The 121,896-nt window shown below is 55.5% G+C and overlaps 13 protein-coding genes across 17 annotated transcripts; 5 read left to right on the top strand and 8 right to left on the bottom strand.

Moving 5' to 3' along the window:
* Positions 1 to 1,265: 1,265 nt before the first annotated feature.
* LOC136374282 (avidin-like) lies at positions 1,266 to 2,232 on the bottom strand. Its single transcript, XM_066339581.1, is given in 5 exon segments — positions 1,266 to 1,299; positions 1,377 to 1,428; positions 1,431 to 1,496; positions 1,919 to 1,970; positions 1,972 to 2,232. Coding segments are annotated over 5 exon segments (465 nt in total).
* A 2,306-nt stretch (positions 2,233 to 4,538) lies between these two features.
* Positions 4,539 to 5,962, bottom strand: LOC136373698 (avidin-like). The gene is made up of 4 exons (XM_066338657.1): positions 5,823 to 5,962; positions 5,526 to 5,739; positions 5,008 to 5,128; positions 4,539 to 4,682 (listed from the first exon to the last, which is right to left on the bottom strand). Exons 1-4 carry the CDS (start codon positions 5,892 to 5,894, stop codon positions 4,652 to 4,654), a joined length of 438 nt encoding a protein of 145 aa, XP_066194754.1. The 5' UTR covers positions 5,895 to 5,962; the 3' UTR covers positions 4,539 to 4,651.
* Positions 5,963 to 11,173: 5,211 nt separating this feature from the next.
* On the top strand, positions 11,174 to 14,607 carry LOC136374281 (non-lysosomal glucosylceramidase-like). Its single transcript, XM_066339580.1, has 6 exons — positions 11,174 to 11,220; positions 12,089 to 12,167; positions 12,853 to 12,933; positions 13,037 to 13,255; positions 13,805 to 14,044; positions 14,557 to 14,607. The coding sequence occupies exons 1-6, from the start codon at positions 11,174 to 11,176 to the stop codon at positions 14,605 to 14,607; spliced, it is 717 nt and encodes a 238-aa protein (XP_066195677.1).
* Positions 14,608 to 18,568: 3,961 nt separating this feature from the next.
* GBA2 (glucosylceramidase beta 2) lies at positions 18,569 to 32,465 on the bottom strand. Its single transcript, XM_066339625.1, has 17 exons — positions 32,168 to 32,465; positions 28,259 to 28,350; positions 27,941 to 28,056; positions 27,619 to 27,837; positions 26,828 to 27,067; positions 26,380 to 26,482; positions 25,046 to 25,199; positions 24,639 to 24,764; positions 24,352 to 24,536; positions 23,916 to 24,020; positions 23,161 to 23,268; positions 22,511 to 22,662; positions 22,256 to 22,362; positions 21,983 to 22,125; positions 21,538 to 21,653; positions 19,575 to 19,766; positions 18,569 to 19,487 (listed from the first exon to the last, which is right to left on the bottom strand). The coding sequence occupies exons 1-17, from the start codon at positions 32,350 to 32,352 to the stop codon at positions 19,260 to 19,262; spliced, it is 2,571 nt and encodes an 856-aa protein (XP_066195722.1). The 5' UTR covers positions 32,353 to 32,465; the 3' UTR covers positions 18,569 to 19,259.
* A 256-nt stretch (positions 32,466 to 32,721) lies between these two features.
* Positions 32,722 to 43,606, top strand: RGP1 (RGP1 homolog, RAB6A GEF complex partner 1). Of its 3 annotated transcripts, XM_066339628.1 has the most exons (9): positions 32,725 to 32,869; positions 33,475 to 33,614; positions 36,879 to 37,015; positions 37,384 to 37,467; positions 41,015 to 41,164; positions 41,243 to 41,389; positions 41,755 to 41,882; positions 42,122 to 42,299; positions 42,506 to 43,606. In XM_066339628.1, the coding sequence occupies exons 2-9, from the start codon at positions 33,499 to 33,501 to the stop codon at positions 42,727 to 42,729; spliced, it is 1,164 nt and encodes a 387-aa protein (XP_066195725.1). In that variant the 5' UTR covers positions 32,725 to 32,869; positions 33,475 to 33,498; the 3' UTR covers positions 42,730 to 43,606. The 3 variants fall into 3 exon arrangements, with proteins under 3 accessions (XP_066195723.1, XP_066195725.1, XP_066195724.1); XM_066339626.1 differs by having other exon boundaries at positions 32,722 to 32,869; positions 41,015 to 41,389; XM_066339627.1 differs by lacking the exon at positions 32,725 to 32,869 and adding an exon at positions 32,873 to 32,944 and having other exon boundaries at positions 41,015 to 41,389.
* Positions 43,607 to 44,472: 866 nt separating this feature from the next.
* MSMP (microseminoprotein, prostate associated) lies at positions 44,473 to 45,903 on the bottom strand. The gene is made up of 3 exons (XM_066339277.1): positions 45,792 to 45,903; positions 45,043 to 45,151; positions 44,473 to 44,662 (listed from the first exon to the last, which is right to left on the bottom strand). The coding sequence occupies exons 1-3, from the start codon at positions 45,901 to 45,903 to the stop codon at positions 44,473 to 44,475; spliced, it is 411 nt and encodes a 136-aa protein (XP_066195374.1).
* A 10,871-nt stretch (positions 45,904 to 56,774) lies between these two features.
* NPR2 (natriuretic peptide receptor 2) lies at positions 56,775 to 68,108 on the top strand. Of its 2 annotated transcripts, none has more exons than XM_066340072.1 (22): positions 56,775 to 57,498; positions 62,231 to 62,430; positions 62,515 to 62,628; positions 62,900 to 63,035; positions 63,127 to 63,221; positions 63,308 to 63,440; positions 63,560 to 63,644; positions 63,737 to 63,857; positions 64,278 to 64,352; positions 64,500 to 64,577; positions 64,716 to 64,820; positions 65,084 to 65,155; positions 65,232 to 65,391; positions 65,473 to 65,628; positions 65,715 to 65,883; positions 65,996 to 66,142; positions 66,313 to 66,436; positions 66,565 to 66,633; positions 66,721 to 66,895; positions 66,982 to 67,080; positions 67,179 to 67,270; positions 67,439 to 68,108. In XM_066340072.1, exons 1-22 carry the CDS (start codon positions 56,775 to 56,777, stop codon positions 67,490 to 67,492), a joined length of 3,183 nt encoding a protein of 1,060 aa, XP_066196169.1. In that variant the 3' UTR covers positions 67,493 to 68,108. The 2 variants fall into 2 exon arrangements, with proteins under 2 accessions (XP_066196169.1, XP_066196168.1); XM_066340071.1 differs by having other exon boundaries at positions 65,993 to 66,142.
* A 6,290-nt stretch (positions 68,109 to 74,398) lies between these two features.
* HINT2 (histidine triad nucleotide binding protein 2) lies at positions 74,399 to 75,924 on the bottom strand. 2 transcript variants are annotated; one of them, XM_066339697.1, is made up of 5 exons: positions 75,852 to 75,924; positions 74,986 to 75,144; positions 74,793 to 74,897; positions 74,639 to 74,711; positions 74,399 to 74,542 (listed from the first exon to the last, which is right to left on the bottom strand). In XM_066339697.1, the coding sequence occupies exons 1-5, from the start codon at positions 75,903 to 75,905 to the stop codon at positions 74,451 to 74,453; spliced, it is 483 nt and encodes a 160-aa protein (XP_066195794.1). In that variant the 5' UTR covers positions 75,906 to 75,924; the 3' UTR covers positions 74,399 to 74,450. The 2 variants fall into 2 exon arrangements, with proteins under 2 accessions (XP_066195794.1, XP_066195795.1); XM_066339698.1 differs by having other exon boundaries at positions 74,986 to 75,169; positions 75,852 to 75,917.
* Positions 75,925 to 76,157: 233 nt separating this feature from the next.
* On the bottom strand, positions 76,158 to 80,601 carry TAF1C (TATA-box binding protein associated factor, RNA polymerase I subunit C). Its single transcript, XM_066338376.1, has 14 exons — positions 80,416 to 80,601; positions 80,234 to 80,327; positions 79,981 to 80,087; positions 79,794 to 79,889; positions 79,642 to 79,712; positions 79,314 to 79,561; positions 79,129 to 79,239; positions 78,894 to 79,017; positions 78,710 to 78,781; positions 78,461 to 78,596; positions 78,237 to 78,365; positions 77,915 to 78,089; positions 77,644 to 77,781; positions 76,158 to 77,353 (listed from the first exon to the last, which is right to left on the bottom strand). Exons 1-14 carry the CDS (start codon positions 80,545 to 80,547, stop codon positions 76,182 to 76,184), a joined length of 2,805 nt encoding a protein of 934 aa, XP_066194473.1. The 5' UTR covers positions 80,548 to 80,601; the 3' UTR covers positions 76,158 to 76,181.
* Positions 80,602 to 84,064: 3,463 nt separating this feature from the next.
* TMEM8B (transmembrane protein 8B) lies at positions 84,065 to 92,324 on the top strand. Its single transcript, XM_066339579.1, has 13 exons — positions 84,065 to 84,215; positions 85,932 to 86,220; positions 87,303 to 87,510; positions 87,646 to 87,779; positions 87,921 to 88,180; positions 88,410 to 88,765; positions 89,054 to 89,150; positions 89,360 to 89,483; positions 90,779 to 90,921; positions 91,094 to 91,272; positions 91,348 to 91,494; positions 91,569 to 91,685; positions 91,882 to 92,324. The coding sequence occupies exons 1-13, from the start codon at positions 84,065 to 84,067 to the stop codon at positions 92,215 to 92,217; spliced, it is 2,541 nt and encodes an 846-aa protein (XP_066195676.1). The 3' UTR covers positions 92,218 to 92,324.
* A 12,174-nt stretch (positions 92,325 to 104,498) lies between these two features.
* Positions 104,499 to 108,152, bottom strand: LOC136373861 (uncharacterized). The gene is made up of 7 exons (XM_066338875.1): positions 107,456 to 108,152; positions 107,250 to 107,324; positions 107,039 to 107,134; positions 105,618 to 105,671; positions 105,503 to 105,538; positions 105,039 to 105,188; positions 104,499 to 104,952 (listed from the first exon to the last, which is right to left on the bottom strand). Exons 1-7 carry the CDS (start codon positions 108,150 to 108,152, stop codon positions 104,741 to 104,743), a joined length of 1,320 nt encoding a protein of 439 aa, XP_066194972.1. The 3' UTR covers positions 104,499 to 104,740.
* A 599-nt stretch (positions 108,153 to 108,751) lies between these two features.
* Positions 108,752 to 111,856, top strand: LOC136374385 (killer cell lectin-like receptor subfamily G member 1). Its single transcript, XM_066339725.1, has 6 exons — positions 108,752 to 108,800; positions 109,263 to 109,373; positions 109,898 to 109,981; positions 110,590 to 110,738; positions 110,984 to 111,087; positions 111,566 to 111,856. The coding sequence occupies exons 1-6, from the start codon at positions 108,752 to 108,754 to the stop codon at positions 111,759 to 111,761; spliced, it is 693 nt and encodes a 230-aa protein (XP_066195822.1). The 3' UTR covers positions 111,762 to 111,856.
* Positions 111,857 to 116,132: 4,276 nt separating this feature from the next.
* On the bottom strand, positions 116,133 to 118,697 carry LOC136374588 (B-cell differentiation antigen CD72-like). The gene is given in 7 exon segments (XM_066339994.1): positions 116,133 to 116,461; positions 116,784 to 116,881; positions 117,100 to 117,248; positions 117,378 to 117,692; positions 118,241 to 118,339; positions 118,437 to 118,580; positions 118,583 to 118,697. Coding segments are annotated over 7 exon segments (1,068 nt in total). The 3' UTR covers positions 116,133 to 116,313.
* Positions 118,698 to 121,896: the final 3,199 nt, after the last annotated feature.

Below are 121,896 nucleotides of genomic sequence, written 5' to 3'. Positions count from 1 at the left end.
TGTCAGAGGAGGATGGCAGACAGGAAGAGGATGCCCCTGGCACTTTCTCAGGGGCACTGTGTGCTTTTTGCCCCAAAGTTCCTGGTTCATCCAGCAGTCTTTTGTCACAGCAGTCCTGCAGCCCCCGGGCAGCATTGCCCTTAACACCCTTTGCATCCCTCCCTGCCCACACAGTTTCTCCTTGTGGTGTTCAGGAACAGGAGTTAGCAGCTGTGCAACATGGCTTAGCTAACTAATGAGTTGGAAACTTCATGGTCTGCTGAAATTATGAGTTAGTTAGTTCTAGCATTAGATGGGTGCAAAGGGCATTGGGCCTTGCTGGATTTGTTTAATTTCCTAGGGTGCTGATAGTTTAATGTTCAGATAACATTCTGTGAATATGAACACCAGAAAGGATCCATATCCTGTTCCACCCTCTGGCTGACCAGGTGACAGCCAGTCAGTGGGAAGTACATATATACCTGCATACATACAATAGGTACACCTTCAGTGTCTGTCTTCAGCCACCCAGTCTGCCCAGCAGCTCCCCATGGAGTCTCAGGTCTCTCTCCTGATGCCCCCAGCATCCAGCCTGGGTTTTGGACCACCCCAACACCTCAGACTCCCCTCTGTGAGGGCTCTCCCCCATATGTGCATGCAGCAGCAAGACGCTCAACCAGAGCAATAGCTGGAAATGGAGTTTTATGGGAAGATGGGGCAAAGAGGGGTGCAGAGACACCAGATGAAGACAGGTGAGAGTGCTGGCTTGCCCACATCCAACTTTCACCCCTACCCTCGTCTGTGGGGTATCCTTCTGCCCCACACTGGGTGCTGCCTGGAGCCACCCAACACAGGGCTCCTGTGAATGTCCCAAATGAGTGCACAGGCAAGAAGGCACCTGCTGAGGCCTGAAGCCATGATCAGGAAGCAGAATTACCTACCTTCCTCTAACTCCATCTTTCCCAGCCCCTCCAAAACACTTCCCTATTGTCACTTCGCCAGTACCTTCCTTTCCCTGTGGCTTCAGAGTGCCTGCTTGTATACCAGGGACCCGAAGGACGCAGATCCCTGCCATGTGGGGAAAGGTTTATTTGGCTCCATGTGTGAGGACAGCAAGCATGGGAATGGAGAGGCCCACTAGCAGGTTGCTGGGAGGCACTGGGAAGAAGCAGGGCAAGGTGAGGGTGTGTTTCCTTGCCAAGAGCCCAGCTTGGGACTGGGACAGTAAGGGGACTTGAGGATGCAGCATGACAGCAGGGTGCAAGCAGCACTGGTCCCTGTTCCCATCACTTGATGCGGGTGAAGATGGAAGTGCTGACCCTGCAGGTCAGCAGGGAAAATGTGTAAGCAGGATGGAAAGGAGGGCTGTGGGGTGAGATGGCAGGAGCAGAGCTCACCTTGTGGCTCTCCAGGTGTCTTTGTGTGACAGGACCTCTTCCCACAGGAGCGCATGGTCTCCAGTGTCTCCTTCCCATGGTGATCTACAAAGCACTGGCCCACAAAGGCAGTGGGGGAGTCTGGAAAGGTTCAGGAGAGGCAGAGCGGGGTGAAAGCATGCACCTCAAGACAGGGAAGCCTGGGCCACCTGCTCCTGGCAGACAGATAGACAAACACCACCTGCTACATGCCCCATGAACAGAGAGGTGGACTTCTCTGCCAGACTGGCCACATGGACCACTTCCATATGAACCCAACAGAGATTTGTGCATCAGCCCTGCCATGCCCCTTGGACAGACAGATGGACACCCCCATCACCTCTTCCAGACAACCCTGAAACCCACCACAGCTCTCCCACCACCACTTCCCATGGCAGGAATGTGTGTGTGTGGCCCATCTATGCCCACAGCTAGGGCTCCTCTGCGTGCTGCTGGGGATTTGGGGCACCAGGTGGGGGGTCCCCACTCCCAGCATGGGCAGGGGATCACTGTCACTGCTGCACCTGAGAACTGCCACCACACGGTGAAGCCAAACATGGGGTGTCTCTTGGCACTGAGGGTGCTGCTGGACCCCTTGCAGGGGTGACACCAGGATCTGCTTGTTGGTGGCTGCCACTGCAGTGTGGTAGGAGCCTGAGAAGGTCCTGGCTGTGCTCGTGGCCAAGATGGTCATATTGGATCCCAGCTCATTTCTCCACAGGCCCTGCAGGTTACACTGGGGACCAGGGGTTATGTGGATGTCTTGGGCAGTGCTGAGCCACAGTTCCCTCTCCCCCTCCTGCCCCAGCCTCCCTAAGCAGTGGGATGTATGTACCATAGCATAACCCCTCTGTGTGGCAACTGACACCAGCTCATGGGCACCAGTTGGGACGGGACCCCTCCCTCCCTGGGCAGGGCAGGGCAGGGCAGGGCAGAGCAGAGCTGGGAGTACTGGGTATCCCCCTATTGCAGCTGTAGGTGACCCACGGAACCCCCAGGGACAGCACCATGGCATGGCACAGCTGGACACAAGAGGAGCAGACAAACGTTGTGTGCTGCAGTGTCACAGGATGGCACTGCGTGGCATGGTAGATGTGATAAATGTAATGGATAAATTTGTGCATATAATATTGTATCAAAATCTGGTCTATTAAAAAGCTACTCCAAGGTGTCTCTGAGATTCCAAGACCTGTGGTGCAAGTTGTGAAACCACAACATTCGCAACAGAAATGACATGGCCGGACTGGAGATAGCCCATTCATCAAGGATGGGCCTCCACTTCACAGCTGCTCGACATCTGCTATCAATCTTGATAGGGGATCCGGAGGATGATCAAATCAGCACCTCAAAGGAGAAATCTGGGAAGACTCCTGAATCATCTTTTCATACTTACGGGAAACCCCTTTCAAAACCTCGCTTGGAAATGAAGAGATACATGAATATTTGGACTTTCAATAGACTTAGCCTCAAGATAAATAAACTGTATAAAAACCGTACGCCGAGACCCAGTGTGTGTGGTCGAGGTTGGATGGTACCGTTGTTACTGTCACTCTGCCCACCAGCATTCGATAGATGTTGTCCAATTTTATTGTGGCCTTTTAATTGGATTTTGGAAAATTGCTCAATAAATTCTGTTATTTTGAATTGGCTTCTAACCATTTATAACAGTAGAGAACATGCAACCCTGTCAGCCCTGTACACTGTGCCCCAGGGGTGGCACGGCACGGCACAGGACAGTATGGCACAGCAGACTGTGGCACAGCACAGCATGGGCCGGCACAGCGCGGCAGTGCAGCACCAGAAAGCACAGCAGGTGCGGGCAGCCCCTTGGCCGTTCCCGGCGCACCGCGGGGATGGCACCACCAGGGTGTGCAGCCCCTCAGCCCCACCCTGCACCCAGGACAGCACAGCACGGCTCGGCACGGCTGGACTCTGCCGCAGGGCTGCCCTTGCCTCCCTGGATACAGCACCACGGGGCACGACAGGGCCAGGGCGAGCAGCAGCAGCCCAGGGTTCCCGTGGCGGCAGTGGCTGTGCGTGTGCCCGAGCTCCCCCTGCGCTGCTGCCAGCGCCCGCCCAGCCCCTTTTATAGCAGAGCGGGCTGTGGCCGGGCAGTGGCCGCCGGAGCAGTGCCTCCTGCCAGAGGACACCCGGTGGGAGATGGGCAACCAGCCACTGCTCCAGGCTGAACGGGCTCCTGTTCCCCCGGGTCACCTGGGGGTCCCAAAGACTGGGGCATGGAATGGGCTGCCAAGGAGGACTCTGTGCCAGGGAGGCTCACAGCAGGGGACGTGCATCAGGCCTCGGGTAAGGTGACAGAAGGCACCGTGGGACACCGTGGGGACTATTGGAATTGTGTGTGCTGAGCCATGACAGTTGCCCCGAAAAATTGGATTTGCTACCTGGTGCATAACAAGGCAATGATTACACACCTCTAGACAGACATTGATTATTTATTTTAGTTCCACAAACCTGAGTCCTCAGGGTCACTCCAAAGATCAAGCACACCAACTATCAAAACATTTTCCTATTTACACATTTTAGCAAACAAAGGCATTAATGCTCATTGGCTACAAGTTATTTACTTCTCTTATTAAATGCTATTCTCTCTCCTATTGGTTAAGAATTCTCTTGCATCTGATGCTAATTAATCTGCAGGGTTAGCCTTACTCTTCTCTTGGGTTGGTGGGTCTCTCGACTCAGTGGGTCATAAGTCATGATCTGCCCCTGCCAGAATTTATCCTCACCCAGTCACAGCTGATTCAGCACTGAGTTTTTGCTAATCCAGATGTCTTTATTAGTTTTTTCTTATCTTAGGAGTTTTGCCAAATGTCCTGTAAATTCTGCATTCTTCATGTCCATTTCCAGTGATATATTGTTCATCCCAAGTTTTGTCACATCCATCCAGGTCTGAGATCATTGAAGTCCATCAAGACCTAAATCTTAACAAGGCAATTCTACCAAGTAATATCTCTTTGTAACACCCGGCCATAGCAAAGAGCTTGTTTGCTGCTGTTTCACAGACTAATCTCCCTTCCTGTCATTTAGGCTTGAAAGCATAAAAAGATCAAACAAAGAACAAACCTTTTAAAGAAATATTTTACTTATCCTACATTTTGCAACAACACGACCAGAGACTGTGAGTATTTGTAGCAAAGCTTTATTGGGAGAAGCAGGTAGTGCTGCAGGAGCAGGGGCCATGCTCCCGGCACTGCTGCCGGCCTGGGAACCCCCCGCTGCCGCCCTCACTCCTGTGACTACAAGCGAGTGAAGACGTTGTTGCCGACCCTGCAAGACGCAGAGGAGGAAATGTAAGGGAGGCACCTGACAGTGTCCAAACACACCCCCATCCCTGCATTCTCCCACCACATTTGCACCTTGGCAGAACCCCAGGGGCTGGTAATTTTCGTGTTTTACGCATGCACAAAGCAATCAAGTGAAACTTGCCAGCGAGCTTTTTTAAGTTGTGCTTTTAAAATAGATATTAAACCTGTTTTTGTCAACACCTGTGAGACTGGCTCTGTATGCAACCTAAACCACTCACCTGGTGACATCCGCAACCCCTCAGGGGTACACAGGGAACCTGTGCAGGGCAGGGACAGGGGGCTCTCACCTCGTGGCTTTCCAGTCACTTTTGATGTTCTCCACACGTGACCTCAACAGCCACATGGTCTTCAAAACCTCCTTTCCATCATCATCCACAAAGCACTGGCCCGTGAAAACTGTGATGGAGTCTGTAGGGACAGGACAGAAGGTGACTGAGGTGGCAGGTCAGTGGTTTTCCCAGCACAGGGGACAGTAGACCTCTGCTGTTTGCAGCCTCTGGGACAGCAGAGATGGGGAAAGCAGGCAGGAGGGCTCTGAGAGCTGGCAGTGTTGCACGGAGATGGGCAGGCTCCAGCCTCTGCTGCCTCTCCTGCACCCCGGGACTGGGAGCTGACAGCAACCAAGGAGCTCCAGAGACAAGGATAGGCGAGCCTCAGGGATGGGGAGAGGGAGAGCAGTGGGGAGAGTGCAGGGGAAGGCAGGGAATCAGCAAGGACACTGCAGGGAGAGCAGAAAAACTTCAAGAGCAAAACAGGGAGGGCAGGGGGGATCTAGGGTACCATAAGGAGGCTAAGAAAGAAGTACCTGAAAAGCTCCAGTTGACTGTGAAGCCGAAGGTGGGCTGGCCCTTCTGGTTATAGCCCTTCTGCTGGGACCCCTGCAGTGGTGACACCTTGATCTCGTTGGATGTGGCTGTCACAGCCGTGTGGTAGGAGCCAGCAAAGACACCGTTTGCATTCACAGACTCGATGGTCATGTTGGAGCCCAGGTCATTGACCCAGCGCCCAGTCAGGGAGCACTGGAGAGCAGGATATTCAGCACTGGTGCCTGCAGCCACAGCCCCCTGCCCACCCCACTCTGTGCATCCCACCCTGACAGTACCTTTTTTGCAGGGAGGCCATGAGCCCCCAGGGTCAGGAAGAGCACGAGGAGGAAGGAAGTTGCTTGCACCATCTCTGCAGCAGGCAGACAGCTGATGTACCTGGGGATGTGCTCCTCGCAGATCTCTGCTGATGCTTCTGCTCCCTCTCCTTTTTATTGCTGTGGGTGGCAGCTCTGGCCAGGGCATTGTGCAATCTGGGTGTTTCCAAATCTGTGGTTCCCAGCTGTACAAGTGGGTAATTGCAGTAAACATTCCCAGAAATGTGTGCTGAAAGTGTCCCTCCGTGCTCCCCTGGCACCTTGCAGAGAAGGTCTGACTCCTGCTGATCAGTGGCTGCCGGGAAATGCTCAGTGGGGAAAACCCCTTTCTGGAGCTGTTGTCCATTTTGTCACTCATTTGCCACATGAGATCTGTGCCCAGGTCTTGAGGATCCTTAACCCTGGTGAGCTCATGATTGACTGCAGTATACACCTCACCCTGCTCTTCCTCACCCAGACATGCTCTTGCAGGCCCACCTGCCACTCAGATTCTTTTGGGACTCAGCTTCCCTGCCCAATACTGGTGGGTCTAACGAAGGTCTGACATGCATGTTGAGCTGTTGCTATTACAAACTGGTTTGTGATGGAAGGAAATTATTTAGTTAATAAAAAGCAAACATTCACTGAATATCTGTGGCATTGGATTAATAACAACAAAAGTATTTACACAGAGCTTCTTAGACAGCTCTAAAAACATATTTTTCTAATTCCCCTTATACTTGTTGCTGGTCAGGGAGGCTGAAGTGAATGGATTCAGCCCAGAGTTTCTCACCCATTTCTAAATGGTTTTCAAGGCAGTCTCCTAAAATACGTGTTTTAGTTCCCTCAGTCATCATAGCAAAAGCTGATAGAGTCTATTCACCAGAAAATAGTAATTTTTGTAAAGTGGAGACAAGGCAACTCTTTGCAACGTCTCAAAAATGAACAATTTTTTTTTTTCTCGGTCTTTGCTTTCTCTTAAATTTCACATTTGAGCCCTCGTTTCTCTCTGACAGTAAAATTCATTTCTATCCAGGCTGGAAAGCATCATGTATTTCTGCTGATGGCATCTCTACACCCCCCTCTCCTCCCTGCAGGAGTCCTACAGCCCTCTTGCACCTGCTTGGAAGAGATCTCTGTTGAGAGAGCTGGTTGTTCGCTGGACATTCTTGCCCCAGTGTTTGCTGTCTCAGAAATCAACTGTGTAATAATGTGTGTTTTCCCATATAGTTGCCATTTGCTCTGACTGGTTTTTGGCAAAGAGGTGCTGCCCAGAGTATTGCCAGTGCTTGAGATAACAAATAAGGTCAATCTTGGAAGGTTGTAGGGGCAGGAGGGGCAGACATCATCCCTTCTTCATCACCCCCACTCTATCACTCCCTCACCATCACCATCGGGCAGGGAGCTCCTACTGGACCCATGTGGATGGACAACACAAAGTCTCCGTGCTGCTGATGGCAGCCCACAGCTCATTCACAGATGTAGGTTTATTTAGCATCACACAAACAATATTCTTTTTTTGTTCACATAGTCTTTATTTTTCCTGTACTTAACAATCCCTGTGACTTATCTTGCAGCTTCAGGGGCCAGCTCAAGGCTCAAGCAGGCAGATTTCTTGACTGGTCTCAGCTGAGCACTGAGGCTTCTCCATGGGGTTTATGCTCTCCAGAGATCAGAGAGCAAAATGGTTTGGAGCTGGCAATCATCACCACGACTAAATTATGCAATGCCATACCTGAGCCCTGGCACAGTAGGAGATGGGGGCAATCAGCAGGCATGGAAGAAATCCAAAGCAGGAAGCACTGAAGAAGTTAAAAATCAGCAGGGCTGTGGTTTAAAACCCATATATGTTCAAGATGTTGTGAAAAATAAAGGTTGGTGAATAATAGTAAGAAACTATAAATTAACAATTTAACTTGCTGCCCAAACTGGGGTTGAGTCAGCCTTTAAAAACAGTGGTGCAGGCAAAATGTCTGTGACTGAGAACTGTCCTTTCAGCCCTCAGGTACATCCATGCAGAAGCTGATGAAAGCTGAACCCATCAGATACAGGACTTGTTGAGGCTAATAGAGCCCAAAGTGGAGGAGAAATCAGAAATACCCCTTTATACAGACTGAACTCCAACCTTTGGAAGGCACGTTGCCTGGGGTTAAGGAACAGTGTTCATGCGTCAGAACAATACCAGTCCAGCCAGAAGCTGTGCTGGCTTCGGTGCCTGCTCTTGTTCCTTGCCAGCTGGATTGAGACATCACTGCTATTGTTGGAAGCTGCCAACAGAAGACAAATGGAGGTGGGAAGCCCAGATATTCCTCACCCAGGTGTGCAGGCACCCCTGTCCCACCAACCTTGCATGGTGACCCTAAGGGACTACATCTCCATCCCTTTCCATCATCTGTGGGCTTTGCCGTGTGAGGATGACACCGGCGGCTCTGGGAATGCTGCATCCAGGACAACCTGTGCTTCCTGGACATTGTTACTTCTCTACCCATGTGGCTGCAGGAACACTCCCCTGGGGAGTGAAGAAAAGGCCATTTGTCACCCACTGACAGCCCTGGGCCACCGTGGCGATCCCCTGCCTGCACCAGCTCCCAAGACAGACAAGTGGGGGAAGAATGTTCACATCAAGGAGGATAGACTGTTTCCCATCCCAGTCCTAAAGCCTGCTAAGGATTTAGGGGACACTAAGCTCTAAAGTGAACAGAAAGAGCTTATAGTCCTTCCTGTGGTGTCCTCAGGGCCCTCCTGTCCTTCACTGTGATGTCCTCAGCAATGCCCTGCCCTACCTGTGGTGCTCATAGAGCTCCACCACCTACCCTGTGATGTCCTTCATGCTCTTTTTCTGTCCAGCTCTATCCGAGATCAGGTGAGCTCCCTGTGCCTGCCCTGCACAGGTCCCGCATGCATCCACAGAGAGGTCGGGGCTATCCTACCCCATGGGTGTCCCTTAACAGGAAACTCAGGCCCCTCTTCTATACAAAAGGGGCCTAGTGTGTGTGGGGCAGCAGTGCAGGCAGAGTCCAAGCACCACACACAGGCACCACTGCCATCATCACGGGGACCCTGGGCTGCTGCTGCTCGCCCTGGCCCTGTTGTGCCCCGTGGTGCTGCATCCGGGGAGGCAAGGGCAGCCCTGCGGCAGAGTCTGGCTGTGCCGAGCCGTGCTGTGCTCTCACGGGTGCAGGCTGAGGGGCTGCACACCTTGGCTGTGCTGTGCCATGCTGTCTAACAGACTGTATGCTCTTGTTGTGCCTGGCAATGCCATCCAGAGTCATCCCACACCATGCCATCCCATTCCAATTTTCTGGAATGCGCTGTCTGTGCTCTGGCTGTCTGTGCTCTGGCTGTGCTGTCTGTATGGGTACGGTTGACTACATACCCCTGGTAGGGAGGAGTAGCCAGCACTCCCAGCTCTGTCCTGCTCTGCCTGGGGAGGGAGAAGTGCTGTCCTGGCTGGTCCTCATGCCACTGCTTCCTGATGCCACAAAAGGGGCCATGCTGGCCCAACACATGCAGGATATGTGTCCCACTGCTTAGGGAGGCTGGAGCAGGGGCTGTGACTCAGCACTGACCAAGGAATCCATCAAAAGTCACAGTTCTCTGCACCATCTGTCTGGGAACACAACAGGAAGGGCAGTAGACCTCCCTAATCCCCACCCCTCCCTAACGACGTTGGTGCAACCTCCAAATGCTATGCTGGCACAGAAAGGAGGAAAATGAAACAAGATGCCCAGCCCTAGGCAAAAAGGCACAGGATTTGTTCAAGGGTAAGCCACTGGCACAGCTGCTTCCCACAGAGGCATTTTTCTGGCTCCTAACCTTACCATGCCTTACAGGCAGCAAATAAGAAAGCAACAGTCAGGTCTTTCCTGCCATTATCTCTGGGAGGTGGGTGAGGAAGCACATCCTGCTCCCTTCAGCAAAACAGCTCCCCCTCCACCAATCTCCCTTCCATAATAACAAGCCACCTCTGGAACTTGTCCCCCCCCTGCCTCCCTAGCCCTCCAGCCTAGTCCAGGAAGATAAAGGGGAACTGCAAGAGGTCCCTCTTCCAGTTCGGTGTTGTGCCAAAGAAGACACTGAAGAAGAATGAAAGTAGACAGCTGGACAGATTTATTAAGAACTGAAGTGATTTATCCCCTTAAATGTGCTCCACTGCCTGCCCCCGGTGCCAGCAGGGAGGGGGGCCATGGTACCAGACCAGGACCTGCTTCTTGGGCTCAGATTGTCACCGTCCAGGGAGCCGGGTCTCCTCTGGGGATTGTGTCTGCCACAGGCCCTCCTGGGGCAGAGTCAGTCAGTATGTGCAGTGTCATCCCAGGACAACTACAGCATCCATGTGCCTGAGTGCACCACTCCAATATCCTCACACACACATTCACTCACACCATTTTTTTCCCTGCAGGACAGGTCCCTACTTTACCCAGCCCAATGACTGCAGAAGAGAGGTGCTCCTGGACAAGGTACCGGCTGCAGTTTAGGGTGTCTGGGGAACCTGCAGGCTCTCAGAGCCCTGAGCACACAGAGATGGGGGCTTTGCGCTTGCGGCTCATGTGGACCACTCAGGCTCAGTCTAGAGCAGTTATAAATATTCCATGATAAAAAGGGCAACACTGCTTGCTGGGTCAATTGTCCCTAAATAGCACCTCAGGAAAAGAACAGGAGGAAGTGAAAAACCCTCTTTCCCCAAAACGATTTAAAAAAACTCTTCTCAGTAGAGTGAATGAACAGCTCAGGTGTTGAGCTACATTCTACCTCCCTCCAGGGAAGGCTGACAGCTCATCCAGCTAGTGCATTTCCAAAATCAACTTCTCTCCCATAGTCCCTAGTTAAAGCCCTCACAACTCTAGAAATTTTGCTTTGGGGACCTGGCCAACCAGACCACCCTCATCTGGTCTTTTGTTACCAGTGCTTGTTCCTTAAGGTAAGGACTATTTGAGGACCACACTTTTTCCTTCACTGTACTGTTCTCTCAGCCTCAGCACCAGCTACAGGGAGTCATCACAATACCTTCAAAAGATAGGCCAAAGGTGGACAAAGGACTGTCCAGGATCAGCGAGGCTGGAGGTGTTTTTCTGCCAAAAGCAAAAATGATATCAAAACCAGTCTGATTACATAATAATCTATCTTGCAGCTGCAAAATCCATGTTGTGGATACTGTTGGGTTTGTTTGTGTAACTGCTGGGAATTTTGGGGAAAGGAAGTACAAGAAAATTTCTGCTTCAGATCAAGGAAAAACAAAAACAGCTTAGTCTGAGTGAGTTACAAAGTACTTTAATCCTTTCAATTTTGTAATCTGGTGATGGTGCAAAAGGTTGCAACCTAGAGTGGGCAACATGGAGAGAGAGAAGAGGTACCCTGGGGATGAAGAGATCAGACTGAGGTACACATGACCCCTGGTGGTTTTCTGTATCTGGTTGCAGATGCCTGAAACTTTTCTCTCGAGGGGAAGTTAAAGACTTCTGAAAGGTTAGCTGTACTTGCTGGTTAAGCATTTATTTCAGAAAATTACTATGAAAAAGTAAAAACGCCCTCTGACTACAAGGAAAAAAATAACCAAAAAGTAAGGCAAGAATTCAAAGTATTTACCAGAATAGATGGAACTATTACACTGAGCAAGCTATTCCCAAAAGAGAAAAAGAGAACAAAGAAACAAAATAAAACCCTGCAAACAAAAATAGACCAAAACCAACCATCCAGCTCCTAAGCATGGAAACAACCTGGCAGCCAAAGCCAAAAGCAGCAGACCACCGGTACAGTGAGGACTACAATGAGATGAAAATCTCCTGCACAAAGCTGAAAATAAATATAACACTTGCAACACTTTCATCATTGACAATAGAGATAAGAAATTTCATTGCAGAAGTCATGGACTAACGACAGCATCTACTTGCAAGAGTAGATGACAATAGAGATTGACAAGCATCTACTTGTCAGCATAGCTCAGGGACATGGCAGACACTTATCCTCTGTCTAGTGACACCAGAGCCAGGGGAGGCAGAGGCTGGGATTGCTGGGGAGGCTGGGCAGTCCAGCCAGAGAGCTGAGGCGGACACAAAGCAAAAGCAGCAAATCCCTTCTCTCTATGCTCAAGCCAAGCATCCCTGCAGATGTTTTTCCCCTCTGTGCCCCTGGAGGTAAGCCCAGAGGTGCTGCAGGGGATCACTGAAGGGCTGGTGTGCCTTCCTCTGGCAGAAGCTTTTGGGTACACTTTCTCCAGGACTGGATCACAGGCTGTTCTTATGTTGCAGTTCTGTCTTGTTCACTGCTGACTTGTGCACGCAGCAAGGCCACGTTAATGAGGTTATGGACAGGAGTGATGCCAGCCAGGCAATGGATCAAAATAGGTGGAAGAAATCCATGAAATGTCGTAGTAACAGAGGAGAAGAATTCACCAGTCCCGCCTCCAGTCAGCTGAGAGCTCACCAGAGAGCAGGGAGAAGCGCCACCTTCAGCAGCAGGAGTCTGAGGCTGGGGAAAGGCAGGCCTGATTCTGGAAGGCACCACATTTACTGTTTCCTCCCAAAGGGTATTAGTGCAGGAGGGCTGGGCCAGATCCTGCCTGGAGCCCCAGGCACAGCCCCAACCCCACACTGGGTTAAACACAGGAGGGAATGACCAGGTAAACTCACCTGAAGCTCCCCTCTGATTTCCCAACAGCCACTGAAGTGCTTTGTCACCCTCCCACAGACAAAGCCGCTCCTCCCTGCACTCATGTGAGGCCTTTGCCTGCCCATGTCCACCAGAAATCTTTGCTGGGACGACGGTCCAGGGGGTATAAATAACCCAGTGAATCTCCACTGCCCCTCTCTCTTCAAGGTATTGCAGCACCAGCAGCTGCTCTGACCATCTCACCTGACATGCAGAGTCTGCAGCCACTTCTCCTGTTGCAACTGAACAGCCACAGATTTTAGGATTCCGAACAAGTCTCAGTCCTCTTACATATTAATATAGGAGTTTTTCAGAAAGCAAATAACGTGTAAAGTTGTGAACATTTATTATTCTGTTCTTGAAGAAAAGAGGTTGGTGGATAGAGTTCTGCCGCTGGCAGCTGAACCCTGGCCTTTACCACTATGAAACAGTCATCGCCAATCAGGTAGGGTCTGCGAGGGGATTGAGTGTCACTGCAGCAGCCCGGGCGGTTGGGACATTGCCACAGGGCTGGTGTCATCCCCTGCACATGCTCCTCTCCTCCACAGTTCACGGTGTGCCTGCGGTGCAAGGGGCAGACGATTTACCAGCAGGTCTTGTCCGTGGAGAGACCCAGCAGCCTGCAGGGCTGGAACTGGGGCTACTGCGGCCACTACGCCTTTTACCATGCCCTGTACCCCCGTGCCTGGCTGGTCTACGAGCTGCCGGGGCAGAGTGTGGTGCTGACTTGCCGACAGGTCTCTCCTGTCATCCCCCATGACTATAAGGTAAGGCGGTGATGGCATCGGCGAGGGCAGAGCCGCTTGTTAGCCAGCATTCCCCGTGTCTGCACTCAGCAGTGGTCCCAGGCGGGGGAAGCCCCGCAGCCACGCGGGAGCCGGGGATTGCGGCAAGGGATGGCTCAGCGCTGCTGCACTGCCCGTGCTGGCTGCCAGCCCCAGGCGAGGGTGGCAGCTGTGCTGCTGACACGTCTGACCTTCCTCTTACCCCAGCGCAGCACGTGAGCCTGTATCAACCTGCCGAGCAGATGAGTGATGAGACACCTGGCTGAGCCCTAAATGCCGCTTTCCGCCGCTCTACTGCCCGGCGTGGCGCTTGCCAGCTCGGGGCTTCTCTTTTGTCTTGCCTGCCTCCCAAATTCCTCTGCTCCTGCTGCTGCTCCTCAGCTTGGCAACAGACTCCGAGGCCAAGTTCTTATTCCCAGTGCTCTTGCTCCTGCTGCATCCTGCGCGGTGTGCCCACCAGTGGGGAAATGATGCTGGGGCAGCTGTCTGTGGAGCAGCAGCCTTACAGACAGCGTTCTTTGTCTGTGCCAGGACTCCAGCTTGCCCGTGGGAGTGTTCATCTGGGAGGTGGAGAACGGGAGGGATGAGGACGTGGAAGTGTCCATCATGTTCAGCCTGCAGAACGGCATGGGAGCGAAGGAGGACAGGAGTGGAGGGCACTGGAATGAGCCCTTCACCTTCCAGAAGGATGGCGAGCGGGTTGCTGGAGTCCTGCTGCACCACTGCCCGGCCATGAACCCCTTCACCCTGGCCATCTCTGCCCGGGAGAAGGTAACGGGCTGTCCCTGCTGCTGTGGCTCCTGCTGGGGAGGTTGTGCAGCCCTGCTGGATGTGGGAGAGCTGTGTGCAGGCAGCTGGAGGAGCCCCATGTCTTCCCAGCTCTGTCCTTGCCTCTTGCAGGGCAGAAACGTGGAGCAGTTTGCAGACTCACAGTGGGAGATGGGCGGCAGACCATTGCTCCAGGTTGAATGGGGTCCTGCTGACCTGCACCAGATGGGGTCCCAAAGAACACCATGTGGTGCGTGGGCTGACAAAGAGGTGTCCAAGCCATTGAGGGTGACAGCAGGGGTCACACCTGGGAGGCCTTCAGGGATGGTGATAAGAGAGCCGTGAGTGCCATGGTGGGGGAGGGGAACAGGGGCACTGATCCCTGAAAGAGAGGTGACAGGATGTGTTTGTAGCAAAGCTTTATTGGGAGAAACAGGTGAGGCAGGAGGAAGCGCTACAAGCCTGGCAGTGCCTCTTCTCCGGGACCTCCAATGCTACCACCCCCACTTCTGTAGAATGAATTCATTGTAGCCAACCCTGGGGGGACACAGACAGAGGAGATGTAAGAGTCAGACACAGGAGTGGCCCAATGCCTGCCCAGCCCTGCATCCTTCCGAAACATTTGCACCTTGTCAGGACACCCAGGGAAGCTGTGCACAAGCACCCTGTCCTCCCTCACTTGCACACTGGCAGCAGCTCTGCTAAGTGCTGAGCACCACAGGCTGGGAGCACCTCTCTTAATCCCCATCCTTGGGCCATTCAGGATTCCTCCTTAGGCCTTTGGCATTGGAAATGTCTCTCAGGTGGTGAACCTTCCCTTGAGCTTGTCACAGACGCTTTGCACACCAAGTCTTTCTGTTGCCTTATCAAAGAAACCAGTAGTCCAAAAGCCTTGGGATATTACTTGCCTGAATCATAGTCCAAGTCATAAAATGTTATCATTACTGGAACTGTCAAAAATTCCTGTAATTATCATCTCACACTACGTCCAGGATGAAGACTGACTGATGACTAAGGTCAATCATCCCATGACTTTACAATAGCATTCCCAAGTTGGGCCTCTGAGCTCTCCTGGACTGCTGCAGGGGGCTGTGCCACCATCTCCCTCCGAGCACATGGCTGAAGGGATGTGAACACCCCGTAGCAAGTGCAGTATGACTGCTGCCAGCTTGGATCTATAATTAGAGCTTTGCTCTAATTGTGACAAATCCCCCCCAATCACTTTCTAAATGTTGAATTAATCAATGGTTAAGTCTGCCAAATCCTTTAGACAGAAACCATTGAGCAGGTCTGAGACTAAGAGTGCAATCAGCCCCACCTAGGATCTGTCAGTAGTTTAGAAAGCAGTGGGTACCTCCCTGAACCTTGTGATTCATTTGAAGGGTCTCACTCCACCTTTTCCATCTCCAGTCTCCAAGTAAATAATTCTAAATTGAGTCTAACCTCTTTTTTTCCTTCCTATCTTTTACCCCTGCACAAAGCAATCAAGTGAACCTTGCCATGCAACTTCGCTATGCTGAGCTTTTGCAAACAGAAATGAAATATACTTATGCCAGCATGTGTGAGAGTGACTCCTTAGGGACCTAAAACACTCCTCTGTGACAGCCCCAAACCCTCAGGGGTACACAGGGAACCTGTGCAGGGCAGGGACAGGGGGCTCTCACCTCGTGGCTTTCCAGTCACTTTTGATGTTCTCCACACGTGACCTCAACAGCCACATGGTCTTCAAAACCTCCTTTCCATCATCATCCACAAAGCACTGGCCCGTGAAAACTGTGATGGAGTCTGTAGGGACAGGACAGAAGGTGACTGAGGTGGCAGGTCAGTGGTTTTCCCAGCACAGGGGACAGTAGACCTCTGCTGTTTGCAGCCTCTGGGACAGCAGAGATGGGGAAAGCAGGCAGGAGGGCTCTGAGAGCTGGCAGTGTTGCACGGAGATGGGCAGGCTCCAGCCTCTGCTGCCTCTCCTGCACCCCGGGACTGGGAGCTGACAGCAACCAAGGAGCTCCAGAGACAAGGATAGGCGAGCCTCAGGGATGGGGAGAGGGAGAGCAGTGGGGAGAGTGCAGGGGAAGGCAGGGAATCAGCAAGGACACTGCAGGGAGGGACAGAAGGAAGGTCTGGGGACACAACAAGGATGCTAAGAAAAGATTAAGTACCTGAAAAGGTCCAATGGACAGTGAAGCCGAAGGTGGCCTGGTTCAGCTGATCTGGGAGGTGGAGGGCTGCTGCTGGGCTGCTGCTGCTCGCCCTGGCCCTGTCGTGCCCCGTGGTGCTGCATCCAGGGAGGCAAGGGCAGCCCTGGGGCAGAGTCCAGCCGTGCCGAGCCGTGCTGTGCTGTCCTGGGTGCAGGGTGGGGCTGAGGGGCTGCACACCCTGGTGGTGCCATCCCCGTGGCGCATGTTTCCTCTGTGCCATGCTGTGCTGTCCTGTGCCACCCCAGCACAGAGTTTGTGCCTGAGGAGCTGCAGGTTCTGGGTGTTCTCTCTTCTACCATGCTGCGCCATGTGTACCATGCCACGGTGCAGCATCCATGACCAAGGAGGCTGCCAGCTCTGGCTCTGCTCTCGCTGGGGGTTCTGTGTGTTGCCTACCTGTGCTATAGGGAAGTACCCAGTACCTCCAGCTCTGCTGCCCTGCTCAGACACCGAGGGTTGCTTTCCCACCTGATACCCACGCATGGGCCCAGCTGCCAGGTGGAGGGGCTGTGCCATGGGACACACATCTGGCTGCTGAGGGAGGCTGAAAGTGGGACTGCTCCTCAGTACTGACTGAGCCACTCACACAAGCCCCAGGGTCACCTGCAGGGCCTGTGGAGAAATGAGCTGGGTTCTTACATGACCCTTTTGGCCCTGAACACAGCTGGCACCTTCCTGGGCTCCTGCCACAATGTGGTGGCAGCCACCAACAAGGTGATCCTGGTGTCACCACTGCAAGGAGCCAACCCCATCTTCAGCTTCACCGTGCGGCGACAGTTTACAGGCACAATAGTGCCAACAATCCGCTGCCCATGCTGGAAGGGCGGGCAGGGGGGCCCAGCTGGCACCCCAATCCCTCCTGACACCCACAGAGAAACCCTATGTGTGGGAACAGAACTGGCCCACACATCTGCTCCTGCCTTGGGACATGGGAGTGTGGGGATATCTGCCTGGGAGAGTGTCACAGGCAGAATGGGAGCTTCACACAAGTTTGTTTAGAAAGCCCTCCCATTGAATCACAAGGTTCAGAAAGGACTCTCTTGCATCCTAGAATCCTGCCCAGTGGAGGGCTAGGGAATAACTGGATCCAGATCCTTAGCCCCAGATTTTGTCAATGGATTATGTCTAAAGGATCATACACATGTAATAGAAACTTTGTACAATATACTATCACAGGATTGAGGGTGGCAAATCAGATATATTTATATAAAATAATTTATTATGATAATGATAATTAGACAGAAATATCTTAGTAAGAGTTAAGATTAGAACTACAGATTAGAAGCTATAACAATTTATATAGTATGATGCACTACTTTGAAGTATTCATTTTATTCAAGCCAGCAAAACCAATTACAAAGTAGAGCCTCAAGTTACTCACCCATACCTTTAATTGTGGGCAAATCTGTGGTTCAGCCGCAAGAAAGGGGTATCCCCATGCAAGGGAGGAACCTCCACACACACTCTGGCAAGGAGGGTGTTACATGACCCTGTCCTTAGAAACTGGGACCAGGTTTTACAGTATAATATGACTGACTGTCAGCTGGATGCCAGCTGGGATAGTTCAGCAGCTTTAGGTACATTATCAAGAGTATCACTTGCTGGTTGTTTTAGTTACTTCTCTACCAGTTCTATCACAATTTCACATCACTAATCAGGATATTTAACTTTGGGGATTAATGAGTCAGACTCATTTCAGTGTTCTCAACACCAAAATCAGCATGATACCTCTTTCTCTGTTCACCACTGGTAGCCTTGCAAATAGGGAATTGTTCACGTTATTTTGCCCCACTGCAGACAGAGCATCCCGATACAGAAAGGGGACTGGGGTGCCCCTCTCTCTGTTCAAGGTACATAGTATCTACCTGTTCAGGAGGTCTGTGTATCCGTGGGCAAACAGGAAAGGCAGTGGAGCTCCCTCCTTTCTTTCCCTCCCACATCAGGATGGTACAGCCTTCAAATGCTGCAGTGGCAGAGAAAGAAAGAAAAGGAAGCAAGGTGCCCAGGCCACGGCAGGAATGGACTCAATTTAACCGATGGCCTGCATCCTTGTGGCTCAGCTGCTCCCCACAGAGGCCTACTCAAGAGAAAAGCTCTCTCTTCTGCTGCCTGCAAGGCAGGACAGAGCCAGGAGCCAAGCAAGAAACAGATCTTACCTGCTGCCATATCTGGAGCACATCTTGCTCCCTTCAGCAGCCCTCCACAAGAGCCAGCCACCACTGGGACTTGTCCCCCCCCGCTTCCCTAGCCCAACCCATGAAGAAACATGGGACCAAAAAGGATTTCCTCTTGTGACTTGGTCAGCTGGAAAGAAGACACTGAAGAAGAATGAAAGTAGACAGCTGGACAGATTTATTAAGAACTGAAGTGATTTATCCCCTTAAATGTGCTCCACTGCCTGCCCCCGGTGCCAGCAGGGAGGGGGGCCATGGTACCAGACCAGGACCTGCTTCTTGGGCTCAGATTGTCACCGTCCAGGGAGCCGGGTCTCCTCTGGGGATTGTGTCTGCCACAGGCCCTCCTGGGGCAGAGTCAGTCAGTATGTGCAGTGTCATCCCAGGACAACTACAGCATCCATGTGCCTGAGTGCACCACTCCAATATCCTCACACACACATTCACTCACACCATTTTTTTCCCTGCAGGACAGGTCCCTACTTTACCCAGCCCAATGACTGCAGAAGAGAGGTGCTCCTGGACAAGGTACCGGCTGCAGTTTGGGGTGTCTAGGGAACCTGCAGGCTCTCAGAGCCCTGAGCAATGGGGAAGGGGAGGCACAGGCTCCAGCAGCAACTCCTTAACCCACCATGCTCTGAGGAGACATCTCCCACATGTCTGGTCCCTCCTTGTGCTCAGCATCAGCAGCTGGAAGCCGCCTGAGGTCAAGGGCACATAGTGGAGGTAGGGAAGGAAATCAGCAATGTGAGTACTAGCACAGAGTGGGAGGGGAAGTTCTCTGCCTGCCATCTGCAGCCCCACTAGCCCGTGGTGCACCCAGTGCCCTGCCCAGTGCCATGGGGCTCAGGGGTGGGCCGGGCCCTGGGGGAGCTGTGCGGGTGCCGCTGTCTGGTCTGCCCGGCGCTCCAGGGCCAGCTGCATGCTCCAGATGCTGAGGGGCCGCATGTAGGCCAGCGAGCGGTACACCTTCTTCTCGCGGTAGGCCTCCGGGGTCTGGAAAGCCATGCCCAGCCGTTCCCAAACTGTCCGGTAGCAGCCCTCCGCTGTACGGAAACCTTCCTCCACCATGCCCTGCAGGAGAGGGAACAGGACTGTCAACACGTCCATGGAGTACCAGGAGCACATGCTGGGGAGTGCGGCAGCAGCATTCCCGCTCACCTCCTGGATCATGGTGGCAGCCAGGGCGTAGACAACACCGATCCACACCTCGTTGGACTGGACGCTGGAGGTGTCGGGCACACCATCAGGTCTCATGCCGTTCACTGCCCCCATTGCACCACCCGCAAAGCCCAGCACGTTGTTCTCAAAGATGGTCTTGAGCGCACTGAGAACGTGACTCTTGGGGAAAACCTGGGAGGACAGAGATAGCTTTGGTGCTCATGTGGACCCCTCAGACTGGGTCTGGAGCAGGATTAAATTTTCCATCAGGAAAAGTGCAACACTGCTTGCTGAGTCAATAGCAACAAATTTCCGCCTCAGAAAAGTAACAGGACAAAGTGAAGTGTCTCTTTCCTCAAAAGGATAAAAAAGCCCCCGAAGTACTTAACAGAGAGGTGCAGAACCACATTCCACATTCCTCAAGAGGACACTGACAGGTCATCCAATTAGTTGATCCCCAAAAAGAGCTTCTCACCCACAGTCACTGGCCAAGCCCCTTCCCCATCACTTTGGGGGTCTGGCCAACCACACCACTCTCATCTGCTTTATGGTTGTCACTTGCAAGAGAGACAACAGCCAGGAGGCTCATCAGCATAGCTCAGGGACATGGCAGACACTTATCCTCTGTCTAGTGACACCAGAGCCAGGGGAGGCAGAGGCTGGGATTGCTGGGGAGGCTGGGCAGTCCAGCCAGAGAGCTGAGGCGGACACAAAGCAAAAGCAGCAAATCCCTTCTCTCTATGCTCAAGCCAAGCATCCCTGCAGATGTTTTTCCCCTCTGTGCCCCTGGAGGTAAGCCCAGAGGTGCTGCAGGGGATCACTGAAGGGCTGGTGTGCCCTCCTCTGGCAGAAGCTTTTGGGTACACTTTCTCCAGGACTGGATCACAGGCTGTTCTTATGTTGCAGTTCTGTCTTGTTCACTGCTGACTTGTGCACGCAGCAAGGCCACGTTAATGAGGTTATGGACAGGAGTGATGCCAGCCAGGCAATGGATCAAAATAGGTGGAAGAAATCCATGAAATGTCGTAGTAACAGAGGAGAAGAATTCACCAGTCCCGCCTCCAGTCAGCTGAGAGCTCACCAGAGAGCAGGGAGAAGCGCCACCTTCAGCAGCAGGAGTCTGAGGCTGGGGAAAGGCAGGCCTGATTCTGGAAGGCACCACATTTACTGTTTCCTCCCCAAAGGGTATTAGTGCAGGAGGGCTGGGCCAGATCCTGCCTGGAGCCCCAGGCACAGCCCCAACCCCACACTGGGTTAAACACAGGAGGGAATGACCAGGTAAACTCACCTGAAGCTCCCCTCTGATTTCCCAACAGACACTGAAGTGCTTTGTCACCCTCCCACAGACAAAGCCGCTCCTCCCTGCACTCATGTGAGGCCTTTGCCTGCCCATGTCCACCAGAAATCTTTGCTGGGACGACGGTCCAGGGGGTATAAATAACCCAGTGAATCTCCACTGCCCCTCTCTCTTCAAGGTATTGCAGCACCAGCAGCTGCTCTGACCATCTCACCTGACATGCAGAGTCTGCAGCCACTTCTCCTGTTGCAACTGAACAGCCACAGACTTCAGCACTTGCAATAAGCTGTAGTTCCCTCTTCCCTCTGATATTAATTTTGGACTTTTTAGGACAGCAAATATCGCAGGAAGTTTCATACACTTTTTTTCCTACCTTTTTTTAAAAGAATAGCACTTGCTCACAGGAAACTGCACTGGGGCTAAAGCTATCTGCAGTTACACATCCCTGCTGCATGGCCTCCCTTGTGAGAGTGTTTTGGTTTAAGATGAATTCCACTGTATCCACACAACAGCCTCTACTAGGGTGTGCCGAGTGAGAGAGCAGGCAGGTCCCCCCACACACTAGCCCTAGAGAGTAATCCTCAACATGTGTGAGCCCTGCTGCTGCTTCCCTCCTGCCACAGGTCCCATCTCATCCCAACCACACCAAGCAGCTCCTTCTCTTACCTCAAACTCCCCTTCATCCAGACCACAAGCTCCAAGAAACCACTGCCCAGCACACTGGTCTGACATGATGCTGCTGGACGTTTCACTTCCACTGCTATCATAGTTGTAGTACTTTCCTGGAAAAAGCAGGAAACAGTTTAAAATCAACAGATTAAGATATTGCCTCATGTTAACTGTCCCTACACATCTCCCTCTGTGGCAGGAGCACAGCTGCTTTTTCCATAAGATTCTTCTTCCTTTCCCACACCTGTTCCCCCCAAGACATCTGCTCCTTCTCCTCCATTTAGAGGGGGCAGCATCTCCCTTCCTTCCCCCCAGCTTGCAGGGAGAGTAATACCCCTTTCTACCCCCATTCCCCACAAAGCTCCATGATCCAAGGAGGAGCCACTCCCTTCCAAGGGACACACGGCCAGCTGAGTGTGGTTCACCACTGCTGAGTACCCACCATTCCAGAGCATCCTCTCAAATGCCTCCTTGCCCTTGTTGAGGATGTCCAGGTATTTCTGCCGGATCTCGGTATCCCCTAGCACTTCTGCCATCTTGCACATCATGCAGACAGCAGCCAGCCACAGTCCGCCACAGTAAGCACTGCCGGAGCCAAATGAGAGAAGCATCAGGAATGCGGGACACTTCAAGGGTTCTGTGACAAATGGGATACAAGGGTCCAGCTCTGAGCTATGTCCCTACCCCACAGCCTCCATCTGCCTCTCTTGCTCACCTGGCTCCATGCACCACCCACGCGTCATACGTCTGGTCAGCAAAGCCACCGTTTTCAATGAGCCCATCATGATCTGTATCAAACTTCAGCTCCGACTCCATCACAGCCTGTGGGAGAGGCAGGAGATGGTCATGTAGTCCTCACATTCTGGAAGCTCCTCACACTCTGCTCTGGAGCATCCATCCTCTCAGGAAGCTGCTTGGCTCCTGAGGGAAGTGTGAAAGAGTGATGCTCTGTGGTCTGATCTCCCAGTACCTGGCACACTGGCCACATGTCCCGCAGGTACAGGGAATCACGTGTCAGGTAGTAGTCACGGTACACCTGCAGCACAAACTTCAGGTTGAGGTCCTTCCAGTTAGCAGTGTTGTGCATCAGGTAGGCATTGACACGCTGCCATGGCTCATCATCTAAATCAGGACAGACCATATGCAGCAGGGCAGCAAGCAACAAACATCCCTCCTCCTAGACAGGAGCAAGGACCCAAGGGTGCTGTGATCAAACAACACTGAACTAATATGTTGTACCCTGTGCCATCTCTAGTGAGAACAGCCTTCCTGCTACTTCCCTCCACCTCCCTTGTCAAAACTCCATGCAGCACGGTCTTCATCACCACCCCACACTCTACAGCTTTCCATTCCCAGAAAATATAGAATTGCAGAATCATTTAAGTTGGAAAAGACCTCTCAGCACCGCTAAGTCCATCATTAAACCACATGCCTAAATGCCACATCTACACTTCTCTGAAATACACCCAGCATGGTGGTACCACTACTTCCCAGGCAGTCAGTTAGAATGCTTGACAACAATAAACATTGCTTATTCAGTGTTATTACTTTATGCACCATATTCATTTTGCACAGTTTGGCATTCCCTCTGCTTTCCCACAGGTGCAACAGACCCCTCACCTGGGTCCCCAATGTCATGTGGCACAACATTCTTCATCTTCACCTGGGCTGTCTGACCACACATCAGGTACTGCCGGGGCTGGACATCCTCGTTCACCACAGTGACAGCTGCAGAGGACAAAGCAGGACATGTAAGAAAGGCAGCGGGAACTGCTGTAGGAAAGTCCAAGAATACGTACAGGCAGAGCCACCAACACCACCACACCAGCTGGCCTTTTGATATCCAAGATCACAGCCCTCTGCAAAGGGCTGAGGGGACAGGCTACTCTCCATCCCCCACTCAGTAGGGGATATGCAACTGTCACTACCCAGTTAAAGGAGGCCTGGGAAGGGAACCCAGCGGCCTCAGCCCTACCAGAGCCCAGCAAAGGGCCATGCTACACACCCCTACCCAGGCCATCACCAAGCAGCCACCAAACCCAGCCAGAGCACTGTGAGTCTGCAAATTGCTCCACGTTTCTGCTCTGCAAGGGGCAAGGACAGAGCTGGGAAGACATGGGGCTCCTCCAGGGCAGGCAGAGCCAGCTGTGCACCCCCAGCATGGCAAGAAGACACCCTTAGTGCTAGGCACAGAGACACTGAGGCAGCAACATTCCGGGGCTGCAAGTCCTGGGCACAGCAGAGCAGCTGGAGGGGGATGCTGGCTCCATGGCACACATCCCTACAGCAGCAGCTGTCTCAAACCCTCCGTCTCTTCCCAAGGTGAAGCCCCGAGAAGGCACCAAGGCACTGGCGGACACTCTGGGGACACTCACCAGTGTCATACTGCAGGCTGATCTGCAGCTTGGGCCACAGCATGATGAGAGCAAAGGAGGCGTAGAAATGGACATCGTAGGTGTTGTACATCCGGTACTCCTGGCCTGGCAGGACAGGGCAGATGGTGAGGGGAAGGAGACTGCCACAGGGAAAAGGGAGAAAGGTCCTCCCTCCACACAGGCCAGGACAGCGGGACCTTTCCCAGCACAGGCAGGGGGTCCCATTCAAAGAGGGTTTCATTCTCTACAAAGAGCATCAGGGATCTGGGGAACACTTCATGCCAAATCATTTGGGGCTGCAAGGGGTTTTCCTGGCAATAGCACTGCTCCCTACACACTGGAGTGTGAAAAACATCCCCATGGCAGCTCAAAGACCCTTGGCTACAGTAATGGGAGGGGTTGAGTCAGGAGAATCCCTCACATCCTTGTGAGTTACCTTCCAAATAAGCAAACCTTCCGTATTCCCGCAGGACAGGGAGGAGGTGGGAGAGCCCTGCCCCCGCCGGCCCCTGCAGCTCCTCAGCACAGCAATCAGGGGGCACCTCCATCCAGATGGTCCCCCCATCCGTCATAAAGTAGAGCTCGTTGAAGAGGGCTGACTTGTACCAGGAAGGCAGCTGGCTGTGGGAAAGAGGGAAGCTCAACCTCAGAGGCTGAGGTGGTGATGCTCCTGTGGCAGCCAACCCCAGGAGGCCGCTGGGAAAGTGTTCTCATCTGCCCTACCTGTTCTCCAAAATGGGATTCTGCCACGCTTCGATCTTCCTCTCCCACTCCTCGTAGTGTGTCAGGGCATAATGGGACAAGGAAGGAGCGGCTTTGCCTTCACTGCCAAAAAACCTGGTGTACCGCCTGCCAAGTGAGAGTTTGGTGAGCGTCCCATGGGCTCCACCTGGGAAACCCACACGGGCACTACAAAAGCACACTGGACTACTGTGAACTGCAGAACTCTGCTGCTACTGCAAGGGCATTGGGGAGCAGGGGCTGGACATAGGGTCCCCTCCCTGAGCTGGCAGGGCCACAGCCACAAGAAGCGGGTGCCAAAAGGTCCCCACATGGTACTCAAGTTTGGAAGGAGGAAAAAGGGGGCTTTTGGGGCAGGAGCCAAACACCACTGGGGACAACCCACCTACCTGAGGTGCAGCTTCTCCTTGGAGCCAAAGTGAACACAGGGCATGTCCCAAGCCAGGGCCAGCTCTAGCGTCTTGTGCCCATGGGCAGGCACCCTGCAGCTGGCACACACTGCTGCTGCTGTCACCTCCCCCTTCTCTGTTGGCCTGCTTTTACCTGCCAGGAAAAGTTAAGATATTCTAAAGCAACCAAGGAAGACCAAAGGGAAGGGTAACTGACATTCACACACACCTTGAGGGAGATAAGAGTAGGCACACCAAAGCCCCTGTACAACCTGGAAGGTACACCCCAGGGCTTTACGGGATGATGTTGCCGCAGGAAAAAATACCTTCCACGGGAGGAGTGATTAAAAGGATTCAGTCATCCAAGAACAGGAACAAATCAGGCAGGAAAAGCCACCAGGCATGAATGGAAGCTACAGAGTATCCCATGACTCTGTATCTGCACTGCACTGAGAGACACGGTGACTTTCAAGGGACAGTCATTGTTTCCAGCTTTTTGCAGGGTGCTTGAGACATGCTGGTATTTAAAAAAAGCCCTGAGGTGTCTGGATAATTATACGCTGGTTCTGACATCTGTACAAGGTAAACTCATTAAAGCAACACAAGCACAGATCCTGACTATAATAACGTCTGGTATGCATGAAGGAAACCCACATCCCAATAACCTGTAGAGCTCTGAATTGTATCTGGGCAGGAAGCTTATTTTTCCAAAAAAAAATTTACACAGTAAACACTTCATTTACACAACTTAAGCCTCAAGTAATCTTGCAAAGACCCAGCATCACTAGTTTGTCAGCATCATCCTTGTTTAAAAACTGACAGACATTAGGGAAATGGTCACCTTTAATGGCACTAGGATGTGAGAAAAAGGCTGGAGATGCCACCTTCCTTCAGGGCTCCTCCCAAGGGAGCACTAAACTGTCAAAGCACTGTTAAACACTGTCGAGAACAAATCCAACATGACACAGCTCATTTATCTGGAAACAGGAAATGAAGAAAGGTGGCTGGGCACTAAGCTGGCTCCCAAGCAGAAATTTCAATTCAGTGTGCAACCACACACAGACTAATGAGATACTGGCATGTATAACCAACACCCGAAAACAGTCTGGAAGTGGTATGAACAGCTTTTGAAGAACCACAGCAAGGACAAGCAATGGGAAGTTCAGACACAGCCAAAATTTGGGAACAAGCCACAGCATCCTGAAGAGATTTTTACCAGCCAAGGAGGTTGGAGGAAAGAACTCCACCCTGCCTTGGGTATACCCAGAACCAGCATGGCCACCCTTTTCCCCTGATCCCCCTCCACCCATCCCACAGAGGATGGAGAGACTCACCGGCGGGTGAATGCAGCCTGCCATCCTGCAGGAGGTCCTGCCACACCTCTCTACCCAGTCCGGTGGGATTGAATGCCGTGACATGGGTGACTTCTGTGCCAGCCTGGGGAAGGAAAGAGCATCATCAGGGGCTGCGACTTTGGAGAAGATTAATGCTCTCCACTCCCCAACACCACCACGAGGACATCACTCACTTCCCAGGTGCTGCCCAGCAACTCTAACTCCAAACTTGTTGCTCCAGCTGCTCTCCTGACCCCGTCCTGAGAGAGGATGCCCTCAGGGAGGTCATGTCCCCACTCCTGGTGTCAGCCAAGCCCTGAGAACCAGAGCCAACCCCAAGCCATTGCACACCCATCCTTTACCAGCTGCCTGCACACAGCTCTCCCACATCCAGCAGGGCTGCACAACCTCCCCAGCAGGAGCCACAGCAGCAGGGACAGCCCGTTACCTTCTCCCGGGCAGAGATGGCCAGGGTGAAGGGGTTCATGGCCGGGCAGTGGTGCAGCAGGACTCCAGCAACCCGCTCGCCATCCTTCTGGAAGGTGAAGGGCTCATTCCAGTGCCCTCCACTCCTGTCCTCCTTCGCTCCCATGCCGTTCTGCAGGCTGAACATGATGGACACTTCCACGTCCTCATCCCTCCCGTTCTCCACCTCCCAGATGAACACTCCCACGGGCAAGCTGGAGTCCTGGCACAGACAAAGAACGCTGTCTGTAAGGCTGCTGCTCCACAGACAGCTGCCCCAGCATCATTTCCCCACTGGTGGGCACACCGCGCAGGATGCAGCAGGAGCAAGAGCACTGGGAATAAGAACTTGGCCTCGGAGTCTGTTGCCAAGCTGAGGAGCAGCAGCAGGAGCAGAGGAATTTGGGAGGCAGGCAAGACAAAAAGAGAAGCCCCGAGCTGGCAAGCGCCACGCCGGGCAGTAGAGCGGCGGAAAGCGGCATTTAGGGCTCAGCCAGGTGTCTCATCACTCATCTGCTCGGCAGGTTGATACAGGCTCACGTGCTGCGCTGGGGTAAGAGGAAGGTCAGACGTGTCAGCAGCACAGCTGCCACCCTCGCCTGGGGCTGGCAGCCAGCACGGGCAGTGCAGCAGCGCTGAGCCATCCCTTGCCGCAATCCCCGGCTCCCGCGTGGCTGCGGGGCTTCCCCCGCCTGGGACCACTGCTGAGTGCAGACACGGGGAAATGCTGGCTAACAAGCGGCTCTGCCCTCGCCGATGCCATCACCGCCTTACCTTATAGTCATGGGGGATGACAGGAGAGACCTGTCGGCAAGTCAGCACCACACTCTGCCCCGGCAGCTCGTAGACCAGCCAGGCACGGGGGTACAGGGCATGGTAAAAGGCGTAGTGGCCGCAGTAGCCCCAGTTCCAGCCCTGCAGGCTGCTGGGTCTCTCCACGGACAAGACCTGCTGGTAAATCGTCTGCCCCTTGCACCGCAGGCACACCGTGAACTGTGGAGGAGAGGAGCATGTGCAGGGGATGACACCAGCCCTGTGGCAATGTCCCAACCGCCCGGGCTGCTGCAGTGACACTCAATCCCCTCGCAGACCCTACCTGATTGGCGATGACTGTTTCATAGTGGTAAAGGCCAGGGTTCAGCTGCCAGCGGCAGAACTCCCCCCGCCAGCCACGGGTGATGGTGCCTCCCCCGATCCCGCCCAGCGGGCACCCTGGCAAAGACACCAATAGTTAGCACTCCCATTCCTCTCTCTGGTGGCACCTGGCTCAAGAACTCTCCCTATACACCTCTGCAGGGCAGAGCCCCTCGCACCACCCACATTACAAAAGCTCCTTTACTCACTCCTTCCATCTAGCACCCTGACACCCCCATGTGAATCTCTGCCCACCCCAGTGCCCAAAGTGGAGGCTGACCATAGATCTGCTGCAAAGGAACAGCACACAAAAGGTCAATGAAGGCAGATTTCTTCTCTATGCGGGTCTTCTTGATCCACCACCTGAAGTATCTGCAAGAGAAAGAGAAGTACTGAAGAAATGAGGAGCAGGCAGAACCACACCTTCAGCGTCACTGGGCAGGATGCGCACAGGTTGAGCTTCCCCTCCTTGCAGAGATGTACAACAGGAATCTGTGTCCCTGTGCCCATGGCACAAGGGGTGATATGGCGCTATCACCCATCTAGAGCATGCATTGTTCAGCTAGCACAAGCAGGCAGAGTTCAGGCAGCTCAGGACTGACTACAAGGGCAATTCAAGAGCAGGACTCCCAGCTCATGTAGCACAAGAGGCTCTCCCAGATGTTCATGGGTAAGTGGGAACAAGGAGAACCTCTATGCTTGGTACACAATGTCCTGCTAAGGAAGATCTGCAAGCAGAGGTGCAAGCCCAGAGGAGTTACACACTGCTCCAGGGACATGAGCTTTGCTCTTCTACCTCCATGTCCCCATTATCATACAGTACCACATCCCTGTGCCACGTCATCAGAGGCAGAGGGCGGCCTTGCTCTGGAGGTGGTGATGGTTGCTGTCTACAGCTGGCATGATCCTGGGGACTTGCCTCTGCCCACACACCAGCTGTGCAGACCGGCACTGCCCATCAGGTAATTTCTCACCCAAAGGTCTGGGAATCAAGACACCCAAACAAGGGGCACACCTACAGCTAGGTGTGCCAGCACCACTCCAGGCAAGAGGAGCAGGGCTGGGCTCCAAGTCAGTCCTTGTAAAGTACTGGTTTTGGCTAATAAACTGCCCCAAGTTAAGCCTTACACACAGAGACAATTAGCACACAGAAATCAGCTACCAGACCAGACACTCCTGAAGTTTGCCCAGCAGTCAGGCAAGACCCAGCTGGCAGCTCCATGGCCCTGGGTGCCAGGTAGGCACTGGGGGCACAGGAGCCCCCACAGTGAGCAACGTCCCTGAGCTACCTGCAGGCAGCCATGCTATACTGCTGAGCAGAAAACTACCCTACCCAGGAGCATACAGCCTGTCCTGCACCTGGTTTCACAGGATGCAGAGCACGGTAATGATGGGCAACAAGCAATAATCCCTGGGACACGTACATGCAGGAGTAAGTGGGAGAGGCTCTTCCATGACACCTCTACTACTATGCTTCCCAAACAGAAACAACCCACACTTGACTCACTGGCTGCTCACTGGGCATTCACCTTTATTCACCAACATTGAAGGTCCCCAAATCCCTCTCAGGGTGAGATTTATTGGGTTGCAGTCTTATAGGACCTAACTGCAGCCTGCTCTCCATGCATACAGACCCAGCTTTGTGTTTGACTGTGTATGGATGTTTTGCTCACAGAGGTTCAGGGCATGATGAGAACCAGCCTGTCCTGCATGACTGCCCTGAACCAGGGCCTGCCACTATCTTCCAGCTATATCTGCTGCAACTGCTCTTCTCCAGCTATGACAGTGCTGGCTTTACCCTGCCAACGCTAGGTTTTGGCAGTGCTCTCTCTCTCAAGGAAATTATTATTATTCTTTTTCAACCCATCATCACAGAACTAATCCAAACGTTTCCCCAGCAGGCTTCTGGCAACAGGAAATAAGTTGCCCAGGTAGAGTGGCTGCAGCACAGCCTAGTGGGCCATCCTGACCCCTTGGAAAGGAGGCAGGAGATGGATTTCAGGAAGCAGTTTTCACAGCAGAACATAGTAGAAAAAGTTTGGGATTTATTACCAAAGTCAATTTACCATCTCAATAGCAAACTCTTCTCCTGCCTGCTTCTCCCAAAATCATGCAAGCCAAGAAGAGAAACCGAGTGGTCCATGCCCAGTTGCTGGCTATTAACAGCTCTGCCAGGGCTGCAGAATAACCAGGAGAAACTCTTTGTGCCCTGTAGCACCAAAAACCCCACTAGGGCTGGAGGGTATTTTTTCCCCTTCAAGCTGGCAGTGGAATTAAAACCTGTCTGAACATCACCCAGCTGATCAGGATTCATGCCGTGACCCCTCTCAGGATACATGAGCCAGCTCTGCAGAAAGCTACCTGCACCTCCTCTCCTGCCTTGCCAGCCCCAGCAGAGTCCTCTGCACAGCCTGTTCTTTCCAGACATGCACATGCCCCACAGTTACCCTGATGAGCCCCGATTAACAAAAAATCGTGCCCCAGGACTGTGAACACCCCCAGCCATGTCATCTGCATCTAGGGCTAGTACTGCAGAAGAGGTCACCATCATCATGTTTAATTCAATGCAACAACACCAACCCAGGATGTGGTGGCTCCTCTGTTGGTCCTAGACCTCCTGAGCCAAAGACACACAGTGACCTGAAGGCACTCCCAGTGGCTACAAACACCTGCACCAGGTGACTTTGCACTTGACGCACCAAGCCATGCCAGGTTTTGAGAACATCCCCGGCACAGGTGCCACTCACCATGGGTCATTCAGGAAAGGACAGGCCGATCTGCAGGGCTGCACAGATCCCTGCATGACAACACAGAACTGAGTTCCAAGTTCCTCTCACAGCACCAGCACCTAGGTTTCCATGACATGGCTGCCCCAGCCAGGCAGATGCTGAGCTTCCCACCAATGCCTGGAGCATGCAGCCTCCCATATGTTCTCACATTCCTGAATGGGCTGCCCTTTCAGCCAACAATGCTGGCCTTGGGTTTTAAATCAAACCCACACAGGTATTTTCAAACCCACACAGGTATTTCTCATCACTCTAGTGCTTTGTCCTCTGTGCTCTTGAGGCTAGAACTTCCTTGCAAGGAAGCTCTTGCCATTGCAAAAGTATTTTGAGATAACAACTAAATTATCTCCTAAACTTGAACAGAAGAGGCATCAGCTTGACTTCAAGTTCCTTGCTTTCAAAGACCTTTCCCTAGGACTGATACAAGGCACTTCCAGACTTCAGTGAGAACAAGGGCAGGATTGCTTCTCCTTGCTGCTCACCCCACCAGAACTTCATGCTTTCCCACATACTCAGCTCACCCCAACCTGCTGCGGTGGCTTTTCCAGCAGCCTTTACTTATCTCCAGTGCACAACCCATGCTCTCCCATCCCCGATGCCCAGGCTCACACCAGGGTATCTCAGGTCAGACCAGCATGCAGCACACCCTGAAGCAATCCAGAATCTGCCCTTTCATCCAGCTTTGCAGAAACCAGCCTGGCAAGCGGCTGCCTCCAAGGACACCAGCAGAAAATGGAGGCAGGAAACATAAATCCAGGACAAGGAAATAAGCAATGCCATCGCTGGTCCCAGCGTTCAGCCTGATGGGTGCACAAACACTGCCAGCACACGGACTCCAGCGTTAAAGGTTAAAACAACATTCTCGCTTTCCACGCGTGCTCTCCGTCGTAACTTCCAGCTCACCCCAACGCAAAGCCGGGAAAGCTGCCTCGTTCCCAATCCTGCCACAGCACTCAGCACACAGCACTCAGTTCCAGACCCCTCTCAGCTGGCGCCAAATTAACCTCCAGCTGCCAGCACTGGGGACGATGCGACAGCGATGAGCCCTGAGGGTGGGAGATGGGGGTCGCCATCCCCAAGCGATGCCCCCAGTTCTCCCAGTTCCCCGCATTTTGAGGAGCCGAAACGCCGGGCGCCGCTCCTTTAGTACCAAGTGCTCTCATTGCCGGCGCCAGGAAGGCTGGTGGATGCCGGCGGCTCCGGGCGGCACGAGGGCGGCTCCCGCCAGCCCGGGGCCTTCCGTGATCCGTCGGACTCTGCCTTCGGTACGCCGGGACACCGCCGGAGCCCCACCAAGGCGAGGCTCCCGCGGCACCGAGCGGCTCCAGCGCAACGCTGTGTACCCCACGGGACACCCTCCCTCGTCCCGGCGTGTTCCCGACTCCCTCCATCCCCCGCCGTACCGCAAGGCGAAGCCGATGTGCCGCAGGACATCGCGGAGCGGCACGTCCCCGGCGCCGTAGGGCTGCCGCAGCTCCTCGAAGCTGTGTGCCAGGCAGACGCGCCAGCCGTCCGCCGCCACACCGCGGCCCTGCGCTGCCCCCTCGTAGCGCCGCATCAGCGGCCCCTCCGCCGCCACCGCCGCCATCACCGCCCCCCGCCCCGTGCGCGCCCTCTTCTTCACCGCCCCGCCCCGCCCCGCCCGCACCCCCGGGGCACGGCGGAAACACGGACCCGCCCCGCCGCCGGTCGCTGGGGGCGCCCGGCCGAGCGCGGCCGAGCAGATTCCGAGAGTAGACGAGCGCTGAGCGAGCGCTGCTGAGGGGCGTGCGTGAGTTGCCGAGCGCTGCCCGACAGCTGCCGGGAGCTACGCGTGAGCCGACCGAGGGTGCCCGAATTCCTCCCGAGTGTTGCCGAGTGTAACCCGAGTGTTGCCGAGTGTAAATCCGAGTATTGCCGAGTGTAAACCCGAGTGTTGCCGAGTGTACACCCGAGTGTTGCCGAGTGTAAACCGTGTGTTGCCGATTGTGACCCGAGTGCCGAGGGTTCCCGAGAGCTGCCCGAGCTTTGCCGAGCTTTGCCCGAGTGCTGACGATCCCTGCCGAGCGGCTGAGGGGAGCCGGGCCTGCAGTGGTGCCGGGCGGCGAGCGCGGCCTGTGCGGGTGGTGAGTGGGCCCGAGGCGGGAGCTGCGGAAAGTTTGCGGCCCTGTGCCCCTGATCCCTCGGGTGGAGCTATCCGTGTGCATGTCTGCGTTAGCGGCCGCAGGGCTGGGGGTGTCAGGGCTGTCCGTCTTCGCGGTCGCGGTCCTGGTCCTCACCGCCCTTACCTGTTTGGACCTGGGAGGAAGATGTATGTGTTTGTAAAGACACGGTTCTGCGTGTTTCCCCCCACACCTCCTGTATGTGTATGTATCTGTGTCCCCATTCCCCCTCAGTTACGTTGCCCAGCCCTCTCTCCGTGTCTCCGTGACAGCAGAAGGGGGATTGACTTTAAACTGGAAGATCCTACGTTTAGATTAATTATTAAGAAGAAAAGTTTTATTATGAGGATGGTGAGGCAGTGCCACAGGTTGCCCAGAGAAAATTGTAGTTGCATTATCCGTGGAAATCTTCAGTGCCAGGCTGGATGGAGTCCTGAGATATCTGGTGTGGTGGAAGGTGTCCTTGCCCATGGCAGTGGAATTGGAACAAGATGATCTTTAAAGACTCTGTCACCCCAAACCGTTCAGTGGTTCCTTGAATCCATGATTCTGTTGCCTTTTTTTGGCAGGTGTGCAGCAGGATTGTCCAAGCCATGATCGAAGTGTTGGCCAAGCTGGGCCGTGGGCCTGTGTTCCTGGCAGGGGAGGTGCTGGACTGTGTGATCACCTTCACCAACCCATTATCAGCCTCATCGACCTCTGCCAGCAGGTACAGGACCTTTGCCAGTCCATGCATGGAGCATCCAAATGTTGGAGCTGCCTGGGTCCCTCCAGAGGGAGCAGCCTACCCTCTCTCCTCACTCTGGAGTAGTAATCATGTCTGCACTGTGGGGCAATGGTGCCAGCTCAGCCCCTTGTGACTTCCCTACTTGAGACACTCCCTTAAGGAGGTCTTGCACCATCTCAATTTTGGGGGCAAAGCTGAGGTAATTATGCTGGGTTGTACCCCCGAGAAGTAGACAAGGAAAGAAGTATGCATTTAGAGATTCTTTGTCCCTCAGGTGAGCCCTCAGTGACACTGACTGGCAGAAAATGAAGCCAAACTGGCTGTAAAAGTGGGATATCTGGTCACGCCGGGGTGACAGTCCTACCGAGCAGCATCCAGGCAATGTCATTATTTCCTGAAATTGCGGAAGGAGCTCTCTTTTGTCTAGCAGTGCTTAATAGATCAACGTGATCTCTGCCTCCAGAGATGGCAGACAAAGAGGCGGGCATGAAAGGTGCACCTTCTGTGGCCACATTTTCTGTGGCCCAGCCTTTGAGCACTGCATCTCCCCTTAGCAGTGCTGAGGAAATGTGAGAAGCTGGGAGCTTCCCATACTGGCTCACAGGGAGTGACTGCATGTCACAAGTAATCACCCAAAGCCTTCATGTCCGCTGAGTGTGTGGCCTTTTCTGATTCTTTAGGTAGTGGAGACTGCTTTCTCATCTTGAGTCCTTCCTGGGGAGTGTCTGTTTCCAGCCTTATCAGGTTCAGCATGTTTTCATCACCAGTGTGATGTTCACACATGATTGTATTGGTGGGCTCACTTGCAGTGCCTGCAGTCTCAGCAGCAGAGAGCTTCTGTATTTATTGCCTTCCTTAATTTCCCATCTTCCTGTTTCCTTTTGACTGCTGAGTTCAGGTTTCAAATTCAGGTGTGGCATAAGTATCCAGCTTCTCAGACCTTTGCCTTGTGTGATAACAAGAGCTGTTTTGCCTGCTTCTGAAACATGTGGGAATGCGAGGTTACCAGGCGGCATGGTTTGAGGGGTTTGCAGTGCATTTATGAGAGCTTCATTTAATAATTCAAATGTGTTGTGATCTGTAGAAGACTGCCTCTTGAAAAAGAAAAATATTTAAAATAATAAGAAAAACTCCAGTCAGTCAGGTGGACAAGGCATGGCTATGTCAAATGAGTGGCAGCAGCAAGTACATTGGTGGTTTTGGAAAACAAAGCAGTGGGTTGCATAAAGGCAGGAGCCAGATCAAAGCACCATGACTGCCACAGGTAGATAGACCTGTCACAGCCTGGAAGGTTTTGGAGGTGACAGGTGGAGAGGCATAGAGGCCACATTTTGAGCACATGGACAGAATTGAAAGAAAGGCTGGAAATGAATTTGATAATGGAGTACAAGAAACAAATCACTTCTACCCTATCTACCCTCTATCTCTTCTAGAGGCTGCATGGAGCATGTCCCTTGTAGGCTACAGGAGTTGTGGGGAAGGTGGTGCTGCAGGGAAGTGATCTCAGCACCAGTGCAGGATCCTCCACTGCTGAACAAGCACCAGCTGAACAAGCCGGCTCTGCTGGCAGGAAGGGACATGCAAATTTTGTTTGGATATCTGGCTAGAAAAAAAGAAAACAATCCGGTGGCGTATCGTAAAGCAGTACTGAAAAAGAAAGAAAAAATACTCAAAATACAGTGTTTGAAGGTACTGGAATCATTCTAAGCTTATATAAAAATAGGAAACATTGCCTCAAGCAAGAGCAGTTCTCTGCTTTCAAATAACAGATACCTTAAAACAAAAATAAACATATGGCAGCCCTGAGGAAAAGCTATGCTGGTACTTTTAAAAATGCAGAATTACAGCTGTAGGGCTCAAAGCAACTAGGTATTGTAACTGAGGTGTGTTTGGATAAGGGCAGCCAGCACATACAAAAGATCAAATAGTGCATCGTTAGTTAGCTGACACAAATACAGCACACCTTTTTCCCTGGTTCATCTAGATCTTTAACAGCTCTGATGTGTCACACAGAGGGACACCTGTGGGCCACAGAAAATCCCTCTGCCATCTAAAGCTCTGGTGTTGGTGCTTCCTAATCATATCATGATATTAGAAAACACCAGAGGAACTATTCACTGGCTAGACTGTAGAGACTGCTATGGAAATAAAAATAGAGGAGTGATTTGGAAACTGAAAGGTGTCACTAGTACAATGGGAAGTGCCCTATGGAATGGCTGATGTCGCAGCAGAGTCCAAAACATGGGACTGTTTTTTGTGCTGGATGCATGGCCCTACATTAATTCCTGTGGCTGCGCAGAGAGGGGTCAGAATTATGTGTTTACCTCCTCTGTTGCCGTCAGCAAAGTCCTTGCATAAGGAGAAGTAAGTAGGTCTTAATGAAAGACCCATAAACATCCTTCTTTGGTCTAGCATAAACAGCAACTGATGTTGTTGTTGGGGATGGTACTGTGAGGCCGGAGGGAGCTTGTCTGTGCCTACCTGCCCTGAGGAGTGTTGAGCTTGGGGCATGTCTGTGCTGTGGACAGGGGCAGCTGAGCCCAGGCTGCAGGAATTTGTTGCTTTAGAATTTGCCTACTTCCTTAATGGTTGTGTTGCTACCAGAGTGCTGCTCTGTGTGTCACCTCTGGCTTGGGATTTAACTCTTCATGGCTGAGTGTCCTCTGCCAGGGCCCACATGCAGCAGCTTGAGGTGTCCTCCCAAGACTGCAGTGAGTGGCTAGTCACAATCTGTGGATGATGAGAAAGATGAACAAATGAGTAAGGCTTTGGGCTGGACCTTGGAACATTTGACCTCAGCATGTTTGCTGAAAGATGCCTGTGAAGTTTTGTACATGCCACATTGTCTCTTTGTCCTCATGGAAGGGGACAGGGGCTGCTGACCTCTGCTGCCTGTTGTCCTCTGCCATGAATGTACAGCATGTTTCCTGGGGCAGATGTGTTTTCTTGTGCCATGTCAGTGCTGTGCCGATGGTGTTGTGGCTCAGACTGCAATTTTTCCTGCTTAAAAAGAGTCCTTGGGCCACAGAGCCAGGCTTTGGGTGAAGCTGTTGTCAAGCTTCAAGCCCAAGGCTTGTTTGGAAGGGGACTGTGAGAGTGGCTTCAGTGACAGTGAAGCAAGGCCTTCTTCCTTCCCGACAAGCAGCCCTGCATGAAGCTGAGCAGACAGAGTTGCTTTTCTCCCAGTTCCTGCCTGCTGTAATTCAGGTTTAAAGCAGAGATATGGGTGTTGTTCTTTGCTTTCAGTGAGATGCTGGCATGGGCCAGCGCCCAGATCCACTGCCAATTTCACGCCAGCGAGAACCGGGTAGCGCTCCCTCCCTCTGATGGCAGCAAGCATGATGTGCAGGCAGAGAATGAGACCGTCTTTGTCCCCAACAGAGGTGAGTGCCACTCCTACCTGTCACCCGGGTAGGGACAGTGAGAGCACAGTGGGCAGGAGTCAAGCAGACCATCATGTGTGTGTCTTGATGCAGCATGCATAGAAATGAATCGAAGTTTGTGTTGCTTTCCTGGCAATGGATGTTGTGAGACCTTGTTAATACTGAAATCACAGTGACACTAGCTTGGATTGAAACATGACAGTTGTTTGTCCAGCTGCAGTGGCAATGTCTCATGATATGACCAGCGCAAGAGATGTTTCTTCATTGGCTCTCTTCTCCCTGTTCCTTCCCATGGAGATAAAGCTTGACCTGAATACAGCCTGAGGCTGTGCAGCATTCACAAGTGTATGTTTCTTATTCTCTTCCAGGAGAGCGAGGTCAGTGTATCCTGTCCACCCCACCAAAGATCCTCTTCTGTGACTTGCGACTGGATCCTGGGGAGTCCAAGTCCTGTGAGTCTTGTCTTCTCTTCCCCTGTTCACAGAGTTCATCTCTGGGGAGCTCTGCTTTCAAAACTGGCTTTGCAGACCTGAGTGCTGCAAGTGTGAGATCCTGATGCTCATGAAAGGCAGGGTGCTTTGGTTGGAGTGTGAGTGCTGAGGAGCCACTCCTCAGCAGCAGAACATCCAGAGTCTGTTCTCTGCTGTGCTAGGGCTGTGTACTGCACTGTGTCCCTCAGTCCTGCCCCTGGCCTGTGGCCTTTGCTGCATGTCCACTGTGTAGGTGCAAAGCATAAAATTTTTGAAATACCTGGTTACAGCAGGAGGAATGACTACACACACCTGCATTTCCTTGCTTTTATTTCTTCAGTCATACTGGAGTATTCTTGGAATTTTGAGTACTGGGGTATTCTTGGTGTCCTCCAAAGATTTGTCCTTCCTCTTCAGGTTGTAGCTGTCCTGGAGATAATAGTCTTCTTGATGTTGTAGTTTTCCTGCTGTGAAAGTGAGCACTGCTCATCTTCTCTGCTCAAAGCTCTCCAATAGATAGCTGTGGAAACAGCTGAGTATGTGCTGTTCACTCTTAGCTGTATGACCCAGCTTGTTCAGGTTGTGTCAGATAGCCTTTGCATTCCAGTGGCCTGTGATTAGCAGCAGTGATGTTAGTCCTCTCAGGCTGTGCATGGAGAGCTTTGTTATTGTCCCAGGGATCTGCTGGGAATGGTTGATGAATATCTCTCACATTGCAGAGCACAGGGCGAGGAGAAATGGTTCCTATTCTGGGGGAGGCTCTGCTGGATCACTGAGCTCTGCAGAGCTGGAAGCGAAGCTGCAAGTGAGACCAGGCAGCCGCAGGGTTGTGACATGGCTGGTTTTGAAGCTGGTGTCTCCTGCCTTTCTGGCCTTGGAGGGGCCTGACTGGAAGGAAAGGTGGACCTGGTGGCGTGGCATGGCTTGGTGATTACTGGGGTGGGGCTGTGCCATGTTGGTGCTGTGCCCCTAAACTTCAGAGCCTGCTGTCTGAAGACATATGGTTATTCATTTATTTTTCTACAGCAGCATCTTAGGGAAAGGAGCTGGCCATGCCAGCTGGAAGGAGGAGGAGGCAGATACCTTAGTTGGCCAGAGGCTCACCTAGATTCTCCTGTGTTCCTTGGTGCTTGAAGTTTTGGGGCTGGAGCATCGATTCCCTGGAAGCAGAGGGAAGTCCCTTTTTCTGGCATACTTTAGGCAGGTTGGGCAGTTTCTGGAATAACAGATCAATGACGGCAGCCCAAGTTCCAGGTGGCTGGGATGAATTGAGGGATTGACTGTTCACTGGCTTAACAGGCAGAAGCTGTTCAACCCCCAGCTAAGCTAGGGATTGTCTGTCCTTTCCAGTGACGTTGAGGTGTGTGTGTGTCCTCTCTGCCTCTGGGTGGGACTGGCACAAGTAGGCTGCATCTGCCTGCTTCTTGGATGCAGATCCTCTGGAAGGACACAAACTCTTCTATTCTTCAAGGTTCCTTGGCTGTACAGTACAGCCTTGGAACTGTGAACCCCTTGGCTGTGTGATGCACCTGTTTCATGCATGTGATGTGGCTGCATGTGGTGCTGCTTTTTTAGCACTGAAATCCCTGCATCACAGTTCTGGTATCATTTGCTGTCAGGCTATTCACACCGATCCCATCAGCCTGTGGTGCTGCTTCTCTCATGCAAGACTGCAGCTGGCACGCTTGCAGACCATTCCTGGGGTCTCCTGCCAGCTCCAGGGAGGGAGAGTTAAGGCTATGTGGGTGTGTATCTTAATTCTTTATTTCCTGTTTTTCAGAAGTCTTGAGTTTTGCTACGCAGTTTGGGAATGGGGGAAAAAACCAAACCAGAAAACCCAAGAAATCTTAATTCTGCTTCAGCAATATACCATATTACTAAATGGCAGCCAGAGCTGGCACATACAGCTGAGGTTGTGTCAGACTGTCTCTTGATAAAAGGACTTGTTTTCATTTGCTGACCAACTTATTCCCCAATACCTTACTCTGGTTGTGGTGTCTATGTGTCGAAGTTGACTCATCTTCCAGCCCTTTGACACATGGTGCAGCCTGAGCTTTTTAAATTTGTCACTGTGAAGCTTTTTCTCAAGTCCTCAAATCATTTCTGTGGCTGTTTTGCCTCTGCTCTGGTTTTGTACACCTTTAAATATTTGGTAGATCACAGAGAGAGGAGGAAATGGGAGCAGCCTGGACACAAGCCAGAAGGCAAGCCAGAGGGCACAGTGGATGGGTAAGGAAGGCATCTGTAGCAACAGGAATGTGCTTCCTTCTGGGATAAGCATGGAAACTGGGACTTCCTGAGTCTTGGCATTCCTGTGCCAGGTAGCAAACTGTCCATCCTCCTCTGACTATGGTGGTCTCTGCTGAGATTATCCTCACTGGGTATGAAGGTCTTTGTGAGCACTCTCTTTGAGTCTGATAGGGGGATTACAGAAGTCTGCTTCTTTCCTTGGAAATACCTGATTTTCCTCCCTGTTAGGATAGTTCTCTGCTCTATCTGCACCCTGGTCCAGAAAGAGAGGCTTGTGTTTTAAGGTGTGACATCCTGTCGATACTACACACTAGCACAGGCTTTTTTCTTCCTTCCAGTCCTGTTATTTTAAATTCAGAAGTTATATTTAAAATGTAACCCTAACTTTTAATCTAAGCCTCAACATTCAGTGTGTGCCAGACATGGGGAAGGATCTGTGGTTTCAGAGCAGGATGCTGCCCTTCCTCTGGCAGGGTGTATTTGCATGACGGTGGGCAAGCCAGAGAGGTGGAGACTTTCCACAGTTCGCTGTTTGTGTCTTGTTACAGAGCGTGTGGTTTGGGAAAGCTGCAGAAGCGTTCACACTGTGTCAAGAGGCATTGGGGTTTGTGTGGTGGCCAAGGGGCTCTAGGAGGGCTGAATGTAGTGAAAGCCAGGCCCCAGTGTCTCAGAGCCCTCAGAGTCAAAGGCTTTGTGGTCTAAGTCACCAGCTTGTCAAGGGGGACAAACCACAGATTGTTGTGAAGGTCTCAGAATCGTTTCTTAATCATTTAGCTGCAGTCTTTCAAAAACTAGGAGGAAACTAACTTGTTGCTGAGTTTGAGGATTTATGTAAAGCAAAAGCAAAAGAGGCATGAAGTACTGATCAATACCCACATGGGGCAGGGCCTGGAAGAGGCTGTGCTGTGAGAGCACTGAGCAAAGGAGTGCACAAAGGCAAATTCGGGTTGAACTCGTGATGAATAAGTTTAGCTCTTGTGGTTGTATTCCTGGATTTTACGTATTTCACATTCTTTGGAGACAGAGTTTGTGTGCATGGTTGTATGTGCTGGAAGCAATATCTGGATGATGGTCCTTGTGATGTGAGGAGTAGTGTGCCTGGTGCAGGGGAGCCAGGTTGTGTTTGGCCACTGGAGGAAAGAGGAGACAGCAGAAAACACCAGGCGCTGTCCCTAGCTCAGCACTGCTGATTGTAACATTTGGTGCAGGGAGCCTGCACACAGCAGCTGCAGGATCTTCCCTCTGGCCTTAGAAAACAAATTTTCTGCACCCCTTGCAGATTCATACTGTGAGACACTGCCGGTTGATGGTCCCCCGTCTTTTCGGGGACAATCTGTGAAGTATGTGTACAAGCTGACCATTGGCTGCCAGCGTGTCAACTCCCCCATCAAGCTCCTGCGCGTGCCCTTCCGTGTCCTCGTGCTGCACGGTAAGGCCACACACTGCCCTCCCTGCATGGCAAGCCGGGCTGCACCCTGCCCTGCTGATACTCTCACCTTCTTCCCAGGGCTCAAGGATTACCAGTTCCCACAGGATGAGGCTGTTGCACCCTCAAACCCCTTTCTGGAGGAGGAGGAGGGCTTGAAGAAAGATTCTCGCCTGGCAGACCTAGCGACAGAACTGCTCATGGTGGCCACCTCCCGACGCAGCCTGCGTAGGTCATATTCCCTGCTCAAACTTGCTGTCCTTCCTAAGAAGCTGGGCATGGAAGACATCTCTGGGCCAGCTGCAGAATATCTCTCACTGACAAAGTGAATCTCCAGCTATGGTTGTGCATCAGCTCTATAAGGGCCTGTTTGGGTCAGGATGTACTTCAGCCCAAGAGACCCTCTGCCCAGCACATCACAGTCAGTGTAGGGTTTGCCCTTGCTCACTGCAGAAATTTCCAAAAAAATACCACCTCGAGGGACTGTCCTTTACACACAAACAGGAGGCTTGGGGTCATGTCATTAACCCAGGGCACTGCACATAGCAGAGCTTTGTCCTGCCACAACCCTTACCCTTCTTCTTGCTCCACAGACCTGTATAACATCAGCAACACTCGTGGGAAGGTGGGGACGTTCTGCATCTTTAAGACTGTGTATAAGATCGGAGAGGATGTCATTGGAACCTTCAACTTCTCAGAAGGAGACATCCCATGTCTGCAGGTCATTGCTGTCTCTGGGATTACTGGGGAGAAGCAGGGGTTTAGGCTGAGGGGTGGGGGAGAAGGGATTGGGGTGGCACTGGGCTGTGAGGGTTTCTAGTGGGACCCAGCTGGGATCTCCTTGGAATGTGAAGGGGACAGTGGTCCAGCCCTAAGCTCATCTGGGAAATCGAGCCCACAGGGTTTGCATGAGGTGTGTATGAGGTTGTGAAAGCAAGCACACTACCAATCGCCCTGCAGTTCTCAGTGAGCCTGCAGACAGAGGAGAGCATCCAGGAGGAATTCCAGCGCCGGCGCGGGCAGCCTGTCTCCTTCACTGTGCACGCCCGCCATCAGGAGTCCTGCCTGCACACAGCACAGAGCAGCTTCAGTCTGCCCATCCCGCTCAGCTCAACACCAGGATTCACCACCAATGTTGGTTAGTACCCACCACAGAAGGGCCCCACCCCTGCTTGTCTCTGCAGGAGGACTGTGATGTCCTCAGCCCTGCCCTTACTCAGCAGAGATGTTTCCTTTGGGAGTGAGTTGGGTCATTTGCTCTCCCCTTGCCAGGACAGACTGCTGAGACAACTGCTGTCCATGGCTCTTCTGGGTGTTAAGTGCTGACCACCCTCTTGCCCACAGTGTCCCTGAAATGGAGGCTGCACTTTGAGTTTGTGACTTCTGGGGAGTCAACGGGGACTTGCTTGGTTCGTGGGAGCCAGTCAGAAGCTGTCACCTGGACTGGGGTGGAGCAGATGGAAGTGGACACCTTCAGCTGGGACTTGCCCATCAAAGTTCTTCCCACCAACCCCATCTTGGCTTCCTATGTATCTCAGTTCTCCAGCACTAACTCCATCACCATCTGAAGTAGGAAGAGGTTGTTGGCCTGCAGAGCTGGTGTGCAGAGCATGTGCCACCAGTGGGAATGGCAGGCAGGACTGTCACCAGTGTGCTGTGGTGCACCTATCCCAGTGTCCCCTTGGATTCATCTGTGATGCCCAGGTGGGCATCAGGCATATCTGTCCTGTCTGCGCGTGCAAGAACACTGCTTTATGCAGTCTTGTGCTGTGGCTCTCAGCTGGAGCTGGACCCTTCCTGCCTGGGTGAAGGTGCAAGTCCCAGCACTCAGCAAAGAGAAATCTGCCTTCTCAGGGAATCGCTGATGTGCCTTTATCCTATACGGGGCTTCCAAGAAGGAAAGGCCCAGCCCAGGGAGGGGAGAGAGGAGCTCATCCAGTGAAGCTTCATATCACCCTTGGGTGAAGGCTGTGCCCTTACAGAGACCCGACAAGCAGAGGTCTGTCAAGCATAGTAGCCACCTGGGTGAGAGCATGCTCCCCTGCCCTGGCATGTGTCCTGCATCTTGGATGTCCAACACATCCCACACAGTCCAGTGCCCCAGCCACCCCAGTCTGGAGGAGGCAGGTCCTGGCAGGCCAGCCCTATGCTGCTGGCCTCTGCTGGTGACCAGGATGCAGGCCCATGCTGTGTCAGTATGATCGTGATGATGCAAAACTGAGCAGCACTGAGGTCCTGGGCTGTTGTCTGCCTGAGCTCCTGGGTGTGAAGGCATCCTGCTGGTCTTTGGATCCCTGGGGGGCTGTAAGGAATGCATGCTGTGCATCCAAGAGTTGGCATGGAGATCTGTCTCCCTGCTCAACAGCCAGCTTCCCATTTTTACTAAGCCTTCCAATGAGCTTTCCTCTTTGCATGGTAATGTAGTAAACATATGAGTGTGCAAAACTCAGCTTTTTGGAGCCTTATTCCTACATTATTCCCAGTGCTGGACATATCCTACCTTCTACAGCAGTCACAGGCTGGAGACTTCTTTGTTCAGTATCTTTATTGCAAGAACAGAAACATCTAACAAGGCTCTGCACAACACAGGCATGGCACCAGCTGGGGCAACTGCCAGGGTGGCTGCCTCCACCCTGGCACTTGGATTGCTTCTGGTTCCTGAACCCTCCCCGCCCTGCTCCCTTGCCAGTGGGGATGGGGATCTCCCCTGGGGACATCCTGTTCTGCCACCCACCCTGGGCTGGCTCTGTTGTAGTGTTGCCCAGGGCTGGCCTACAGTGCCAGGGATCCCGGGAGCTTTTGGAGTGGGGGGCATTAGTGGTTCCAGAGGTGGGTTGTGTCCCTCGCACTCCGGGAGCAGAGAAGGGGCTGTACAGGGTGGTGGGGATGCTGCACGATGTGCTATGGTGACCCCAGAAAGCTCCCCACGGTGCATAAGAGTAGAGGTCTAGGAGGGAGTAGGGAGCTGCTTTGCTTGGGGCTGGATATCGGAATGCAGGACTGCCATGGAGCAGGCTGATTTAGTCCTGCAGCCTTCTTTTAGTCACTGAAGGTTTTCTGCCCACCTGGGAGGATATCCTGTAGGATCTCCATTTCCACGGTGTGCAGATCATCTCACAGGGAGGACGCCCTGATTCAGGAAGCTGAAGGCAGAATCAAAGCTTGGTACCATGGTGTGTGGATAGTGGTTTCCCTCGAAGGTGCCAGCAGTGATGCCTCTACGGGGTGGGTGGGGCAGGTCTGGAGCATGCGGGCGGTGCGTTCTGGAGGGGGAAGGGCCGCGCCAAGGGGTGTGGAGCGCTGCCGAGCCTCTATCTGCTCAGCCCCGCACCCAGGACCTTGTTCACCAGCGGTTCGGGGGTCCCGGCCGAGCCCCACTCGTGCTCCACGCTCTTCACGCACGGCAGGCTGGGGTTGGCCTTCTGCACTACTGAGATCTGGCAGGTCTGTGAGTCGTAGTGGGCCTCGCACCAGTCAGGAAAGTCAATTGGGTGCTGGGTGCTGTGGGAGAGGACACGGTGCTGTCAGACCTCCTGATTAGTGCTGCTGACTGGGCTGAGTGGCTTCCTGCTGCCAGCCCCCTGCACAGGATGTCTTCCAGACCAGCTCAGGCAGGCTGGGACATGGCCCCTGGCACATCTGCACATCTTGCTGTGCCGAGACACCCTTTCCAACTGCCCCAACTTGCCCCACCACCCTCAATGCCCTGGTGGAGTCCTGCCCACCTCTGCCTCTTGTTCCCCAGGACCTGGTGCCCCACAGCCCTCCCAAGACTCTGCTCTCTGCTGCATTTGCAGCCACCAGACTTCCCCCTGCTGCAGATGCAGGGATCCCATCAGGGTGGGAAGTAACAGCCCACCCCAGCATGGCCCCTCACTTACGTCTCGCAGCAGCCCACACCAATGGGGTGTAGGCAGGTGCAGAGCAGGCAGTTGGTGCTCAGCCACGATTCTCCAAGGGAGAACTGTTTCCCTTCATACTCACAGGGAGCTGCAAAGGAAACAGTAGTGATGAGAACACATGGGTCTGTGCTGAGGACAAGTGGAAGCCTCTTCGACACCCCTGTGCCCTGAAAGAGGGAACAGAAGTGTCGTGATGACCTCTCACCCTCCTTATGGTATGGAAGATATATGGTGGTCTATCCACTGTCCTGCAGGTATAGAATGCCCTGTCATCTGCCATGGGTGATGTACCCACCCATCCTCTCCTGGCCCTGCCTTGGGGCTCTCCTCACTACCCCATCAGTCTAGAGCAAGAAGCAAGTGGCTCTTGCTTCCCTGAAGAGGACAAATCCAGTCCCCCTTAGAGTCTGGGCATTTCTGCAGCCCTGGAAGGAAACAGCAGAGGGATGAAGACCCTGTTCCCTTTGTTGCTAGTCCTGCACACTCAGCCCCAGCCAGGCTCCTGCCAGGAACCTTCATGGCCCAGAAAGCTCTTTCTCAGACAGAGCTCTGGGGAGCTGTTCTGTGCTTTACAGACTGCTCCTTCCACTCACCACTGGCCCATGATCCCATTCCCATTCAGCACAGTCCCTTCTGTACTTCTCAGGCATAGGGCAGAGCTATGCTATGCTGGGAAAGCTGAAGCCTCCTCTTCCCATTAGCCCTTCCCATCTCAGCTCCCCACTTACCTTTAGCCTGGAAGTAGCATTTGGCCTGGGAGCCCGGCAGCTGGAGGAGGAGGGAAAGAAGCAGGCAAAGCTTGCCCCAAGCACACCTCATCTTCTGTGCTTGCATGGCCATGGATGGTTGAGCTGGATTTGTTCGCTTTGCTTCTCTATTGCCTTTGCTCCTTTGCCTTCTCTTTCTTTTTCTCTCTCTCTCTCTGCCTTTTTAATGCTCTTCCCCTGATCCCAATGAGAGATATTTATAAAGTTCAGCTTTACGACCCTGGCCACCAGCTGTGCCCCACTGGAAAAGTTGTAAAACTCATTTCCTGATTTGAAAGGCATGAAAACAAGAGGTAGGATCAAGATTTTTAACAAGCTGTGAAAAGCTGATTCATGCCCTCCAGAAATTTCTCCAGTTGGAAGCCCCTGTGGGTGCAAGGCTCCACAGTGAGGGGAGATCCAAAGGTCCCCAGCGGTGTTGCCCTCTGCAGTGTGGTGAGCATGTAAGCAGCAAGCATGTGAGACCCTGGCTTCTGACCAAAAGAGCTCCAGGCTCTCCTTTGGTCATGCTCAGCCGTCACTGCTTCTTCACAGCAAGCCAAGGTTTTAGGAGCATCCCATCTTGCAGAGCTGCACAAGCATCCTGCTAACAGTGTGGGATGCATTTGGGGAGGGAGGTGCTTGCACCCAGCTGCTGAGCTGCATGACACTTGCACCCCAGCCTGGGCTGCAGCTATGCCAGATTATGGTCCTGCATGGGGTGGGGTGGGGGGGTGGGGGGGTGACGGGGGGTGACAGGAGATTTAAAATCACAGAACCATAGAATATGCTGAGTTGGAAGGGGCCCATCAGGATCACCATGTCCAACTCCTGGCCCTGCTCAAGACACCCCAAGAATCCCAGCATGTGCCTGACAGTGTTATCCAAACACTTACTGAGCTCTGACAGATTTGGTGCTGTGACCAGAGCAGTACAGCAACAGCCACTGATGCAAAACAGGGGAGAAAGAACTGGAGCTTATCTGAGCAGTGCCCATGAAAGAGGACTGTGCCTGTGCACCTGGAACACACACAAGGTACCAGAGCTGAGCATCCTCTTTCACAGGCTGCAGACTGGCCCCAGCAGAAGCAAGAAACAGGAGGGATAAAATCAGGAGGCAAAAGTGCTTTTTTAGGCAACAAGTAACCTGAGAGGTAAATGAGGGACTTGGCTGGAGGCAAGGACCTCTGGGAAGATGCCACATCACCCAGGGATGTGCCTGTGGACCTCACAGACCTTCACCCAGAGGGGTTGCCTTTGTGTAGATGTGATAAGGCTGTTGTCAGCTGGAAAAGGGAGCGGATGTGCAAGAGGGAGGAGGTCGTAGCCCTGGGAGCCATATGGCCCCAGAGAGCTACAAGCAAGGGCTGAGTTGCCAAAAGAAATTTTCAGCCCTTGTCAGAGGTACTGCCAGCAGCAGGAAACAGGGCTCTGGGGATGGTCCAGCCACGGGCTCAGCCAGCACAAGGCCGTGCTGGCACTGAGGCAGCATCAGCAGCAGTGGCATATGTGGGTCATCTGCTCCTGCCTTAAGCTCCCTGCTTTCTGAGAGTTTGGGATAAATTTACACCTTGACGCGTGAGGCTTAATATCCCTTCCAGAATTTGTATTGGCATTTGCTATTATAGCTGGATATTTTTCTTATCCCCATAAGTGCCCAATCCCTCATTGAATCCTGCTAAATTTTGGCGTGAACATTTTCCTGTGGCAGTCTAATTAAGCACACAGTGAAGAAAAAAAGTGCTTCCTTTTATCCACTTTATCCGTTTTGGATTCACCACCTTTGGATTTGAAGGCACAGTCCCTTCCCTTTGGTGCTCTGGGCCCCTTTGCCATCCCATTGCATCCATCTCCTGCAGCTTGTGTTCTTGCTGCTGAGGGAGAAGCCCTGGATTTGCACCCCTTCTTCCCCTTAGAGAATTACCCCAACCCTGTTGTAGTGCCACAGATGATCCTCGGTGGGGTGGCTAGATGGCAGCAAGTGTGGGATCTGTTGGGAAAGGCTGATAACAAATCAGAGAAATGCTGGACACGCCCTGCTGACCACTGGGCACTGAGCTGGGATGGTGGAGTGTATCAGCGATAAATGGAACCTGCCCTTTGGTGCAGAGTTGTTACTATATAGGGAGGATAAAAGCATTCGTCGTCAGAGCAGTTAATTAATATTCCTATTGTGTGTTTGGAAAAAGAAGTCTGGCATGCTAGTAACTGCAATGAAATAATCCATCATTGTTCCATCAACAAAAACAGTAAATGTTAACAAAAAGAAGTGGTGGGTTTCACTCAGAGGCCCACAGCATTTAGACAGGCTTCCACAAGAGTGCTCACCCTGGGGCAACAGCATCTCTTGGCTGTGTAGAAAGGCATTACCCCTGCTCCATCAGCGAGATGGAGAGGCATTCTCAGGATTTCTGTAGTCATTATGGTTCATTAAATAGAGGGTTAAAGCTATGAGACTGTAGCAGCATGGAGATAGATGGTGTTGCTGCTACCTCTCCCAGAAAAGCATCTCTTCTCAAGAAGCTGCTTGAGGGGGATGCACACAGGCACACTCAAGTCCACACTCACACACACCAAGGTTAGCTCAGCAAAGAAGGCAAGAAGGGTCTCCTCTATAGAATTCCAGCTAGGTTTATTTTTCAGACTCACACTGAAGGGTCCAGGGACAGAAAGAGCCAGACCAAAGGAAGGTCCAAGGTTACATATGGGGGTCAGGAGCCAATGGTCTGAACACAGAGGGCAGGGCAAAGGGCAGTGACCTATAGGGGACATAAGAGCAGACCATCAGTGATACCACAGCAGTGGGGAAACAGGGAAAGGAGAAACCTTGAACTGGAGACATATATGAACAATAGAGGTGGGCAATGCCCACGGGCCAATGGGAAAAGCAAAACTCAGGTAGATTAACATTATGCTGCAGAGCACTCTGGGGGGAAGCCTTTTTGCTCACCCTAAACTGTGAGGCTTTCTCAAAGCCTGTGGTAGATTCTTGCAAGGCATTCCCCTGGAAGTTTCCATTAGAGGCTCAAGGGCCTCCATGTGACATCATTCATAGCTTTTGAGTTTTTCATCAAAGTGCATTGCTGGGAAAATGCAGAGAAAAAGGGTAGCATCAGGACACCTCCTGGCACATTGCAGAGGGGCCAGGGCAGTGGACCAGCATTCCCATTGTGGCTGTGCATAAGGAAAGGGGCTGATGGTCCCTCATAGCCTATTGATCCTGCTTTTCCCCTCCTGACCACTTTGCTTCCCCCACTTTTGCATACTGGAGCACCCACCTGGCCCCAGTGCACACATCCCCAATCCAGAGCATTTTGGTCCAGGTTGTGCAGGAGGGGGCTTGTAATTTGGAAAGCAGTACTTGCAATTGGAGTTGGTGCTTCAGAGCTTCTGGCTGGGTTCTTGAGGGGTGCTGTGGCAGGAGGAGCTGACACCTTCTACTGTGCCAGCCTGGAGGAAGTTTTGCTGCAGAGACTGAAAGAAAGCAGCCACTTTTGGTCTCACATCTTGGGGAACAACTAAGACCTGGGGAAGAACCACAGAAAGGATAAAGGGGCTGAAAAAGTGCCTCTCTAGAAGTTTAGTCACTTTGATTTACCAGGCAAAGCCCAACAGAAGGAATCACATGTGTGCCAGTCTACATGTAGCCAGTGAGCAGCAGTCACTACGTTTGAGTATCCCAGGATCCCGCAGAAGGTCACATCCATGTCTTAGGATGTGACCTTCTGCAGGAAGGACCCAGCTCTCCTCCCTGGCCTTGCTACAGATTGTAGCTGTGTCTGAGAAAAGCTAAGTGCTGCACCCCAACAAAAGCACAGTTCTGCTGGCCTCCTCTCTCAGCAATCCCTCTGCAGAGCAGCAGAATGCCCAGTACCAGGGATGAGACCCCATGTATGGGGAAGGCAGAGCGCCCAAGCCAGTGATGCTGGAATGAGGTGACAACAGCCCATCCCAGCACTGCAGGAGGCTCAGGGGGTGATAAGTTATGCTGGACAAGTTGCCATCAGCAGAATCCAGGAGAGTTATAAAACCTGAATCTCCTGAGGCTTCAGCTGGGGCTGCAGCTGCAGAGCAGGAAGCAAACAGGATCCTGGCTGGCATTGTGAAAGCAAACACCATAAATCCAAGGAAGTGCTGCGATTGCTGTTTTAGGCACTGGGGAGTTTGGCTCCTGCTCCCCAAAGGTATTTTATTTTCTCTCGAACAAAAACAAAACCAGCAACAACAACAACAATCCAAACAAAAAACAAACTAACCAACCAGAAAACCCACGACACAAATTTATCACTGGGCCAAACTGCATGGGTGCTGCTGTGGACTCTGAGGCAGCTCAGGGATGTGGGCATCTCTCCTTACCCAGTAGCCTGAGGATGCTTCAAGCACCAGAGTACCTAGGGCACCAGGGCAGGTCCATATAGATGCCGGCTCTGAGTGACGACCACTTATGAACACTCACGACTCACCGGCATGGCCAGACCCTGGGGAGAGGTGAGCAGAGGGGTGAGGAAGAGATAGGCAGGCAGGAGCTGGAGAGGAAAGTCAAAGGGCTAGCCAGAAAATGACAGCTGACCCATGCCATCTTTTATCCTACAGCTGGCAAGCCACAGCCCCACCAGCAATGAGACTCTTGCTCCAAAAAGGGGCCAAAATAGAGGGGAAGTGAGAAAAACTTGATGTCACCTTACTCTGAAGACTGGCTGCCTGCTGGATGAAGCTTGATGCTAGTGGAGAAGCATGGGCTGCAAGGCATGCTGGCATGTCTTGTGTCTTTCATGGCCTCAGCACTCACATCCTGACCCTCCTCGCAGGGGAGAGGCGTTCTGACCCCAGAGGTTAGACACAGCATTTCACAGGGGCTCTACAACCCTGCTTGTGGGGGGTGTGTGGGGTCCCTGCCATGGGAAAGGAGCTGCTGCAGGTCCCCAGTCATGGGATAAGCTCTCTGTCCTGGGCACTCCCATACTGTGGCACACTTGGGCTCTCATGCCCTCTTGTCCTCTCTCACATGGTCTCATCCTCCTTTGCTCATGCCCATGCTCCATTCCTTTGGCTCTTTCCCAGGTCGTTTATCATAGCTGTGTCTTCTCTGCATCAGGCCAGGTTTTGGCATCAGTGGGTCAGCCACACATTCCTGCTTCCCTCAGCCCTGGCAGGATGACGGCACCCATCCTGGCTGTCCAGCACCCTGGGTGTCCCAGCATGGGTGTGCTGCAGCCCGTGGCCCTTCCTGGGCTCTCCTCAAGGAAATGTGCCAGGAGGTCACAGGGTGTTCAGGAAAACAGGCCTTGGCTCTTGCTGGCCATACCAGGAAAATAAAAGTGTCTGGGCAGGCAGCCGCAGAGTGACTGTGAGAGGCTGGCACTCCATAAATCCCCTGGAGCAGGTGCTTTGTAGTCAGCACAAGGAAATGAGCATATTATTCAGCTTGGCTTAAACCCCAAAATGTTTCCTGTCCTGTGAGTCAGAAATAACCCTGGGACATCATTCCTAGGCCATGCAGAAGCCACATGAGCTAAAAAAGTGCCAGGCACTTGTTGCGTGAGGACTTGCTGGTGAGATCAGTGGTCCAGGCCCCTCGTTTTGGAGGGGAATTTGCCACGGCAGTGTCATGCCACCAGCGCAGACCTCAGCATATCAATGGCCTGGAACATCCTGAGGATCCACTAGGGGGACTACCAGACTGGTCTTGGCCACATTGCTTCATTGGGATACGGGGACGGGGAGAGCCTCAGGAGAACCTGAAGCTTTCTATGTCCTGGGTGGATCCTGCAGATCTCCGGCCTCACTGTGGTACTGGAAAGATGGATCCTTCTGCACACTGCACTGGCTGTTTTACTGGCACCCACAGGGCCATGCCGGGGTATACCCTGCTCTAGGAACACTCTACAGGAGAAGCCATGGATGGCTGGTGGCTTCGTGGTGGAAGAGACTACCTAGGCACGGGGCTGAGACTCCACATACTCAGCCTGAGGATCCCAGGGAAGTTTGAGAGGAAAGCACTGTAGGAGCTGTCCCTGGCTTGGCACAGGCAGCACCCACCTGAAGGGATACATGGGTGACTCTTCCTGCCCTGGTGCCTTGCAAGGATGGTCCTAGGATCCCACCCTGGGTCTGGGGCACAGAGAGGTGTGGTTACTAGGGGCACTCCCCATGGATGCACAGGGACAACCCATGTCCTGAACCAGGGAGGTGATAACAGCTGCCACATTTATCTACATTTTCCCTTTAAAATATTTGCCTTTGCTCTATTTTTTTCCATTACTGGCACACAAACTTTAAATCGAAGCAAGGAGCCCTTCAGGCTCCCTGGACAGCAGGAGCACAGGAAGCCCATATGTGAAAAGATCACCCATATATCTGCACCTGTCCCTGGGTGCTTTGTGCCCACCCGGTCAAAGCCTCTCTGACCTTCCGAAGGTGTTACTCTCCCATTTGGGATGGGGTGGCAATGTGAGCACTGGCAATAGAGACCTCAGCAGAACCCTGACTCACACTTGAGTGGAAATGTGAGTCCTCAGTGGTGCCTTCTCCATCCCTGTCCTCTTTCCAGAGCCTCCAGCAGAAAGGGACTGCTGGCCATCTATGCTAGACCTCCCCGTGACCCAGCACTCTTTGTGCCCTGGCACAGCAGTGTCTGCAGGACTCCATCTGGCCCTGGCAGTGACGACTCTGCTGCAGGCACTCACTTGTGGTGCCTGCCATGCTCTTTACAGCCACCTCCTGAGGCTGGCAGGTCTTTGGCTCCACTTTCAGCATGGAGGTGAAGGAGCTTGGCAAGGCCCATGACCTTGCGCTGCTGCACGCCAGGAGGTGGAAAAACAATTGTCATCCTGGGAGACCAGGGGCTTGGTTATGCTTGCCAGGGAAACATGGAAAGCATAATGTGGACTGGACTGACACTGGAATCTCAGGGATGTGAGCCACCCAGGAACAGAAGAGCATAGCTGTGTCCTCAGTGCCATCATGATCTGGTGCAGCAGAGATCTGCTCTGTGATCTAGGACCAGCATGTGTGTGATGAAACAAGTGTGTGAGATCACTTAAAAAATCACTGACAAGGGTATCAGCAAAAACCAGATTTAATACTAAGCGACATCATGACAAAGTTCATTGTCAAGATTCACTCTACCACTTACTAGTCAGTTAAGGCACACTGAGGAGAAAAAAAAAAAGCAACAACAAACAAAAACCAGGCAATCAAAGCAGAAATTAACTGTTGAGTTTGTACTTGCATGTGTGTATATGTGTTTGTCTGTGTGTGTTTAGGTGCGAATGACAAAAGGACACTGAGGACAAGGATAAAAAAGGAATATGGCCTAAAAGCTTAGCAGCACTCACACTTTACTAACTTATAACTTAACAATTTAACAGAGGAACCAACACTTAACAGTATCTAACCCATTTAAATTAAACTTAACAAAAGAACAACACTTTAGCAGCCTTTAACTTAGCTTGCAGCTTATGACTTAATCTTACTTACAAGCCTAAGTTACTTAGATCTGAGATACTTACACATCTAAGAGACCAGCATTTCTTCCAGATTTGCTACAGCATATGGTAGGGGCATGCACACAGACAGAACGTGCAAGCCAGGTACCTGTGAAAAATTCCCCTCAGAGGTCAGTGAAATACTCACTTGGGATGCTTTTGCATCTCCTCAAAGGCTAAGGGTTGAGCCTCAGGTACTGTTTTTCAAGGCTGAGGTCTAACAAGCATTTCTCAGGTCTCAGTGCAGCCTGGAAAAGGTGGGATGCATCACCACAGTGGGTTACCATGGATTCCCATGAACCACCATAGATAGCCATGTACCACTACAGACTACCAGGACCATGGTGCTGGGTGCTGCCCAGTCCAGAGAAAGATTGTCATCCCAAGGTGTGAGATGCCAATAAAATTCCATGTAACAGGGAATGTGCAATGGAGTTCAAAAAATCCTAAGGTATGATACATCTGTATGTATGGTGAGAATATGGTGAGAGTATGATCTGTTTATGGCATGTATGGTGTGTGCATGGTGTGTGTCTGGTCTGTGGGGTGTGTGTGGTGTGTGTATGGTGTGTGAAGTATGAATGGTGTGTATGGTGTGTGTGTGGTGTGTATGGAGTGTATCTGCTCTGTGTGCGGTGTCGGTGCGCTGTCGGTGCAGTGCCCGTGCGGTGTCGGTGCGGATGTGTGGCCACGGGGCGATGGCCGGGCCCCCTCTGGTGGCTCACACGCGCACACACGGGGTGCCTCCGCGTCCCCATTCCCCGTCACGGGCATCTCACGCGCCCCATCCCTCCTGGAGCGAATCCCCATCGGCTCCTCCCTCGTTCCTTCCACCCTCTCTGCTTTTCTTCCCCGTATCTCTATTTTGTTTTACCAGAGTCGCTCTTCCGCTGGCGGCATTCCGTCTGTCGCAGGTCCTGCGGGAGCAGCCGCACCTCCCAGAGAGGTGGCGGCGGAGACCTTTCCCGGTCAGTCTGTTGCCAGGCCCTCTGCGTCCCCTTTGCCCCTAGCCTGTGCCACCGGAAGCTAAGGACAGGAGTCACAGGGCACCTCAAGATGCAGCTTCTGCCACCCTCTGTGCCCCTTGAGCAGGGGTGATTCCTCTGACAATATGGTCTCCGGTGGGACCATCACCACCCCACCATGTCCAGCTCCACACTCCATGGGGAAGTTCTTCCAGATCTTTCCAGCTTCTGATTTCTGGATGTAATCATTGTCGGTTGGATTTCACTGTCCTTCGGCTCAGGCACCGCTGCCAGCTCCGTACCGCACTGAACCGAGATATTTATAGCCGGCAATGCAATCCCTTCGTCTCGGGTTGTGCCGGGCTGGGTAAGCCGAGCTCCGTGACCCGGAGACACACATCACTCGTTTGTGGGGACACCTGCAATGTGAATGGTGGGGGCAGTGAGAGGGATTGTGATTCCTAGCAACCCCAGGGGTGGAAGTATCCGTGCCGGGGCACCTTGTGGTGCCATGCCCGCGGTGTTGCTCTGCTCTGGTGGCCTGCCCCAAAATCCCGGGATGCGACAGAGACACCCTGCCCGCCGCTCAGCGCAGCATCCCTCACGCATTTGAACCACGCAGGACCTTGAAGGGCCAGTGACACCGGCAGGACCTGCCGGGCCACCGTGCAGCCAGTGCGCTCCCCCTGTGTTCGCACACAGAAGCATCCCGCCCCATACAGTTCTGAGCCGTGGGGCAGGAGCTGGCACCACCCCCAACGCCCCCCTCTGGTCTCTATCGTCCCCCACCCCCGCCCGATGGGAGCAGGCAGCAGGCTGGGAATGCCAGGAATGCACCGCAGGCATGCTGCCCCCGCCGAGCCCCCCTTGCCCCACCGAAGCGCTCTGCAAACAAACGCACGGCACCTCTGTGTCCGCCCCGGCTGTGCGGCCCCCCATGGCAGCCCATGACATCCCCTTAGGTCCTTCCCGAATTCCCGGGAGCACCCGCAGCCCCGCTCTGCCGGCGTTATCCCAGCCCCACGGCGCCATGGGGGCTTGTGCAAGGGTCATTGCCAGACCTTGTGCCCCGAGCCCTCCCCTTTTCTCCACTGGTAGGCGTCCACCCTCCTACCCCAGCACGCCACAGGCCTGTGTTCCATAGCAGAGGGGCCGAAGCCCCAAAAGCTGCAGTGGTGACATGCCCGCTGCATCCAGGTCCCTGCTATTCCCCGCCCTCAGCTCCCCCTGTCCTGTCAGGTCTTGAGCAGGCCAGGTCCCTGTGGCACGGTTCCCAGTGCACCGTCCACTACTGGGGAGACACACTGGGTCTCAGGGACGCCTGGCTCCCCAGGACATCCCAGTTCTCAGGGTCCAATTCCCCAGTGCCTCCCTGTATCCCAAATCCCCGAGGATTTCTCCAACCTCCTCCCCTTCCTGCAGGGGAGATACCCACGGCCAAAGCACTGGAAGTCCCCCACAAAGGAGGCAGCCAGACCCCGGGCAACCCTTCCTCAGAACCTGATTCCTCCTTTATCCCACAACTTAACACCTCCCAAAAATCCCTTGTGAGGACGCTCACACCCAGGATATTCCCTCCCCTTCCAGCTGGTTGTACCCCACATCCCTTCACATCCTCGCACCCCTCCCGAGACTACGCCTTTGCCCCATCATGAACATGCCCTGCACCTCACTGACTTCTCCAAACCCTGGGGACCCACAGCCTGAGACATGCCCGTCCCAGTCCCTAGAACTTGGGGTACACTAGAACTTGGATGCTCTCATTGCAGATCTCCTAACCCAGGTACCTTTTTTTCAATCCCCCACCCAGTGGGGACGCTCCAAACCCTAATGCTACCTCCCCGATTCACCTCACGGACCCTAGATCCCACGTACCCTCTCTTCAATCCCTGCCCACTGGGAGCCACCGGCTCTGGGGACTTCCCTCCCTGAATCCCCCGATGGGGCTCCCCGAGCCCCACCCCCCACCCCCTCCAACCAGAAGCCCAGCGCCCCAGTCCCCTGCCCCAAATCGGTTCCCTCTTCTCCGATCCCCCTAACTGCACCTCACCAGAACCAAAGTACACGTCCCTCGGCCCGCCACCCACCGGAGACACCCCGAACGCGGATGCCCCCTCCCTACCTCCCCTCCTGGACCGTGTAAAACACGTGTACCCCCTCTTCACTCCCTGCCTACAAGGGGCCGCCTGGTAGAACGCGCTCTCTAACCTCCCCCCGGGGATGCCATAGCGCTTCGTCAACCTAGAAGCCAGAGACGCCGAACACCCCGCCATCCCCCTCGCACCCGAGCCAGCGCCCCCCTCCCCGCTAGCCCCACCCCTGGCCCCCCCTCTCCGGGGACACCTCCCCCCGCCCCGCCGCGTGCCGCCCATCCCCGTGCCCGGCCGGCCGGGCGGGGACCGGCGGCGCCGCCCCCCCGGGGGAGGGCGGTCGGTGGCGGTCGGCGGGGCGGGGGCGCGGCGGGGGCGCCGGAGCGGCGGGCGGCGGCCGGGGCGGAGGAGCCAGCGCGGCCCATGGCTCCGCCGCTGCCGCTGCCGCTGCTGGCGCTGCTGCTGCTGCCGGTACCGACGGGCGCGGGGCGGCGGGCGGCGACCCCCGACGGGGCGCCCGCCAACTTGACGGTGGCGGTGGTGCTGCCGGAGCGCAACGTGAGCTACGCGTGGGCTTGGCCGCGCGTGGGTCCGGCGCTCAGCCTGGCCCTGGAAGCGCTGGAGCGGGGCGAGCCGCCGCTGCTGCCGCGGCCCTTCTCGGTGCGCGTCGAGTTCATGAGCTCGGAGCTGGAGGGCGCCTGCTCCGAGTACGTGGCACCGCTCAACGCCGTGGACCTGAAGCTGTACCACGACCCCGACGTGCTGTTCGGGCCGGGCTGCGTTTACCCCGCCGCGTCCGTGGGGCGCTTCGCCTCTCACTGGCGGCTGCCCCTCATCACCGGCGGGGCGGTGGCCGCGGGTTTCAGCCGCAAACGGGAGCACTATAGCACGACGGTGCGCACCGGGCCCTCGGCACCCAAACTGGGCGCCTTCGTCTCCCACCTCCACGCGCACTTCAACTGGAGCGCCCGCGCTGTGCTCCTCTACGTGGACCGCAAGACCGACGACCGACCCTACTACTTCACCGTAGAGGGTGTCTACCAGGAGCTGCAGGATGGCAACAACCTCACCGTCACCGTCCACATCTACTCCCCCGAGGAGGGGGGCCCCGACACCGCCGTCCACTTCATCAAAGCCAACGGGCGCGGTGCGTGGGTGGCACGGCGTGGGGTACAGAGGGGGACACGATGACCACGGTCGGTGGATCGGGCTGAGCAGCGCCCAAGGAGCAGGGGCGGTGGTGTGGGAGTGGGAGGAGGAAGGGAGAACAGAGGGGGCTCCCCTCGGGAGATCTGCGTAGGGCTCCGAGGGGGGGAGGCAAAATCCTCTGCGGGGCACAGCGCGGGGCTGAGGGTGAGACAAGATCCGTGTGGGGGACGGTGGGGGGCATTGGACCCGTATGGGGCACAGTAATGGGGAAGGATGGGGCGCAGCAAGGGGACTGGGGTACGTTGGACAACATGTAGGGTACAGCAAGGGTTTAAGGGAGAAGCAGGACCCATCTGGGTCACAGAAAGGCGATGGGGATACAGTGAGACCACTGCAGGACAGAACAAAGGGCTGGGAACATGGTGGGATGCATATGCGGCACAAAAACGGAGCAGGGATGGCAGTGGGACTTGTTTGGGGCACACCAAGGGGTTGGGGGCAGTGGAGATCCACATAGGGCACAACAAGTGTCAGAGAGGGCAGTGACATATGTGTGGGGCACAGCAAGGGGATGGGAACATAATGTGATCATGTGGGCTGCAGCAACAGTCCAAGGAGACAGTAGCAGCTTTGTGGGGCACCATGAGGGTCTGAGGACACAGTGTGACTTGTGAGGGGTTGAGAGCAAAAGGGCGCCCATGTGAGGCATGGCAAGGGACAAAGCATCTGATGGGACTCTTGTGGGGTGCAGCAGGAAATGGGCAGAGGGGCGCCTGTGGTAGGGCAGGACAAAAGGCCAAAGGAAGAGTGGGACCACTGTGGAACAAAAGGAGGGGCTGGAGGCACAGTGGGACCCATGTGGGGCACAGGGAGGGGTGGGCAGAATGGGCTCTGTGTGGGGTGCAGTGAGGATTGAGCACATTTTGTCACAGTGGGACAGGAGGAGCAGCAGGACCTGCACAGGAGATGAGCCCCTCCCCAGGCCAAACCCTGTGCCAGTGGAGGGGCCATGATACAGCAGGATGAGGGGGCACAATGTCTCCCTCGCAGGCCCCCAGCCCAGTCAACTTTCTGAGCAAGAATTGGGGCAGACCCCCAGCTTGGGTGTCTATGCTATGAGGGGCAGCCTGTGGGACCACCCCACCCTCTGTGTTAGCAGGATCAGGGTGACCCAGGCGTGTCCTTGGAGGCTGGAGGTGCTGGAGTGGATGTGGCTCTCAGAAGGACAGCATCAGCTGTTGTTACGTACCTAGAGAAACATGGTGCCAACATACCTAGGTGGCCGTGCCATCCTCAGGCAGAGCCCCTCAGAATGGCACCTGGGCCCCCTGGGCTGTGCCTGTCCCTGCTGCACCCCAAGGATGGGGCTGTGATAGCCCCACCCTGCTGATGGAGGGATAAATCAATTTGGTACCTTGCGAGTGCCCCAGGAGAGCAGCTATATTGGGAGCAGGAGGAAATGGAGGGGCTTACAGAGGCAGCTGGAGAGCAAGGGCAGTCTGATGCTCTTTCATTATTGATGAGCAGGGTGTATCAATCCTGGAGTCAGCCACTCTGCAATGCTTCTTAATGGATTCTGAGATGCTGTGTCATTAGAAAGGACATCTAGCCAGGATAAGTGGAGCCAGATGGGCCAGCAGTACTTGTGTCCAAGGCTAGGCAGGACCAGGCTGCAGGGGGGAGGTGCTTTGGGGTGCTGGACTGGGTTCCCATCAGGACTGATACCAGTGAGGCTGAGTCCATGGGGTGAGCATCCCTTGGCTGCCCTGCTGGATGAGAGCTCATGCATGCATTTGGAGCCCAGCCATGCAGTTGGGAGCTTCTTATGGGATGAGAGCAAAGGACTCTGCAGGGAGAAAGGCTGAAATCAGTGACTCTTGTCAACGTTTCCATATTGGTGCTGTAAATCACCCCCATGGGAATCAATCCCTCTTGGTGCAGATAGGAGGTCGTGACGGCTGGGGAGAAAGGCCAGGCATGGGCAGAGACCTGAGTGCTTTCTAAACTGGATCACAGAACCTGGAAAGGCTTGGGTTGGAAGGGACCTTAAAGATCATTTAGTTCCATTCGCCCTGCCATGGGCAGGAATGTCGAGAGGGTCTGGGCCTCTCTGGCCACAGCTCAGAGATGGTGCCAGTGTGTGGGGCTGAATGGGGCTGAGTGCTTGGCCCCATGGAGGTGGGTGCTGCAGAGCTCGTCATAGGACCTCTCCTAGCCAAGGTGTGTGGGGACTTGCAAAGCTGTCCCAGGGATTGGGACCCTTGCATGGGATGGCATAGAGATGGAAACATGGAAGCAACTGCATCCATGCCCATGACCTGCAATAACACCATGTATCATCCCTCTTGGCATCACCCTCCTTCTCCCAGGTCGTGGGCAGGAGTTTGGTAAACATTTCCTAGAGAAAGTAATTTCCCTGCCCCTCCGTGCATCCCTAACAATGCTGGTTCTTTACATTCACAGGTCTGATGAATGGGCACAAGTGGGGGTGGGATTGCCCCTCTCACTAGTGCCTGGGCGACGTGCAGAAGCCCACGTCTCTCTAGCCATTTGCAAAAGCACTGATATAATTAGAGCTGTAGTTGAGGGAATTACCGGAGCATTTGCCTGCAAAAAGCCCAGGTGCCCTGCCTGGGGAGATGACTGGGCGCTGCTGCTGGAGTGGAGTGCATTTGATCCCCCACACTCTCCCTGGGCTAGAGTGACAGCCTCTGCACTGCAGTGCTCCTTGCTGGTGGGACTGCTTGAAACAGGGATTTTGTGCCTGAACCTGGGATTTGCCCTCATTTCAGGGTTGTCTTCCATCACGCAGGGGTCAAGCAGTGTTCTGCCACCTCATCTGCATGCTCGTGGTCCTGCCCCTTCCCTGGGACCTGGCACTTTGCCACCTATGCTAGAGACGCCCCCTAAATCAATGTCAGGGGCCTGCATGCACTCTAACCTTGCAGAATTTCATTCCCCTTGTCATGGGTGATGCTTTTGGCCATTTGCCAGCCCCTGGGGTGTGTGTGAGCCCCCAAAGGTGCTGCTGGTTGTGCAGGAAGCTGCCAGCTGGAGGTAGCTGCCTCCCTTAGGGAGAGCCCCAAGCTCTGACCGTTCCTTCTGCACAGCTCATGCAGTTTGTCCCCAGGGAACTGTCTAGGCGCCATCCATTCCCCTTGCTTGGTGGCCTTTGACCAGGCAGGCTTTCGCTGCTGCCGCAGGGGCTGGCTGCCTGCAGTGTCCCACCATCTGCTACCAGCTGTTGTGGCTCCCCAGCCCCTGTGGCTCCCTTTTCTTGGCGCCTGCAGTGGGATGAGGAGGGTCCTGTCTATACCCTTGGACGGAACCCTCAGGCTCTGTATGTTGGGGAGGTGCTGAGCTGTCCATCCTGGATGAGAAATTTGGGGACATTTCTTAATGCAAGACTAGCAAAGTGGGGAAGCCAAGAGTGTTTGTTTGAAGTATTGCAGCATTCAGAGGGAACCATTTCAAACCCTGAAACAGGCTTTCGCTCACACACAGCCCACGGTGCTGTGATTTTCTTCTCCCCCGTACCCAGGAGCAGCTCCCCACATTGCTGTGCATTCCCTGTTCCCAAGCTGACTGTGCTGGGGCTCTTCTCCCACCTGTGGGCTTCCTCACTGCCCCTGTGGGTGACTCTTCCCAGCCCTGCTGCCCACATGGCTGGGTGCATGCCCGGCTGGGTGCCTTCCAGCAGCAGAGACCCCTTCCCGGAGTGCGGCATTGCCTTGCTGTCCCCGGCCCCCCCACTCCCCGGGTCCAGCCGGGGTGCTGGGCCCCACGCAGAAGAGCTGTGTATCGGGGCCAGCGCCCAAGCGTGACATTCCTCCAGCACCCGCTGCCGCCGCCTCCTCTGTTGCTCAATCCCGGGTTCCCAGCCAGACTGGCTGGAGCGGGGGCCCTGGTTTTCCGGGGGGAGGGAGGAGGCAGTGTCAGGATCCTCAGCAAGGGCACGGAGGGCCCCTGCTTGGGGGGGTTCGGACACTTTTAGGCGCCCATCCCCATAGCCTGTGATGCCCTGTGCCAGCCACATGTCGGCCCCACACAGCACTTGGGTGGGCATCCCATGGGGGCTGACTGAGCCCCCAGCAGAGAGTGGGGGCGGGCGGGACGTCTCGACGGGGCCCGGGCACCCCCTTGCCGTGTGGGTCACACCGGCGAGATGCTCTGTTTCCAATTAGCGGCCACTGAAGGTGCTGGAATCTGGGAACCTGCGCATTCCTGCCGCACGGACAGCCGGCCACGAACCCAAACATGGGTTTGTCCCATTCCACAGCCCGGGTTCCCCAGGGGCCTCTGGCGCACGGCTCCGGTGCCTCTTCCAGCCCCCCTGATTCCGTGGCTAGGGCTGGCATGGAGCAGACGGGAAGCTGATGCAGAGGGGAGACAGCCTTTGGCTGGCTTTTGCTGGATCAGGGTGTGTGGGGTCTGTGCCTGGGGCATCCACCTCATGATTTCAAGCTAGTTTTTCCCTGTTCTCCTCTCCCCCTTCAGTCTGAAGTGATTGATGGGGCAAGAGTGGGTCTGTGCCAGCAAGGCTGGGAGTCTGGCCCTGGGTCGCAGGGAGGCTGTGAGCCAAGCACTGCCGCATCTGCCTGCTCCATCCCCCTCTGCAGCAACTGAGTGCTCCCAGGGCTGCCCTGCCCCATCTGCCCCATTCCTGGCTGTGTTCCTGGGATGCAGTGGGGTGTCCCCGCCCCACTGAAGCCCCTGCCTCTCTCTGGCAGTGGTGTATCTCTGCGGGCCACCAGAGATGCTGCGGCAGATCATGCAGCTGGCACAACAGGAGAACCTCACCAATGGCGACTACGTCTTCTTCTACCTGGATGTCTTTGGGGAGAGCCTGCGAGGTGATTCTGCCCGTGACCCCTTCAAGCCCTGGCAGGAGAGCCCGGGCCAGGACTCAGGGCTGCGTGAGGCTTTCCAGGTGAGCTGTGCCCACCTGCCTGGGGACAGAAACCTCCCCAGCCTGGCTCCACTGTGTGAACCAGAGCACTGTGCTTGGTTGCAGATGGTGCTGGTGATCACCTACTATGAGCCCCAAAACCCTGAGTACCAGCATTTCCAAACCCAGCTCATCCTGCGAGCTAAGCAGAAATTTGGGGTGCAGCTCAACTACTCTCTGGTGAGTGAGTCCCCCTGCATACTGGGGTGGTGGGGTCCTGTCACATGGGTTTGAGGCACCTCACCAGGATGCAGAGGGTGGGACACAGCCACAGACAGTGCCAGAGGCGTCATGCCTGGCGGGAACAGCCACAGAAACTGCCATGGTACATGCAGGGTACACGTTTCCCTCAGAGTGGTTGTGGGCCTGTGGGTGGGTGTGTTGTCCTGGTGCGAAGGTTCTGGGATGCTCCTGTGCGTGGCTGTGGGTGTGCTCAGATTCCCCCTGGCAGATGAACCTGGTGGCGGGGTGTTTCTATGATGGGATGCTGCTGTACGCCATGGTGCTGAATGAGACTCTGCGTGAGGGAGGCTCCAAAAAAAACGCCACCCACATCATCGAGAAGATGCGGGACCGCAAGTTCCAGGGTAACACTGGGATGGGGGCAGCTGGGTTGTGGGTGCTGTGGGGGTGGTGGAACCCAGTCCCCATCCCACCTGCATCTTAATTTTCCCACAGGTGTGACAGGGCTTGTGAGCATGGACAGCAACAATGACCGGGACACTGACTTCAACCTATGGGCCATGAGTGACCCCAAGACAGGACAGTATGAGGTGGGGGCCAGCACCAGGTCCCCCTGGATGGTGTTGGGGGATTGGATGGTGTAGTCTGGGGGTGTCCTCATGTCTCTCTACCTTAGGTGGTGGGACACTACTCGGGTGTGGAGAAGCAAATCCACTGGCTGGGACGACCTATCCCCTGGGTGAAGGGAGCTCCCCCCTTGGACAACCCTCCCTGTGTCTTTGATGTGGATGACCCCTCCTGTGATAAAAGTGGGTGTCCTGGGTCCCCACATCCCTTGGACTCGCAAAGCTTCCATCTGGGTGCATGTCAGTCTGGCCTTCACAGACCTGTAGATGGGTCACCCTGACATGTCCTCTCCTGCCTGCAGCCCCTCTCTCTATGCTGGCCATTGTGGCTTTGGGCACTGGCCTCACCTTTGTCATGTTTGGCATTTCCAGCTTCCTCATCTTCAGGTTAGTCAGGGCTGGGGGAACCTCTGTCTGATGGGTGGGTCCTCTGTCTGATGGAAGGGGGGATAGGGGCCTGACCCCTGTGTGTTCTCCAGGAAGCTGATGCTGGAGAAGGAGCTTGCCAGCATGCTCTGGAGGATCCGCTGGGATGAACTGCAGTTTGGAAGTCCTGAGCGGTACCACAAGGCAGCGGGCAGCCGGCTCACCTTGTCCCTGGTGAGAGGAGCCATCTCTGAGGCACCACCTTGCCCCTGTGCTGCTCTCCCTTCCTGCGTGACATCCCTTCCTGTTGATCCCTTACATTGCCCTGTTTCCTACAGAGCCATAGCCCCACTGTGTCTGTCCTCAACACAGCCCTTCATCCTTACATAGCTCTCCATTCCTTCTAGAGAGTTATTCCATCCATCCCTGGCATGACTTCCCATCCCCTGCAGAACCATGGCAGGACCTTATCCATGTCCTGCACTTTGTGCAGTGCACCGTGGCTTTCCTACACAGCATGCAGAGCTTGTTCTGACCCTTAGAGCCCATCCTGCACCATCCCTTGCACAGCTTGGATATCCCTGCCCTGCTCCATTGGTGTTGGCTATCCCTCAATGCCAGGGTTCCTCTCTCTAATCCCTCTCCTTCCCACAGCGTGGCTCCAGCTATGGCTCCCTGATGACCACCCATGGCAAGTACCAGATCTTCGCCAACACTGGCCACTTCAAGGTCAGTGCAGCAGGCAGGGAGCTGAGCCTTCCCCTTGAAATGCCCCAGCTCTGTTGTGTTTCCCATTGGCTGCACCCCCATCCTGCAGAATGTTGGCACTTTCCCCCCCTTCACAAATTGACCTTTTCTCCTTCCCAAACACCCCAGGGCAACGTTGTGGCCATTAAGCACATCAACAAGAAGCGCATCGAGTTGACGCGGCAGGTGCTTTTCGAACTAAAGCACGTAGGTTTGGAGTCTGGGCTAGGGTGGGCAACCTGCTTGGGGGTGCAGGGATTGGTCCTGGGCATGTGGGAGGGTAGCAGGAGCAGCAGCTCATGCCCTTTGACCTTAAGACTGTCTTGGGTCCACTTCCACCTGCAGATGCGAGACATCCAGTTCAACCACCTGACCCGCTTCATTGGGGCATGCATCGACCCCCCCAACATCTGCATCATCACTGAGTACTGCCCACGGGGCAGCTTACAGGTAGTGGGGCTTGGGGACACTGTAGGTGACACTTAGACATTCCTGGTGACCAAGCTGGGCTGGGCTTTGTGGACAGGGCTGTGGATGGTGGTGGCCACCTGACCCCTCCCTGTAAGGCTCACAGCTGAGCTGTCCAAGCAGGTATCAGAGGCCAGTGGAGGGGTGGAGGTGGGTGCTGCAGACCCCCTGAGATGGGCACTTGGTGAGGCTGCCATCACCATGACCTGGGTTCTTGGTGAGGTCTACTCAATGTGCTACCCCAGGATGTCCTGGAGAATGAGAGCATCAACCTGGACTGGATGTTTCGCTACTCCCTCATCAATGACATTGTCAAGGTACCCAGCTGAGGGGTGTGAGGGGGTGGGAGAGGTGCCTGAGAGATATGAGCTTCACTTTGTCCATCTATGCCAGGGAATGGCCTTCCTGCACAACAGCATCATTGGCCATCATGGCAGCCTCAAGTCATCCAATTGTGTGGTGGACAGCCGCTTTGTGCTGAAGATCACTGACTATGGCCTGGCCAGCTTCCGCTCACCCAGCGACAACGAGGACACACATGCACTCTATGCCAGTGAGTGCCTGCCTAGGAGGACCGGGGGACCAGGGTGATGGAATGGCCCAGTCTCACTGCTCCATTGTTTTGTCCCACCAGAGAAGCTGTGGACAGCCCCAGAGCTGCTGCAGAAGGGGCACCTGCCCACCCCGGGCATGCAGAAAGCTGATGTCTACAGCTTTGGCATCATCGTGCAGGAGGTTGCTTTGCGCAATGGCCCCTTCTACATCGAGGGCATGGACCTGAGCCCTAAAGGTGAGGATGGAGAGAACAGGTGTGGAGGTTCTGCCCCACTATGGAGGTCTGGTGCTCACTGTGGTCTGTTGGCCACACCCTGGCAGAGATCGTACAGAAGGTGCGTAACAGCCAGAAGCCCTTCTTCCGCCCCTCCATTGACATCGGGGTGCACAGCGAGGAGCTGGCAGTGCTGATGGAACGCTGCTGGGCACAGGAGCCGGCTGAGCGCCCTGACTTCAGTCAGATCAAGATCTTCATCCGTAGATTCAACAAGTGGGTGGTTGGCATGCAGGGATGGTGATCCCGGCTGGGAGCGGGGACAGCCATGGGGGTGGTGGTTGGGAGGCACCTCTTCCCACAGTGCCAGCTGACTCTACCCCAGCAGGGAGGGAAGCACCAGCATCCTGGACAACCTGCTGTCACGCATGGAGCAGTATGCCAACAACCTAGAGAAGCTGGTGGAAGAGAGGACACAGGCCTATCTTGAGGAGAAGCGCAAGGCAGAGAACCTCCTCTACCAGATTCTGCCCCAGTGAGAGGGGGACACAAGGGGGTGTGTGGGTCTGAGGGTTAGCATGGGTTCACCATGCACCTGGTGCTGTGCAAGCATGGGGTCCCTTGCCACCTTTCCATGCTGGTGTGGGGCAAGGGTTGCAGGGGGAACAGTGGCTTTGGGGTGGAGCTCACCACTATCCTTGCTAGTTCTGTGGCAGAGCAACTGAAGCGTGGAGAGACAGTACGGGCTGAGGCTTTCGACAGTGTCACCATCTACTTCAGTGACATCGTTGGCTTCACTGCCCTCTCAGCAGAGAGCACTCCCATGCAGGTGAGAGCAGGACTTGGGGGGCAGCACCTCTGTGGGGCTGTTGGATGTCTCACACCCTGGCAGTGCCATGCCTAGGGTTAAGGGGACATGTGCACTCTCAGATGCACACACATCCTTGTTCCATCCAGGTCGTGATGCTGCTGAATGATCTCTACACGTGCTTTGATGCCATTATTGACAATTTTGACGTCTACAAGGTGAGTGGCATGTTAAGTAAGCACAGCCCCCATAAGTGAGGCAGGCAGCAAGGAGCCCAGGTTGTACCTGCACCCCCTGCCCCACAGGTGGAGACCATTGGGGATGCCTACATGGTTGTCTCGGGGCTGCCAGTGCGCAATGGGAAGCTGCATGCCCGTGAGATTGTCCGCATGGCCCTGGCCCTGCTCGAGGCTGTCAAAACCTTCAAGATCCGTCACCGTCCCAACGACCAGCTCCACCTGCGCATCGGCATACACACTGGTGAGCCAGTCAGCCAGCCAGCTGGGGGGTGCTCACCCACCCATCTGCCCACCCTGCAGCATCCCTAAGTGCCTCTGTGCCTGCAGGTCCCGTGTGCGCTGGAGTGGTGGGTCTGAAGATGCCACGGTACTGCCTCTTTGGGGACACAGTGAACACTGCATCCCGCATGGAATCCAATGGCCAGGGTAAGCTATGGGGCTGGTAGCTGAGGTCCAGAGTCATGGGGTGTGTCCCGTTCCTGTGGCACCCAGCCATGTCTCTCTTGCCCCTCTGTGCTGCTCAGCACTGAAGATTCACGTCTCATCTGCCACCAAAGAAGTCTTGGATGAGTTCGGCTGCTTTGAGCTGGAGCTGCGTGGTGATGTAGAAATGAAGGTGAGGGCACAGCGATGCTGGTGGGGTACCAGCCCTTCCAACCACAGGGGAGTGTGATGGGGAGAGGGGCAGGGGCTGGGAGCCCTTGTTGCCCTCAGTGCTGGGGATGACACCCAAGAAGCAGCTCCAGCGGTGGGCAGGGTCTAACTTGCTCACCTCTGCCTCCAGGGCAAGGGAAAGATGAGGACATACTGGCTGCTGGGCGAGAGGAAAGACCCTTAAGAAATTTAAGCCCAGTGGCTGTGGCAGAGCCCCCAGCTCAGTGGGGCTGCCAGCGCTTTCCAATGCCCTAGGATGCACTGGCATCCCCCCCATCACTGCGTCCACCTGCCTCTGCAGCCCCACTTCAGCAGGGCCTGGGCAAGGTGGGGCAGCGGCCACAGCACCATCTGCCTCCCTCCATCAGCACCAGCAAAGCCTACCTTCCCCACAGCCTCTGCTGGAGTGGGATAACCAACCCTGATCCAGCCCAAGGGACCTTGTATCCCACCCGTCCTCTGAGGTCTGCCACCCCTGCCCTCTTCCCTGTGGCTCAGCTGGCTCTGAGCTTCTCCGGGGCCTGGCTGCCCCGCAGGGCACTTTGCCGTCTCTTTTCAGTACCTGGCCCCCAGCAGAAATTGTGCCCATGTCAACCTCTCCCTGGGGTGGGGGGAGAAATGGGGATTCCTGCCAAGACTGACTCCTTGGCCAGGCCAGGCTTCAATGCCGCAGCTCCCCCCCTCCCCAGTATCCCCTTCCCCTGTATATAAGCCCATCGGGTCATGTAAATACCCATCCCTCCTCCAGGTGTAAATATAGGACTCACTGCAACTATTTTGTTGAAATACAAACTTCCCCAGATCCATCTGTCCTGTGGCTTCTACTTCAATCTGCCCCAGCATGACAAATGAGAAGGGAGGCTGGGCGGCCCACAATATGGAACTCAGCCTAGTCTGGTGACAGCTGCCTGGAACATCCCAAGAGATCGTATGCCAGGGGTCTGTCTGTGGTGTAGGGCCGGAGTGTGGGCATGGGGAGCTAGTGCTGGGCGGCTGCAGCAGTGGCTGTCGAGGGCTTGGGCGGTGCTGGGAAGGCAGGGTTGCCATGGGTTTGCTTTGGCGTGAGGGCTGCAATGCGTTCCTCTGAGCTCATGTTCTGGCTGCCCTGCTGCTGCCTCTTACTGGAACACACCTGTGCCTGGGGACTGGAACAACGGCTGCGTGTCACCCACAGCGTGCACCAGGAGGAGATGTGTCCAACGGGATGGGGCTGTACCAGGGGCTCTCCTTCCATGCCTAAGGAGGATATCTTGGGACCACAGTGTGTTTTGGGTCAACTGTGACTTACAACAGGGCTGGAAGGTTTCTCATTTTGCTTTATGGTCTCACAGGATTTGAGATCCCAGAGACACAGTGCTCCCCCTCCAAACATTCAGCTTGAGGACAGCTTTGGGGTGGGCAAGGATGCTGGAACCACCTGTGTCCCCTTGTTTTTTATTACTTGTGGGGCTGGAGCTGGCTGCTCAGGGGATCGTAGGAGTCACAGAGGTTGAAGGGCTCGGGATGCCCTAAGTACAAGGTAATGGGAGTGGAGAAGGCTGCATTCCTCTTAAGGGAATGTTTCTGCCAAAAAGGGCGGTGACACCCTGGAGAGGAGAGAATCGGAGAGGTCTCTGTCAACAGTTGAGACCCCCAGGGTGCTGGCAGGACAGGGTGATGGGAGCCTTACTGGCATTCCGCGGGCTTGCTCCATCCAGAAGCTGGTTGGCTGCTCCGTTAAGTAGTTGTGAGGCTGCAGTGGAAGCAAAATGTGAGCCAGAGGGGATGGCATGCTTGGCAGGACACGGGAGCCTTACAGACTTCCTGGAGGCTGCTGCAGGCTTTGGGGGGAATGTCTACTGTCTATACCTGGGTGGTGGGCTGGAGTGTGGACTGGAAACCCATGGCACGGTAGTCCTGATGTGTGGTGGAGATAGATTCCATGTGCCTTGGGCGGGGATGGATCTCCTCCTCTGTCTCCTTACTGCAGTCAGAGCACACCCCACACCTCTCAGCTCTGGATCCCTGCCTCCCCAGGTCCCCTCCTTTGGGGCATGGCCCCAAGGGTGGTTCTCATGTGGGACTGCAAACTTACCTATATTTCTCGTAGAGCATGGATGCCAGCATAGCCTTCCGCTGCCCTGCAGAGGGGAAGGTGCCATCAGCCCCCCAGCAAAGATTCCCCTGCTGCTTTTTCAGAGTGCAGCACGGCTTGTTGTGGTCCATCTCACCTTGCCCCAGCAGCAGGGCCCTGAGAGGTGGGCAGTCCTTTGGGAGGGAGCTGTCAGTGAGCGAGGAGAGAAACTGGTGGATTGGCAGTCCATGGTAGCCATGCTGGAAGTCCTCACTGCCCAAATCCTTCCCTGCCTGAGAGTCCAGGGGGTCCACAAGTATCTGGAGACAGACAGTGGGGATGTGGAAGGGGTCAGGAGCCCACACTGCACTTCCCCATGCGTGCTCCTGGCTTTTAGGCTTTTAATAGCCCTAGATGCATAAGCTGTAAAGAGGTGTTATGGTCTTTCTGGCCAGAAACCTGGAAAGTTGGAGCAGAAACACAGCTTGGGCAGGGCTGACCTGTCCTGCATGATGGAGGTTAGCCAGCCTTGTATGGCTGTCCCAAGCACCTGGGTGCCCAGACTGCCCCTAGACAAGGGCTCTTACAGCACTTGAACAGCCCAGTCTGTGGCTCAGCTCAATCCATCAGGTGGCCCCCAGCTTTGCTTGCCCAAGCTAGCATCCCCATATCACCATGATGGGCCATGACACACAGCGCCTGCTCCCCAGCAGTGAGATCCCCTCCTGCCTTACTGCTACTCCCCATGCGCTTGCCTGTGCCTTTTGTGCTATTGAGTTTCATCCCTTTTCTATCCCACTCGGCTCAAGGTCATCTGGGTGGCTATTTAAAGAGACGGGTATGCCCAGGAGCAGGGAGCTTCACAAGATGGGGCCAGCCTGGAGGGTCATTTTCCCTTATGGAGTTACCTCCTTCTGCCAGTCGTGGGTCACATGGTTCCGCTGGGGCAGCGACTGCCCGGGCTTCTCTGCTGGTGCGGGTGGGGTAGGGGGCAGCATCGGCACTGCAGTGGGGGAATCCTTTTCAGGGCTAGTCCCCCACTTTCCAAGCCAGGGAGGCAGCTTGATCCTAGAGGGACCCTTCCCAGTCTCTGGGGATGGCATCCTCCTGGGCACTACTGGTAGGGCCACAGTAGGCATCTCATCTGTGTCTGATATCTCCTGGGGCGTGTTGGCTATGTCTAACATCTCCTGGAGCCTCTTGGTTGTCAGTGTCTCACTGCGGCACAGGAGCCTCTCCTCGGGCACCTCAGGCATGGGCTCATCACCCTGGGCCGTGCACGGTGGCCTCTCCCCGTGGCATCTGGGACCCACGTGGCTTGTCAGAGCGCCCCTGCAAGTGGGAACAGACCCTGAAGAAAGGCAGCGGGCTGCATCCCCCATTGTCCCCAGCCCCCACCAGCACAAACAGTGTCCTGATCCGGGCTTCTCTGCAGTATCACCTCCGCACTGGGGCAAAGGACAAGGACTTCCTCTCCTTTTGGGGCACAGAAGCAGTGACTGCCACTCGAGGGGTCTCCCCCTCCGTAACTCCCTTAGTCCCCTTACCTCCAGCAGTAACACGCTTCCCACCTCCCTGCCTGGCTCAGCCCCCTCCCTGCTGCGACCACCCCACAGGCCGAACCCACCAATCTTCTCATTCCCCCCTGGCCCCAAATGCTCCACAGGCCCTGCCCCCCGGCTCTCCCCACCGGGGGTTACCCCAAGGGGTCTCGCTGCCCGCGGCCTGGGCCGCACCGCCCGGCGATGACGGCTCCCGGCTCCATAGCGGGTGCGCGCGGCGGGACGCCCCTCTCTCCATGGAGACGGTGCAGGGCGGCCGCGCGCCCGGAGGTGGAGCTGCGCGCGTGCGCGCCTCCCATTGGCAGAGAGACCGGAGGGGGCGTGACCGTGCGCCGAACTGGGCGGGGCAAGAGGCTGAGTTAGACGGGTAATGGGCGGGGTCTCGGCGGAGTGGGCGGGGTGGGCGTGTGGTTGGTGTGAGGGGATGCGGTGAGGGGGGACGGAGCTGTGTGGGGGACTGGGCGTGGTGTGCACGGACACGGATAGAGGGAGCTGCAGGGGACGGGAGTGTGAAGCGATGGGAGTGTAGGGGGGCGACGGCGCGGGGCTGCAGGAACACAGGGGTGCCCGCGCTGCACTACAGAGTTATTAGGCACCTCTGGGGTCCATGTCCCCCGCGCCACCTTGTTTCGGGGCCATGGGGCCACCACTTAGGGTAAAGCTATAGCTGCAGGGGTTCTCGGAGGTGCATCATGGCTGGCCAGGGCCAGCGCACCCCCACTGGAGCAGCAGGAGCGACGTGCCCAAGGCTCCTGAGGACACACTGCTCCCTGCGGCTTGACCCAAGTGACCCCCACACCGCTTGGGCCTGGCACTGGAATATGCCCGCTTGCCCCAGGGACCCCCAGCTGGCCGAGGGTGATGGGGCGGGACGTGCCCGGCGCCTGGCTGGGTGCAGCCGGTGCCCGCCGGTGTGGAGCAGTTGCCTCTTCTCACCACCAGCCCTCGATGGGCCCCCGGCCCCGTCCCCGCAGAGTCCGAGCAGAAGAAGGGCCCTTTGATAGCAGGCGGCGGGCTGGGGAGCGAGGGCTGTTATTCCAGCGCTCTGCGGTGTGTGCTGACAGGGCACGGTGCGCTCCACGCTAGGGTCTGTTTTTCCTGGCTGGGGATGGGCTCAGCCCTTCTGGCCTCGGCGGGCCGGGGGGGCCCCCACTGGGGACTGCTCCTCCCTGTGGGCCCTCCGCCCTGTGCCAAACGGGTTCCTCCAAGCTCATCTGCTGCACAGCTGTGGGGAGGAGGGAGATGGGAGAAATGTCTCAAGCTCATCTCGTGGCTCTGCCATGCTGGGGCCACATCAGCCCTGCTGCCACTGGCGGGGGGTGGTGCCAGGGTGCCCCCAAGGGCTGGCAGCTCGCTGTGAGGGTTCTGGTTTGCATGCCGCTGGTCATACCCCTGTGCTCAGCCATGGTGGTCCCTGAGGTACACCAGTCCCCCAGCTCATGCTGAAGAGGTGGGAGCTTGGGGACCCTGCCCCAGCTTGCATCCCTTGGTCAGCATCCCCAGATTCCCCACCAAACACCCGTGGGTTTACCAAAAACCTGGCTAGGCAGCATGGGTGCCTGAGGAATATTGTAGGGACCCTGACAGCACTCAAGTACACTGTGCGACAGGGAGCCTGGTGATGCCACCCCGGGTATGCACACTCCCTGTAGGGCAAACCACCCTGGGATGGTCTATGAGGCTTCGTTGTGGGGCAGTGCTCTGGCAGCATCAGCTCGAGGCAGCAGCCCTGGAGCTGCTGGAGCACATCTGGCCGCCTCCCGCCGGCTGACACATCCCTCGCAGCCCCCCCGCCTGGCTCTTTTGGGAATTTGCGTCATTTGTGCTGAGGAACCAAAACAGCCGTTTGCCCCCGTCACCCCCCCGCCTCGGCCCCATGAGGCTGTGCCTACTGTCCTGCCCTGCCGCTGGCTCGGGGATTGACAAAATAAACCTGGCACAGAAAAAAACACGATGGCAAGCGACTGGCTCTGACCTCGCGTGCCAGCCCGTGCCCTGTGCCCGGTACAGCACTCCTTGTGGGACTGCTCTGGGCAAGGCCTGGGGGATGATGTCTTGGGGATCCCTGGTCCCTGTTTAGTGTGCCTACCTCCCCAGGGACGCCCACCTCCCTTTGAGGTACATATCCCTGAGGCAGGGCTGTCCTGAGTTCAAGAGTGGCCCCACCCCGCTCGGAGCCTCAGAGACAGGAAGCAGCAGTATCAACAATTTTAAGGCTCATTTACACCCCGAAAACATTCCCCATACTATACTGGGTGTGTATGTGTGGGAAGTGACTGGGCTCTGCCACAGGTCCACACAGCTCCCGGGGGCCCGCCGCCGCCAGCGCCACCGAGCCGGGGGATGAACAGAGCCGCCATTCTCCCCAGCGCGCTGCGGTCTCCTGCGCGGCGGCTGGCGGGGGCCCAGGCGGTCCCGACGGCGGTGCCAGGTGGGCCGTGCACCGCGCCAGGACCGGCCCCTGCCACTAAATATAGCCACGGCAGTCGGCCACGGCCCAGCGGGCGCGGGAGGCACGCGGCAGGGAGCGGGCGGCCGCATGCGCCGAGCCCCCGCGTGTGCTCCCCTCACGGGGCGGCCGCGGACACGTGCGGGCTCGGGACCGCGGTCAAGGCCTGTAAACAGCGCTGGGCATGCACAGAGCCGGCGTGTTTTGTGTGCAGGGGGGTCTGCAGTGTGCGGTTTCCCTCGGTGGTTCACAGTTGTGGGGTCTGAAGTGCAGGGTACAGTGTGTTTTCCTCAGCGTGCACTTGGCAGGCGGGAATGAGCAGTAACAGGGACTTTCCCTCAGAGGTGCATAGTTGGGGGGGTTTGGGGTGGGCAGTAGAGTCTGCATGGCAGTGTACACAAGCGGTATAGCGGCTCCAGTACGGGAGAGTACACAGGTATGTGTACGTGGAGGGGGCAGCAGGTCCACCAGCAGGTCCACACAGCCTGTCCTGCCCTGTGCTCTGCTCAGGACTATGATCCTCGGGGGAGCTCCCAGAGAGGCCATTCTGGGGTGGACAAGAAGTACACGTGCAGTCAGCAAGCCTGCTCGGAGGGCTTTCAGATCAATCTAGTCCAATTAACTGGTTTTGAAAAGCAGGGAAACATCAGTGTCCAGCAAAGGGCTCTGGCAGCAACACAGTGATGCTGGCAGTGGGGGCAACCTGAGGTGGAGCAAGGGCGTTCGGGAATGTTGGGGCTGGGTGGGCAGCCCTGGACATGGTGCACTACTGACACCCCTAGGATGTTCTCCTTCGGGACAACCCTGTGGCACCCAGCCTGCTCCCCCAGCCCAGCACCAAGATGAGTCTTTTGTCCGTGAGCAGCCACAGAAAACCCTTCTGCTTCAACTGTGGGGTCAGTATGTGGCAAGCCCAGACCCTCTGTAAAAAGCAGGGTACCAACTCTACTGCTGTGACAATGGAGGCCAGCCCAGCACAGGCCAGCCACCTCCACCCCTAAAAAAGCCACCCTGATGCAGAGCCACTGAAGTCACCACCAAAGAGATGCTTTATTGGGGAGCAAGTGGGTAGTGGGCATCAGCCAGGGGGCCAGCCCATCTGCCGCCCCCCCAGCACATGGAGGTGCAGGTGGTACACCGACTGTGCTCCATGCTTCCCATCATTGATCACTGTGAGGAGAGGTACAAGTGTCAGGCTTTGTCCCCAGCCCCCAGGACGACTAGTGAGGGTCCTGCCCCACAGCACGCTAGGGGACATCAACTCACCAAGGCGGTAGCCATCAGCCAGCCCCTCTGCCTGCGCCGTGCGTGCCGCCACAACCATCAAGTGGCCCAGCAGCTGAAGGAGGGAGAAGCGTCAGTGTCAGCACTGCATGACCCCCACTACCAATGCCCCAGGGACCTCTCTGGACTCACTCACCTCAGTGTCTTGGGAACCCACACGGCTGATCCGGGGAATGGGGCGCTTGGGGATCACAAGGAAGTGCACAGGGGCTTGGGGGGCCACATCACGGAAGACGAGGCACTACCAGGGGGAGCAGGGTAAGCCCCACACCCGTGGGTTCTGCCCCCCTCTGCCCCAGTGGGGACACAGGTCCTGCTGCCCCAGCTACCTTGTCATCTTCATAGAGAATGGTGGCAGGGATGGTGCGGTCGATGATCTTGCTGAAGATGGTGGGCTGCCCTCCTGCCTTCTCGCTGGCCGCTGCTGCCTTCTGCGCCTTGCCCACCTCCCCATCCTGCCCGCCGGGCGCCGACATGCACCGCTGGGGCTGAGGGACATACCTGACTTACAGCCTGTGCCCGCGGGGACAAGGACACCGCGGTGGGGATGGGTAGGGTCATGTGGGGGAAACACACGTGCAGGAGTGACGGATGGGAGCACACGGGGTTAATGTGGGATGCACGTGGGGGTGACTGGACTAATGCATGGGGTGATGAGAGATGTGATCGGGGATTAATGTGGAAAGTGGTGGGTGGGATCCATACAGGGGTCCTGGGGGTGCACACAGGGGTGATGCTTGGCTGTGATAGGGGTATCACATGAGACAATAGGGAGATGCACACGGGGGTAACACTCATAGGGGGGCACATGTCCAGGGGGCTAGTAAGTGGTGCTGACGGGACTGTCCACAGCCTGGACGATGGGCTGTGCCCACGAAGGTTGCAAGGAGCTGTGCTCACGGGGCTAACAGAGGACTGTCCGCGGGGCTGACAGGGATCTGTGCCCCCGGGGGTGCGGCTGTGCCCACGGGGGTTCAGTCTGGGGTGGAGGTGGATGCCCACGGGTGCTCCGAGGCCCTGTGCTGTGGCGTGAGGGCGCGCGGGTCGGCGCTCATGCCCGCCGCGGACTTTGCCCCAAGGTGGAAGTAATGGTGAGCATGGCGCGGACCCGTTCCGATGCCCCTTTTAGCCCCCACACCCCGGTGTGTCTCACTTATCCCGGGATACCCCCATCCCCGAGCTCCCCCGCGCCCACCTGCCCCAGGCGCAGCGCGCCCCGCGCCAGCCAGCGCACCAGCACCGCCGCCATGGCCGCCGCTCCCGCCCCCGTCACTCACACCCCATCCTCGCTCCCCGCCCCCTTAAAGCGCCCGCGCCCGCCTGCGACCTCGCCTGCCATGTGGGCGACCCTGGCGTCGGAGCATCCGGCGGGGACCCTCCGACCGGGGAAGATAGTCAGTCCCTCCTGGAGGGGAGTCCGAACCCAGAGCGTCCCGCCCGACCTCCCCTGCCCCTAAGGGTGGGTGTTGTGACCAAACAATTGAGGATGCCAGGTGGAAGGCTGTGCCAAGCAGTTTATTTGAACTCAGAAACCCATTCGGGGGCGCTTACGGCGGGGTTGTGAGGCGGAGGACAGCTGGCTCTGCGAAGATGGGATGCATAGCTGGCTGGCCTGGCTGCCAAGGGGTTCTGGGGGCTCGGGGGGGCCCTCGGCCCACACAGATAGGTAGTCCCGCAACGTTTTCCGCCGCTCCTTGGGGATGCCGCGGCAGCGCAGGCTCTGTGAAGAGAGCAGGGCTTCATCGGGTGCTGCTGAGGTTGCGGGGCTATGAACCAGGGGGCTGCCTGCTGGTGGGGAGGCCTCCTGGGAGAGAAGAGGTGGGCGGCCGGGGGAGAGCACCGAGGGGCCTGTGTCACTCAGCTCGGACAGCTCAGACTGGTAGGTGAGAGAGGAGGTGAAGCTAGCTGAAAGGCTGCGGCGGCCCTGGGCTCGCTTCTGCCGCCGCCGCCGCTCCCGCAGCGCCTGCTGTCTCTTCGCCACACTGAAGCTCGTCCTCTCCTCCCACCACTGCTCCCAGTCCCCAGCCCAAGCTGCTGTCAGACGGGCACTTAGTGGGTCCAGACCCCCTGCTGGTTCCAGGGCCTGTGGCAGGGGAGGGGGCTGGAGGGCCAAAGGTGCCCAATGCTGGATGAGGCCCCCTTCTTTCATGGTTTGGCGCAGCCGCTGACGCATCTGCCTCTGCAGGCTGCTGGGGCCTACTGGCCCCTCCAGATCTTTGCGGGTGAAGAGCCGCCTCTGGCTGAGACTGGGGGACCAAGTGTGCCCCGGAGGCTCCTTGCAAGCCCTGGAAAGGGCCCTCAGCCAGCGGCGGTACTGCAGGGCTGCAGCTGGGCTGGGCACTGCTGGGGAGGGCTGAGGGTTGGCACATCGCTCCTGCAGGAGTTCAGCTTCCTCCAGGGGTGCTGATGTGCCCATGTCCTCCTCCTCATCATCAATAATCACCTCCAGGTTGGACAAGTAAAATGTTTGCTCTTCCTCCTCTTCTTCCTCACCAGCCAAGCCCTGTGGGCTGCTGGCTGGTACCTCGAAGAGAGGTGAAGAGCCAGGAGCTGTTGTAGCCTCATCCCTCGATGGGGGTGCAGGGGGCTGTGCTGCGTTGTGGGTCAGCCTCTGGCAGAAGACATCCCCAGCCTCAGAGAGCTGGAAAATCAACATGGACTTGTGCAGTCCATCCTCTTGCAGTGTGGCAGCCAGCCCTAGAGGAACAGGAAATGCACTGTCACCAGGGTTCCAGTCTTGGGGATAACTCCTGGTGCCTGCCAGCAGTGGGGGCTGCCTCCACCCCTCAGTGAGTACTCTCACTGCTGGCTCCTGGCCTGTACATAATTTTCTGTACCATTAAAATCTCTTCCACAGGATTGTTTGGGGCTTTGCTTTTGCTTTTTTAGCCACCCTCCAGCCAGGCCATGAGAAGGACTACACTTCCATTCCATTCCATCTTCTCTCCCACCAGGACCTGCAGCACGGGGCAGTGTGGGACACTCACCTGCTGCTGGGGCTGTGAGGCGCTGCTGAAGCAGGTGGTGGCGGTGTGGGAGCTGGGTGGGCAGGTGCTGCAGGCACCCTGCAATACTGTGCAGCTTCTGTGGAGTCCCTGCCAGCTGACAAGCTGACTGGCTGCCCCCTGAGGAAACACCCCAAAAACTGTCTGGTGAGCACAGACACCAGAGCAGCAGGTGATCCCAGCAGCAAAGAGGCTGGGATGTGGGCACAGAGGAGTCCTGGCTCTGCAGCACCCATGAAGCTTGATCTCTTACCCCGGTATTGCAACAGCAACAGCTCCTGGGTACGGGATGCCCCAAGCAGCACCTTGTGGCTCCTCCCGGGTTTCCCTGGCATCAGGTGCGCAAAGAGTGGAGGGGCCTTCATCATGTGTGCCCACTTCAGAACAGGCACCAATGGCAACCGCTCATCCAGCACATACACAGAGAACTAGGACAGAGGTCTTGGCTCAGGCGGACACACCCCAACACACTGTAGCACCTCCCCTCAGCTGGAAGATCCTCATGCCCCATAGGCACTTGGGAGACACAGCTGTGCAGCGTGTCTTCTCCAGCTCCCAGCTGTGGTGAGACTCACCTGGGTGGTGACAAGGTATTGTGAGGGGTGCGCCCTGCCCAGATACATGGGCAGGACGACACGCTCGCCCTGCTGGCAGCCAGCTTCCTCGCCCACCTTGAACAAGTCAAAGTGGCATCTCTTGGGGGCCTGCAACAGTAGAATGGTGCACAGTTAGCACTTAGGGCTGAGGAACTCTCTTCTTTGCCTGCTCCAAGCTCCATGCCCACCCTCCCAAGGCTCACCCGGGCATCCAGGCACTGCAGGCCCGTGCGGTCAGCACAGCTGAGCACCCTTGGGTGGGCAGTGAAATCACTCCAGCGCCAGGGTGAATGGTCCCGAAAAAACATGGTCTGGGGGTCATGGCGGAGCTGCTGCAGCCTGTGCAAGACAGCAGTATTGGCACGGGGTAGGGCTGCCCCAGTCACTTGGGGCATCACTGGGACTCTGCTGTCTGCATGAGTACCTAGACAGCCCCGAGAGCCCTATCTCACCCAGTCTCGACGCTCCAGAGGTAGACAGTCCCACTCTGGGTGCAGACAGACAACTCCCCAGGAAGGTGAGGGCTGCAGGACAGGGGACACAGCATCATATTATGGGGTGACAGAATCTGACACATGGAGCAGGGCTGTGCCAGCAGAGCTCCCTCCTCACACAGCCCCTTCCTCCAGCACCTACCTGACAGTGAGGCAGGAGGCAGGCACATCAGTGTGGATCACCTGTAGTGGGGTGGGAACTGCCCCTCTTTTGCCCAGCAGCCTCCAAACACCACAGTGATAGTCTGAGCGGACCCCAACAAAATCTGTTGGGGGAAGGAGATGGCATGTGAGCTTGCGGCATCCCAGAGACCCCCTGTTGCCCCTCCTCCCTACATCCTGTCTGCCTCAAGATACAGATCCTGGGGCTGGCTCACCTTGCCCATCCACACGGGCTGCAGCCACTTGCTGGATGCGCCCACTGAGCTCAAACTGCGCTGGGGCGCCCCGGGTGCGGGGCAGCTCCTCCAGCACCACATCCTGGAAATCTGGGATGCTGGCTAAGGGCAGTGCAACACAACCCCCACTTCCCTCCCCAAGGACACTGAATGGGGAAGGATACAGAGGTGGTTCATGGCCTGCCCTCCAGGGTGCACCAGGCAGCCCACAGGTGTCCCCCTGTCTTCAGGGGGCAACCAGGCCAGTGCCCCCCCAGTGAGGCTGTCATCAAAGAGCAGGTTGGACCACTGCTGCATCAGCTCCTCATGCAGGCAGTCTGCCAGCAGCCCCAGTGGCACCTCGAAGAGCCAGTCACGGCAGAGGTGGGAGAACCAGCGTAGGCGGGAGGCTAAGTGCTGCCGGGGGCAGCCACTGCAGGGCATGGACAACATCAGGTGGGGAGACAGAGCAGGAGCCCCCCCAGATCTCTGCAGGGACAGAAGGACACTCACCGTCGGGCCTCCAGGCGGTCAATGTCCTCCACCAGGGCCGTCATCCGGATGGTACTACTTCGGGCTGGTCTCTACAGGAGTAGGAGGCAGAGACTGAGACTGGCAAGGGGGAGGGTGGGGAACAACACTGTTAACCCTGGACAGACAATGACCTGCAGCTTGGAGTTTCCGAGGTAGAAGTTCTTGTGCAGCAGACGCCCCAGGGAGCCAAAAGCATCTTCTGGGTGATCCACAAAGAAATGGCCCAGCTGTGTGGGGGAGAGAGGAAAGGGTCAGTGAATGCAAAGGTCCCACACTGCCCCCCAGATCTTTGCCCTGATGCCACACCTCAAATCGCACCTGCCTGGTGAAGTCCAGAATGGCTCTGGACTTGCCTGCTCGAAGCTTCTTGCACAGGCCGCTGCGGTACAGGATATCCTGAGGTGCGGGCGAGGGGATCCAGCAGCCTGTGGGTAGAAGGTAGAAGCTGCTTGGCATCACACGAGCACTGGGACACCGCTCAGCATGGCGGGGCAGCGGCAGCGATAGAGATGGAAGGCGCGCCCGCTCAGCCCCCATGCAGCGAGCTTCCTCCCGCTCCCGCGGCTCTCACCCGCTCTGGGCAGCAGCACCGGAACGGCCGCAGCGTCGGCGGCTTCCCACCTTTCGCCCGTCGCGCCGCGGCGGGGCACGAACGCCGGCTGCACCTGCGGGGAGCAAAGAGGGAAACTAAGATCGGGCCCTGAGCGTCCTGCCGGTTTTTTCGGCCGGTCCGGATCCCCGGCAGGGCCTCACCTGGCGGCGTCCGGGGCCACCCTCCAGCACTTGCCCGTGCTCGCCCCAGCCGGCGAGCGGCGCGGGGCCACCTTCTTCCTGCGGCGGGCCAGCGCCGAAGTAGGAGGGGAAGAGCGCGGCCGGGAACTCCATGGCCGCGGTAGCAGGCACAATGGGCACCACGAGGCACAGTACCCCGTAAGGGTGGCGCCGCCACCGCAAATGGCGTCACCGTCGCGCTGCTGATGCCGGGCACCAATCAGCGCCGGGGAGCAGCGCGGAGCAGAGCGCCGCCGGCGGCACCTCCACGCGGGGCGCCACCGCCCCCTGGCGGCCGGAGGACAAAAACGGCCGGCCGGCAGGGGGCCAGGGACGGGACCAGGACGGGAACGGGACGAGAACGGGAACGGGCAGAGGAAGCGGTGGGACCACGGATAGGACCTAGCGGCGGTCCTGGACAGGAACAGTGGGATAGAGCCGGACCAGGACCGGCACTGGAGAACCCACGAGGACAGGACCTCACCGGGGCACGGGGAAGGGTATGGACGTTGTTTCCCTCTGCTCGCCTCAAGAGCAGTGAAACCCCCCTGTGGGTCCTGCCAGGGGCACACCTGGTTTTCCGTGGCCCCGGTTGTGTGGCCGTGGGGCACCCCACACGCCAGCAGGATGTGGAGCCACGGGACAGTCTTGGATATCTAGGGGTCTTGGGGTTGAAGTGCAGCTCCTGGAAGGTTGAGAATGTTCCAGACACCCCATCGCACCCTACCCTTCCTCACACCTTGCTTGGCCTTGGTGAACACACCCCATAGAAGGCTCTGTGCTCCTTCCTCCCCATAGGGTGATTGCTGGCTCCCCATAAGAGACCCACCTGGCCCCATACCCCCTTGGGCACCTGTAGAGACATCTGTGGAAGGCAGGGACAAGGAACTCTGCAGACCTGAGATATTCTAGAAACACGTGGTTTTATTGCAAGGGTGTCCCATCTTTCCCAACAGGAACCCACACAGAGTTCAGGTTAATACCATGCATCTCTGATGGGACCCTGGAGCTTTTGGAGAGTATCTGGAAGGGAGACAAGTTCCCCTATCCATTTCCCAAGGAGAGCATTACTGACTTTCTCCTCAAGGGACCATGGTCCTTGTACATCCCTGTGCCAAAGGCCACTGGCCCTAGAGCTATGCAAGTGAGATCTGCATTGGGAAGGGGACCTCCAACCATGCCTGGAGGGGATCTGTGCTCTGGGGAGGGTTGCTGGGGAGTCAGGCTGGGACATGGTGGGGTGGCTGCTCCTGCTGCAGCTCCCATGGTGCCTTGTGGGGAGCACGGGATGGGAGAGGAGCACAGGTAGCATTCCCATGAGCAGTAACCTGCTGCCTCCATTATGGCCAAAAAGGATGGTGATGTCAGGGGAGTCTGTGGATGATGTCAGGGGAGTTTGGGACAGTGTGATGAGACAAGATGCCCTCATCCCTGCAGGTGGTGTCGAGACTCTCTGTGGGACACCTTCTCTCTAAGATACATTCTACCATTTGCTCTGAGAAGGTGGTAGCCACTGGTAGAAAACCACCTGACCCCCTTGCATAGACCCCTTTGAGACAGGTAGCCCCACCACCTCCACCTCCATAGGTAGCCCTCACTGTCTCCCATCCCTTTCCCTAATTCCAGGGCATGCCATCAGTTCCATGTCCCTCTCCATGATATATTTCTGTGCCCAGTACATACTCCTGTACCCAGGCCCATGTCCCTGTCCCCTAGGCCCACATCACCACCCTCAGTCATTGTTTTTGTCTCCAGCCTCATGTCCCTCTCCCCCAAGCTATGACCCTGTCTACAGCCCCATGTTGCTGTCCCTCGGCCCCATATTTCAGTTCTCAGCCTATATCCTTGTGCCCAGCACCATGTCCCTGTTCCAAGCCCTGTGACCCCATTACCGGCCCGGATCTCAGTTCCAGCACCATGTTCCTGCCCTCAGCGCCTAGCTCCTGACCTCAGCCCGCGTCCCTGCCCCAGCCGGTGTCTCTATGCCCTGTGCCCCCGTTCCTGGCTCGTATCTCCGTTCCAGCCCCGTGTCCCTGTCCCCAGCGGCATGTCCCTGTCCCCAGCCCTGTGCCCCACTTCCCGGCCCATGTCTCGAGTTCCAGCCCGGTGCCCCTTTTCCGCAACCTCCCATTTCCATTCCTGCCCGTGTCGCTGTACCCCCGTGCCCCAGTCAGCGCCGGGTCCATCCCGGGGTTATGCGGGCGGGGGGGGAATTGTCTCGAGGGGCGGCGTGGCGCGGCCGCCGCTGATTGACGTGCCCGTAGACCAATGGTGATACGGGAGGCGGTGCCGGTGGGCGGAGCGGGTGACGTCAGGGCCGCCGGTGCGCGGCGGAGCGGCCGGAGGCGCGCGCCCCAAGGCAGCCGCGGCGGCGGCGGCGGCGGCGATGGCCCGGCGGGGCGGCGGGGGCGGCGGGCAGCGCCTCCCGCTGCCGCTCCCGCTGCTGCTCCTGCCGCTCCTGCTCCTGCCGCCGCCCGCCGCCGGTGAGAGCCGCCGGGAAAGCGGGGTGGGGGACGCGGGTGTGGGGCGGCGAGGCGAGCGCGGGACGGGGCGCGGGAGCGGACGTCGAGGGTGCCGGCGCGGCGGGGGCGAGGCGGTACCGCGGAGGACGTGTGTGTGGTGGGTGGGAAAGATGTTGGAGCGGAGAGCGGGGGTCCGTGCGGCGGGACGCAAGCGAAGAGCTTGGGATGGTGTGAGGTACGGGAGCAATGGGATGTGGGGTGTGCGCGCAGTGGGGCGGGGGGCAGGTAAGGACGGAACACGGGGCGGTGTGCGCTGGGCAGAGGTGTGAAGCGAAGGGTCCGTGTGGCGGGACATAAGGGATGAACTTGGGATGGGTGTGATGTACGTGAGCCGTGGGATGTGGGGTGTGTGCGCTGTGGGGCAGCTGGGATTGGAGCATAGGGGTTTGTGCGGTGGGCAGAAGGATTGGAGGTGTGAGTCACAGGGCTCTACGAGGAGCCGTGGGGCAGAGGGATGAGATTGGGATGCGTGTGAACCAGACGAACAATGTGTTGCAGGGTGTGCATTCAGTGGGGCAGGGAGTGGGTGAGATGTGGAGGGCAGAAGGGCTGCAGGTGTGGGGGTCCATGTGGTGGGGAACAGGATGAGCTTGGAATGGATAAGTATTTAGCTTGGGACGAGCTACATGAGCAGTGAGGTTTGCATGCTGTGGGGCAGGGTGTGGATGAAAATGGAGCAAAAGGGTGCAGCTATGGGGCATAGCATCCTGGAAAGTGGGCTGCACATGTGATAGGACACGATGAGTGTGGCACAAGGCATGGAGCCAGCATGCAGTGGGGTTTGGGGCAGGTATGCAGCAGAGTACAGAGGTATCCTTAGTTGGGTGTGGGGTGCTTAGGGCACAGGGTTTATGTAGCCTGGGACATGAGGTGAGTGCAATGGGTGCAGAGATGCATGTGCAAGGGTGTGTTTGCATAATGGGGTACAGGGGTGCGTGTGTAGGGGGTACTGATGTCTGTGGAATGGCATGCATGGATGTGCGTGCAGTGGGGCACATTGATGAGCATGCCGTGGGGCAAGGCATACCCATGCAACGGGGCATGGAGACAGATGAGAGTGGGATGCATGTGAGGAGGATGCAGGCAGTGGAACACCCTGGGAGGGAGGCATGTGCGTGGGCAGTGAGTGGGCCCGGGGGGTTGAAGATGCAGGGCAGAAGGCTGTGCGCGTGAAGGGGGCAGCGGAGATGGACAGCCTGCAGAGAAGGGGGGTGTGTGTCCAGCGGAGCGTCAGGATGTGCAGGGGATACCTCGACGACAGTATGTGAGACTAGGAGCAGGCTATGGGGCAGGGAGCTGGCTTAGTGACCGGGGTGTGGAAGGATACTTGGGGGCTTCGAGGGGGCATCCCCTGGGAAGGCGGGAAGCTGGCCGGGGGCGCCGGTGCCGGGGTGCAGCGGCGGGCCGGCAGCGGGAGCTGCGCGCGGTGCTGACCGCCGGCCGCGGAGCTGTCCTCGGTGCTGACCGCCGCCGGCGACCTGAGGCTGTAGCACCGGGGTTGGGGTCCTGCGGCTCCGGCCGCTGGCCTGAAGCAGAGAGGCTGTGGCTTTTCTTCTTTCGTCTACTCCGCGTCCATGAGTAGCAATCTCTCTCCATCCTCCAGCACCTGTCTCGTGCTCTGGCTGCACTGGTGCCTCAGACTGACCTACTGCATGCAACCAGTTCCCTCACCTTGACCTGGGCAAGTGAGCATGAAGGGTCTGGGTAGCTCCGGGTCCTCCCTTCAGTTCCCCTTCTAGAGTTGCGTTCAGCAGCCTCCCTGGGGTCCCCTGCCAGGCCACTGTCCCTACGTGGGGCTGTGAAGTGACCAGGTGGTTCCTGGTGGAGAAATTTGGATTAGATGCTCTTGCATTGAGGAGACAGGTGTTTCATGCCTGGCTTGTGCCAGCTGGGAGTGAAGAGGAGGGGGAGCTGCCTTTGTTCCAGACAAGGGAGCAGTTGCATGTCAGTGTACAGCCTGCTGGGGCTGCACACACGCAGCACAAACACATGTGCACGCAAGCACATGCGCACACTCCAGGCCAAGAACATGTGGTGCAAAGCAGATCCTCTTCTCAGCTATCCCACTTCACACTGGATGAGTCCTCCTGGGCAGAGACCTTTTCGCAGCCCATCCTCTGCTGGCCCCCTCCTTTCCAGCAGCTTGTGAAGAGGGGTGTTTCATTCTTGCTGTATCTCTAAAGAAAAATGGATGGGTGTTCCAGGCTACCACTGGTGTAGTGTGGTAATGGTAGGTGAAGTTATGGCTGCTGTCTCGAGTTCTGCTCTCCCTTGTGACAAAGAAGTGGCTGTGTCTTTGCTGCTGGGGCTAATGGAAATCCCTGCAAATTGACCTGTCAAGTCAAAAAATTGCAGCTGGTCAGGGGGAGGTGGCTCCCACCTGTGCCGTGGGCTTGCAGGAAGTGTCTTTCAGACATGGAGCTGTGCACAGGCACACACCCCCATGGACGTGGATTTGCATGCCTCCACTCTGCGGTGCATGCAGACAGCACCCACGTGTGCATATGTGCACACATATGTGCACCGTTGCTCCTCCACAAACCATGGGAAAGCTGGGAAGCAGTGCAGGAAGGGCTCTGCTTGCTTCTTCTTCTTGTGGCTCTAGGGTCAAACTTTGCACTTTATGATGGGCTCAGTGCTGAGCCTCCCATGCAGGCAGATGAGGGGGAATGTGTGTTCCTGTGGGAGCTGACCTGCTAGGGCATAGCTGAAGCCATGAAGAATGTCCTTTTACTTATTACAGGTAAAATGCAGGGAGCAGAGCACGAGCAGCCAGGGCTGTGGGCTCCTCAGGCTATAGGCCATCAGCACCCACAGCTCAGTGAACTGGACTTGAGGCAGTGCTGAACCAGAAATGATGCAGACTGTGCTAGGGCTGGGAAACACAACTGGGGACAGCTGACATCAGCCCTGGGGATTCACTGAAATGGCACTGTTCCAGCCCCTCCTGCCTCCAGGCTACTAGATGCTGGTGACATATTCAGAGTCTGGGGGTGGGCCTGCTCTGCAGGGACTGCTCCACAACCCCCTCCCAGTCCTTTACTCTACTGAGAGACCCTTGGATCTCCTTTGCAGATGGGCTCTTTGTGACTGACTACTTCACCCGCACACCACGCAAGCTCAGCCCCTTCCGCTCCTTTGCCAGCATTGAGCTCTTCCACTTCCACATTCCCGAGGACACAGTCATCGCTGTCTGGAACCTCATCACCTTCAAGGAGCAAGGTGGCACCTTTGGGGATCAATGCCCAGACCGTAGCATCACCGTGTGAGTAAGCAGCCTGGCCTGCCTGTTATCCTCCCAGCCTGCCTCTGCTGCTCCTGCCTGGGTTTGCCCCACAGCTTGCCTGCTCTTCCCTACTTTTTTTGCTTCCACAAGCACATGTACATACAGAGTCAAAGAATCATAGAAACACAGAATGCTTTGGGTTGGAAAGGACATTAAAGATCATCTTGTTCCAACCTGCTACCATGGGACACATTTCACTAGAGCAGGTCCCAGCTGAGTACCACACGACTGCTCGCTCATCCCCCTGCTCCCCCGGGAGGAGAGTCATGAGGAGAATCATGGAGAAAAAAAGTAAAACTCGTGGGTTGAGATAAAAACAGTTAACTAATCAAAATAAATATGCCAATAACACTAATGATAAAATAGCTACAATAACAATAATAATAACAACAGTAACAAAAAGGAGAGAGAGAGAAATAAACCCCGAGAAAGATGAGTGATTCATCGCACAGTTGCTCACCACATGCTGACTGAAGTCCAACCTGTCCCCCAGCAGTGGTTGGTGGCTCCATGCCAACTCTCTCAAATTTATACACTGGGTAGGAGGCTCTATATGGAACAGAATATGTCCTGTATGGTATGGAATATCCCTTTGGTCTGGGTCAGCTCTCCAGGCCATGCTCCCTTCTGGCATCTTGTGCACCCGTTCTCTGGCAGAGCATGGGACACTGAAAAGTGCTTTAGACTAACCACTGCTGAGCAACAACTGAAACGTCAGTGTGTTATCAACATTATTCTCATACTAAATCCAAAACACAGCACTGTATCAGCCACCAAGAAGAAAATTAACCCTATCCCAGCCAAAACCCAGACATCATGTACGCTCCCTCCCCATGATTCATTCTCCCAGGACCAATGCAGGCTCCACTCTTTCATGCATCTCATAGATTAACTGTTTTGCTTGAACACCCACTCAAGAAAGCTCAGTCTCCAGAAAGGTCCCAGCTTGCAGACGGCTTCCAAGATGTCTTTAAGCATAGAAGAAGACACCCACATATAGGACATACTGGCCCTGCCATGATGCCCAGCCTACACCCTGCTGACTGCTGTCTCTCCTTCAGGTATTTCCGCTCAGGGGCTCCCTCCGTCATTAACCCACTGCACACGCACTTCCCCAGGGACACGGCTGTCCCTGGCTCCTTCGCACTGACCCTCACCTGGACCTTGCCCAACCGCACCACAGGAGTGTTCAATGTCACCAGCCCACTGCCTGGGGACTGGTTCCTGGCTGCCCACCTGCCCAAAGATGAGGGCAAGATCTCTGTTAAGGTGAAGGGCCTGGAGGGACCATGTTGGGGCAGGGTTGGGATCTGATTGCTCTGGGCTGGCAGTGCCCAGGACACATGTCCCAAGTAGGGCAATGCCCTGTGCTCCTTGCCCTGTGCTGACTCTCCTCTGGTGCAGGGGCTGTACGAGGAGTGCCAGTATCTCTTCCAGCCACAGCTCATCGTGCAGCGCCTGGTGAACATCGCTGTGCTGTACCCCGGTCATGTCACCGAGCAGAGCATGGCCCCCCACAACCGCTCCTGCCTCTACAAGTGAGTGCTAGAAGGTCTCCTAAGGAGGGGGCATCCTCAGGGTGGGGAGATGAGGGTTTCCCATCCTTCTGGCGTCCCTCCCCAGCCCTGTATCCTATGTGCCCATAGTGGTGGGCGCAACTTGGCACCGCTGTTCTGCAGGGTCTTTGTGCCCAGCTACACATCACGAGTGCTTGTGGAGGTGCTGCGATGCCGTGGGGCTGAGGGCTGCCCACTCTGGCTGCGTGTGCGGGCCAAGGCTCCCCCCCTGCACAACTCCACAACACTGGACTGCCGGGAACATGCTCCCTGCCAGCTGGCACAGGACCTGCCCTTCTGGCAGCACTGGTACTATGTGCTGGTGGAGAAACACCCTGGGGTGCCGGGCACCATCTCCTTCCAGGTCACCGTGCAGCTCACAGGTGAGGGTGCATGTGGAGGCATGGTCTTGACTCTGCTTTGGTGTGGGATGCCCACAGGATCTATCTGCAGCTGGGCACAGGGTTATACCAGGCTCTGCTGGGATGGGAATGCTGTGAGGTGTTTGGGCCGGGTTGCAAATGAAGATGAATGGTGGGCAAGAAGGGAAGGTGGGAACTAAGAGGGGGCTAGAGCTGCGTGGTGCCCAGGCTGATGGCTCTGTCCCTCCAGACTGTTCCCGACCCAGCCTGGCCCGGCCACCCTTCCTGCCCTCCAGCGCCTCCATGAACATGCCCCACTCCTTTGGCTCCGCGGGTGGGCTGGCGCTGGGCGACAGCCCTCCATCCAGCAACCCCAATGACACGAAGCACCCGGTCCCCATTCCTGTCACCTCACATGCTGGAGAGCGGTGCTGGCCTGTCCGGCCCACACTGCGCAACGAGCTGGACACCTTCTCCGTGCACTTCTACATCTTCTTCGGGCCCAATGTGTCAGTGCCGCCTGACCGCCCCGCTGTCTTCGTCATCAACCTCCTGCCAGTGCTGGACAGTGGTGGGGTGCTCAACCTGGAGCTGCGGCTCAACGTGGTGAGGTGGCCACACACACCCTGAATGGGGCAGGGTAGCTTGGGATAGGGGGCAGGATGGGAGATGAGTGATGTCCAGGTTGCAGAAGGGCAGGGAATAGGACTTGGGGTGGTTGTGAAGTTTTTGGGTGATGGAGAATGAATTAGGGTGCTCCAAGGCCCAGGTTTGGGGTGTTCTTGGGTGAACGGAAGTGGGTTAGGGCACTGCTATTTGGTGTTCTGTGATCAAAGTGCTGTCAGAGCAGGGGACATCCTAGCACTGGTTTAAGGCCATCTCCTCTGTCGTCAGAGCTCCTTGTGTGGTGAGAATGTGACAGTGTTTGGGTGTCTAAACCATGAAGTCCCACTGACATCCAGTGACAACACCTCAGTCACTTGTGAGACAGGTAGGCTGGGCTGTGCATGTCCATCCTCCCATGTCCACGGGGTCACACCCCCCTGTGTCTGGCAAGAGGCTGGGTGGGGGGAGGCTGCAGAGACCATGTGGGCATGTGGCCCTGGAGCCTGGCACAGGCTACTCTGTCCCTGTTCCAGCTCTGTCCAGGGCAGCAGGCTGCACCTTGTTCTGCTCATCTAGAGCTCTTCTGGTCCACAGAGTCTCTGGCAGGCTTCCTGCTCTCCGTTAATGCCACAGCCAGCCTCAGCCGCCTGCGGATCCCCTACCCACAGACAGGCAGCTGGTACCTGAGCCTGCGCTCACTCTGTGCCACAGAGCATGGGTAAGTGCCCCAGCATATCCTCTCCCTGTGCCCCGAGGGGGGATGCCCTTACTGTGTCATGTGCCTGTGTGTGCCGTGGGTCTGTGGGTGTGCCTGTCCGCTGCGCTGCGTGTTTCCGCTCATGTGGCTTTGCAGGCTGTGTGTCATCGTGTGAGTGCTGCGTGGGCACGGATGGCTCCATCTCACGTCTGCCTGACCATCTGTGGGTCCCCGCGGCTCTTCCCTCTGTCTCGCGGTTAGGAAGTGCCTGTCAGCTCGCGAACGCCGGGCATCTGTCAGTGCCTCTCCACCTACGCAGCAGGGCCCATCTGTACCCATGCCTGGGAGGGGACCGGGCTGTCGCTGGGAGGACAGGGCTCTGTTCTGCATGTCAGGGGCCATCTCTGGTCAGGCTGGGACTCTGCTCAGCATCTCCAGGGACTAGTTCTGTGCTGCAGCTCTGCTCCTGGCCTCTGTGTCTGCCTGGAACCCTGTGGAAGAGTGAGGCACACTCATGCGCATGTGTGTGTGTCTGTATGTGCAAGGATGCATGAATGTGGATGGTGCTGCATGCACATTTGGTGCAAGCATGCAGGCAGCACTGCATGCATGTTTGGGTGCACATCTGCAGCCAGCTCTGTGTGCATATATTGGTTTGCACAAGCAAGTCAGGGCTCTGTTCAAGCGGTCAGGGCTGTGTATGTTCTGCACACACACATGTGCAGATTTGACTCTGTGATGACACAGTCAGTGGACAGCAGACACACATGCAGCTGGCCCTATGTGCATATTTGTGCATGTTGGGGTGCTTGTGTGTTCCCAGCCAGCAGCTGGTACGTGCTGTCTGCCTGTGGGGCTGCCTGGGCTCCTGGTGTGCTACAGCTGAGGAGGTGCTGGCAGTGAGCAATCTTGTGTGTGGGCAGAGCATGGCAGTGGGATTGGTGTGCCTGCCCTGACTCCTCTGCTGTGTTTCTAGTTCATGCTGAGTTGCCACTCACAGTCAGTCCTTCCCTGGCAGGTTCACACAGAGGCATTGAAGGGCAGGGTGTAGTGTTTGCACAGCAAAATCCAAATGAAATAGGAACCAGCTGAGTGTGCTGCTAAAAGCAGAGGGGCTTTAAGTGTGGCCACGTTCCTCCTGCTCACTCAGGCTGGCACAAACAGTTGAAGCACTAAAAGAAGTTCATTTTCAAGCTTGTCCAGCCCCTGGATCTCCCATCACCTCCTAAGTCTGTGTGTGACAGGTAGCTCTGGTAGAGGCAGGAGCTCCTCATGGGCACAGGCTGAGGGCCGAACCTGCTTCTCCCACCCTGCAGGTTTGAGCCCTGCACCAATGTGACAGCTGAGGTGTACCTGCGTGCCTACCTCTCACCCTGCATCAATGACTGTGGCATCTACGGCCAGTGCAAGCTGCTGCGCACCAACAACTACCTGTACGCTGCCTGCGAGTGCAAAGCTGGTGAGAGCTGAGCCAGGCACACACAGACCCCCCAGCATCCTCCTTGCGGGTCTTGTATCCCAGTATCCATTCATGCCAGGTCTCTGCAGGGTGCTGGAAAGGGGGTTCCTTGGTCCACCCCCCCAGCCCCTGTGAGTGCTGCAGTGGTGACAGCAGCTGTCCCTGGTCACAGGCTGGAACGGCTGGGGCTGCACGGACAACGCTGAGGCTTTCTCCTATGGCTTCCAGCTCCTCTCCACGCTGCTGCTGTGCCTCAGCAATGTCATGTTTGTGCCTCCTGTGGCCATTGCTGTCCGGAGCCACTACCTCCTAGAAGCTGCTGTCTACATCTTCACCATGTTCTTCTCCACTGTGAGTATGGCGTGGGGCAGCTGAGGGGCTGGGGCTGTGCAGGGTAGCTCTTACACCCTTTCTCTGCTACCCTAGTTTTACCATGCCTGTGACCAGCCGGGCATTGTGGTGTTCTGCATCATGGAGTACGATGTACTGCAGTTTTGTGACTTTTTGGGCTCTCTCATGTCTGTCTGGGTCACTGTCATCGCCATGGCCCGGCTCCAGCCCATAGTCAAGCAGGCAAGTGTGGGGAGGGGGCATTCAGGGCAGTCATAGAAGAGATTTATCTTGATGGGTACCCCACTGCCCCACAGGTGCTGTACCTGCTGGGAGCCATGCTGCTCTCCATGGCTCTGCAGATGGACCGTCATGGGCTCTGGAACCTGCTGGGGCCCAGCCTTTTTGCTTTGGGGATCATGGCCGTCGCCTGGGTAAGATGGTGTCCTTTATGTCCCCATCCTGGCTGCGCTCAGCATCCTGCCCCTGCCTGCACCTCCCCTCTGATGCTTTCACACCTTCCCCATGAGCTTCTCTCCGTGGCTCCTGAGGGATGTGTGACCATAACACAGAAGCTGTGCCTGTCCCTGCTGTGGGTCCCCCTTCCAGCCTGTCCTTTCTCCACCACAGACGGCTCGCACTATCCGTCGCCGCCACTGCTACCCACCGACCTGGAAGCGCTGGGCTTTCTACCTGTGCCCAGGGGCGCTGATTGCAGCGGCGGCCGTGCTGCTCTACGCCTTCGTGGAGACAGAGGAGAACTACTTCTACATACACAGCATCTGGCACCTGCTCATTGCTGGCAGCGTCGGCTTCCTGCTGCCGCCCCGTGCCAAGCCCAGCAGGCGCCTGGGGCCACTGCCCCGGCGCAAGGGATGTGGCTACCAGCTCTGTGTCAATGAGCAGGAGGAGCTGGGGCTCGTTGACCCGGCTGTGGCCTCCATCAACAGTATTTGTACCAGCTGATGCTGACACCAGCTCAGACTCCTCTGTCATGGACAGCAGCCCTGTGGGGCTTGGCACCCACTCTCTTTGTTGGCCACCCATCTCTGGGAGTGCCAGGAATCCTCTGGGAATGCCAGGACTCCTCTGGGAAGGCACACAACCACCTGTGCCACCCTGTTCTTCCAATTACAGCCTGATTGAACTTGTCTCCAGGGGTTGATGTGGCTCAGTCTGGGGCAGATCTGTGGGGTCTCAAGGCTGAACTGGGTCACATTCCTCTCTTTGCCAGGTCATGGAGTTCCTGAGGGGATCTGAGTGGGTGTGGAGGGGCGGAATGGCAACAGTTTCTGGCTCTTAGTCAGAGCTGCTACTCTGTGGTGGCTGCTCTGGAGCTAGTGCAGCTGCAACATAGAGCAAAGTGGCTAGCAAGAGGTGGGCAGCAGAGGCTGCAGTCTTTTGGCTCCTGGCATGACAGGTTGCAAGGCTGGGATGTCTTTGTTGGGGCACTGTGCTCTCACTGGATGGCTGTAATATCTGACCAGTGCTGTACCAGGGCATCCAGGATCCTTTCCAAGCCTGCAGGACTGTGGTGAGCCAATAGCTGTGGGGATAGGTGCCACTGGGGAATGACTCTGGTGCTGCCTGCCGTGGCAATGCACAGATCTGAGAGAGCTCTGCCTGAAGGGGCCAGATCCTCAGGAGCCCACAGCCTGTTGGTGGCACCCCACTGCCTGGGGCAGCCTACCTCAGCACCCCACATGTCGCTACACCCAAGGAGCATTGGACTACTGACTCTTTGTCCCTGCTGTTGCCACCAGCCCTGTCTCTGCAGGGTACGGAGCTCTGGTGGGAGGGACATTGCATGGACTGTACCCTGTGACCAAGTTGAGACAGCCTCTTCTTAGCTCCTGCTCTTTGTCTGGCTTATGGTCAGACCTGTGGGTTCAGCACCCACTGCAGCCAGTGGTGGCCATGGTGTGGCGACAGACACCTGGGCTGTCTGTGTGCCTCAACGACAGGGGGTTTTTCACTCTGCTTAAGCAGCTCAGAGGGGTCAAGGTGGACCAAGGAGAACAGGGAAAGTTTCACTGACACTTCTCACCCCACTAGGGACTTCTGCAATCTCCTGAGAATTTCTCAGCCCTGCAGGGGTCTTCACGGTGGAATTCTGAGGCAAAGCTCTGCATCTCAGCAGTCACATCCTAGCTCAGTAGAGCCCACCCACCAGCAGCCCCCCTCCCTGTGCCCCTGGGGACAGAGCTCGGCACAGGGAGATTTACTGGATGCTTAACAGGATTAGCAACTGCAGGCGGGCAGGCAGCTATGTAATAAGATTGCAATCTAATTAAAACTGCTGCTTGGGAGCTGGGCCCCAACTGGCCAGAGCGGGATGGGCTTAGGGGTCTGTGGGGGCAGCTGGAGAAGACTCTGGGGATGGGATTGGCAGAGCAGGAGAAGGGATGACCTGTCAAGGAGCATGGCAGTGCTGGTGGGTTCAGGGGTTTGCTGTCTCTGGGCCTTGGTGTAGGATTTGCCCATGGGAAGCCAGCCTCGTGTGGAGATGTGCTGTGCAGTACTGGGGCAGGAGCCCCAGTCCTTGTACAAGGACTGGGGAACCTGCACCTGCCACTCTTCTCCTCTGAGCTCACCCTCCACCCCTCTCTCTGGCATACAGAATGTCCTGTCTGGTCTGGCCAGGTAGCAGATTAAGGATTAATTTTTAATTAAGTCCAATTGGACCCCACTGGCAGCTTGTTCTACACCAATGCACCTCAGTTTCATGGAGGTGTTAGAGCTGCATGCAGCATCCTTACCCATCCCTCATCCCCTGTCTCACTGCTGTAGGGCTGAAGTGCAAACCTGCTGCTTGCCAAATTTTTGAAGACTACAATTACAGAGATAGTGGTGGGATGAGCTGTCCCCTTTGCAAGCAGATGCACAGCCCCTGGCCTGCCCCACAGCAGACACTATGGGGGTGACACACATGGGATTGGACCCTTGAGGGGTCCTGGAAGAGGTGAGCAGGGGTTTTAGCCAGGAGAGCTGTCCAGGAAAGCCTGGAGGAGCCACACACCAGCTCTGCTAGACTCTGCTTTTCTGGGCTGCTGGTGTGGCTCAGAGCTCCCTCTCCTTTTAATTAAACCTGCAACTGCATTTTTTATCTCAAGGACAGGCCACGCATCTGACCGCCCTGCCTGGGAGGGAGCTTGGCGAAGCAGCACTGGAGGGAATCCAGGCAATCGCTGCCAGCCCAGCTCGTCCCTAGGGGCCCGTGAGCTGCCTGCTGAGAGCTGGGAATCCCCATTCTCACTTCATCTCCCAGTCCCAGGGTGGACAGGAACCCATTCCCTTGGCTAGGAGGCAAGCACAGCTCGGGGCACAGCTCGGTGCATTTCAAGTGCAGAGCACACAGTACTGCAGGACAGAAGGATTTTTTGCTCACTGCTCCAGGCACCAAGCACGGAGAAGGAGGTCTCTCCTACGGGACACCCAGCACAGTAGGTGCGTGTGCTTCTCCCACCAAGCCTGTCTGGGAGCATGCTGGGGCACACCATGGGAGACTCCAATTCCCCTCAGTCACCCCTCCTTTGTTGCAAGGTCGGGAGCACTAGTGTGTTCATCCCTGTGGGTCTAGTGAGATTTTCTGTCATGGTTCCCCATAGCCTCCAGCCTCTGGCCCATAAGGATGCACTTGGGGTGAAGGCTGGACTCTCCTGCTTTCCCCTCCTGCTCAGAGAGTTGGGGTCTTTGTGATTCCCATCACCAGAGTGTAAACAGCTTTCCCGATGTTCAATCCCTGCCTCTACCAGGCACAGCAACCACATAACCATGGCAACAGTATCCCTATAACAGCCAGGTACATCTGACATCCCCATGGCAACCAACTCCTGGAACAGACAATGAAGAGCTTTGCTTCCTCAATGCTGGAGAGGAATGGGAGGGATTCAAGCCATATCATGTCAGGTGGTGGCAGGGACCTAAGGACAGACAGAGCTGGGTAGGGTTTTTGACTTGGTGTGTGGGGCAGCAGAAGCCTTCATAGCCTCTGTCCTGACAGGTAGGATGCAGGAGACATAGGAGATGCATGAGAAGGCAGCAGCCCTGGGAACTATCACCCGATATCACCTAGATTCAGCCTCCTGCATCGAGCTCCATCCTGCCTGCCGGGCTGTCAGTGCCATTGGGCATGCACTCACTGCTCCAGCACAAGTTTCTTGGAAATGTGCATCCCAAACACTGGTATTGTGCTTCCTGCCACAACCTCCTCACCCCTAATCTGCACTAAAGAGGTGTTCTGCCTGTTGCCCTCATTCTGCCCCCCTCGGGGGCTGCTGGATCCTCCCACCACTGCCTGCTCAATGCCTGCTGTCTGAACTCATCACTCAGCAGCCCTGACGCAGTCTGTCGTTGCAGATGGCAATTGCATGCCATGCAACTTTAATGTGTCAGGCCTGAATTATTGAGCCCTGCAGCAGACTGCGTGCATGCAGGCAGGATCTGGCCTCCTCCTCCACTCCCTGCCCATATGTGCCTGACCAGGCAGCAGCGGGTGGGGGCTGGTGAGAGGTCCAAGGTTTTGGGGTCTCTCTGGATGCACAAGGGTGCTGTACCCCTTGCTAACCACCGTGACTGAGAGGTGTGGGTGGAAGGGTAGCTGATGGTGTCACTAGATTGGTCATCTGGGGCTTGGTGAGTCCCCAGGCAAGTGTGTAGGGAGGGATGTGTAACTCTGTTGTCCCCACCTCAGCATTTTCTCCTTGTATCCTCATGAAATCCTGGGTCTAGAGGCAACAGATCCCCTATAGCTGCCCTGAGAGTCCTCACCCCTCCTGTTCACTGTGCTGCCAGACCCCAGGGAGGCGAAGCCTTTCCACCTCAGTCAATGTAAATCCCATGACGGATACAGACAGAGCTTGCTCCCTGGCCGGACATGGCTGTCACTGTGCCGCTCTGGGGATGATGAAGGGCTCAGAGAACGCCCTGGCTGCTCTCTTATTTTTGCAGTTTGCCTGAAGCACCCTGCAGCCACCCGATGATTTTCTCATCAGAGTAGCAAGGCTTGACTGCCCTCCCCACACAGACCCATCCATCACCCATGGCTAGCACCACTGTACAGCTCACAGGCATTGGACCTGCCTGCCCTGCTCAGTCCCTGGCTGTCCCTCAGCCTTCCAGGCAGTGCCTGCACCCTGGGCAGCCTGAGGGAGCAGCTCTGTGCATGCAAAGGGACCCTGTTTTCCCTGGGGTAACCCATGCTCAGCCTGCTTGCTCACTCGTCCCCATGCCCTAGCTCCAGATCTTACCCTCCCTGCTGCCATTACCAGCCTTTACGGGATGGGATCAGGATCCCCCAAAGCTCCAGCCCCAGTCTGCTGCATGCTGGGTGACCAAGCGGGAGCCAGGCACTCACAAGTGGGAGATACAGATACATATGGGGAAAGGCCAGCTCCAGTGCCATGGGGCATCTCTCCAGAGCCCTGTTCCTGAGAAACAGCCTGCCATGAGTACTTGTCCCATAGAACTGAGACAGAGCTGAGCATGACAAAGTCAGCCAAGACCTGGGACAAGGGGTTCTCAGGAGGACTGAGGGTACTGAGAGCTAGCATTTTCCCAGCTGCACATCAGGTCACAACACCTGGAAAAGTGAAACAGAAGGGTGGTAGGGCATGCTCGAGTTGGCATGAGGGTAGGGGTTTTCAGGGGCCTTGGAGATGAGGACAAAATGCTTGACTGTACCCACAGGGACCAGAGCATTGCAGGGAAAATGTGTCAAGGGACACAGAGCAGCTGCCATGGTCACATGGCTGCAAGGGAGCAGCAGACAGGAAAGGGGGACACTGAGACATGGGAAATCAGGAAAATATGGAGGTGATGCAAGGCATCATGATTTTCAGCTGCTGTTAATTGAGTTTCTCAGAGAGGTTGGTGGGGAAACCTGTGGGGGGAACTGGACTCAGGACTTTATCCCTGGCAATTAAAAGAGGGCTATTGAAGACCTGCTCTATCGAGCAGAAAAACCACTTGAGTCGTGCTTAACTTCATCAAGGGAACTGCATAGAAATCAGGGAGCTTGCTAAGAGAAATTAATAGAGGAGCCAGGGGGGCAGACTGCCTGCAGACAGCATGAGAACTACTCAGATCCGCATGCTGGAGACTTCCAGTAAATGAACACGTCCTTTAACAAGATTTGCAAGGCCAGCATGGCCAAGGAGCAGAGTGAGCAAATGGGTGGGAAAGGTCATTCCTCAAGAAAGGGAGCTGTGCAAATGAAGAGCACATGAAAGCAGGGGGAAGGTTACATGAAAAACCAGAGCAAAACAGCCCCCAAAGAACCTTTGAGGAAGATCTTGGCAACAGCTTAAAACTGCAAATAATTTTGCAGTGCTAAATTTGCTAAATTGTTGCCATAGCAATGAGAGTTTGGGAATGTCCTGGGGTGCATCAGGGTGCTGCAGCTCATATCTATCTCTTTGGATGAATCTTGGGGTAGGATCTGCGAGTCCTGCAAGCTCTTTCTGTTAGGACAAAGAAGTCAAGTGTTTCTATCCCCAAAGCAGACATCTACGGCCCACAGAAACAGCCCTGTCACATCCTGGCTGGTGAGCAGAGGAAGGGCAGCGATTGCAAGGACGTGGTCTACAAGTACAAAATGCAGCTGTGCTTGCTGTCAACTGGTAGAAAATTAAGGCAGTTGCTCTTGTAAGAAATCAGCCTTGCACCAACAGAAATCAAGCTGTTACACCAAATGCAGTCCTGGATAAATTTATCTTGAGAAGCAAGCCTGCAGAGGAAGATAAAATCATGTTAGCAGAGGCTGAGAATGTTGTCCATAGGATGCAAACCTTTTATGGCTTGCAGATTAAAGTTTTCCCTTAAAAATCATTTCCCCCCACTCAAACACTATCACTAAAATTTCCCTTGAGTCCTAAGTGCTAAGCAATATGTTGTTATGTATGAACAAAGCTCTCAGTGGAGATTGCATTAAAGAAATCATATTGAAGCTTTCCGTTGGACTGCAAGAGGTGCCTACAAAGAGAGGAATATTACAGATTATTCTTACTTTACATAAATATGCTTCATCACCTCCACAGCTAAAACACAAGGCTCTGCATTTTGAAGAGGAATGTTTTTGGCTGAAATTAAATGGGTTTGGAACAAGTGCAATCCAGAGACTCCTGGCTCAGCAGGAAGGGAGGTAAGTCCCTGAGGGCTCCATTTGCCAAGTCCTCCTGAGAAGCTTTGCCCCAGGGCTTGCCTACAGTCAGCAATTCTCCTGCCAGCACAACAAAAAATCCCAGATGAACCCATGAGGATTGTTGTTCTAATTAACTAATGAAGTCATCTCCTGTTGGGAAGGTGGATAATCTGAGCTGGAGGCTTCTTCCCTGTTGTGGGGGAGGACCTGGAGCAACACCCACCTCCTCTCAAAGGACCTCATAAATGTTTGTACACTGCGAGGTTGTACTTGCTGCAGGGAGGTGCCAAGTGCTCCCAGACACAGCATCTTCCCTGCACCTTGCCTTCAACCTGCCTTCAAAAACCCATCTGATCCCGTCCTCTGTCTGGCAGGTCCAAAGGCAGCTTGGCTGCCCTCATCCCTGAGTTTTCACTTTAGTCTCATCATTTTCAGGCAAATCACAAGAGAAAAATTAATGTTTGAGGAGGATGTGCAGGATCTCCCTGAGCTGCAGCCATGCACAACACAGGAGGATCCACTTCAAAGAGAGGAGCCACTTCATTAAAAAAGAGAACTAGGGCTTTTGATATCAAGATAAACATCCTGATACACATCAAAGCAGCTTCCTTTCCTTGTCCTTAGACACCCTCTCCTGCTTCACTTTAGTTCTGGATTTTGGAATTATACCTCTGCCTAATCCATGCTGTGCTGCATCCCATCTGGATGGTTGTTTGGCAGGGGAGATTCTGGGTGCTGTTTTGTAGTATGTGAGACCTCCAGGTCATGTCCATGAGCCTGAACACTCTGTCAATGCCTTCTGTTCCACATATAAAGAACTAATAGCTGCTGGTGAAAGTGATTCTATTTCCATTGAAAAACATCACGTTTTTAAAGGTAAGTGCAAAAGAGAAGGGGCAAAAGGCCAGGGGGGTTGCCTGAGAGCCAATGGCATCCACTCCTCTGGACACCTTGCCTGAGTGGCTGCAGACCCATCCCTGACAGCAGGCTGGGCATCCAGTAACCTAGGAGAGAGGACTGAGATGTGAACACAGACCATTGGCAAAGGGAGTGGCGTGAGGATGCAGGGGCGGTGCGTGTGCAGGGTGCTGGTGGGAGTCACATCCCCCCATGGTAAACCTCTCCTACAATATTTGGAGATTATGAGAAAGATTCTGTAAGACTCAAGAGCCATGTCCTGTTTCTAATGCAAACACCTCGCGTTTTTGCTGTGGCCAGGGGCTTTATCAGGGTGGCCACTGGAGCTGGGCTGCAGGGTGAGCTGTTGCCAGGGGGTCTATGTACCCCTCACCAGGTCACCCCAGGCCTTGGGGCACTCTTTGGGGCAGGAAAGAGAAGAGGAGTGGCTAATGCAATAGGAAAGACACAGGACTGAGCACTCAGTTATTAGCAGCCAACTACAGACAAAGCCCAAAGCTGCTCTGAGGGCACTCATTGGGGTCACACTACCTGTAACCCAGGTTTGCGAGATGGGACTGGGCTCAAGTGGGCACAGAGCACCACCTCCAGGTCACAGTATGCTGGCCAGGAGCAAGGTACAGGGGCAAAGACCTTGCTGCCACTGGCAGGTAACAACTTTATTATCTCAGTTCTAGATACTAAACATAGGGTCTGGATTGGGACAGGCCATACAGGAGGGAGAGGATCAGGAGAGTGGTACAGCTTTGACTTGTTCCAGAACGGGTTAAAAACAGGGGAAAATCCTCCCCCTCTACCCTTCACCACCCCAGGGATCCATTCTAGCTGTCCTGGCAGATGGCTGTCAGGTTTCAGCTGCTCTGTTGCAACCTGTTGTGTGTGACAGAGGCAGAAGGAGTTGCATGCCCAGGCTGTCCAGAGCAGCACCCTAAATGTCCCTGGGCTACCAGACAGCAACACTGAAATCCTGCTGAGGCATGCTGGTGCTTTCACTTTTATTTCTAGCCTGGAGAAGATCTTGCATGCCCCAAAAGAAGTCCACCCCTTTTTCCTGCGTCCTCCTGGCTCTCATTCCAGCCCTGCAAGAGCAGACACACGTGCATGTGGGGAGGGTCTCACCACGCAGGGCTTGTGATGGACACCCCGAGGAAAGGCCACGGCCGCGTACATCTCAAACGCTTCCACACCTGCATCCCCTTGTATCAGCCTGTCAGCCTTGCTGGAACCGCCACCTGCACGGCATCCCAGGTCTCGGGGCTCGCTGGGAAGAGGCTGCTGCCCAGCCCTGCCCCACCGCCCCTCTGGCACGGCCCTGAGCACGAGCTGGAGCGGAGCAGGGGGCACGGGAAGCCTGAGGCATGGCATGCTTTGCGGAGGAGTGCAGGGTGCCGTGCGAGTGCCACAGCCTGGCCCCGGCAGGACACTTGACGGCTGCCCAGCAGCCCCCTGCACGCAGGAGGCGGTGAGCCAAAGAGCCCCCGAGGCTCCGGATCCGCCCGCAGCAGCGGCGGCCCGGCCCCGACCGGCAACGCCCCGCGACGTCCCGGGAAGCCCCGCCCCCTCCCATCACGGTCTCTGCGATTGGGTGGCCAGACATGCCCACCCTCTCCTTTCCGAGTCTCTATTGGCCGCTGAGCTGTCACTCCAGCCAGGTCACGCCCCGCACGGATGGGCAGGGAGATGCGCCCCGGAGATCGCGATCCCTGGCGCCCGCACCGCTCCGCCGTGCATCCCCTTTGCACCCCTCTGCCGCTCCACCGCCTCCCTGCTGCACCCCCGGCACCCCTCTGCACCCTTCAGTGCCACCCACTGCACTTCACTGCAACTCCTGCACCTCTCACTGCCACCCTTGCACCCCACGGTACGCCCCACTGCCCCCTTTCAATGCACCCCTCATTGCACCCCTCATTGTAATGCCCTGCCCCTCTGACTGCACCCCATTTCACCCCCCGTTGAAACCCCCGGTTCCCAGTACCTCACATCGTTATGTACACTCAGTTAACATTATGTGTTAGCACATGGCTGTGTCCCGCTTGTACCTCTGCTGCTATCCCGTGCACCGCTGACCTGCAGCCCCCAGGACATCCCCCCGTTCCCAGCCCCGGCTGGAACACCACGCTCCTCAGCAGTCAGCCCCCTCCTGCACTCCCATCCCAGAGGGCCCCTAACTGCCCTTCACCTCCTGCCAGGGACCTGCACGGAGAGCACCCCAGAACTGAAGGAATGCGGCTGTGGCGTCCCAGGGCTAGAAGGAGTAGGTGTAGACTCAAGTGAGGAGCATGGCAGAATGGCAGAGAGCAAGCCCAGATGCTGGGGAGTGTGGTGGGATGATGGGGATCATAGCAGGCTGATTGGGAGTACTATATGGCAACCAGTGGGAATGATAGAGAGCACAGCAAGGCAAGTGTGGAGCATGGACAACCACAGCGCAGCCATTGCAACTTCACTAGTGCAAGCAGCACTCAGAAAGGGAGACCTCACCTTTCTCTTTTCTCTCCTCGTCCTTGTCCTCTTCCTCTTCTTTCTCTTCTCTTCTGCCACACTGATAGGTCCCAGGAAGAGAAATCCAGGGCAGAGATGCTTGCAGGCAGTGGCCCCATCACTGTGAGGCTTGGGGCCCGGCTGCTGGCCAGCAGCCAGGCATTTCTGCTCCTGCTTGGGAGCACAGGGGATGTTTTATATGCAGTGGTGGGAGCAACATGCCCACCAGGGCTGGCCCTGCTCCCAGCAGCCCCCCGCAGACCGCAGCTCCCCGCCCACTGCATCATGGGGCCAGCGTGCCTCTGTGGCATGCCTTTCTCTTCGACCCAGGGTATGGCACAGCTGGTATGGGATGAGGGACAGTGCCAGGAGGGCCACAGGCTTTCCCAGCACTACCCGCCCATGTTTCTCCCCTGCCAGATGATGTCTGGACTGTGACATTGTTGCTCATTTCTGCTGTGACACCCGCTGCTCCTACTTGCCACCTAGCTATTGGGCCCTGTGACTGTGACCCTGGTCCCTCTCCACAGCTTGGCGACACATGGGGTGCTCCAGTCAGTTGCCATGAGCACCTGGAAGACGTGGGGTGCCCTGGCAAGCTCTTGGAAGATGTTGGGGCAGGCAATGGGCCAGGGTGTGCAGTGGTAAGGGCAGGAGTTCAGGGGCATGTAGCTAGGGAGCTACAGGGACATGTACTGCAACCTCACCCTGAAGGTCATGCATGGCATCCAGGCAGTGGATCCATCATCCATACATCCTCAAGATGGGATGGCAATTGCTTAAACATGGACTGCTGTTGGGGGTTAATTTGTTTCTTTTTTACTTACAGACTTTTTCCCTGTAAGTTGCTACCAAACTAACTACTGGGTACTTGTGGATACAAAAGAAGTGGCCAGACGACAGGACCTGTAGCACCTGGTGACACTTCTTTCCTCCGTGGGAGCTTTCTCTCGGAGGGGGAAGACACCCGATTTTTGAGGGCAGCTAAAGGACGGGGCCGGGGGCAGCTGCGCTCTCACATCGGAAGGTCAGGCTGTTGCTACTGTGGGGAGAATTCACTATCACCATGGAGCCCAGTCCTAGGGACCTACCACCATCTGCTCGTGCGACCAGGAATTCTGAGCTGGCCTTCTCCTGCCCTGCGGGAGCCGCTGTCCCACCCCTGCCGCTCCTCCGGCGCTGCCCTGGGCCTTTGCTGCGCTGTAGCCCCACAGCCCCTGCCCTGCCCAGACATCCCCACAGCTCCAGCCACCGCCTTGGAGCTTCTGGTACATCCCACCCACCAGCCCGGGGTTCCTGCTCGTTCCTGCCGTTCCAGCCTGGTGCTCCCCAGAGTCCTGCAGGGGCACCGGGATCACACTGCCCTGGGGTTTTGTCAAGCAAAGCCTCTCCTTCATCCCTTCCCATCCCAGCCGAGAAGGTCCTCATGAGGTGCGTGGTTCTGTTGTGTTGTTAATGGTGTAGTTGTTTTGTTTGCCTTGTTACACATACTAGTCAAGAACAGTTATTCCTATCCCCATACCTTTGTCTGAGACCCCTTAATTTAAAAATTATAATAATTTGGAGGGAGGAGGTTTGTTGCCCTGATTTTCAGCCTTCTGATAATTGTTTACATATTTCTAGTGGAGATTCTCATGCATCTACCATAAACAAAGTAGATTGTTTTCATTACTTTCTGTAATGGACTTCTAAACTGACCACTGGGGTCAGAAAGGTGTTCCTCTCATCTTCCAATCCTTGATCAAATCCCAAATCCTATTTAAACCCCAAATCATAATAAACTGTCCTTCTTTTCACTCCTCACCTCAACCTGACTGAGCGTGGTTCTTTTGTGTCCCTAACAGCAACAGGGGTTTACAATCTCCATTTTAAGGGAGGCTCTGGCTTTCCCTGGCAGACACCTGTCTTTCAAACTAAGACAACTGCTTGCCCACCTTCCTGGCCAGGCTTGATCTGGAATGGACTGGCCTCTACATGGTTTCCCTCCTCTTCTGGGAGAAGCGGCAGGGCACCTGCCAGCCCTCCAGCAAGTGGCATCTGGCACGGCAGGATCATTTTCATGATGTCTACACGATGTGGCCCTGGATGAGGCAAAGAGATTCTGGAGGCAGACAGCACATTGCCTCATCCCCATGGAGGATGTGCACAAACTGGTGCAGATGGTGGGGTCCAGACAAGAGTCCAGAGGCCCCTTTTCTAGGCACAACATGCCATGGCATGTCTGCAGCTACTGTTACCTGATGATGATCCATGTACTGAAGCAGGAGCATCCCTCGAGGAGCAGGAGGACCTCACCAGATCATGCGGCAAGTGCACAGCACTGGCTGTGAAAGCCCCAGATTGTCCCCTGGAAGAAACTTGCCAAGGACCTGGACACTACAGGCTGCACACACTGCTTCCCCAGCACAGCATCACCCACCCCAGCCTCTTCCCTTGGAGCAGGATGCAGCCTGGCCTTCCTGGCCTTCACTCCTGGCAGCGGCCCTGCTCTGCTCCACAGCCTAGCAGCATATTCCCCAAGGAAGGCATGATGTCCAGCCCAGATGCTCCTGTAAAGGGTAGAAAATTACATCTATCCTGTGCTGTGTGGGTTGGGAGTTTCTCAGGGTTCTGTAAATAGCTGAGTTCCCCTCATGCTCATCTCGAAAGTGAGAAGGTGAACATTCCCCAGAGAGGGGGAAAGAACAGGTCAGTTGCCACCGCTGTGTAAAAAGCTGTTTTTAAGTTTATTAGACTGTCTCTCTAGTATAAACTTTCAAAATATCTGGAACCTCTGACGAAAAGATTTGTGCCATGGCTGTGTAGCAAAGCTGTTGTTGCTGGGGCCAGTGATGGTGCACTCATGGGGAAATGCACCTGGCAACAGCTGAGGCTCCTCTTTGTGATATGGGGAAGTGTGGGGAGTGCCAGGGGAGTAGGGCACACCCTCAAAAGGGTCACATGGAGGACTTAGCAGCCAGTGGGGCCACGATGGGTCTGTGGACGGAGCAGGAGCTGGTGCAGGGTCTCACCCACCTGCTCGAGGCTGTGGGAGAGGTGCTGAAGGTGGGAGGATGTGCTGCTGGCCAGGCTCTCCAGCAGTGCCTGCTGCTGTCGTGATGTCTGCAGGATCTCCACCAGCAGATGCTGGACACTATGGAGCAAGCCTGCCACACCAGGCCCTGCAGTGAGAGAGGGGTCAGTAGCACCTCACCATGGCTCCAAGAGCTTCCTGTGAGGCTGTAGGGAAGCTGCAGGGAGCACCCACCATGCAGGCATGCGTCTGATGCATCTTCAGCTGCTGCTGGCTGCTCGCTCATGGCTGCTGTCCCATGGGAGCCTGTGGCTGCAGCATCCAGTGGCAGCATTTCATGTTTTCTTTCCATCCCAGGGCTCTGCGATGTCTCACCAGGAAAACCTGTCAGGAAAGCTTGGCATGGAGGAAACAACAAGAGTGATGCAAGCCCCAAATTTAGCTTGACTACGACACAGAACCCTGGGAAAGGTAATGCCTCTGAGTTCCCATGCCCTTCTCACTGGCAGGACAGGATGGAGTTGTGCCCTGGTGCACAAGGACTTGCTCAAAGCTGCAGACACTTACTGGCCCTTCCCTCGGTTCCTTCCTGCTTCAAGTTAATGTGACAGCCTCAAGGAGAGCAGACACAGCCTGTGAGCTGTAGCCACCTCTTGTCCCAGGGCACACAAGCATGGTAGCCAGGGCTTGGTACTCACCCAGCTGTAAGATGAGAGGGAAGCAGGAACTGGCATCTGCAATGAGAACCATATCAGACCCTGCTTGTGGGGCTGAGGGGGTTTACTGGATTGAGTAGGTCAAGGAAAGCCTTACGTGGCATGGCAGGGAGTGTGGGTGGCACTCCAGTAATGTGGTCCTCACCAGCTGCTGTGAGAAAGCAGAGAGGAGAGATACACCTTCTGAAAGGACCTGTTGGTGGATCACCAGCAGCCTGGGGTCTGCTGGGCTTGCCCCAGCCAGCCCCTCAACTTGACATGCCCTAGCCAAGCTCCAGAGGTCCCAATGTATTTCAGAGCTAGGTACAAAAGCAGGAGTCACTCACCCACCGCTGCAATGCAGCCACCTCTGGGCTGGAAGGCAGCACCAGTGGAGCAGAGTGCAGCAACGCTACATAACAGAACTAGGACTGGAAGTGAAGGAGAATCCCACATCCACTTGAAACTGCAGGGGGAATTTGGGGAGACAGAAGGTAGTTACCCAGTGTGCCCACACAAACCGGGTTCAGAGATGTATCCTACATCACCTCAGTGCCTAATCCCCGGGAGTGTGAACAGTGAGGGGTATGCAGGATATGCATGTGGGTGGGCTGAAGAGCAGGGCAGCTGCAGGCAGCTCTGGCTCTCATATACAACCCAAACTCATCTGAAGCTTTATGGTGTTACTGGGCAACTAAGGAGCCAGGAACTGCTGAAGGAAAAGGAGTCACATGCCCTGAAATGTCACCGGCCATGAGATCCCTGCACTGTAGAAGGGCCACTGCCCCTTCCAGACCTTTCACCTCATGATCTGCCACAGGGCAGCCAGCAGCCTTGCCATGCCCTCAGGCTGGGACCCCCTCCTGCCCTATCCCCAGCCATCTCCATCCCCACATGCTCTGGGGCTGGTTTGGAGCCAAAGCCTGCAGAGGCAGAAGTCCAAACACACCTGATGCCTTGAATTTTAGCTTTCATGTTTTTCAGATTCTGTGCTGCCTAAGTGTGTAGTTCTGAGCCTCATATTAAGTGTTAGTAAGCTCTCTTCACAAAGTAGGTAAACAAATCCTTTTCCCGCTGAAAACCAAGGAAAATGAATACAAGTTTCAGGCCCAAAAGCATAAAAAATGGTGGACTGAAGAGGGAAGACAAGTATGAGACTTCAGAACCTGACGGTGTTATCGGACAATTAAACCCTAATATGCAAATGGACCAAACCTTATAAAAGTGTATGTAGAACCTTGTGACCAGTTGTCCATTTTGTTACCATTTTGGGTCCACCCTGGATGTAGCCCTGGCCAGGCTCTTGTACTGCCCAAGGTGTATCCTTAAAGGCCTTTAAACAAATACCTATTTCATTCTCTTAGCTCTGTCCAGTTTCTGTTCCAGGTCAGCCTTCCACATCCCTCACTGACATCCCTGCTGAGGGACACGTGATGGATCCCCTCATCCTCTTAGCCTCCCACTCCTATCATGCAAGCATGGGCTTGGGCTGGAGCTGTGGCCATGCAGCTCAGTGCAGCAGGGCAGCTCAGTACTTACAATTCTCTGGCTCATCCTTCGCACACTGCAGCATCGGTGTCACCAGTGCTGGAGCATGGGTGAGAGTGCTGGGGATGTTCCCATCAACATTATGCTCTGCAGAAGGATATGAAGGGGTGCAGAAAAGAGCTTCAAGAACTGGGGAAAGAGGGGTGTCTGCCACCTCGCAGCCAGGACAAGCCCCACTCTGGCTGCCTGAGCCCATGGGTACCTGGTGGCTCTGATGAGGATGGAGACTGTCCGGCAAGGGGTGACTTGCGCTTTCTGGAGGGTAGCTTCACCACATCTAGGGGAAGAGAAAGACCATCACCATCAACAGACCCTGGGTGCGCACGTAGCACCCATCAGCACCAGTGCTCCATCAGCACCCCACGTCTAGCCACCTGCTACGCCCACACGTCCGTCACCAGCACCCACCTGACATCCTCCGTTCGCCAAAGACGGGCTTCCCGGCTGCGTTCCAGATGTCCTTCATGGCTCGGTAGTACGGCGGCAGCCGGGACGAGGGGCGTCCTGCCTTCTGGCGCGTCTCCCGCTCCGAGTAGAAAGCCTGCTTGAGCGCCTTCCACTTGGAGCGGCACTGGGCCACGCTGCGCCCGTAGCCGGCCGCCGTCAGACCCTGGGAGATCTCCTGCCAGAGCGCCTCGTTGGGCCGCGACGTGGAGCCCATGAGCAGCGCGGTCTCCCCCGACTTCACCACCAGCGACAGGAGCTCGCTGACCTCCGCCTGCGTCCAGGCTCGCCCCCGGGGCATGCTGCCGGCCCGAGGCGGGGCTGCCCGGGACCGCTGGGGCCCGGGCCGGCGGCGGGGCTCGGCCCTGCGCTCCAGCGGGGGCACCGGCAGGATGTCCCACGGCGGGGGCCGCAGGGAGCTGCCCCGGGATCCGCGCCGGTCACATCGGGAGCCGCTGCGGGGCTCGCACGGAATGTGCCCGCGCCGCGAGCTGCCGGAAGGGGTAGGGCACCGCATGGAGCATTTGCAGTGCCGCCAGGAGCCGCTGGGAAATGTAGTCCTGGACGAGATGTCTTCCCGCAGTGAAAGCCGCCGGCTCGGAGCCGGTCTTTGTCTGCCCGCAGGCTGCCGGGGGTTCGGGGTACTCTGCCGGTCCCCCATACGAAAGCATGGCAGATAGGGCCATCACGGCATCCCTGGACGCTGGGCCGCTGCAGTCCCATTTAAAACAAACAAACAAACAAACAAACAAACAAACAAAGCCTTGCTCCTTGGAGAGAGGGGCATGGGAATGTTTGCTGTTCGCCAAAGATACCCAGTCTTCCCTTGCAGTTCCTAGGGCAGATCAGACCGAGAGAGCCACACGTGTTCGACCCGGAGAAGAGAAGGTTCTGAGGAGACTTTAAGTACCAGAAGGATTACAAGAGAGATGGAGAGGGGCCCTTAAAGTCCTTTACAATTCCCCCAGCCCTGGTTGCATGTTTGAGCCAGGAGCCATTCCCACTTCTTGCTGCCCCAAAGCTAGGAGTGTGTGGTTCCCTCCTGCTGGGGTGCCGGGATGCTGGCCTCAACGGGGCTGCCCCTTGCCCCAAGTGTCTGGCAGTCCCACCACGCCCCCAGACTTTTGTCCCAGGTGGTGCCTCTAGGGACCCCACAAGGAAGTGACACTTTCCATTTTGCATCACACTCGTCTGAAAAATTGGGCTGGGAAAGAGTTGCTGCTGCCCCTGTGGGCTGCAAAGCAGGAGACCAAGGAAGGGATGGAAGAGGGTGTCATATACGCTGACCTGCGCTTTCCTCCTACACCAGGTAATAGCTCCCCCAGCTCCCCAGCTCTCTCAGTGGGTTCTCTGCCCTCCTGCAGCCCTTTGCATTTCTCAAAAATGTCCTCCCAGACCTCTTCCCCCCACTCCCTCTCTTTGGGTGTCCTCTCTCAAACAGCTTCTCTCCAGCCCTGTTGCAGACTGCCTCCTCTCGGGCAGGAGGGACGCAAGGGCAAGGAATGCCCACTACACCCCCATGCCACAGCACAGACATTTCACCTCTCTGCTGCTCCCTGCCAAGCATTGCGTGCGGGGAGATGATTTCTAGGACGATTAAACTGCTGCAAATGGGCTCCCCCCTACTTTCCCCACAGCCCCTCACTGCTTCCTAACATCCCACCTGGTGTTTCCTGGTTTGACATCCCACCTTGACATTTCCTGGCTCAAGGTTCCCCCCTGCTCCCTCCAAGTCCCCTGCCCCCCAGTCTATGTTAACTCCTTTTCTCAGCTCCTCAGCAGCGAGTGCGCCTGCCCTGGTGCTGGGCAGCCCTCAGCCTGAGTCTTCTCTCCCTGATGCTCCTTCTGGCACAAATCATCCTTGTCAGCCTTAGTTTCCACTGTAAGTACCTGGCATCCAGTGCCTTGATCTCTGCAGATGGGGTCCTGGGGGTCAGGGCTGACACCATAGCACTTGTGTACTAAGTCTGAGCTGCAGCTTCGCCGTGGAGCTGGACCCTTCTGCTTGGGGCTGAGGGCATTGAGGGTTCTGGGCTGAGGGCATTGAGGGTTCTGGGGCAAGCAGGAAAATGGGTGATGCAAGACACCACATACGTGGCTGGGAAAGAAAGCTGGGGTGACAGCGTGGGCATGGGGACAGACACTCCATCACATGGCAGTGAAAGAAAGGCAGGAGGGAGAGCACTGATACTGAAATAAAAGACAGCAGCACTTCCCAGAAAAGCCTGTTGCGTGGAGGGCTCCCAAGCACAGCAAAATATGCAAGGACCTTGGTACACTTGGTGTACCTAAAACAGGAGACACCTCACCTACCACCATGAAGCTGTCCTGTGGGAGAGAACACTGGGTGCTGCTGGGAGCAGGAGCCCAGAGTTGCTGGGACACACCTATGCTCTTCTGCTGTAGATTCAGTGCAACAACAAACAAGCTGCACACACAGTCTCTGGAGTATAGAGGAGAGCTCCAGCTATGGGAAACAGACACTGGAAGGTAAGAGAGCCTGGTAGGCTCCTGGATAAGGTTTGGAGAGTGCCTTCTTCTTTCAAGCAGCAGGATCTGCCCATACTTGAGGATGTTTCCCTGAGCTCTGTCCCTACATATTCCTTCACCTTTACTGCCTGTCCCCCAGTTTGTGGCTTGGAGAGCTGCCCTAGCACTGCTGAACAGGCTGGGACCCCTTTAGAAGAGATAATCCCAGATGGCTCAGTGTTACCTGAGCACAACACCAGCACCAGGCTCATGGATGCCATCAGCATCCCTGTGCCAGATGACATCAGCTTCTGGTGTAGCTGAAACCTTAAGTGATTTCCCAGCACACTGGAAACTGTTTGTATCACGTCCCCAAGCCCGCAGCTGCCCACTCTGCTCAATGCCAGCATGCTCTTGTAACTAGTCCCTCTTCCAAGGGCTGTGGGACAGGTGGGTTGGAGCTGGGTTCCCAAGTGAGGGCAAGCGCAGAGTGGTTTCTGTGGGGCAGACATGCAAACACAATGGGTTGGTTGTTGCCCTGACTGCCTGCCGTCACTCTCCTGGTCCCTTGGGCTGGTGGCAGCCCCTGCCAGCTGCCCCATCACACCTGCTGTGTTTCTGGTGTGCAGGGCGATGCCAGTTTTGCCCAGTTGGCTGGCTCTGGGATGCAGGGCAGTGCTACTACTTCTCCTCTACCAAAAAGAGCTGGGAGCAGAGCAGAGAGGACTGCTGTTCCAGAGGGGCACAGCTGGTCACCATTCAAGCCAACACCACCCTGGTGAGTGCACCCAGCCTGACCTGTCCAACTCCCTGTGAGCACTGGGCTGTCCTGATGACTACCTCATGGTCCCTCAGCAGTCACCCATGCACAACATTGTCTCAGCTTCTTGGCCCATGAGCCCAAAGCCTAGCACAGTCTCCAGGCAGGGAGCTGGCAATGCTGTGCCTGTGCAGCACAGCCTCCTTGTGTGGCTAGGCTGGATGTCACCCCTAGAGGCTCATGTGGGTCCTCTCCTGTGCTAGGCTTTCCTGTTGCGCACGGCTAACATGGATGTTTTTCATGTTGGGCTGAAGCAGGATGGCTTCAGGTCTGACTGGAAGTGGCTGGATGGCACCACACTGGAAGGGTGAGGCTATCAGTTTGTTCCCAAATAGGTGGGCTGAGGGTCCAGCATCAGGGCTTGGGGTGGTGATGGGGACAAGCCTGCAGGGATGTGATGCGTACTTTGGCTACCTCTTTTCTTTCCAGGACTGCATTGGGGCATTTTAGGGAAGGGGCATATTTAGCAGGGGCCTTACCCTGGTGCCCACACTCTGTCTGGGTGAGGGGCTGCAGGGGATCCTGCAAAAGCAGGGTCCCAGTCTGGTTTGTGCTGAGCCCTGCTAGGATTGATCTGGGGTACTTTGTGAGTGATGGGGCTGGGGGCATCTGGGCATGTGGCCTAACTGGGAAGAGGCTGGCAGGAGACAATGTTCCATGGGGAGGGTGAACTTTGCCCCCACAGCATCCCTGTGCAGTATCTGGTCCCCAGGTGCAGGAGTTGCTGATGGGACAGCCTCAGTTCTTCCTGCCCATCCCATCTCAGCCCACTCCTTCCCTTGCAGGATCTTCCCAATCCAGCGCTACACCAGATCTTTCCAGGCCTGTGGTAGGGTGTCAGGTTTGGGACTTCTGGGTGGTGCATGCACGGAAGCCCTCAGATGGGTCTGCAAGCAGAGTGCAGCCACCCTGCAGTGGATCCAGTCCTCACCTCCTGCCTTCCTCTGGGGAAACACCACCTACAGCTGTGTGAGGCCCTGATGGCTGTGGTGACCCCCAGCTTGTGCCACCACCCTGTTCTCTGGCTGTCCCCAGTGCATGGACTTTCCCAGGCTCTGCTGCCTCCTGGCCCAGACCTCTTTACCCTCTGGAACTCTGCACTTTGCCAATAAATTCTGACAATTACTGTAGCTGGGTTTGGGTTATGTGGGTGGTAGGACGGAGGTGCATCTTCCAGCTCTCAGACTCGATTGCAAGACTGATGAGTGGAAATTTGCATCTGCTGCTCTGTGGCCAGGAGCCAGCACTGAGCCAGCAGCAATCCAAGCACCCCCACGGTGTGAAGCAGCTCCTGTGCAGGCTGGCACAGGTCCCATGAAAGCTCTGGCCTTTCTGATTGTGGTGATTGCCTAGGGTTTTCGCTTCTCAGGGCAGGTTGCTGAGAGGTGACCCTTTGCCTCTGTAGTACCATGGACGACTTGGGCTGGGCAGCAGCTTTTTTGCTGGTGCCTGCCCAGTCTGAGGAGGTTCCAGCAAACATCTCCACTTTGTTTTGTGGGTGTGATGTGTGAGAGCCTAAAAGGCCTGCTAGAGCCTGATTTGGAGTTGTTTGGTCCCAGAGGCTGTTCTGGTTTTGGTATAGACCACTGGGTTATTCCAGCAACCTGGAGCTCTAGCACACAGTCCTCGCTGGGACTCCTCCCAACACATTCAAAAGAGCAAGCCCCCCACAACCAGTGTACCCTGTCAGCCTGAGCAGAACTGGGAAGTGGAAGGTGATACGCGGGGAAATGTAGCCCTGCTGTGGCCTGTATCCATGGGCTTGGGCTCTTTACAGCCTGGGGACCTGGATGCAGAGGATGCTGAGCAGGAGGAAGCTCATTCACCTCCCACCCCCTAAAGTGAGAGCATATGCAGGAAAAAACCCACTTTTTGCAAATAGAGCAAGTACTTCTGCTTTTCTGCACATGAAGGTGTCTCTACACACTATGGGCTTAGCCACACTCTGCCACCTGACCACAATGGAGAAGGACAGGACTGGGTTCCTGGAATGCTGCTGCCCAGCTGCCTGCATGGCTTACACTGTCCTGCAGTTTTCTGAGGCCCCTGCTCACTGCCCCCATGTGCCCTGCTGATGAGGATGACATTCACTACAAGAACCTGCTGCTGAGGCTGGTGCTGACAGTGGCCAGCCTGGGTGAGAACCCAGCTGCATTCACTGCCACAGGGATACCCCAGCACAGGGTGAGCACTGGGTGATGGCAGTGAGACCATGGGGTGATGTCCATGGGCACTCATCTTGTTGCAGGTTTCCCTTGGAAGAGTCTCAGATGTCTTGTTCCACAAAGCAATTTATTCACAGCACAGTAACACAGAAACAGCTTGAGATGGTTCCTCTGAGGAAGGATGCCCAACAAAGGAACCCCATGGCTTTTATCCCCTCAATGTCTGCTTGTGCTCAACCCCTGCTCCTCCTCCTCTGTTCTCTTCTCCTGCCCCCTCTGTGTCCATCCATCTTCCATTTGTCACCCATTTCCTTCATTATCCAAAAGGCCAGCAATTCCTAGCTTATGCCATGTCTCTCAGCGTCCATATATCTGACACCACTCATCTTCCTGCCCTTTCCAAAGGCTGGGAGTTCACAGCCTCTTGCCTCAGGCTCCCACCCAAAGCTCAATCTGCACTTCCGTCTGCATCTCTAACTGCACCTTGCAAGCCCAGCTACCTGGAGTAGAGGTACTCCTCTACAAGGGGACATTGTACCAGCTCACCTCTGCTGCCTTCCATCCAGGGTGGTTTGGTGAACGTAGGTAAGATGGTGTCATTCGTGTCCCTTTGAGGAGGACTCTGTTAGTTTTCCTGGCTGCACCTTGTCTCCACCACTATTTGCTGCTGGCTCCTGTCTTGCCCTTTCTTATCCCTACATCACCTGTCCAGAGCTGAGCTTTGTTCCTCCTCCTTGATACCAGGAAGAAGATGTAGCACACCTCCTGGGCGTGCAAAAGCCAGGCAGGATTTACCAAGGGCAGGAGAAGAGGGCAGGTGGAAAACCTAAATGATGTGAGGGCTGCAGTGGGTGTCAGGAACACCCTTATTCCCTTGGCAATCACTGAAAAGTTCATCCTGGGGTTTATACTCCTTGAAGCCTTCATCAGTGCATTTGATGATGGGTAGAGGGTGGCTTCAGGCAGCTGGGGGGACAATACCAAACCAGTAGTGTGTATACTGGAGGGTAGGACTGGGGTACAGAGAGGCCTGGAGAAAGAGTTTGATTGCAGCCTGCTGATACTGGAGGGGGTAAAAGTGCAAATCATGCAGCTGGGAAGAAAGGAGAAGGAAGACATCAAGATGGGCAAGTAAGCAGCCATGCTGAGCAAGCCTGGGGAAACCATGAACCAGAGGCTGGATGGGGTCTGCAGTGTGTCCTTGTAGTGGCAACTACAATGCTGTGGGCTGTAGAGGCTGGAGCTCAGGGTTTGGGAGCAGGGAGGACGTCTGGACTCTCCAGTACAAGCAAGTCTTTGTTTTGCATGATAGCTGACTTTTCAGGGGAATTGCAATCCTGTCCCAGCCTTGCCATGCCATTGGGGTGGCTCCATTAGTCTCCTATGGAAGTTCTCTTAAGAACTGCCCTCTCAGTCTAAAGCCATTTTCCCTTGTGCTTTTGCCACAAGCCCTTGTGTAAAGTCTCTCTCCAGCTTTCTTATGGCTCCTCTTGGTACTGAAATGCCACAATAAGTTTTCCCTGAAGACTTCTCTTCTCCAGGCTGAACAATCCCAATTCTCTTCACAGCAGAGGTGCTCCATCACTGTGATAATCTTGATGGCCTCCTCTAGATTCGCTCCCACAGGTCCCTGTCTTTCCCATGCTGGGACCCCAGCTCTGGATGCAGAGCTCCAGGTGGGTGTCACCAGAGCAGAGCAGAGGGGCAGAATCCCCTCCCTCCCCTGCTGCCCACGGGGCTCTGGATGCAGCCCAGGACACGTTTGGCTCTCTGGGCTGTCAGTGCCATGGCCGGGGCATGTCCAGCCTCTCACCCACCAGCACCCCCAAGTCCTTCTGGGCAGGGCTGCTCTGGCTCTGGTCATGCCCAGCCTGTGCTGATACTGGGGGTTGTCCCTGCCCAGGTGCAGCACCAGCACTTGGCCTTGTTAAATCTCATGATATTCACATGAGCCGCTCCTCAAGCTTGTCCAGGTCTCTCTGGATGCCATCCCATTTTTCAGGTGTGTTCTCACACCTCATCTTGGTGTCATCTGCAAACTTGGTGAGGGTGCAGTTGAACCCACTGTTCACGTTGTAGACAAAAGTACTAACATTGGTGCCAAGGTGGATTCCTGAGGGCCAGCATTATCAGTCCACATCAGGACACTGAGGCAGTGACCACTATCTTCTGGATGCAGCTGTTGATCCTTGCTCACTGAGTAGTTCACCCATTGAATCCATTCTCTCAAATTTAGAGGGGGACTGTGTTTAAGTCTTTACAGAAGGCCAAATAGAAGGCTTGTGTAGCCCTTCCCTTGTTCACTAATGCAATTGCTTCATTGTAGAAGGCCACTGGGTTGGTTGGGCAGGACTTGTGGTGAAGCCTTGCTGGCTGTTTTGCTAAGTCCAGCTTAGCAAAATGGTTGCCAACACATTCCCTTCTCTGCACAGACACTGAGTGAGACCGAGAGGGTTAGCCCTGCTTCTGGACTCACCCCTACACCCCAGCTGGGTCCTGGACAGGGGGTTCTCATCACCTTCCTTTGGCAGGTAAAGTCACACCACATTCTTGGGGATCTTTCCCCCTTGGTGGCAGGGTGTCCTCTTTTCCCTGTGTTCCTGTCTCTCCAGTGCTCCTTCCTCTCTCTCACTGTCTTGTCAGTGCACCTCCCTTTTTTCAGGACCATCCTCATCTGGAGTTCCACTGCACCCCCTTTCTTTCCATAGTCTCAGGATACCCACATTCACCTCTCACAGTCTTAGGGCTCTTCATTGCCTTTGCTGTCCTCCCATGGTTTCAGAGTTTCCTCATTCATCCACCATGTTCTCAAAGTTCCCCAGCACTCCTCCACTTCCTATATGGTCTCAGGGCTTCTTGGCATTTTCTTGTGCTGATGGCACCACTGTCAGCACCCTTTCCAGGCAGGACCTAGCCCAAAGCCCTGGGCAGGTGATGAAGGCAGAAGAAAGAGCTGTCAATGCTGAGAGAAGGGACAGGCTGTAAATCCACAGGTCTCTCCAAAATGGACAGGTTGAGAACATCAGTGTGTCAACCCCCAGCTCCAAAAAGATGCAAATGGCAGATCCTGCACCACCTTGGGATAACAAAGAAGGTGGGAGCTGAGCTGTGCACTGGAGACCTGGGTCAGAGCTGCACTGACCAGGGCACACAGGGATATGCAGTGGCACAGTGCAAAGCAGTGTATGCATGAGTGTGGGAGAGGGGAATAAGGTCTATTTTTCATACTCCTTGCTCTAAAATAGAGACACTTTTTCCCAGCAGTTTTGCAACACAATTGAGACAAAGTGTGCCCAGGGGACAGGATCTCAGGGTGCATCCTCATGTACTGTTCCTGAATCCAGTGATGGAGGGGATGGCAGCAGCAGTCAGTCCTTGGCCAGAAAAGGAGGTCGGGTTGTAGATGCACTGCTCAGCTTTGGAGATTTCTCACAGATCCACTGGAAGTGATACAAACAATTCTTATTCCATATTTCCCCATTAACTACTGATGAGCAGTCTGGAATATGGCGTTTCCTAGGAGAGAGGGCACATCTCAGAGCAGGCAGTGACAGCCTCCTCACTGTGGACACCACTTCCCATAGATCCCAGTGCTGCTGGGGTGGGCAAGGCACCTGGCACAGAGATCAGCCTGAGGAAGTGTCACATGCCTCCTCCTGCTCTTCTTCTCTGCCACTTGGATATTTGGTACTGCACCCCACAGCTTGGCTCTACCCTCACCCCCCTCCCTTGGGGCACTGCTCATGGGACCATCAACCCTTTTATTGAAATGTGTCACAGGAGCAAAACAGCACCTTTCTAAAGGGCAGGTGCTTGTGCCATGGACCCTTGCACTTACAGGAGGTATCTGTGGTCCGTCCACACAGAAGTTCTCCTTATTTCATGGAAAGCTCTTGCTCCAATCCAGTAGCTTGCATTAGATTCATGCACAAAATGCTAGGGGGGAAAGAAGCTGTCAGCCAACTGCTTCATGACCAGCACTTGCCAGGTGCCCAGGAACCCCAGGCTGGCTGTGCTTCTTCTCTCACACTGCCAAGATGGGAACAGGGGCTCATGGTGCCACCCTGGCACCCCACATATCCTGCTGCAGCTGGCCTTGTGGGGCTCTGCCCAGCTCCACCCTTTTGGGGTACCACAGCCCCCCTGCTCCGTACCGGCACTATCAAGGTTGGCCAGCTGTCTTGGGCCAGCAGTTGAGCAGATTTCCCTGAACAGTCTTGATGGCTCTCTATCCAGGTTTTCTTTGCCACTGAGATGTAGAGACATTTGCTCCTGAAGAGTACCCAGCCCCTGGGGCAGCAATCTGGGGGCAGGGGCACAGTTCAGGCGCTCATCCTTCCATGGATGCTTGGGGAGCTCAGCCTGGCTGAGTTCAACCCCTGCATCTTCACAGCAGCAACATCACCTGTGCCCCAACCCCGTCAGGCTCTACCTGAGTTCATGCAGGCACGCAGGCTGCTCACAGTGCTCTCGCTGGCATTGAGCCTCCCCTGCACCCCCTGCAGCTCCTCCTGCAACACAGCCAGATTCTCCTGGGTTTTCCCCAGCTCAGCATTCCTGCTTTCCAGCTCCATCTGGGTGATGTTGCCATCTTGCCATGCTCGCTGCAGCTCTTCTCTGGCCCATGTCAGCTCCAGTTTTGTCTGCTCCAGGCTCTGTTCCTGTGCCCTCAGCTCCTGTGACAGGCGGCCCTGCTCGGCCGTGTGCTCACGGGAGGTGTCCTGCAGGCTGCGGGAGACCTGCCAGTCTGGGGACAGAGTGGGTGAGCTGAAACATGGGCATGGGGCCCTGTCTGGGGCATGGCTCTTGCAAGGGAGAGTAGGATAAGAGTATCTGGCTACAGGAGGAGATTGTCCTGGGGGTGCCAGTGGGAAGGGAATGGAAATCTCAATGGTGGTGAGTGAAGGGGAGACATTGGAAGGCAGTAGGAGACAGTGGGAAGACAAGGAGAGTCAATGAGAAGGCTGTGGAAGGCAGTTGGAGGGGTTGGCAGGCAGTGGGTAGACAGGGGCAAGACCATGAGAAGCGGTGGGAGGCAGTGGGAAGGCAATGGAAGGCAGTGGAAGGCAGTGGAAAAGACAAGGGGAGACCAAGGGGAGATAGCGGTAGGCAGTGGTGGGCAGCGGGAAAGGCAGTGGGAAAGGCAGCTCGTAGGGGTCACGCAAGCGCCGCGGAGCCCAGCCTCAGCACCCCTCCTCCCCGAGAGCCCCCGCATCCCGTCCCTCGCCCAGCCCGACGCCCGCTCCTGGTGCCGCCCTCCCAGCTGCTCACAGCCCGCGGCAGTGACCGACTCACAGCAAGCCGCCAGGGCCACGACGGCCACCAGCAGCAGCAGCAGGAGCAGGCCGGCTGCCAGCAGCGCTCTGCGGACACGCCATCGCCGGGTCCAGGGCCCTGCAAGAGAGGAGCACCCGCAGGCATCGCCCCCTGGTCCCCCGCCACCCCCTGCGCCGGGGCATCCCCGCGGCAGCGGCTGCTGCCGGATTCCCACCTGGGCTGGGCTCGGCTGTCACCGGCCCCAGCGGCACGTTCTCGTAGGATCTTTCATCGTCATCGGGGACGGTGGATGAGGGAGCAGCAGCGAACTTCAGGTCGGCATAGACCACACTCTGGGCCATGCCCCGGGCTGCCCCGAGGCCCTGCGGGCTGTGCTCCGCTTCAAAGGAAAAATGCAGCTGGTTTCTGAAGAAGCAGAAGTGTGCTGAGGTGCGGTGGAGGGGAAAGTACTGCCACGCCACCGGCGTCCTGCCATTGGCCAGGCGCCACCACCTCGTTGCCCTCCACACCCCCGAAACTGCTCAGTGTCCCCTGGGATCGCGTTGGGGCAATGCAGCTCAGGGCTGGAGCATGGGGCAGAGCTGTAGGGCTCAGCCTACAGAGAATTAATCAAATTCCCTAGGGCAGGGGAGAGAAGGTCTGGCTTCCAGCTGGAAACAGGCAGCTCTGCTGCTGACTCCATCCAGGATGGAGGTTACCTCTTCTTGGTGCTCTGCTCCAGGATCTGAGCATCGCTGCCCTTACGCCATAAATGGCCTCCCACATTGCAGCAGGAGCTTTCACTTCTCCTCTCATCATGGCCACATCTCTCCACTCCGCCAGCAAGTACACTATGAAAAACCACATCCCAGATGCAGAAGAGTCATGATAAATGGCCCCATTGCTCTCCCCTCATCCCCAGGCTAGTGCTTTCAAGCAGTAGGAGATACACTGGGCAGTCATCCAATAAATCCCACTGGCCTTTCCCCTGCATGTCCGCCCTGGGTCTGAGCCCCTGCATGCCCAGGCAGACATGCTCCATTTTCTTCCAGGAGGTTGAGTAGAGAACCTTTAGCCTTCTAAACCTCCTTCCTATCCCCTTTGAAGCTGGCTTTGATTTTTGCCTTTCTCCACTGATGAGGTCTTCCTTTGCTCTTGCAGTGCTGATGGACAGTGACTTTGTAACACTGTGCTTCACCAGCACCACTGTGCACCTCCAGTGCTGTCACTGAGACTGGGTGTGTTCAGGTGTGCCCATCTGGCCATGTGGAAGACAGTGGGAAGCAATGGCAAGGCAGTGGAACAGAGTGGGAGGCAGTAGCAGTCAATGGGAAGGAATGGGAGGGTTTGGGGGCAACCCTTCTGAAACCTGCCCTTCTCTGGAAGTTCAGTAGAGACCTCTGAGATGCTGAGGGCATGGAGGGACTGAGGAAAAGGTGTTGTGAATGCTGGGATTGTGGTCTTGGGAAGGGAAGACTAAGGGGATAGCACTAATTTTTGTAACTCTCCGGGGCTGTTTTGGAGCAATACCTAGGCCAGGGTCTTCTTCGGCGGGGACCAGGGAGGGGGTGAGTGAGGGGACTGATTGGCATGGACTCTACTATGCCAGCAAAGGAAAGACGCTTTATTACACTAGGTTACTAGTATTTATAAGTCACTACATTCATACAGAATTTTCCACTCTGATCTCTTTGTCTTGGTCCCCTTTAGAAGCACAATCTTCTGACTATTCTTCTTAGGCTAGTAATGTCCTTTGTTATGTTTTTTGCCAGTAAAGACCTTGTTGCATCTTCCTTCGTCAAAGAAGTCAGTGTTAGAAAGTCAGAGTGACCAGACATAAGATCTTCACTTCTGATCTTGCCTTGAGATTATCTCTCCCTCAGATTTCACTGTACCAGGGCCACAAGATCTGCAGTGCTACCCAGTTCAGCCTCTGTAGCTGTCTGACCTCTGACATCTCCTGCTTTTCTGATATTTATGCAAAGGGTTCATGTACTTTGATGTTAAAGCAGTTAGCACCTGTAAGGCTGTTATCTTATTAAGACTATTACTGACCAGCTGCTAAATACAGGATAAGATACATGGATTATAAATCACAATCCATAAAAACTCATCAAATACAATCATGTCACTGACAAAGAGACTCACAGTACAGGAGAACAAAAGGATAATGTCCAAGGCCTCTTAGGAAGTAGAAATAGATGGCTACTGTTCTGAAGTTCATATGGCTGGAGCTGAGGAGTCATGCTGTTTAGGCAGGAGGTAGTCTATTAGTTGTAAATGCTGACTTTGATGTTACTGAATGTCTTTCCAGAAGCATGGAACAAGGAATAACTGGAAGAGGTCAGTAGGAACACAATAACCTGATGGTGGGTGCAGTGGGGACAAGAGATCACTTTTGGCAGGCTGCCTCTGTAAGCCTCCAGACAGAGCCATATCCTGGCAGTCCTACTTCTGTTGCTGTCTTGGTCATGAGGGCTGGATGGCAATTAGGTAGTTTTTCTTCCCTCTGGGCCTCATTCTTTTGGAGGTGATGGAACAGTCTTTTGGAGGTGATGGAGCAGGTAACTACTTCGGGCCTATTAAAACACAGGCATACCTTCTGTCTAGGTTGTAAATCAGGCCTTATCATTGTACGCTCAGTTAAGGATCTTTACAGAGAAACTTCTAGAAATTGGCTCTGCACATGCAAATCTTCAAAGCAGTATCGTTCTGCTGGGTATCAAATTTGGTTTGATTTGATTTGTTTTCAAAATTTTTAGTGTAAATATGAGTGTAAACATTCTTGAGGAGCCATACTCTCCCTTCTTTTGTTTTTTATAAAAATGTGTGTCTCTCGTTATGAACATGAAGGCAACATAAAAGCAAAACAACACGTGGCAAAACAACAAACTCACAACAAGCAGAAATAAATCAGATAATGACCGTAATGAATAGTACATGAGAGATAGAATGGTCACTTAAAACAATGCATTATCAATTTTCTAAATACTGTACCATCACCTAGGGCTTGCAGTAGCTAGCAAGCCCTCATTTTAGAGTGAGGTCTTGGAGATTCATTTGCACGTAAGATTTCCAAATTCACTTCAAAAGGGGATCCAGGTCCAAATTCAGCAAGTCAAAATGACCTGAGAATAGTTTTGGTGCAGAAAACACCTGGGTTTATTGGCATACTTCCCAACCAGGTAAGGGCAGGACTTGGCATGGGGACATGCTTTAACTGGAAGGGTCTCCCTAATATATTCTAAAAACAGGATTCTTGGTAATAGCAGTTAGGGAAGTTTCTTAAAATAGTACATGTCTTGCAGATAGCCACACGAAGATATGTTAAAGTACAATTTTCAATGGCCTTCCTTGTCTTTCACCCCATGGGGAATGCCCCATATCACTGGCATCCCCCATTCCCTCGCAATAAAATGCTCTTCTCCTTCCAAAAGGAAAAAGAAAAAAAAAACATCATTAGACACACAGGAAAAAAGCCCAACTCCCCGCAAAAGACTCAGAAACTGGAAAAACCACAGGCCCACTTGATCACCCACCAGAGGATCTGCACTGGGGATGAGTGTGGGGAACATGGGAAGAGCTTCAGCCACAGCTCTGGTCTGATTGAGCACCAGGTCATTCATACTGGAGGGGGTCCCCCTCACCATATGGAGAAGGGGTCATACTTGTATCTCCACAGACACTGGCCTCTG

This window comes from Sylvia atricapilla, chromosome Z (assembly GCF_009819655.1).
Source record: "Sylvia atricapilla isolate bSylAtr1 chromosome Z, bSylAtr1.pri, whole genome shotgun sequence".
NCBI lineage: Eukaryota > Metazoa > Chordata > Aves > Passeriformes > Sylviidae > Sylvia > Sylvia atricapilla.
Note: the sequence above shows the minus strand (reverse complement) of the source record. Positions and strands in the feature narration are given on the sequence as shown.

Excerpts from the sequence above, each read along its gene's own strand:
- MSMP (XM_066339277.1), bottom strand. The coding sequence starts at position 45,903 with ATGGCCATGCAAGCACAGAAGATGAGGTGTGCTTGGGGCAAGCTTTGC. Across the intron at positions 45,152-45,791 it reads ATGCTACTTCCAGGCTAAAG|CTCCCTGTGAGTATGAAGGG; the intron begins GTAAGTGGGGAG and ends TTTCCTTTGCAG. Across the intron at positions 44,663-45,042 it reads GGTGTGGGCTGCTGCGAGAC|CACCCAGCACCCAATTGACT; the intron begins GTAAGTGAGGGG and ends CCTCTCCCACAG.
- LOC136373698 (XM_066338657.1), bottom strand. The coding sequence starts at position 5,894 with ATGGTGCAAGCAACTTCCTTCCTCCTCGTGCTCTTCCTGACCCTGGGG. Across the intron at positions 5,740-5,822 it reads ATGGCCTCCCTGCAAAAAAG|TGCTCCCTGACTGGGCGCTG; the intron begins GTACTGTCAGGG and ends CCTGCTCTCCAG. Across the intron at positions 5,129-5,525 it reads AGTCAACTGGAGCTTTTCAG|ACTCCATCACAGTTTTCACG; the intron begins GTACTTCTTTCT and ends CTGTCCCTACAG.
- LOC136374385 (XM_066339725.1), top strand. The coding sequence starts at position 108,752 with ATGGAAGAGGGTGTCATATACGCTGACCTGCGCTTTCCTCCTACACCA. Across the intron at positions 109,374-109,897 it reads TGTCAGCCTTAGTTTCCACT|ATTCAGTGCAACAACAAACA; the intron begins GTAAGTACCTGG and ends CTTCTGCTGTAG. Across the intron at positions 109,982-110,589 it reads TGGGAAACAGACACTGGAAG|GGCGATGCCAGTTTTGCCCA; the intron begins GTAAGAGAGCCT and ends TCTGGTGTGCAG.
- GBA2 (XM_066339625.1), bottom strand. The coding sequence starts at position 32,352 with ATGGCGGCGGTGGCGGCGGAGGGGCCGCTGATGCGGCGCTACGAGGGG. Across the intron at positions 26,483-26,827 it reads CCATCTCTGCCCGGGAGAAG|GCTGGCACAGAAGTCACCCA; the intron begins GTAACGGGCTGT and ends TTCCTTCCCCAG. Across the intron at positions 21,654-21,982 it reads TGAGAGGATGCTCTGGAATG|GAAAGTACTACAACTATGAT; the intron begins GTGGGTACTCAG and ends TGCTTTTTCCAG.
- TAF1C (XM_066338376.1), bottom strand. The coding sequence starts at position 80,547 with ATGGAGTTCCCGGCCGCGCTCTTCCCCTCCTACTTCGGCGCTGGCCCG. Across the intron at positions 79,240-79,313 it reads GCAGGCCATGAACCACCTCT|ATTTCCAGGATGTGGTGCTG; the intron begins GTATCCTTCCCC and ends CCAGCATCCCAG. Across the intron at positions 77,782-77,914 it reads GTTGCTGTTGCAATACCGGG|GGGGCAGCCAGTCAGCTTGT; the intron begins GTAAGAGATCAA and ends GTGTTTCCTCAG.
- LOC136373861 (XM_066338875.1), bottom strand. The coding sequence starts at position 108,152 with ATGGGGGACCGGCAGAGTACCCCGAACCCCCGGCAGCCTGCGGGCAGA. Across the intron at positions 107,325-107,455 it reads TGGCGAACGGAGGATGTCAG|ATGTGGTGAAGCTACCCTCC; the intron begins GTGGGTGCTGGT and ends CTCTTCCCCTAG. Across the intron at positions 107,135-107,249 it reads ATCCTCATCAGAGCCACCAG|AGCATAATGTTGATGGGAAC; the intron begins GTACCCATGGGC and ends ATCCTTCTGCAG.
- RGP1 (XM_066339626.1), top strand. The coding sequence starts at position 33,499 with ATGATCGAAGTGTTGGCCAAGCTGGGCCGTGGGCCTGTGTTCCTGGCA. Across the intron at positions 37,468-41,014 it reads TCCTGGGGAGTCCAAGTCCT|ATTCATACTGTGAGACACTG; the intron begins GTGAGTCTTGTC and ends CACCCCTTGCAG. Across the intron at positions 42,300-42,505 it reads AGGATTCACCACCAATGTTG|TGTCCCTGAAATGGAGGCTG; the intron begins GTTAGTACCCAC and ends TCTTGCCCACAG.
- TMEM8B (XM_066339579.1), top strand. The coding sequence starts at position 84,065 with ATGTGCGTGGGCAGTGAGTGGGCCCGGGGGGTTGAAGATGCAGGGCAG. Across the intron at positions 84,216-85,931 it reads CAGGGGATACCTCGACGACA|ATATTCAGAGTCTGGGGGTG; the intron begins GTATGTGAGACT and ends GATGCTGGTGAC. Across the intron at positions 88,766-89,053 it reads TGGAGCTGCGGCTCAACGTG|AGCTCCTTGTGTGGTGAGAA; the intron begins GTGAGGTGGCCA and ends CTCTGTCGTCAG.
- HINT2 (XM_066339697.1), bottom strand. The coding sequence starts at position 75,905 with ATGGCGGCGGTGCTGGTGCGCTGGCTGGCGCGGGGCGCGCTGCGCCTG. Across the intron at positions 74,898-74,985 it reads TTCTCTATGAAGATGACAAG|TGCCTCGTCTTCCGTGATGT; the intron begins GTAGCTGGGGCA and ends TCCCCCTGGTAG. Across the intron at positions 74,712-74,792 it reads TGGGTTCCCAAGACACTGAG|CTGCTGGGCCACTTGATGGT; the intron begins GTGAGTGAGTCC and ends TCCCTCCTTCAG.
- LOC136374281 (XM_066339580.1), top strand. The coding sequence starts at position 11,174 with ATGGAGAGAGAGAAGAGGTACCCTGGGGATGAAGAGATCAGACTGAG. Across the intron at positions 12,168-12,852 it reads ACAGGAGTGATGCCAGCCAG|AAAAGAGGTTGGTGGATAGA; the intron begins GCAATGGATCAA and ends CTGTTCTTGAAG. Across the intron at positions 14,045-14,556 it reads CCATCTCTGCCCGGGAGAAG|AATGAATTCATTGTAGCCAA; the intron begins GTAACGGGCTGT and ends CCACTTCTGTAG.
- NPR2 (XM_066340071.1), top strand. The coding sequence starts at position 56,775 with ATGGCTCCGCCGCTGCCGCTGCCGCTGCTGGCGCTGCTGCTGCTGCCG. Across the intron at positions 63,036-63,126 it reads GCGGGACCGCAAGTTCCAGG|GTGTGACAGGGCTTGTGAGC; the intron begins GTAACACTGGGA and ends ATTTTCCCACAG. Across the intron at positions 64,578-64,715 it reads TGCTTTTCGAACTAAAGCAC|ATGCGAGACATCCAGTTCAA; the intron begins GTAGGTTTGGAG and ends TTCCACCTGCAG.